We start from the raw sequence: 120,164 nt of genomic DNA, 5'->3' as shown, positions 1-120,164 counted from the left end.
CCCCTGGAGGGCTGTGAAGTCGTTGCTAAGGGTCCGTGAAGAAAAATATTTTTTCCGAGTGCGTTCTGTTTCCTATCAGACTGAAAATGATATGCATACAAATACCGATAAACCGATGTGTCACACATGGAACCAAAAATGTGTCAAATGTTGTCCTAATTGTTTAAGCTCATGAGGCGACAGGACACACGCCACAAAAATATTCACTATGGATTTTGTTATACCTATTCCAACGCTGTTGCTGTTGCCGCGTTGGAATAGGTAGAACAAAATCCACAGTGAAATTTTTTTGTGGCGTGTGTCCTGTCGCCGCTAGAGTAACAACGTGTTTAAATTAAAACACGTTGTTACTCTAGCGGCATATGTATAATGGTTCGCGTGGTAGTCTTCGTCGATAAAACAATGGAAGTACTCAAATTCAGAATGGGGAAACACCCTGTGAATTTGACCATCATAAAAAGTAGAGCGCTAGAGAGCAACAACTAGGGTGATGAGTCCATTATCGCTCTGTTTCTATTATCACGCTACCCATTTGAAGCCGTTGGTTAGAGCAGTGTCTACCATCTTTGTTTAACGCATTGAGATGGTAGCGCAACAATAGGGGCACTCGATACGTGTTTTCGTTGCGCTTAAACACGAGAATTTCACTGTTTTCAGCACATGTATGTTATTTTCTTGGTACTTAACAACGAAGCAAAGCTGTTGATGCTAATTTGTACGCATTCCATTGTTTGTAGGCCGAGTAATTAATGAATCAGTGAGGCCTTAATCCTTAGTACGGTGAAAATAGGCACTTCACCCTAAGTAAACTGTTATATTTCACGAAATGCATGAAACCGCAAACATGCTGTATAAACATCCTCTGAACACAGAGAGCAGACATCCATGATCGAACTAAAATATTTAAAAAACGTGTGTAAACATTTGAATTAATATACAATAAACACTAGCGCCGCCACACTACCCGAGCAAAGTCAAACATCAAAAATACAGCAAGTAGACATCAATTTTTGATATCAGCCATCAAATTGAAATCTTATTTTGATATCGGTTGAAACTTTTTCAGATATGACATCAAATATTGATCTCTTTTTGTTGTGCTTACATGGTTTGTGTTCTTTAGAAAAAATAAATTGGTTTCAATTTCATTGGCATACATCAAATTGATTACTTATTTTGTAATCAATGAAAAATCGCAACATTTCAATGAGTTTTCAATTTGCTTTCACTGATAGCTTTTTAAATTTCTATGGTTCGAATTAGAGGACAAATCGTTTTTCCTGTCAGCGCTCAACAAGATGAGAAACATGAAAAGTATTATTTTGTAACTTTTCTTCAAGCAATCAAATTAATCAATGTTTTTGAATCATTAATCTGAACACAACAAATCAAAAGACTATAAGGAAGTGAACAACTAAAATGGCGAGTAAAATGTTTCATTCGCTTGAGTGAATTTAATCTAATTGATTTCAAATATAACATGGATTGAGATTAAAACTAAGGACATTTGAAGTAAACGATATCAACCTAACGATATCAACCAGAGCAAGCATTACGTACTACATCACAACATCAAGTTTAGTTCTCAATTTATCAGACTCTGCTCGGGTAACCTATCCCAACTATCCGTCAAATCCATTCCAGAACCGGTTCGAAATCCTGAATGGATTCAGTATGGAATCTTGCTCAAAGAAAACAACCGATTCCGACTCTATCGGTTGATGCATTTGAGCTGGAATTCATGCTGGAAGTCCGAACCGGACTAGTTTGACTGGGTAGAGGAATAACCGCCCACTGAGAGGTCCAAAATATTGTTTCAAAATCGTTCAACACGGGTCCAAGGATGGACGTTCGTTGAACGGTTATTTGGACGCTGTCCAAATTGGTCCAACAAACGTCCTTCTTTGGACGATTTTGAAACCAACTGTTCTTAGAGGGCGCTGTCAATTCTGTCGAACCCCTGTCAAAAAATGCGGACGAACATGGTCAGGCGATTTAAAAAGTTTGACGTTTAACTCAACTCGCCCGTGCTAATTGCCCCTAGGAACAAATGCAATTTGCGAATGCGATTCAAAGGCAATTTCAATACTTAGACAAATTTTCTGGAGGCTGAAATGGACTTGGTCGTTTTTTGCGTTTTTCAAACATGGCGGTTCATGTTTGGCTTAAGCTTAAAATTGTTTTTTGAACAATTGGTGTGTTCTCACTTGTATTTTGTTTGTCTAGTGCACTTCATTTAGCCAACGAATGTAGAAAATTGTGGAGTCGTGTGTAAGTATAGTAGAACAAGATCTCTGACATAAAGTCTCAATGAACGTCAGATTGTGATAAGTTTTAGTGTGCAATACCAACTTCACCTTTGATTCTTCCTATAAGTTGGTGGTGATTACATAGTATACTGGTAAGTATATGTGAGTAGATAATGAATCCGAAAATAAGTATTATTTTTAATTTTCATGTTAGGCAATTAAGGGCGATAAAATGGCGCATTCCGTGGGCGATTTGGGGGCGATTAAAGGGCGGGTTGGGCGGCAAAAAAATGACGGCGACAAATCGCCCAAATGTTGCATTTGAAATAGCCCCCTAATTGCCAGCAATTTGCTGGCAAATTGAAGGGCAACTAGCGCATCCGAGTTGGCAAATAGCCCCCCGTTAGCCAGCAACTTGCCCTTTTTGACTGGGACTCTGCCACAAAAAAACATGGCGACAGTAGCGCACCTGGTTTGGATATCCCAATTACCTTCGAAACCGTTAGATTTTACACAAATTTAATGCTGAAGATGGACGTCTGTTCTCTGTGCTCTGAACGACTGCACCACGGCGTGTCTAGCGATAAAACCTTAACTAGTCTTCAGCAAGCAGTCCCACCGAAGTATCAAATTACAGCATCATGTGGCCGTTCGGAAATGACGAATCCGTTACTACTAACGTCAGCGCGCACGACGTGATATCCTACTCTATGGACGGCGCCTTCATCGTCATCATTATCGTCGTAATCATTATATGAAGATGGCGGCTTAATACGAAGCACCTAAAACTAGTGGAGCCAGCGGCTCGCCAAGAAAAAATTGAAACTTTGTAATAAAAAGGAATTAAACGATTTTTCAGTCTACACTTAATCGCGAAAGCCTGAAGTTCTCTTTATTATCACGTTCCCAAGTTCCCATGATAGTCATTCCTTTTTTCATTTTGATATTTGGTATTTAAACTTTAAACATCGTGCTATTTTTTATTCATGTTAAAGATCGTTTTTCCAATTTATTATTTGTATGCACTATTTCACAAAACTGTCCGTTAAAAGAAGAAAAAAACTACAAGCGACAGCCCAATGGGGTTGCGCGAACTGTAGACGTAGGACTACACTACTTAATGTGAAATATTTTATTTATTAGTACATTTCTCGACAAACATATGATTACGGCCTAAAAGCCAACTGTCAAAATCCACTTTGAATGGAAATTCCAGACAAACCGTTACTAGTCGAACACAGTTCATAACAGTTTATGAAAGAGAAAACTTTTCTCTTTCGTTTATTATCAACATCTGTGATTGGCGTGTAACGGTTTGTCCGGAATTTCCATTCAAAGTGGATTTTGACAGTTGGCTTTTAGGCCGTAATCATATGTTTGTCGAGATTTGGATTAATAACAAATCCAATATATTTCTTTGTACAGTTTAAGTATTATCAATTAACATCGAATGTTACATATTGAACCAAGCCTTTTTGCTTATCAAATCATTTTATTTGTAGTAGACGATCCAATCCGATTAAAAAATTTTTTGAGACGATCTGAAAGAAGAAGACAGAAAACGGCGACCGAAAACCGAACTAATATTTAAACCTGTTTTGGGGGGTTAGTAGAGTTTACAGCGTGTTTTTTTCATTCAAAAGTGCGCCATTTCGCGAAAAATCAAAATATCGAAAAAAAATCCTACGTATTTCGCTTACTATTGTCATAAGAAATCAGAAATACTTAAGTTTTTGGCTCTAGGTCAAAAATTACGGGTGATAGTTTTCCGGCTGTGGACCCCTTCCAAAAAATAACGCGCCTTAAGGAAAATGCCACACAGCCGCCATCTGTGATGAAATTACTCGAAAAAAAGATGGGTGGGTAATGTCAGAGACATAACCGGAGTGAAGTAGAATACACTTTAGACCGGTAAATTCTGCTCTGGAATAAGCAATTTCTATGCGATTTTGTCGACTTTAACACATTCATAGTTTATTTGGAGTATTTTTGGAATTATCAAGTTGACAATTTGCAACATTCTTTGAAAATATTGTTGAACTTTTATGAATGAAGGCACGCAAACGAGCGTTTGACCGTCGTCCTACTACCAGCATCAGAGAAGTAGCAGATCAGAATGTTTCGCTACATGGCCTGTACCAAACAAACCGCTCGTAAGTCCACCGGAGGAAAGGCTCCCCGCCAGCAGTTGGCAACAGCCCCCTGGCAACCCTATACCATCATATGGAGTTTGACAGCGACCGACATATATGGGGCGGTATAGCTATAAAGCCCCAAACAAAGAATTATGTTCGGCACTATGCTCGATATTCAAGCATTCCACACGACGTTTTGCATCTTGTGGGATGATTTAATAATTTAATTTAATCGACATTTTGTAACTAAATACAGCTTCTAATCATTCGGTTCAAAATCAATGTTTTGCCTTTCATGGCAGTGATGCTGGCTGTACAGAGACGTCGTCCTTGACAGGGGGCTGGTTGGCAACGAAGGCCGTGTAAAAGTGCACCAGTCACGGTTGGCGTTAAGAGCCTCATCGCTACCGAACAGAAACAGTCGCCCTGCGAAAAATTCACAGCTATCAGAAATCGAGCGGGCCTAAATTGTGACCCAAAATAAACCACAAACCAACAAGTTGTTTGCGGGACCAGCCAATTATAAAGTATTATTATTATAAATGAAATTTTCCATTGCCTTACAACCTCCCTCCCCCTTTCCTCCCGGCTTGAATAACTATCAATCTTGATGATGCTGTGCGGCGGGGGTACTAGTTTTTATTATGGTGGAAAATTTAGGTTTGCGCGTTTTTCCCAAAAGTTTTTTAGCTGTGCTGTTTTCAAGGAAGTTGTAGTTGAATTCAAAATAAAATAGTTTATTTCTATTGTCAGAGATGGACCTTCCAACGAAAACTAGTTTGGCTCGCTTGGAATCGAATTGTATGGACCAACCACTGCTTTCACAAAATCTGTTATTTTCAGTAATTGAACATTCTACATTTTTGTAAATTGAATCATTACACTAACCTGTCTACAAATCACACAAATAACTTTTTTATTTTGTGCCATTCTACTTGAAAGCGACGATATTGTTCACAAGTGGCTCACTTACCATCCAACGCTCTTGACAAGCCACTTTCTGATGCTTGTAATAAAATTTCAATTCGATTCTTTGTCGATAAATTGATGGCCCTGAAAAGGGCCTGTTGTTTGGACAGTGTTCGGAATTTACTTGAAGCTGGTGTATATGGTAACAGTTTTGGTGCCATCCGAGACGGCATGCTTGGCCAACTCTTCTGACAGCAGCAAACGGACGGCGGTTTGAATTTTGCGGGAAATGCTGCAAACGAACTGCTGCATGCTGATGCTGCAAACGAACTGATCGTGAACAACAGCATGCTGAGCTTTTATACCTGACTACAGCACAATGTAAGCTCGTCCTTTTTTGTGTTGTCCTCAATATGTGTTCTTCGTAGCTCCACCCCTTTGTTGCTCGACCACATATTTTTGATAAAGAACAAATTTAAAATTGTGTTTCCAATACGGAGGTTATCGAACACTCAGGGTAAAAAGAGTAATCTAATACGGCACCTTGGTAAAATGTTTGAGAATTGAAACCTTTTTTGAATGCGCCTAGTAAACACGAAACTGTAAACAAACACACAAATGATAACTTTTAATTTTGTTTCATTCTACGTGAAATCTACGATATTGTTCACAAGTAGCTCACTTGCCATCGAACGCTCTTGGCAAGCTACTTTCGGATGCTTGTAATAACAAAATTTCAATTCGATTCTTTGTTGATAAATGGCCCGTACCAAACATACCGCTCGTAAGTCCACCGGAGGAAAGCCTCCCCGCAAGCAGTAAGCAACGAAGGCCGTGTAAAAGTGCCCCAGTCACGGTTGGCGTTAGGAAGCCTCATCACTACTGAACAGAAACTGTCGCCCTGCGAGATATTCACAGCTATCAGCAATCGAGCAGGCCTAAATTGTGATCCAAAATAAACCACAAACCAACAAGTTCTTTTCAGGACCAGCCAATTATATTCCAGTAAGATATAAATGAAATTTTCGTTTTCCATTGCCTTACAACCTCTTTCCTCCCGGCTTGAATTACTATCAATCTTGATGATGCTGTGCGGCTGGGCACAGGCAGTTTCCATTATAGTGGAAAATTTAGGTTTGCTCGTTTTTCCCAAAAGTTTTTTGAGCTGTGCTGTTTTCAAGGAAGTTGTAGTTGAATTCAAAATAAAATAGTTTACTTCTATTGTCAGAGGTGGACCTTCCAACGAAAACTAGTCTGGCTCGCTTGGAATCGAATTGTACGGACCAACCACTGCTTTCACAAAATCCGTTATTTCAGTAATTGTACATTCTACAGAATTAGTCAACTATTTCCAATCAGCGCAAAAATCGAAGGTTTTCATTCAAAACAACAGAAGATTTAGAAAACGTTCGATTTTTGTAAATTGAATCATTACACTAAACTGTCTGTAAATCACAAATAACTTTCGATTTTGTGCCATTCTCGTGAAAGCGACGGTATTGTTCACAAGTGGCTCACTTACCATCCAACGCTCTTGACAAGCTGATGCTTGTAATAACAAAACTTCAATTTCATTCTTTGTCGATAAATTGATGGCCCTGAAAAGGGCCTTTTCATTGGGCAGTGTTCGAAATTTACTTGGTGCTGGTGTATATGGTAACAGTTTTGGTGCCATCGAAGACGGCATGCTTGGCCAACTCTTCTGACAGCAGCAAACGGACGGCGGTTTGAATTTTGCGGGAGATGCTGCAAACGAACTACTGTATGCTGATGCTGGAAACGAACTGAGCGTGAGCAACAGCATGCTGAGTTTTTATACCTGACTACAGCACAATGTAAGCTCGTCCTTTTTGTGTTGTCCTCAATATGTGCTCGTCGTAGCTCCACCCCTTGGTTGGTCGACCACATATTTTTGATAAAGAACAAAATTGAAATTGTGTTTCCACTACGGAGATTATCGAACACTCAGGGTAAAGAGAGTAATGTAATACGGCACCTTGGCAAAATGTTTGAGAATTGAAACCTTTTTTGAATGCGCCTAGTAAAAATGTTTTCCACTTCACTCCAGTTTGTTTCTGACTATATTTGCAATTTGCGTACTGAAATAAATCATAATTTAGGGTTTAACCCAAATAGCTCTCCAAGGAGAAACAGTCCATGAAACAGAAAATGCAAACTTATTCTTTGAAATGATTTTGGTGGCCCTGAAAAGGGCCTTTTTTATGATACAAGTGAGTTCTACCTTTTCAACTTCCAAATCCATACAAAGTGCGTCCCTGCCGCTTCAGAGTATAGACGACATTCATTGCGGTTTTGCGCTTGGCGTGTTCAGTGTAGGTCACGGCATCTCGGATGACATTTTCCTGCACACCATCAGCATTCGTAGATTAAATCGGAGATGCATTTTACACCACCACGACAAGCCAGACGCCGAATGGCGGATTTTGTGATTCCCTGGATTTTATCACGAAGAACCTTGCGATGACGCTTGATACGGGAACGCAAACATGATACCGCTCATTGTACCGTCCGGACGAACATGTTGCTCGTGTGGTAAGCGAGCACCTACTGATACAAAACAAGCTCGCGTGACCTGTATATATAATATTCCCGTATGTAATGAAACGCTTACATGCCCCTTTTTGACGGCTCTGCGTGGGATATGCTGGCAAATTGCGCATTTTCCTCGCTGTTTCCGAAGGATTTTTTGAAAATCCTAGTTTTGGTTTATTTATAGTAGTCGCACTAATTACGAAATTTAATACGAAATACGTGCACAAATTTCCGATCAGATAGTGCAAAAATATTGCAATTTCGTCCAGTAGAACGGAAGATACTCGCATTTCAAACCTGGGAAAATTTCTCAACTGAAATTTTTGAAACGGGACCCCATATTGAAACGTTAGAAGTATTCTACTTCAAAATTATTGTTTGTTATTCATTACTGATGTTATAAAACCCATTTAACAAGATTTTGATTCATCCCTTTATTGCGCCAAGAAAAAATCGTCGGTGATGACGTTATGTATAGAAGCGTAACGCGCTAGGTACATAAATCTATCGCGTCGGATCTGGGAAGTGCTACCTTCTGTGTGCAATTGCTTAGTATTTTGTCTATGTTTTATATTGTTTCAATTTTTAATTCCATAATATTAAAAAAAAATGGGTTTATCCATTGAAATCAGTTTTTAGAAGTATTTTTTAGCTATATGTTCAAAAATTTCGAAAATTTATCGTAAAATGGCTGAATTATAAGCGTTTAAAACCTAACCACTTTTCGTTACATACCATTATTGTTGAATTTGCAAAGTGCACACCCATATCGCAACGAAAATTTGATTTTAGTAACAGTTTAGTTAATGTCAGATTATAAAAGAAGGAGCTATTTCCAAAGAAAAAAATACGGTTTATCAGAATAACGGTGATATTTTTAAAGAAAGAATACACCGACGCGAATTTGACTGCACTGCATATATGTTGTAATATCACTTTTATTTGCTGTCGTATAATTAGATACATTCAACGATTTTATCGTAAAGTGCCAAGTGCTAACGATGTAAGTGCTCTTCTCAAAATATAAATTTATTTGATGTTATAGCGTTTTCTAGTAGGTTTAATTTCGTAAATGTACAAATAAAAGCAACCATCACTGTGCAATACATTAAAATATTTACAAAGTTCAAGTATGTTTCACACAACACAAATAAGGTACTTTTTATTTTGTGTCCAGGGTTTAGGTTGGTACAAATTATTTCTATCATTTGAGAGATTTCATTGGGTTCAAGTGGCAAGTACTTGCTCGAGAAAACGATATTCACAAAATAATATAGACAAATAATTTATTGCAACTGGTACCTAGGTAGTCATGTATTGAAAAATTAAAATTTTGCGAACACAAAGCGTTTAAAACGGAATCATGTGATATCTATAGCAACAAAAGTTAAAATGTCTTTGTTAACATTCCAGCTGTCTTGATTTCCTCAATTCTTTTATTGTTTTGATTATCTGCAATCGTTCCGGTCCATTCATTCATATAGTTAGATGGTCAACATAAAAAATAGTCTAATGATAGCGGTTCTGTAGTTTACACATAAATAACTTACTAAAACTATAAAACGAACACACACACTCGAGTGTTTTTGTTTTCGTTACATCGAATCGAATTGATTTTATTTGCATTATTGAAAAAACCATTCAAAAATGTTTTGAACGAAAACTTCGCCAAAAAGAAAATAGAACTGTAATTTGTATGCTTCTATGAAAATTCGATTTTCTTGGTTAATATTTATTTAACTTGATCTAAACTTTAGGATTAGGATTGCAAAGGAAACTACTTGCTCTTTGAGTTTGGGATATCTGAATATATTATTTTGTTAGGTTAGTGTATTATTTACGCAAACTTCCGTTTAAAACTCATCGGCTATCACAGCTAAAACATGATGCAATTTACTCATAAGATCGTTAGTCTTAGCACTGATAGATCGTCGAGTTTGTTTGCTCGAGTTAGAAAAATTAAGGTTGTAAATTTTTACAGATGTCGCTAGTATGTTTCCGTGCTTGTTTATAATACGGGTAATATCAAATAACTTAGAATTTTACAATCAGGACCAATCAAGACAATTTTCCTCATCTTGTGTGCCCACAAAAATCGTAGAAGGATTTGTCGACAGCTTTCCTCACAAAATTACCAAACACTCATATGTACTCATTTCATTAGCTTCCCACTAGAAATGTTCGACTCAACTGATATTCTACGATGTGATAAGCTTCTAACGAACAATACTTCAAATTTACATATTTTCATGTTTAGCTTAGAATCCTATTAAATAAAACCATGTTTGATTCAACATTCGATATCCTTATCGAAAAGCTCAATGCGAAATACCTACCTTTTTTAATCAAATCTGTTTGGTACTGTTTTTACATCATTTCAATATTAAATAAATACCTATCTTTCAATCAACAGTTTCATAAGTAGCACTGATTTAACTTTTCAGTATAAAAATATCTCTTACAAGTACTAGTCGTCGCTAGGTATAGGAATAGAAGCAGATTTCTAACAGACGCGTGTGTGTGGTTCAGAAGAGTAGAAGAGTTGTGTAATGCACGGTGCTCCCGTTTATAAGGCCATGGCATGATCCAGCAGGTTTTTCAATTCCTTCATATGCTGTGCCTTGGAGCCGGTGGCCGTGGACGCTGCGCATACACGTCCCACGTAGCTGTTGGTGGTGATAATAGTTAACAGGATAGAAGAAAAATAAAGGAAATAGTTAGCGAACTTGTTGATACTGTCGTGCACCCAGTGTACATTTTATGAGTGTTTTAAAATATTTTCTGGGTTAGTGATACAGTGACTGATAATATAAAAGTATATACATATGCTAGCTACCATAAAATTCATCGTTAGGAACACAGTCTAAAGCGGAAGCGGTAATCTAATGATGATTCTCTAAGCTATGCCTATTATACATGTACAAAATCTAGATAAGCAGGCGATTGTATTAAATTAAAATTAAGTGGATTACTCCCAAAATAGTATCGCTCATAGGTTCCCAATAGTTTCAAATTTGTTTGAATGCGTATAACTCAAATAACATGACACTACTGCTAATCACTGATGGAAGAGTATTCTAATAAGTATTCTAATTCTAAACTTTTGTTGAATAATTTGACCAATGTTCTCAGTATTTTCAAGAACGTTAAAATCCGGTAAACGGTCTCCATGTTACTGATGATACATCACTAACGATTGCTCTCCATGAATGAAGTGGTACGAAACAGCGTCTGATCCGGAGTGGGCAGCTTATGAAGATTTTCGATGCCCGGTCAGATAAATGCATGATATCACAAGACTAGATATCGAAGCCATGGTAAGGAAGCATTATGAAATATCAACCAACAGTTTTGGAAAACTGATTGATTTACGTTGGCCTATTTCCGCTATGAGTCCAAACACCGACGCAAGAGAGGTGACTCCACTATCTAGACTAGATATCGACCCATACAACCCGAGACCGACGGCGTTACTTCCCTTCCGAAGGAAGACGTGACTAAATTTGTTTCACATTAGGAAAGTCTCAACGACCTCGGTTGGGATTAAACCCAGACCAACTAGGGTGAGTGACGGTCCCGGTTATCAGTCTACCACCGACGCCGTCAATCTCCGGCTCAAAATCGGAGGGGTTGGGGAACCCTACTGCAGAACCACTATAGTATATCTAGTAGCCCTGCAAAAAGTTTGATGGAGCGTCGCGACTGTCCAGGAAGAAGCATTCACTGAAAGATTAGAGAACCCAGCGAAATTTCAAGCGATTCAACTACTTTAGCAAACGGAATGTTCCCCATTTGGAACATGAATTGGTCCTTTGAATTGGATCAACGTGCGAGAAAAAGCTTTCGTATTCTTTCCTGGGTACAGCATCGCTAACAGCAAAAAGTTTTAGACACAAAAAAGTGACGCATATGTCAATCCTTCATTCTAGTTAAGGAGAGCGGAAATAGAAAGGTTAATACAATTGAGCCAAAGACGAAACCTTCGAAGATTTTCATACACGGAACACAAAGCAACCGCAGAACCGAAGGAACTGACGGTTCTGCTTCGTCAGTAACAGAAAGTATGGCTGCTGATCATAATCATCCATCCTGCAAGGGTCTCCAGCGCTGATGACAGCGACGCTGCACGCATTGCCCGCAGTATATCAGGAGTACAGCGGAATTCGCAGCAAGATGATGGCGCTCATATCGGATGCGTCGTGTCTGAATTTTCGAGGACCTCTTTGACTTGGTCTCAACGATGGAAGAACAGCTGCTTCTGGTTAGGAAGGACCGAGCAGAAACCCCTAAAAGCGCCAATACCAACACCAGGGATGTTATGCACCTCAGAGCAAATAATCAGAAGAATAACAAACGCTCTTTGCACTTTTCATGCGAACCACCGCTCTTCTCTTTCACAATAAACCTCTTCACTCCGATGCGTGTTGCTCCCACACGTGTATTTTACTCCATGGCTGCACGCCACAAAGAGCAGAAATAAAGAGGCTCTTTAGTGTGTATATTGGTCCCACGCGCACGTGAGTAGAGAAGGTAACCAAAAAACACTTTTAAAACGTTCTTCCGATCAAACTTTATCTGAATTGTAGTTTGGTTCGCCTTCTTACCTGCTTCCCAGTGAGGGGAGGCACAAAAAAGTGGCTCTTCAAGGTGACTCTTTGAACGAAATTGTGCAGCTCTTGGTGCACAGATCTTGCTCTTTTTCGTTTTCAAGTTTCTCTTTGTGCGGTCGTTCTGCACATCGCAGTGTTTTTGTGCGGCTCTATTTTTAATCGGTGTATTTCTCTCTTTGTGGCTCATTGTGCGAGCAAATAACAAGCCTGACCAACACCTGATAAAACAACCATCTTTCTGGACCTGATGGCAAACTCGAGCGATACTGAAGCTATGAAGCTGTATCCTCACGAAAAGGCGTTGTCCGAAGAAGTGACCGGAGTACTCGACACCAAGGTTCTGACTAAGGTTAGCTACCGACAAACCTGGGCCATCCCTACCAAGCGGCTTGTTGTGGCTCAAGAAGACGAATCTCATAAAGAGTCGCGATCACTGGTGGACTAAGTTATCCGCTATGTAGAGAGTCAACGCTATCTTAAGCAAGAGATGACCGGCGCGTCGCAGCACATGACTGTTTTCTTGGTTCTAAATGCCCTAGACAAATTAAAAGGAACGGTTTGGGAATGCATACAACGAAAGAGAAAGTTTCTACGTTACGACATCTAATTCTGAAAAACTTTGAAGTCGCATACTAGACTCAAATTCCACCAGCGAGTAATCCAAAGCCAACAGCCCTATAGCCAAAACTAACTCATAAGTCATGCAGCCTCAGCCAACTCAATGAAGTCCGACCCGGTTTAGTGATTTTTGCGGAAGTTCCCATCGTTCTTCCCCGAGGTCACGTCGCAGGTTTGCGGCTCACCACCACATTTTGCTGTATGAAGATGTGCTGCAAGTTTCAAAACATGACATCTAATCCAAAGCATCAGTAGTAACCAAAAGGCCACAACTACCGTCCTTGAAAGAACCGAAAACACGCACTACTGGTAGATGCTATTGACAACTACGTCCAACCTCATGGCTGTTGCGTCCTTCTTGATAACGGCACCCATGTAAACATTATGTCGGAAGAATTTACCAACAGTTTGGGCGTCAAAAAGCAACGATCCAACATTCCCATCAACAAAATCAACGAGCTGCGAAAACAGGTTCGCGACAAGATGATGGTCATCCAGAGTGTCCAAATTCTTCTGCAATCTCGAGTGTCTGGCGACACCCCAAGGGACTGGAACTCGCCTGAGTTAGTTCCAGGCTGCTGTCTTTAACCCATTATATCCTAGCGTATGAAATTTCATACGCAGAACTTTCCATCGTTTAACGGTATTTCCAAAATCCGACAAGTATGTTTCTATTACTTTTGGGTAAGCTTCTATTGTCTTTTCGGTAACAGACCACGCAATTGCGCATTGCGGTATTAAACTCATATTCCTGCAAAGGTAGTAAACGGTGGGATGACGAATTTCGGTTGCTGTTCATGTATGTGCATCACACAATCAAACACTTTTTCAGTATGTGTCAACCTCGGCTCTGTTCGCATGTAGAATGATTCGGTCGATTTCTATGATAGTATTAGTACCGCGTCAAACCAACCGGAATCCTGGCGGATATCCAACCAAATTCAGGCTGGAATCTACCCCAATATTGGCAGAAACCAGCCCGAATTACGGATTTTTTTACAGGGTTGTAACAACATAGCGAAAAAAGAAATTTAGGCAGTTTCCGGTTCCGGCCTAGTTGCCAGATCCAACACAGTTCCCGATCCGGACCAGTTCTCGGATCCAGACCAGTTCCCAAATCCGGACCTCCCGGATCCGGACCAGTACCCAGATCCCGACCAGTTCCTTGAACTGGACCAGTAACCGGATCCGGACCAGTACCTGAATCTAGCCCATCCCCTTTTCCCCTTTCCAAGTCCGGACCTGAACCAGGTTCAAACTTGGTGCTTAGATCCAGACAAGTGTCTGGATCCGGACCCTAGGTTCGGACACGTGGATCCAAACCATAGGTCTTCCTTCCCGTAAATAACGGGAAGGACTGTTCATTTTTGTGCAGTCGCTATCTTGTTGTTAACGTCCGTGATAGAAAAGAAGTTTCAATTTAACACCGGCCGAAGTACCCCACCACTATTCCGAGTCGTTTTTTCTGACTGTGCTTTGAAGCTAGCCGAGTGTGAGTCGATCTTCAAATACGGAATGTGTCGTGTAGAAAAATCGAACCTCGTCTTTATCCCCATTGTGTTTACTCGGCTTGAAGCGCAATACAATGACAAACGAAGTGCTACACACTTCCAGACAATCCGACGCGTTAATATTTATTGAATAAGAATTGATGAAACATGAGCGCGACGCAGGGAAGATTTGAATGTGTTGGTATTGCCGTTTGGGGAATTTTTTGGTTGTCTGTCTATCAGAAAATCCGAAGAAATATGCCAAACAACTTAAAATTTGTTGTTTTTATTTAAGCGTACGAAATTTTTTGCATGAGATATTTTCATTCTCAAAACCATTTTAAGCGGTGATTTTGTGTTGACCATAGTCTTTGATACATTTTTTGTGGAATTGAAGATATCACTGCATATGGCTCACTTTTTGAAACCCCTGGGTTATAATGGGTTAAGAAGTCGTACGTCGCCGACTAGCCCGTTCAGCATTTCCACGTGGTTTCCTTCGTAGATATCGAAGCCATTATGCAGATTGAAACCATGATGATAAGGAATTGCAGGACATTCCCAAGCTCTCCGGAGAAAAAGTAAACAGCGAATCACATTTTCTCTCCTCATAAAAACGAGTGCCGACAGGGAGTTTCGTTGTCCAACAAGCATTCAAAGAAACCGTTGTCAATCTGGATGATTACCAAGGTTTCGCACTAAAGATGATGGTAGACAAGAGATGGTTACGTAACCCCAAACTTCAGAACTAAACCCGTCGAGTTAATCTGTGAAATACAAGCTCCTCGGTCATTGTCACTGAGTGACCGAATCAGATGTCCCGTCGGTCCAGTCAAATTTTTACCCACCGCATCATGCGGTTTTGTCCCCCCACCATATCAAGCACAAAATAACCGGCACCGTCTCTTATGGTACATCATTGGTATCATACCAAGCAACGCTATACCTGGCACAGTTGGTTTTGGAAGATATGGATGACTGCAGCCGAAATAATCAAACAGATGAGTCACATACTAGATACATTGATGAACCAACAGCGATGGTTGACTAAGGGTGTGTTAGGACGTTGTAGTGGGCTCTACACGTCCATAAGACTAAAAAACACAGGCCCTTAACCCTGACAAGGCGAGCCTATGTAGCCTTTAAATAAGCTCCTAGCCTAAATCTCTTCTCGTGGTCCTCCAGTATTACAGGGGGGTGGTGCAGGCCTAGCGAACCACCCAGAAAACAAACAGCTCAAGAAGTTCAGCCAGGAATTTCGAATACATTGAATTGGAATAGATCTTTACAAACAAATCGGGCTGTGAAAACTACAGGGAGATCAGTTTCAAAGACCTACAAGGTGCTATTCCAGTTATCAAGTCGGCTGCAGATCAACAACTAATCAAATCTTTACTTTAGAGTAAATGCTCCAAAAATGTCTGCGCTTCCCCGGGAAGTTGACACGACTGATTAAGGTTACGATGGATGGCGTGTGGTGTTGGGTCAAAATTTCGGGCGGTTTCTCGGACCCGTTCGAACCACATAGCGAACTAAGACAAAATGATGGACTGTCCTGTCTGCTATTTAAGACAGCACTAGAGGATGTGATGCAAAGAGCGGTGTTCAATATGTGAGACACGATTTTCACGAAGTACGGGCAGCTCGTGTGGAGACGCTAACAGATTTGTATATATAACTGAAACGCGTAGCAGTACGAATAGAACTGAGGATTACGGCATTGCAAAAACATTTTTTTTTTTGAATTCTCAAAAGCCCCTCTTATATTATGACAAATGTCAAAGTATGATGCCAAATTTCACATCATTTGGAAAATTTTAGACCACTGCCCACCTTACTTGAAATTTTTGAAATTGGTGCTATTGGAAAACATGGAGGAAAAATAGCACTCAGAAAATTACAATTCATACCTCTTTTTAAAGGAAATACATTAGTATTTTAATGAATATATTTTTGTTTCTCGAAAAATACTGGAAAGTGGAGTACTGGGTCATTTTGTCCCTAGAATCCTCTATTTTCAATAATTTTGGTAATGGTAAAACATGATGATGACTTCTATCAGCGACCATGCGGAAGCCTTGGGTGGAAAGGCCAACTCCTGCCAGCAGAGGGCAAAGGATTCTTCACGTTTCCATTCGATCATGTCCATATGGGCCTGCCTAGTACTAGTTTTCCGTACTAAGTTTATAACTGATTCGCTATAGAATACCTATCCGTCTTTCAATTTCATTGCTTTCGTTTCTCTTAGTCTTAAATTTGCCAAAAATAGCCAACAAAATCGATACAATAAGGATAAATGTGTCCAACACGTAGTACATGGTGGTTGGCGGAACTGAGAGCGATAGGGACCGTCTGGGCTGTAGTACATTGAAGGCCCGTTTTTATCAGCCCCTTTGGTGTAACTTTGCTTGACAAAATGTAGGCAATGTCAAAACATATTTATTTATTTTCTTTTTTAAACCAAAGCTGTGAAAATATTTAACATTATGCCGTATACATAGTCTCATAACTCTGGCTGGTTAACGAAATCGGGCCGAAAAACTGACAAAATTAGGGGCTGATAAAAATGGGGTTTAACTGTAGTCAAATCAACAGAGACGAGTTTGAGGTGGTTGGCGAGTATGAGAAGCTCAACGAGTTCATCTAATTAGGCTTATTGCTGCTTGCGGACAATAACGCCAACCGAGAAATTAGAAGGCGCATTATCTACGGAGGTCGTGCTAAGTATGGCTCCATACACTGTTGACACACCGGAAGCTTCACCACGAAGTACGACATGAACAAATCGCTGATTAGACCTGTGGTTGTCTACGGACACGAAACATGGACAATGCTCCAGGATGACCTGGAAGCACTCGGGATATCCGAAAGGAGAGTGCTGAGAAGGATGTTCGGCGATGTACCTGAGAACAACGTGTGGGGGGAAAACGATGAACCATTAACTTGCGAAACTCTATGTGGAACCGGAAGGTAGCTTTAGCTGGAAAGGAACGCCGGGCGGGGCATGTTGTAAGAATGCTGCAAAATAACCTCTTCAAGTTGGCTTTCACCTCCAATCTGACGGGTACAAGACGAAAAGGAGTGCAGAGTTTGATTAGACTGGACCAAAAGAAGCAGAACCGAGGGAATATTGGTCGTTTGCGAGGTTGGAGACAAGCATACATGGAACGAGTTAGAAGGAAAATAATTGTAGAACAAATTAAATCCTAAAGCGATGTGCAAAAAGCGAGTAAAATAATCTACATAGACGATAATACGTATTCTGATGCTGATTTGGTGTCGGATGCTACCGAAGCACAACAGCAACTGAAGTAGCGTATGGCACGTAGGGACTTTCCCATACACAAATGAGACATCAATTCAATGGAGTTCCTTCAGCACGCGCCACCCGAAGAACGTGTGGTCCAAGAGAAGTAATACGGAGCGGATGAACGAATGTGGCATAAGTTTGACTAGAAATGACTCAACTCTAAAGCAAAGCCTATTTTCGGTGATGATCATAGGATGCAAAAAACACCCAAAATGCCTGGCCCTGAGAAACGCATCGATCTGAATCGATCCCGACAAACAGAACAATAATTAAACTATAAAAGCAAAGCAATATTTTGTCGAAAGCCCCCATTTTCATTCTGCCAACCTGCTATTGCCGAAAAAATATTTGCTTTAAGGAACAGCTCATGCAATAAATAATAAAAAATTGCTAGCTATGTGTTTCAATACAACGATTAGCTTTTTGTTGTCATCACAAATGAAAGCTAGCGGAACCATCTGCGAGGAAAAGACTTGTCCTGGCTAGTGTGAATGGATGCCGAAACGAAAAAGGTGCTGTAGTGTACGTCACATCCGTAACCTAGAATTTAGCATGTCCAAAACGATGGAAGTTCCATGATTTGATTGAATCAAAACTGTTCGCGTAAGTGTACATTATAAAATGAAGGAAGCATCTAGCTCTTCCGTTTTAATAAAACGAAAAAAGACGCGCATATAATTATTAAAGATTAAAATCGCTAGTATTAAAAAAACTTATGTCAAATAACAGAAGTGACACTTTTTTTCAGACCATACAATGGTGATTTGTGGGTGATATGTTTTCTCGCGAAGGGAATCGAAACAGATAGGCTGCATATCAACCGTATACCGTAGGTATACCGCTATGCTATAGTTTCGCTGTATTCCAATGAATACGCTGACTAACGTTGAAGACTTTATAATATGTGTAAGTCGCACGGCCAAGTTGTATCAGATTTAGTCAGTTTAGTAATGAACATGCAGGCTAGTAAACCTAAATGTTTAAAGCTAAGCATAGGAATATAGCTTTATATCGTAGTCTGTGCCACCCTCTGATTATGATTATTGTTCATGCAGTCATGCAAATACACAAAACGCTGAATAATTAATACTTTGATTGCTCCACTGATAATAAAAGATGCGTTATTCGAATTTATCGTATGGTGAGATTCTGCTAATAAACCTTGAGAGTATAAATTTCATGTATGATTATACGATAATACATCAGAAACTTTGTTTCATAAAAACGCAAAATTTATAATCCCAATGATTTTAGATCATTCTTAACAACTAAAGGAACAACACAAATGAAATATTTACAACGGACATGTTTGTAACAATCAGGTGGATAGGGTTGCTCTAAACAAACCCCGTGTTGATTTCGATAAATGTTAAACAAAAGCTAAGAACAAATGAGAATATAGCCTATATAAAGAGCAAAACGCTATTGTTGCCTAGCATTTTCTAGTCGACACATCTATCTCGTTCCAGCACATCGTAACCCTTTACCATGTATGTGCCACGTATATAGCACCCCTATTCTGTTTGTATTCACTGTCAACCCCAAACTTCTTCCGGTACAAATTTAACTGTTCTATTGTTCCGGGGTAAATAAATCTAAAAATATATTATGAGGTTAGATACAATTTACTCTACGGGGATTTCGGTTCCTGTTTCGATTTTACTTGCTATAACTCTTGCACAAATTCACCTCACGAGCTAAGCAATTGATAATTAGACAAAAAAATTAACTCAAGGTTTAAAAATGAAAAAACCTATATCCGAAATGAAACCGCTACAATCCTCAAATTGTAGTACAGTTAGCTATCACATTTTTTTTCGTTTCCTCGATCTGGGGCCCTATTCTCACAGTCACGTCACCTAGTGACTAGAGTAAATTTTGTTCTAGTCACTAGGTGACGTGACTGTGAGAATAGGGCCCCTGGTTTTGTCCCTGTATACTGGCGGAGTTTGACCATTGAAAACTGGCATACAAGTAAAATTTGTAATGTGTATAAGAAATAAAACTCTCGTTTTGAAATGCCACAAGCAAGTAGCAACTTGCCGTTAGTCGGCCAGAAATCAGTATACAGGTCTTGCGTGCAAACTTGGATACAATGGTGGTCACGCATGCGAACCTGTGTGCGATGGTGATTTTCAACGAATTTTCATTTAAACATACAAGTTTTTCGAGAAAAATTGTTCTAGCTTGTATGTCTGTTCTCTGTGATTGAACTACTTGAGAAAAATCGTCCATTCCAGTCTTCAGAATTTTCAAACAAAAATGATCCGGAAAATTTGTGAAACAGAGAGTGCCAGAAAACTTGGTCAGAGGCGGGCCTCCAATCTACTTGAACAAGTTACACCACCTTAGCATGTGACGATGATACAATCCAGGATAATGCGATCGTAAATTGACTTAATTTTAAAGAGTAATTTTTGAAGCGAGTTTCTCAGAACGCATCAAACTAAATGTAAAACATAGCTAATAAAATAGGGTAGACGAGCCCTCATTCATCGCATTAGGATATCACACTAGTTCGTTAATAACTCGGCTTAGAGTGACTGGATTGCGCTTAAATAGGTATCATCATCTTTGCTTCGTTCCTAAGAAGTAGCACAGTTAAATTTTTTGCCTACTCTTACAAATGTGTTCAAATGGGTAGGATAAATAGAGGAGCTAAGATGAATTACGGCGCAGTAGTCCTGTTCATTTTCTACTCGCTTGAAAATGCTTGCAAATTGTGTAATTCGAGAAACCGTACCCTTGCACAATTTACAATCGAACTCTACTGCCACTAGAAGCATAATTGTCACATGTTTATAGGGATTCCCATAGCACATGGGACAGTTATGCTTCTAACGGCAGTCTACTATCGTACTAGAGTAGACCGGGGCGAGATGGGCACCCTAAGCTCAATGTATTTGTTTAGTGGAAATTTTAGTAAGGTATTTTCTATCTCTCAGTCAGTGCCTTTGATGTTAAGCATCATAATTTGCATCAAAAATAAACAATCCAATGTATTGTGTATAGAGAATCCCATAGCACATGGGACCGTTAAGCATATATCGGCTGCGCACCAGGACAAGATGAGCACCCATATGGAGCAAGATCAGCATGTTCCAAAAAATGTTATACACTCAGGTTTTTTTTTACGCGGGGGATACGAGCCGCGTAAATGAAAACCGCGTAAATGAAAACCGCGTAAATTTCAAAATCCGCGTAAATGAAAACCGCGTAAATGAAAACCGCGTAAATTTCAAAATCCGCGTAAATGAAAACCGCGTAAATTTCAAAATCCGCGTAAATGAAAACCGCGTAAATTTCAAAACCGCGTAAATGAAGACCACTTAAATTTAAGAATCCGCGATAAAGGGAATCTCATTGATGGGTACCGCGTAAATTCCAAAATCCGCGTAAATGAAAACCGCGTAAATTTCAATAACCGCGTAAATGAAAACCGCGTAAATTTCAAAATCCGCGTAAATGAAAACCGCGTAAATTTCAAAATCCGCGTAAATGAAAACCGTGTAAATTTCAAAATCCGCGTAAAAAAAACCGCGTAAAAAAATACCGCGCAAAAAAAAAACCGCGTAAAAAAAAACTTGAGTGTATTTTAGTAATATTTCATGTCATGAGAAACATTTAGGGACACACTGTTCATGGACATTGTGGAAAATTATCTTTGTCTATCCAACAACAGAATTATAGGGCTCTCCTGTGTTTGCCTAATGTGTTGCGCAACATGATCTACCCTTTATAAGACTCAAAAAGTGACGAACGCGTTATGACGGCTACTCGATTGAAGCGTTAGGTTCTTGCGATGGAAATAGTGTTCGCAAAATTAGGTTAGAACGTCATTTTGCTGCTAACCAGGATTCAGTAAAGTCCGTAGATTTTGCGGATGATTAAAGTATCTGATTTTTTTCTCAATACAACTCTGATGATGTTGGACGACACTGTAACTAAGCGATACAAAATTTTCATCGTTAAAATAATAATTTGAGCTCGTGTATGTTTAACATTCCTAGCACTTAGCCCAAAAAAATTACGCCGAACACCAAGCCTCAAAACTAGTTGTAAAGCTAATTGGAATTGCAATAACTCAACTGTTCTACAACAGAGCCTTAAAATTATAACACTAATGGATAACCTGGTACCTTTTCGAATATTTATAGAACACATTTTGTTTTGAAACAGGTTGAATTTGGGAGAATGTTAAACTGCACTTATGAACCTAACATATGTGAGACTGAGATAGATATTTCTACTAGTGCTAGCAGTGCGTTGCTTACTGTATAGGCTATAAGCTCCTTTCAAGAACCCTTTCATCGATCATCGATTCGAGACCCAAAAAAGCATACCATCAATCTCTAGGATGATCGATAAACGGATTTTTACAGGAAATAAACATATGGTAGTGTTGTTGTGTGCGAGTCAGTGTGTTGTTTTGCTTGTTTAAAGAAAATAACAAAGAAAATCATTTTTTACGATGGATTCAATATCAGAAAGTAAAACAAAAACGTTGCCAATTCGTATCAATCCAATCAAAAGAACTTAATAGAAACAACGGAACAAAAGCAAGAAACAGAACAAAACAGATTGTTTAGAATTAAAAAGCATAAGTGAAAAGAAAAAGGACACATTCTGGACAAAACATGCTTCTCGCTGGAAACCATCGAGGCGAGAAACACTTTTCCAACCGTAAGGACAGCAACGAAAGGAAACTTGATAGTTCAATAAGTATTCGGTTTCATACAGAGCGAGCGCAGCCATCAGCTGACCGCGTTTAGATAACACAGTTTATAAAAGAAATGACATCTCGTCTGTCAGAGTTGATGACAGATCGTCCTCTCACCTAAGCGGTCTCGATGAGATTTTCACTTTACGACCCTTCGGTGTATCTTCGGATGGTGTATTGAAGGAGCCTTGGCAAATATTGAATCCTTGGGCTGATTTCTGCAGCACAAACTTGTCTTGCACACTGTCAATACGTTTATCATTGTGATTAGGCGGATTACTACTAGTACTTGCGATAACGGTAGAGTTAGTGATGCTGGGGGAGGTTGAGTTTGAAGTAGTGTTGAATGAGCTAGATGGTTTGGTCGTGGGAATGGAATTAACAGAGGATTGGGTCATCTTTTTCCGGCCAAAGAAACGAGCTAGCCAAGAAGTGATGGTAGAGGCAGGAGATGTAGTAGTGTTAGAAGAACTGGGCGATGATGATGCTGCTGCGGCTGTCACTGTTGCCGGGGCCGATTGGGCTGTAGTTGGGGTAGCACTAGTGGTGAAGGCATTTTGTGAAGTTTCGGTTTGGTTCCGGTAACGTGCTACTACATCGTCATCATCATCGCTGGAATGGAACGGAGAAAGGGTGTTCCCATGTTTGTCTTCGATTATTGTTTCTTTTCTTCGTTTGGTTTGGTTTGGCGCGAATTGTAGGCAAGGGATATGGTTCTACAGTGAACTATTGTGTTGATATTTGTTTGATGTGGTTTCGGAGCTTTTAAGAACTGTACAAATACAAAAACTCAGGATAATCGTATGAAAACAAAACAAATTAGGTTAAAATACAACAACCACTTCAAACTGAATGTCAAACGAATGCTAATGATCTACGGAAAATAAAAGCTTGGAGGACATCTTTTAGATAACAATCATTCGGTTATATATTATACTTCATGTACAATAGAAGTTATTTTTAATGAAAATTTGACAAGCAAACAGCCATTAGACACATATTTAATTTGCTCTTAATTTTTAAATTTTGACTTAGATTTACTGAATTGAACTAATAAAATATTTGAAATAAGAAATAGAATAAGGTCGAATAATTATTTGAAATATTCACTAATATTGTGCTATGGCGCGTACAGTAGAAAAGTGCCGGACCAACACTACCTATACTCGAAAGTATATCCCATGTGGATAGGATAGCCTATGGAACATGGTAAAACATTCGATTATAGGTAGAACACGTACCAATTTAAAGCGCTCTTCTCAAACCTCTCGTTATCGTAGAAGACTCAGAGTGGAGTAGAATTATCAGAACCGATCAAAAGCAAAGGATTCAAACTTTGAGCGCGAACCAGAACAAAGAAGCTAACACAACCAAAAGGAACTTAGAACGGACATCAAAACTAAATAGAAGCTCTTGATGAATAGATTTAAAAACAGATTTAGAGTGTATAGTGTAAAAGTTTAGGGAAAATGCATTCACGACGGCATAATTGATTTTGTTTCTATCGATGAGTTTTACAGCAATGACAGCAAGGAAAACAGGTCTGTAATTCCTGCATTAGGTGCAACATGAAGTCGCATTTGATACAGAAACTACCGTCTGGGTGTGAGAAAAGGTGCTATCAGAAGAAAGGTGCCAAGTAAAAACGGTGCCAAAGACAGCCGGATCTTTGTTTATATGGAATACATTTAGGAGGTACAAAAGTATACTGTTGCAGTATACTGCACTAGGTTGCCAATCCAAGGAATGGAGGTAATGAAGGAATTGCATGATAATGAATTTGATGCCTTGCGAGAAAAAAGTGCAGGAATGAGGGTATCATATCTTACCTGAGATCGCGGGTCGAATTTATTGCGGTGTCGAAACGAGGCTGGACATACGTCCAGTAACCTTGATTTTTGTGCTCTTCTTGGGCCCACACCAGCTCGGCATTCGAGTACTTGGCGCATTCAGCCTTTATCAGATCGTACGGGAATGGTGAGATCTGTGAAGATTAAAAAAAATGAGTCATCCATTTCACAAAGCCAAAACGGCGTCGTATTCAACCTGTTCCAATCGACTGATGGCTATTTCCGATTCCAGTTGACGTTCACGCCTTGCCTTCAGGATGTCGTAGTACACTCTTCCGGAACAGAAGATCAATTTCTTGACCTTGGATGGGTTCTCCGAAGCCGCGGAAGCATCGGGGATGATTCTAGGAAAAGTGCAAGAAAAAAAAAACAATGGATGCGACGTCAATTATTTTATTTAGCTACGTCAACACGTTTCGATGTTTACTGACCAACAATGGGTTCACTTTGGGAGTTGGCCATTTGCCATAATGGACGTTTGGCGCAACGGACATAGGACCAAAATTTGAGATGTGAGTACACGTGGGTCATTTAGCATAATTATTTTCAACCTTTGGGAAAGTGGGCAAAATGACTATTTGGTATAATTTTGTAAAGTGATAACACTAAAGCTCATTTGGTTTAACGGACATTTGGCGTAATGATTTGTATCTTCAGGAAATGGTCATACGGCTCGCTCTCGTTGTAAGTAAACGTATTACTTCTCCGGACCATGAACATTTCTGCCTTATGAAATTCCTCCTTACGTCCGAACCTCTCGCTATTCAAAACAACGTTGTCGCTATTCAAAACAACGTTTCAGTAGCTAGAATTATTTATATATAATTCTTCTTTATATCATGAGCTGTTTTTAATTAAATAGTGTAAAAAAGACTATCCAATCAACCAAGACAAGAAAACATTTACCCAAAGAAATACCCTACTAACGAATAACTTTATCAGTAAATATACCCATGCCAAATGACCATCATACTAAATTAGTGTTTTCTCTAACTTTAAAATAGTTATACCAAAAGACTTTCAGCAGCAGCACAGCTCAAAATTATACCAAATGGCCTTAATTCTCGCAAGGCTGGAGATTATGTCTGTTTCCCTGAAGAAAAAAATGTTATGAAAAATGACCTTCAATGTGACCACATCTCAAAATTGTGCCAAATGTCCTTCATTTCACACACAATTAGAAATTATGACAAATGGCTGTTATGCCAAATGACCATTACCGTGAAGAAAAAAAAATTATGACAAATGATCTCCAGTGTGAGCAATCCTCGAAATTGGGCCAAACGACTATTATGCCAAATAACCATTATTCCAAAAGTCCGTTAAGCTAAATGACCTTATGCCCCCAGACCCGTTCACTTTCTGTAGTATCTAGATCTGATTCAAAATAATTTCACGTTCCCTGCCTTACTTTTACAATGTTTTACAAATATAGGTATATGTTTTGCTGCAAATTTGATAGATTCAATAAAATAACTGCTTCGACTTTCGAAATAATTTGACTGAAAGACTAATTTCTAGCATCTAGATAACTTTATGTGTAGAATAACTTCAATAAAATTGTAGTCCCATTATCAATTTATCGGATTGTTTGTACTGTTTAGACATAAAAAATATATTGGGAATAAATCATCTTACCTTTGAAATTCGGTTCCATCTACCATTTCGCTGAAGGGACTCTTGGCTTCCGGATGACGAAGCAGGGACTTGGGCGTCAGTAGAATCAACGGTTTACGGAAAGGCATCGCAATTTGTCGGCGCATGATGTGGAAATAATTGGCCGGGGTAGAGCAGTTGGCCACAATCCAGTTAATGTCGTGCAGCTGCCGAATGGCAAATTCTTCGGATTCCGGTGGGAAATAGTCCGGATCGTCTGAGCACATTTGCAGGAACCGCTCTACACGAGCCGACGAGTGTTCTGGACCCATACCTTCCATACCATGGGGCAGCAACATAACGAGACCACTCTGTCTAACCCATTTCGCTTGACCCGACGAAATAAACTGATCGATTATGCATTGTGCGGTGTTATTGAAGTCACCAAACTGAGCCTCCCAGATTACCAAGGCGTTCGGGTTTGTCATCGAGTAACCAAGCTCAAATCCAAGGACACCGAACTCCGACAAGGAGCTGTTGCACACTGTGTACGGTGCCTGATCAGGGTACAAATGACATAACAGTCTGTACGTAGCTTTGTCGACGGTCTGATGATGCAGGACATGATGACGATGCGAAAATGTACCACGTTCGACGTCCTGACCCGACAGACGCACGTGAATACCTTCTTTCAGCAGCGATCCAAAAGCCATGGCTTCACCCAAGGCCCAGTCAACTGTTTTGTTATCAACCATTTCTTTGCGAGCGGACATCACGCGCATGAGACCCTTGTGGATGGCGAATTCAGCAGCATTTGGCGGTGGAGACGAAAAGCGATTTCCAATGTGGATCAATGTTTCCTCGATTACACCAGTTGGAGCAACCTTCAGTGGGTCCTTACCCTCGAAGAATCCAGACCATGGCGAATCCAACCAGTCCTTGTACTTGATATGAGTCTCGCTTTTAGCCTGTTCGAAGGCCTCTTCGCAAATCTTTTCGTATTTATCTTTAACAGCCTTAACCTCATCAGCATTGACACACCCCTCACTGATCAATTGGTTAGCATATATGTCCAAGACCGGCTTGATACCACGAACCTTCTTGTACATAAGGGGCTGGGTGAACATCGGTTCATCAATTTCGTTATGACCGTTGCGACGGTAGCTGACTAGATCGATAACCACATCTTTGTGGAATGTTGCACGCCACTCAGCAGCTACCTTGCACACATGCATAACAGCTTCTGGATCGTCCGAGTTTACGTGGAAAATCGGAGCATTCACGACACGTGCCACATCAGTACAGTACGGTGATGAACGCGAGTGACGAGGATCAGTAGTAAATCCAATCTGGTTATTAACGACGATATGGACCGTACCATGGGTGGTATAATCCGGCAGGTCAGACAAATGCATCGTCTCGTAAACAACACCCTGTCCGCAGAAAGCGGCGTCACCGTGCAACAGAATAGACATCACCTTCTTTCCCTCGCCATCTCCGCGGTAGAACTGCTCGGCACGAGTTTTTCCTTGAACCACTGGATCGACGGCCTCCAGATGGGATGGGTTGGCGACAACAGCGAGTCGAATGTTTTTGTTCGTGACGCGGTTCAAACGCTCAATGTATGTGCCCAAATGGTATTTTACATCACCAGAGCCCTGCAGAAAATAAAACATGCGTCAATTAATTTCATCTACTAATTCAAAATAACCAAACGCACATCATCAGCAGCTTCCAGTCCAGCAAACTGAGAGAAGATCTGGTTCAACGGTTTACGGCAAACATTAGCCAACACGTTTAACCGACCCCGATGTGGCATACCCATGATAATCGACTCAACGCCCAGCTTGGTCGAGACGTCAATAACTTCCTTCATTGCCGGAATCATAATCTCGCAACCCTCGAGACCGAAGCGCTTTTCCGAGGAGAACTTTTTCGCCAGGAACGCCTCGAACCCGGTAGCACGTGTCAAACGGGCCAGAATCAATCGTTTCTCTTCGTTCGTGTAGGTCATAATGTTGGGCGTCTCGAACCGTTCACGAATCCAGTTGCACTGGTCCAGCGAGTTGATGAACATGAATTCAACGCCAATTTTGTTACAGTAGGCACGTTCCAGACGGCTCAGAATTTCACGTAGCGGAAGGAATTTTTCCTTTCCGCCAATGAAGGTGGTGCTCGGAAGTTTGAACATACGGTCCATATCGGCTTCCTCTGTACGAGGCAGAAGTGAAGTATTAGGGAAGATATGATATTGGATTAGTATTGAGAAAAGAACGAAAATATGTTGCAAAAAACGTAGCAAAGAACAATTGAAATTCGGAGCATTAACACGTTTTCAAAGAAATGGGTGTACTTCTCGCTTAACCGCAGGAAGGAAGGAGCTCGTCTTCGTGTAATATTTACAGCTGAACAAGCTTCAAAGGGATTAAGCGACGATGGAACTTTCTCACTGTTTAGCTAGATAGAGGACACTCGATTGTCGAATGCGTAGGAAGTTTAGAAGGGTTGCACAGTTAGTAAAAGTAAGTAATAGCAGATAGGACTTAAATAATAGTATAATAAGGTACACCAACTCTGCTAGCTTTCCAGAGTACATCATGCGATAGTCGTAAGTTTGCAAGAACTGCCGTATGACGGACGCGAAAATTTCATAGAGTTAAGTATCAATAATTGATAAATTAGTAGAAGCGGAATTTTTGAAACCAAATCGAATCAATAGCTGCATATATACAAAAGTATAAACAAACAGTAACATAATAGTAACTAAATCCAAAATTTTTGGAAAAAATAATCTACCAATAGTTTAAATAAGCACAAAAACTAAGTGAACATGCATAATTGAACAAATCAAAAGCATTCTTACGTCGAGTCAGCGTTAAAACCGTGCGATAAAGGTCTTCGTCTAAACTCATAAGTATCCGCTTGTCTCAAAGATAAAAGATAGTATAATTCACATTTGTCAAGGAGACTTATAGTAGTATGTTCTGTACCGTATTTTAGGTTATATAGCTATAATTACAAGGTGTTGAATGTGGGGTAAATCTATACCATTAGATAAGCAATGCGATCCCGAATTATGATGTAAGAGTTAAGAAGTCCTAATTTGTACAGGGTTAAGAAGGGCTGGGATTAGAAATTGGAAAAGTAATTGGAATTGGAATATGTGTAAATGGAACCTGTAAATTAGCAACCTACGTTGAGAAACATAGGCTGTCAATAAACGTTGTATTCAACGTTTTGTTGACAAAATTACAAGTAAAGATACTTTAGTGTCTTTGAAAACAGACGTAAATGAATTTATAGTTCTGTCCTTATTCTAAATAATCTTCATTGCTATTAAGAATGGCATTTTTAGATGTTCTTTGCTGCCTGTAACCGCAGGTCAGTCCCATGTAGACGGAGAATCCCATAGAACATGGGACTAACTTGCGATTATGGGCAGATTAAGGGCTAATAAAATTCTTGATTATTCAGATTTCTTTGTTGAACTGTTGCTGTAATATCATTATCGTACTACCAATATATGAAACACATACTACACAATTCCGGCTGTAGTAACAGCTTGCCTAATCTGGCCAGAACTTAACTGGACCTTAATGAAAGTTATTTAACATCGAGATTTCGTTGATGTATGCTATACATTTATCTTCGTAATAGGATGAAATTGGTTATCTCCTGGCACTCAGACCTTGGTTTAAGCATCAACACTCGCTTATCAACGAAGCACATCTTGAGTAACTTACGACAAGGACGCAAAAAACAACTGACAACAGTGAAAAATTTCACTCAACACCGATTTCTCTTTTATTGACTGTCAACAACAATGCCGGTCAATCGTTCTGTAACTCTCGGACCGATCAGTCTATCTTTCTAGCACGTGCAGTATAACTTTGAAAAGATTAGTGCTAATCCACTACCAAGGTTATGTTGCGCATTTTCCGCCTCGTCGAGGTTTCAATATGTTTCCCCTTCTTTTGTATTTCTGCGAGTTTACCGTTATTCGGCCGGTGAGTAGTGAAGCAGTGTTTTTTTTCTAGTAAGTCGTCTGGATAGTGTTATATACACAAGTTAAGCATCGCTGTAGTATTACACTTCCCATCCTTGTCTATAGTACTATCTTGCGCACCGGGCAATAGGCCCGTACAAAAATGACAGTGGTTCATCTCAAAATGAGATGGATGTCGAAACAAAATTGGCTCCCCGTTCGAAGTATATCCAAGTTCGGCCACCGGGCTCTTTGAGATCGGGCCAAAGACAAAAAGTGTCTGAATCTATTGTAGATTTCTCGAGTTCTGTATTCGGCCGTGACAGAAATATCGAAAATTCGCCCTAATAAGATTCGGGTAAACAGTTTAAATTTCAAATTATTTATTAACAAATTAGTAAATGATATTACTGGCTACGGGCCTTTTACGAGGGAGTACAGGATCGTTTCCAATTCAAGTCTGAGTTTCGAGGACCTGCTGTCACATGGGATTAGCTGTTTCAAAGACCCCATGCTTAAGCCAGTGAAGATACCGGAGTGCTTCGTTGTAAAGGCCAGAAGGTCTCTTCGAGATCCCCAAAAATAACTACTCGATGAAGTACTGGTGCAAAAACGAAGCAAGTCGCTCTCAGTCTCAGAGTCCTGAGATCAGAAAAGGAGCTCCCAGCGCTGGCTTGATAAATTTCTCTGACATTGTGGACCGTATTATTACAGCAATTAATATTTCTGACCCTCTTAACAAGCATCTTCATAAGCCTTCTCCCCGCAGTAAGAACGTTTTTTTGATGCAGTTCACTGCGAAATGGCCCCTTCTTTCGGCGATTGTGTCCTTCGTTGGCGAACTAGGTCACGGATCTGATTTCTGTTCTACAGTGAAATCGCAGAAGTATAATCCCGGAAATCGATTCTTTAAAAATGTTAATAAACAATTTGAAATGCGATACTTTCTAGAGTAAGCCATGCATTATTCTAGAAATAGACCTTAACTTCAACGATTTTAATATTAGTCGCTCGAGAGATTCTTACGGAGTACTTTTGGGGATCAAAAAGAACCATTCTTACAATCGAATTGACCTCCCCTCGCCACCAAATTAATTTGTCGCTTGCCAAACTAGTATTAAAGTTATACTTTTGCATTGCTTCCACTTACATCTCCCCTAGAGCCTCAGTTAGTCACTGGTGGCTTGGCGATATTGCGGAACTGTTCCCCACACCGCGTCTAGTTTTAGTTGTTTTTAACTCCCATGGTACGGTATGGGGTTGCCTTCATGACGATATTCGATCTATCTCACTCCATGAGCTTTGAAATAACTTCAACATGACCATTTCGATCACGGGTGAAATGTCACGGATTCCTGCTTTTCGTTTTAATATTGCTAACAGTTCAGGTCCACCGAATACAATCAATTTTTCGTATGACCTCACACGGAATATTGATAGGAGGAGCTACGCGTCCACGATATACGGCAAAATCGAGTCCACACAAGAGAAAGAGTGCGAGTTCCTGGCTGGTTTGATTCACGATACCGTGATTCAAGCTCAGTCTAAACGAGTACCAGAAGCGGCCTCTCACGGACGACCTCCTAATCCATGGTGGGACAAAGGGTGGTCAGACATGTACGCGGAGAAGGCCGCCACGTATGAGACCTTCCGGGACGACGGGCTACCCGCTAGCTATCGACAGTACGCGAATGAAGTGTTTGAAGAAAACCAAGAAGGGTATCTACTGGCACCGGTTCGTTGACGAGTTAACGAGAGAAACATCGATGAGCACTCTTTGGGGCACGGCCCGGCGCTTACGAAACCCAAACAGAACTAACGAGAGCGTTGAATATTCAAACCGTTGGATATATGATTTCGCCAAGGTTTGTCCGGATTCCACCCCACGATCTAACACGCCGCGTCTTCTCACGATCACGCGAACGAAGTACCGTCTTCGACGGTGGCCCCAGGGCCGGAAAGAATCAAACTTAACTTGTTGTTAACTTGAATCTGCCAAACTGTGCCAACTTGACGCTTGTTGAATTTATTTAATAAATTTCTGGAGGGTAACATTGTCCCTCATGACTGGAGGCAAGTGCAGCTCATCGCCATCCAAACATAAGGAAAACCAGCCTCCGACCACAACTCGTATGGACCGATTGCAACGATGTCCTGTATCCGAAAGTTGTTCGAAAAAACTGATCTTGTTTCGCCTCGATAATCGGGTTGATGCAATTGGCTGATTGTCAGATATACAATTTGGCTTTCGCAAAGGCAAAGGGGTGAACGATTGTCTTGCGTTGCACTCAACAGGAATCCAAATGGCCTATGCTAGCAAGAGCAGATGGCATCAGTTATCTTCTATTAAGGGGATTTTGATTCAGTTTCTATCAATATTCTTTCTGAAACAGCATGGTCTCTCACCGACTCAAAACAACATTTTTCTAAACTTGTCTGAAAACACATGCAATTTCCGTGCATTTTCCGTCGTCATCGTAAACTGTTCCTGGCAGCACTGCTTCATCGGAATCCAAATAAACTAATTGCAATAACTACAGTTCTTGAGCTGATCCTTTTAACTGTTAATGCTCGAATGAAAGGCAATAGTCACATTTATTAGCCTTGCTTGTTTTTGCGAGCAAATATTGCCTCAATCAAAAGTTATAACTGTTAAAAAACATTGTTGTCCACAAACAACATGGACATGAATGGGTTAAATCCTTCATCTTTAGTATTCGAGTTCAATTTTTACTTTTGTCGTGTATATTTAACTAGTTTTATTTATTAATAACACAAATCTAATCAGCCTGTGAGGTTTCTTTTTTCATGTTTCCAAATTCGGTCAAATTCAGTACAGCGAATAAACTGCACTTGAACTTAAGTTATTTTGTTTCGAGAGCTGATATTTTATTTTTCAATTATTCCCTCTTGTATATCAAACTGTCTTCCTAGTTTTAAAATAGCTGTAAAATTGTTTTTTTTTCGTTTCAAGATAAAAAATAATTTCAAATAGTAATTTCCCTTAATTCATGAAATTTAAAATTCGAAACATAAAAATTGACACTGTCAAGCTAACGCAAACGTGCCGTTTCAAATAAGGGTTTCGAAAATAACTGGCGAAAAGTAATAGCTCAATAAAACTAAACTATAGGTACAACTTCAAAAATGTTATAAATTAGTTGGACCAATTGAAATAAAGTAATACCATAATGGTTTACAAATCAACAAATTCGTATAACAAGAATCGAACATTTTCTGGCTTTAATAAAAAAATAAATATATCGGACGAAGAATCGAAGAATATTACTGCATAGCTTTGGGTTTGGTTTTTGAAAGTAACAAATGACAATGATATCAGCATCGAAAAAAGACAGGTTTCAATTGATGATTCGAGAGAGAAAAAACTACTCTAGTGATTGAAATTACACAGATCTTTCATACTCACCAAAACGGTAGGAAGAATACAGTAACTCCGTTGGAATTCTATCATCTAGGTCCACGTTACTGATTCCAAGCGGGTCTAGTTTGGCAATGTTATGACCTCGGATCTGTGACGATTCATTTTGGAAAATATTGGACGAGTAATGTTTACATTGTATAACGGGGATTTGACGCATCCGACGTACGGAGTTTAGTATTAGTAACATTAATTGTAAATATGATTCAACAAGTAGTCGTGATCCAGTTTGTATTGTATCGTCACAGCAACGAAATAGAAATTGGAGAAGAAATACAATATTTATTTTCAATGCATGAAATAATTTGGTTAGATTAAATCGCTTGTACACGAGACAGCTGCAGGGCTAGGTCAGTGGGTGGGAAACTAAAAAGACTGCCAACTCTAATAGATAGGTAACAACACACAAATTAGACACAACACAACACTAAGAGACTATACGACCCCATAAACACCAGTGCTCCATTGCCATGTACTGCAAACTTGTCATTGTCGCATAATTATTTCTCTATCCACATGAGCTTAGGTCTATGTTACACACCACATCACACTGTTACAACTCACAGCAAAAAGCACACCCCGTAGTTTATATATTATGGTTTACTATTATTTCGTCTACTTTTTATAAATATGTACACGCCAAGGTCGTCCGAATCTCAATTTTGCATCAAATTACACAAAGAATATTTGGAATAAAACAATTACCGAATTGCATGTAAGTACGAGTGACTTTTTCGTTTGCCCGTAGGTTATGTTCCGGGTCCCTCTGGATGTCGGAATTGAGAATACCCAGCGGATCAATGTCCGCTACCAGATGGCCTCGAGACTGTTGGATGAAGGCGTTGATTGAGTGATTTGATGTGTTGTATTATGGGTATAACTTAATCATGTTTAGGAGTTTTAGCTAAATACCTATTAAAGGCAAAACTTTTCAAAATTTGATTTAGAAACTCTTTTGAGTTCTTTTCTAGCCAAAGTAATTCCGCACCTAATATCTAGACAAATATTTTTAACGAAAACTAGCACGGACTAGTTCAACAAGATAATTAAAACAACAGACTCGTCATCCCCGAGTGCCGACATGAAGGACCGCTAATCGCATGGTGCTATAATTAGTGTAAAGGTGATAACTAACTTGATTGTGTTTAAAAATACTTGAGTCGCGAATGATTTAGAACTATTCTATTGGTTACACTATAAGGTAGTGAAACTTGTGTATGTTTAGTAAACTCCCGATAAATAACTATTTTTCATGCAGTACGCACTAAACATTTAACTTGGACATAATCCAGGCAATGACAAACAATAGTGAATCTGGGAAAACCCAACAGCGTGTTCTTTTTGGGAAACTGTGTCGAAGACGGAACCCTAACCCTAACACAACGTAATTAAAAGTGGAAAACACTACTGTGAAAAAAGTATATATTGGGGATAAGCATTCAGTTACTATAGGACGGGTGGGGTCTGTTCAAACACGATACTTTACCTGGTAACTTCGGATGATGGCTTGTACGGCCAGATGATCATCAATAAGTTTGTCGTCAATCCGACCGCCGACGGCGCCAGCAGGACCTGCCAGGGCTGGTAAGGAACTTCCAAGGTATTGAGACGCAGGAACGTGATTTCTGGGAACGGACACCAATGACGGTGGGGCTTCGTACGAGTTGTTACGGAAGTATGCATCCCAGGACTATAACGGAAAACGAAAGATTAGATTTTTTTTGGAAGTTGTGGTTTGAAGGACAAATTGAATATTTTATCTGTAATCACTTAAAAAAGAACAAGCTTGTAAATGATTTTATTGTTTTCGATTAATGTCCGTCCCGCGAGACAAATATTGTAAAACCGACTGAAGTGTTGACTAGTTGCCAAGTAAGCATAGAGTTTGTCTCAAAGAGTGTAATGTTGTGTCCTCTTATGCGTCTAATCCTAAAAAAACTACTGCTTAAAAAGCACTAATCAGCTAGGTTGATAATTTGTCCAGTAACTATTTCGCATAATTAGAATGTTGATACTTGATGAAATTTACTGAATGTATTTACACCTACTGAACTATCTGTTACTGTTTACTGTTTCTACACTGCTCTAGTGTTGGCGGCGCTAAGTTGCAGCGGATCCGTCGGCTGAGGTGGCCGCCGACCCGCCGTCGGAAGCGGTAGCCCCTCGCAAGCAAATCTGTGATCTACTTGTTTGCCCAGATTACTCAAACAGAAGTTTGGACAGAACCAAATCGTCAGTCGAACAAAGTGAGGTTAACTGTGTCAGTAAAAATCTAATATTATCCAAACCAAAACTGAGACCATACTAATTTCACGGGATTAGAAAATCAGAGATACACGTCATTAAGATAGTGTTTCCTAATACAAATCACGAGTTTAACCGTTAATGTAATGAGCAAACATCCCCTTTAGCTTATCACAACTTACCACATGCACCGAACCGGGATCCCTAAGCCAGGCGCTGTACATATCGTCGATGTAGTTGGACGTAGAGCCATTAAGGAAAGGTTCCGCCGCTGCAGAATTATATAGTTTCACAGAGGACGCCGCAACTAGTTCTCCGGTTAGCTGAAATAGTACAGTAAATTTACTATTGTCCATAACTTCACAAAGTTGATTCACGGATTTTAAACCGCTCACCTTCGACGACGGAAGCCGAATTAGCCATGAACCGAAATTTTGCTGCCCAACAGGATGACTGATGAGCTGAAGAGCTGTTCTCGCGCGATGCATTTTGTTGCCTGGTCCGGGTCCGAAACGATAACTGCCAATTCACACAATTTAGAAGTCGAATTCTGTTCGCTGTCCTCTGGCACTGGGTCTAAAATAGAAAAGGACTTGTGAGTTGCCCATACGTTCAAATGTAGATATGATCAATGTTTAGACCGATTGCTTTGATTGCAGTTTACCAATGTAAACAAAAACAATTTATTATAATCATATTAATATTATGGAAGCTCAGTTTGCAGTTCATTATCAACTGTCGCCGACAGCTTGGGCATGTTTGTAAATAATGTAAAATTAGCGAGATGTAGACTGTTGTAGTATACTACAGTCTGTATCTGTATAGTGCACGCGTGCGCCTTTTGCATTGTGAATTTATGATAGCAATCATGACTGTAAAGAATGTAGTAGTTGGAAAATGGAAAGAAACAACAAATTAAACTTATTTATTGAGATACATCAACCATTCCAGTAGTAGTCGCAGTATCACTATGAACTGCGAGAAGTTGCCGTAGGATATGCCAATTTTTGTAAGATATCTCTAATTTGACCAATTTGTATATTGTTCAATTTGAGGCCAAGCTACAAGTTATTGCGTTCCATTCTTGCAATAAACAACACTTCAGCAATCGATAATATTGCGACTTATCCGGTTACAACCGCATTTGACTACCGCAAAGAGCAAATGAATGGCATCGCTATTTTGAGATGGTCGGTTTTTTGCGGTTCTGTCAATAATACTAGAGAAACGACAATAAGTCAAAAGTATGAATGGAGTAGAAAGACATTGGAATCCCGCATATGGTGACATTTAACAAGTCGTGAACTGAGTTAATGCCAGTCCACACTAGTCGACTGGTTTAGAACCAATCAGCTAATTTTTGAATAACCGTAAAAAGCAAACATAATTTTGCTTTTCAAAATAATATTCTGCGTTGCTGGTCTTGCTGTTGATAAACACGACAAGAAGTTTTATTTTTAAATCATTCAACCGAGTAGATAAAATGGTGTATAGGATGTTCGTCAAACAGTAGCAAAAAGGAGACGACTCGAAGATCGCTCGACGTCATAGCGCGTGATTGAAAGGTAGATATGTTTTGGTGGGTTACTGGCGTCATGATTCAAAGTGAAAACAAGTCATTCTTCGTTCAGCGCAATTAATATTGGAGTTTGTACCGAGGTAATTTTTACTAAAATTATATACGAAAAAACCTATTTAAGCTAAAAAGCCAATTTTAGCCCTATTGAAGGGTGTCGCACTATTTCGTCAAAAACGCGACCTATAATCGATGGAATGCGTATCAATTTGCTCAGCTTATTTGCTTCGTTCTAATGCACTAATATAATAATGAAAATGGCCTAACAATGGTGAAATACTTCTTTTGGTGCGCAACGAAAACTCGAATCGAACTCACCAATTATCACACCGCCATTTGAGCCAATGCTGCGAACAGAAATCGCAGACGTTGCTCTAACACTTCATATGGGGATGATAAATGAAATATGGTGGAAATAAGCTCACTATGTACCATATATTTGCAATATGATGTAATGTCTCTTTCACATAAAATATTTGCTAAACAAAATGTATATTTCGAGGTAACTGGAGATAATACAACTACAACCGGTTGTGTTTCAACATCCAGAATAAAACTTCCCGAAGTAGTATTTTCAGAAAATCAAATAAAGTAAATAAATGAAGTTCCATATAAAATTATTAAAATTTTAAACACATACATCTAATGTTTTGGAGAAAGGGAATCTCATAGAATGCACTTAGCTACATAACAGGACTTCTTAACCTTCTTAACGCGCAAATGGCCCACTGAACGAGCATCCGCTGGTGCGCTAAGACGATTTCGCTAGGTTTTCAGAGCAGCGTGCACTCAGTGCACTAGCGCGACTTCCGGAAGGTTAAATAAACACAAAATAAGTTTGGGTACTGAAAAAACACGACTTTTGAAACACCCGGATCAGAAACTTTTAAAATTGAAGAACCCAAATGTCTAGAGTATTGAAAATGATTTACTTGACCATATGTGGCTGGGGCTAGGTGCAGAACTAAAATTTGGAATTCGATCCGCGTCCCAAAAAATGGCTTAATTTTAAATGACTGTAGCGCTATTAGTTGTTGACATTTAAATACCAATCGATTCAGAAAAGTTTAATTTGAAAATTGGTATTACAGAAATATTGCAAAAAAGTAAGAAAACAGCAAGTTTTTGCTTACGTTTTATTAATTGTTGATGGATTTTCATGATTCGAGCACCTACCGATTCAGACAATTGCCAGTAAAAAATTGTTATCATATTTTATTAGCGTGCTATTAAAAAATTCTTAAATCAGCAAAAAATAGGAAAAAGATAACATCAGCAAAAATAGGAAAAACAAGACTTTCCCTAACACAGACCTCATTTCGACACTCATAAGTGTCCTACATATTTTGTCGCTTAATATAAAGAGAATGTTTCTGATCTACTTCATTGCCCAGCCTAGTCTGTTGGCAGAACAAGTAAGATTATCGCTGCTGCTGCTGGTGGTAGTAGTGTTACATCTCTCATTTGACATGAGTAAGGGAAGGGGAGCGTTTGTCTATATGTACTGGAAGAATTTTGTTGTTCGCAGTTCAAAGCGACAATGACACAACGGAAGAGATGATACATTGCTGGTTCATACCGTGTGTACGAGTCGTGCTGGCAAGGTTCGAATCGTTTCATAAGATTCTCGACCCTAAACACAAGACATAGTTATTAGCAAATCCGTCCTTATTAGGATGAATACATAATGGAAAAAGAATTGAATTAGAAAAAAACTTCTATTAACTTGATTTACATTTGCGCTTCTAAAGGCGCGATTTCAGTGGCTTCTTTTGTTTGATTTTAATCTATCGGCATCTTGAATAGCGTTTTTTTGACAACGCCGTTTTTTTTGGCGGACACGATAACTCAAAATCTATTCAAAGGACTGACTTGATTTCTTATGAAACTGCGTCTACCTTACCCACCGTACTGAACCCAAATTTCTTTATTTAATATCGAAAGAAAATCATTCCTGAAAGAGTAGATTTGTGTAGACTGTTACATGATTTTTTTTTTCAAATGTTTTCAAGTATGCTTATTAATAAAAAATAATAAGCTGCTATCATCGATTCGATGGTTTTCACGACGCCACCAGCGTTACGGTTTGGTATACATAAACTGGTGCCGAAAAGTGTCAATCAAGGTTATCTGATGTGATGTGTTCATGATATCACATCATTAGCATTAGAATCTTCGTCTGTGATGTGGTATTTAAATGTTTTTTCGTTCGGAGAGCGTGAAGTCCTCGAAACGACCTCCTCAAATCCCTTAGTGGGTAAAAAGGACACGTTTTGATCAATTCGGGTCGGGTTCGGGCTTCGGAACCAAAACCTGAGCCCGATCATCTCTATTGGACATCACGTAATAATTCAATAGTTGCTTAAAAACACTGAAGTCAGTACAGTGAAGACCCGCCCCCAATTTTATCTAACCCCAATTTTTTTTTTCTCTGTTTATTTGACACGGCTCAACGCGTTAGCATAACTGAGCCGGACATCTTTTAATATTTTACAATATGTAAAAATAACGAGTTAAACATTATTTATTTTTTACTCGTGCCATCTTGTTGACGCAGCTTGCTGCTGCGTGTTGAGATTCGTTTCCTTGGCGGTGAAAAGTTGTTCGCCGAATCTTGAGTCATTTGGTCTGCCTTCTTTCTCGTTGTCGTACTCGTCCATATCCTCATCTGTGCTATTCGCATGCTGTTCACGATCGGTTGTTCTGATTTGTGCTTTAATCGTATGGGTCGCTATTGTGTGTCCGTTCTCTTCTGATTTCGCTTCATTGTTGTTGTTGCTGGTTGTTGGCTTAGAGACATTAAACGCGATCGTTGTAGAATTCATGTTTGTTGCTTCTTGATCCGGAGAAGCTGGTTTTGCAGCTGTTAGTGGTTTAGCGTAAGATGGTTGTGAGCTGATTTCAGTTGGATTTGAGTTTTCCTTAACAGTTTCTACGCAAGGTTTTCCGAGGTGGAGCTTCTTCGTGCAGAACTGGCACGTAGGAATTTGCCCTGGGTACGTGACTAGTGATGTCTGTTGAATGAGAGCATCGTCCCTTCCTAACACTGTGAAGCTTAAGTAAGAGGGAATTGGCTTGGTCACACGCATTCTCACCATACGAACACCGTTAGGGATGCCCGGGAAAAAAATCCTCCATGTATCATGTGTTACGGAGTCTACTTCTCCGTATTATTGCAAGCATTTTTTAATCGCGCCGTCAGGGGTACGCGTAACCAAATCATGGACCCGAGCTTCTACAGCGCCGTTCTCGATGTATACGGGAATGCTATATTTAACATTGCCGCATTCGGCGGTGTGCTGCATGTTGTTTCGCGAGGCGAATGACTCAGCTTGGTTAATGTTGTTGAACGAAATCAGCACGCAATGTTTGATATGATGCATTTGTAGGGTTTTCACTTCAGCCAGATTGAGTTCCATCTGCACTTTTAATAACTGTTCCACTTCCCGAATGGCTGGTCTTACGGGGCATTTTGAAAAATCAACAGCAACACAGTTCGGCCGCATCTGTGTTGCTTTTTGCTGGGCACCGTCACTCATCACTAAATCGCACAGTAGGTATAGGCTATTGTTGTATGGACTGCTTGTGTGATAGGCACCGATTGATTTTTAGGTAGAATTGACTGTTTCACTTGCGCGCGACGATTTTTTGCTTCTGCTCAGGGCGAGATATGAAGACAAACTGCCCCCCCCCCCCAATTTTATCTACCCCCGATTTTATCTACCCCCGATTTTATCAGATTTTGACCCGATTTCATCAGCTTCATGTGAAATAGGGCATTGCAATTTTTTTTTAATTCTCGAATGCCCCCCCTCTCATATTGTGACAAATGTCAAAGTAAGGTCAGATGCCAAATTTCACATCATTTGGACAATTTTAGACCCCCGCCCACTTTGCTTGAATTTTTTTGAAATTTGTTCTATGGGAAAATATGGAGGAAAAATACATTAAATGCTATAACTTTTTAAGTAGCAATCAGAAAATTACAACTTATGCCTCTTTCTAGGAAAATACGGGAAAGTGGGGTACTGGGTCATTTTGGCCCCAAAATCCCTTATTTTTAATGATTTTTCTGCTCCGTGATGCAAATCATACATATATTGTAGTTTTTCTAATGTGAAAAAGTCTCAAAAATCGATCGGAGCCTTTTTGACCTTTGGCCGAATACGAGAAGTAGGGGTTATATGGCCTTTTGTCATTCATATTAAACTTCATCATTTTCTCGTGAATATATCTCTATTATTCTTCACTCAATTTTCATAAACTATACCTTGTTGAACGTGGAAAATCCTTAGGATTATAACAAAAATAGATTCGTTACCGGTAAAATTCAGGAACATCAAATTATCTTACATATAGTGTCGATTTCACATTTTTATCAGAAAATCGCACATATTAACTCCATTTAACGACAAAATTCTTATTTAATTTACTACTTTTAGTGTAAAATATGCTTAGGGATCACATGAGAAAAGTTTCATTCCTGGGAAAATAGGGGAAGTTGAGGTATTAGGACAAATAATGAAAAAATGAGATTTGTAGAGTAAATATCAAAAAGTTTGATGTTTCTGATTTTTTTTGTTTTATTCCTCAGAATTTTACACGTTCAACAAGTTACATTTTATGAAAATTGATTGAAGAATCATAGAGATATATGCATGAGAAAATGATAAAATTTAATATGAATGACAAAAAGCCCTATAACCTCAACTTCTCGTATTCGGACCCCAACTTCTCGTATTCGGACTAAAGGGTTCCGATCGATTTCTGAGATTTTTTAACATCGATTTCTGAGATTTTCCTAAAAATAAAAACATCTCCATTCAAATACTAAGATTATTTCCTTTCCAAAGAGGTATAAAAATTGTAAATTTATGATTGCTACTGCAAAAGTTATAGCATTTAATGTATTTTTCCTCCATATTTTACAATAGCACCAATTTCAAAAAATTTCAAACGATGTGGGCGAGGTCTAAAAATGTCCAAATGATATGAAATTTGGCATCTGACCTTACTTTGATATTTGTCACAATATGAGAGCGGGGGCCTTTGAGAATTCAAAAAAAAATTTTTTTGCAATGCCCAAAGTTGGTAGTTTGATGGGCCCCAGCAGACGAACCAAGTTGAATTCGAGTAAATCCTTTCTTGAGTATAGTTCTTAGAGATCCGAAATATGCAAAAAAAATAGTCAGACCCCCTTAAGGGAAATTTAGCCAGTCCAGATGAAATAAAGAAACGCGAATCGAAATTAAAATTCAGGATTCAGTGCGATTTCTCCAATTTATGTGGGTTTTTCATAAGCAATCGCAACTTGTCCAGTTTGTGCGTTTTTGAATTTCCAAAGGATTGCGATTATTTTATCACCTGGAATCTTTTCATTTCATGTAAGATAAGTTTGACATCTAACGGTTGAACTGACAAGTGCATATTTTCTACTGTTTCCGCTGTGTTTGTACCTCGTTCCTCTCGCCAACCAAAAAGTCACCGAGCTGTTCAAATTGTTTGAAAGATTAATAACTGTGTGTATACATAAAGTTATCAATACAGTGAAGACCCGATTTTATCACCCCTGATTTTGTCTACCCCCGAAATTGATAGCTGGTAGTTTGATAGGGGCTCTAGCACACGAACCATGTTGTATTCGAGTTAAACCTTTTCTTATCTTCGACATCCGAAATATGCAAAAATAAAAATCTCGTTCTTTTTTAATTTTGCGCTGTCCCTTTAAGAAAATTTAAACTAAAAACACGGGTAACCATTAATTCCGTCGCTGGTTCAGACAGAAAACATCCCCATATACATGTCCCAGCTGGCATTATTGTTTGCTGTTACAATTTAAATGTGTTTTAGGTAATGCTTGAAAAAACTAAAAAATTAATGCAACAGAGGAACTACAAATATTACATACTTAATTTCCTCCATAAAATTAAATCATGTTTAGAAAAATGAATTATATTCCAGAATTCGTCGCATCGAAAAATCGTCAACAATTCCCCGAAAAACTAATTTTCTAATGCCTGTTATAATATCCGCAGTTGATAGATCGAACTACTGTGAAAGATAGTTTGTTTAGTATTCCCCATATCAAAAATGCTAATAACAAAATCAACAAATCCCAATAAATGCTAACCTCAAAAACTTTGGCATCTGTTCTTTGAATCTATTCGGAATCATAAATAACATTTGTCGTACTCTTTGTAAAATAATGTACGTAAATTATTCGCTCGAATTTACCATATCGCATCGACATTATTTCAATAGTGTAAAAAAAATGATAGCGTACAAGAGCAGTGCTGAAGCGTACTATTCAGAATCTAAAAATAGCTCCGCTTTCCAACTCTGAAAAGATATTATATAGCAATTCATTGTCCCGTTATATAGGCAGCTGTGTTTGTGAATAAAACTGAATGAAAACAAAGTGTATAGCACGCACAAGGAAAACAAACAACCCTTAGGCTTCGGCAAAGTTCAATGTGTGCGTTCTGGAAACGTCACCTGTACCTATATCGTATTGTCATTGACGGATGCGTGGAATATTATGCTAATATTATACATCCATCGAAACAAGCGTCGCTGTTTCAGGCAGCAGCCATCCCCATCAAACTCAGAACACCCAGATTCAAAGTGCTATAACCACAATAACAGTCATCCGCCATGTACAGTCGTAATTCGCTGGTTGGTCACTCTTTAACTGGGCCGCTTTTTACTTAGACCTCCGCTAGTTGGACCATTGTCCAACTAAAAAGCATCTGAACGCCAAAATCTTATGTCAAATTTACTTTGACAATCTATCAATCTTCTGTCTTCTTTAGAGAATTTTTGACATTTGTCGGTCGGTCCAACTAGCGAATCAAAACTGTTAGTTGGACAGTTAGTTCAATGCAGTTTTGTTATCCCTTAGGACGTCTTCCCGCGCAAATGTCTGAAAAAATAGTTTTTTTTTATATTGGGAAATTTGCATCTATAAGATGAGTTTATGTACTCAAAATATCTATCCACAAATTTGGCTTCATTCGTCTAGGAGCCATCAAATGCATCGTCGCGATATTGAATTGAAGTTGTATCAGCTTTGCAACAATAATTAAACATATTTTCATGTGATTCATTTCGCCATGTTGTTTGATTATTTTTAGTTTTCACCTTAAACTTTACAAATCGTCCTTATTTCAGATATGTCGTCATTCCTGGATAATTCATATAAAAACCCAAACAACATCGACCCTAATTCCGAAATCAAATCTATTACTAGTTTATAGTTTCGCTAAACCTGAAGTTGCCATCGTGGATTTATAAAATAGCGTAGAACATCCATCGTTAGCAACCACTTATTAAAACCATTCCGAAAATAACCATATTGATTGAGTTATAGAGAAACTCAGACCTGTGACACCTACTCGTGAAAACGATTCCGAAAATACCCATATTTTTAAGGTGCGAGCCAAAAGGAGTTATCGAGAACGAGCTTTTTCATTTTACTAAAAATCTTCCTAAGTCTTTTGCATTCAAAAAGTTTTTTAAATATTTTCTAGGCTCTTTGCATTCAAAGAACTTAAAATATTTTTGCAAAAACCGCGTAAATTGCGAAGAGCGCAAAAAAATTCATTTTTTAAGTGTTTTGCATTCAAAAATTTTTTTTACGAGAAACCGCATGATTTGGAAAATTCGCGTAGAAAAAATTCCATATTAATTGGAAAATTCTCGTAAAACACTTCGCAAAAACATGTCAAAAGCTGACCTTTCAAAACCAACATTGGAAAATTGTTGGAAAACACATAATCAACGAGATTTTGTTTAACAATGAACGCATATATGATGACATTTTCGTAGATAATTGCAACAGTAAAGTGACAGCGAGATTAAAGATCTATGAATAATAAAAATTTAGATGATGTTTATTTGAATAAAAGTACTTCATGAGCATATGAAATCTAAAAATCTCCAGACAACTGAAAATGGTCGTTAGATACCAAATCTGCCAAGGCAATAGATATTGGCCACAACTGCAATAAAGTTAATAGAAAGATATTACAATATTAAATACCGCATTGAGACGCGTCAAATAACGAATCAAACAAAACTATCTAACGATTAATTAAATCTCAAATAAAAAGACAACAAACTTATTTTTAATAAAAAATATAACAAATTTCTGAAATATTCCCAATATCTCATGCAAATTGTTCCTGAATACTTGCACAGCTAGTACCGCCCTTCCATACGAGAGTTGAAATCGTGTCTAAAATAAATTGTACACATCTCGGTGAAACAGCTGGCTAGATCGCAATGAGACATGCCAATCCAACAGTTATAAATAAACCAACTTTCAAACACCCTAACCGGTGTAAATTTAATTCTACGAGGCGACGCGAATGGTGACCGAGGAGAACGCCGACGACGTTAGGAGTCATTACCCACTCGATAAGGCCTTGACATTGAAACTAACAGATACGTTTGTATCTGAGTAGGACTAATTGAAACGGTTTCTACGGAAGCTGCCAGTGGTGCAACACTGTACAGACTAGGAAGGTTACCGCTACTGCTGACGTTAGCGTTTTTTTGTGAAAATTATTAGAATATTGGTAAGGACTGTTGATATAATTTTTATCTTTTATATTATCAATAAACAACAAGTGGTGAAACCTCTATTAAGAAACACAACAATAAGTAACAATCCAGTTATAACCAGTTCCGCGGGTTCGTTGATAGAGAGTCACAAACAGGATTTGACTCACAACGAAGCGCGTGGTGTTTGAACATCCATTCAACACAGGTACGCTAATAAGCCGCGTTTTTAATCACGTTCCACCGAAACATCGCAAAAAGTATTCACATGACACTGCCATTTCATCACAGTCCTTATCGCCTCAGAATCAATAATCCAAATACTGGATCATTGGTTCATAGCACCTACCGGTGCTGTTGGTGAATTTCCAACAGAAGCACCGTAAGCCCGGTTCCAGAATTGGGGATTTTTGTGTGTCGCGCAGTAGTGCCACTCTTTTGAGATAATAAATACTTTAGTAGTGCTTATTTGACACCTTATTTTACTTTTCTTCGTGTTGATAAGAGAAGATAAAAAAAAATCGTGCGCACTGGAATCTGCACTTGATAACACGGGCATATCTCGTAGACTGTTCACGAGGTACGTTTTATCTATACACCAAGTCTAACTGTGACGTCTGTTCTACACATTGCCTACCTGCATTGACATCATCGCTAGAGGCATGACTGTTCATTTCAAAAGTGTCTGCGATGATGTTGAGGAATTTTCATTTCATATTGCGAATTTCGAATAATCTACCCCCCTTGCATTGGATTAACATGAGAGAATACCAATACCGAAGGTGAATTGACGTTTACTGTAACACAATGTATACCCAGCGCTTCGCACAACTGCACATACCTTCAGTCTAAAACATCCACACCAAACCACTTCAAACGAGTTTTATTAGCGTTGTAGCACGTGACTTTTCGCTTCTCTGTCTAGAACGATTGGCATTCATGCGAGGCATACAAATAGATTTAACGACGGGAATAGTTCTTTTCACCTGGCAATTTGCTAGAAATTTCGTAAGGAACTGCCGAAACACTCTAGCTTCCCGATTTGATCCCTGGACTTTGAAAAAAATCGAAGTTTTACCATGAATCAGCTTGAAAAAACCATAGTCTTTTTTCAATTCCGGCTGATCATATTGAATAAGCCATCTTGCATCGTAGAACTTGAACTTCATTGCATGAAACTTCCTGCTAAACCTGATTTCGAATCAAGACCTTCCTCACGAGTTCAGCACTGTAGTCAACCGACATTTCCGAATCAACACCATTCGACCTCAACCTGAATGATGATCGTTTTGGCAAACAATCAAAACTCTGCACTCTCCTAACCTTTAGCTGTTTTCCCTTGGTTACCTCTACCTATGCGATATGTTGATTTGCACTCAAGTATATTCACCGAATTCTACGTCACTTTTTGACCCACTGACTGATAGCAAACCACCAATAAGAAGTGACGAATCCGTTACACGACGAACGTAATCCGTATCCCAAACCACCCAGTCAGCTGATAAAACTTGTAACCAAATGTCGTCACAATAGGTTCCCGTCAATAACCCAAGCTACGAAATACTATCGATCTCGAAGAAACCGGTATTATACGTAAGTTTATAACACTGCACGGCTCAGAAAAGTCGAGATAACGATTCCGCAGCCATTGAATTGCTTGACATCCGCTTCGAGAAGGTACCGACCGGGTGGTTGAGGTACAAATCAAACTGAACCATAAACAATTTATTTTTAAATCGCCAACGGCTGCGATTTTCACATTCACGGCCGGCGAGTCGGTACAGTACGGTGACAAAAAACGTGCCAAATTTGCTTCTCGTGATTCGAAGGTTAATTCATTACATTTTGAGCAAAACTATTTGGATTGTTCTGTTGTCGCGATACATATTCAGACTCGGCGTTCAGAACCACACGAAGATCGACGTTGCACAGATCTCAAACGGTTTTTGGTAGTCATGTTGACGAAACGAATATATTAAAAGTTCACGGACCTGACCGGTTGAAAAATTAAGATCGATCTACGACGCATATCCAGTTTGCTTGGGATGAGAGATAACACAACTTGGTGTAAATTGGATGACGTCAAAAGAGACGGTTGAAGGAGGAGATGATTCAAACTGTTCAGACTGAAGAAATATTTGGTTACATAATAGGAACCTAAATTTTCACGGTTCTATTTCACAATGTGAACAATTACGAACGATTCTAGGCGATCAGCAGATCGAACTTGGTATCTAACGCAATGGAACACTTCGACATCACGCACCTTATCTAACAGCCGAACACTTTTGATAACAACAGATTTCCCAATCTGTTCTGGGAGGGTTATGCAGCGTTGCTACTTTTTACGTGTACACGCGCGACGGCAGATCGAGAGCGACTGAAGATTCGCGCTACGGTTGAAGTAGCTTTAGACAGTATTGCACCTACATACACACGAATACATTCTGGCATCCGCAAATTCAAACACCGCAAGCCCGCTAGCGGCTTGATTCACGTGGGAATGAAACAATAAATCATACGGCACTTTTTTTAAATGTGTGTTCTGGCAATTTTGAGATGGTAGATGTAAATGTTCCCGTGTTAGATATTGCAGCCAACATTAGCAGATCAGTTTCTCGAGCTTTTTTTTTCAAATTGCATGTGATCTATTTTAATACATGTAACAAAACATCTCATGAATTTTTTTTATTAGCGATATGATTTATTTATATTGGGCGGTCACACCTCCACGTCACTGCCCGAATAGAAATCAACAGTAAAATTTACCTCAAATTATAAAACAATAACTTATATGAATATTGTGCTGTTTCTACATTGTTTGATATGGGTTCCTTAAGTAGATTAGCAATATGCGCCACAAAAAAGTAAATTTTACTGTTCAACGGAGAAATGAAATAGTAAACTAACATTAAACATGTTTTCGGGAAAAAGTGCTCGACTCTTTTAATATTGTGCCAAATTATTCCCGCTAAAGTAAATTTTAATATAAAATTTACTTCGTATGCGGTAAATTTTGTACATTTTGCATTACTTAAAAAACAAAATTTGTTTCTGTACATTTTCATTCGGGTCATCACTAAGCGTCCAACCAATAACGACAATAACTAATCTGGTACCTAATTCTACTACCAGATACTGAGGCTGTGAACCATTTGGCGATTTTTTTAACCTTTAGTTAAAATTTGACAGTTCGAAAGTTATTTTCTCTTGAATGGAAAAATTTAACCGAGAGAGCGAACCATTTTTAAAGTTGACATATGGATAGTTATTTAGAATTGACAGCTGCGATGACTACAAGTTGGTAGAGGTGTGAACATTTGTCGATATTTTAAAATTAGTTTTTTTCGTATTACATTAAGTATGACAGTCATAGTCTCGAAAAGTAAACATCCACATCATGAAATAACCCGAACAAATCTTAACACAACACGTTATCATTTCTATCTTTATCCCTTAATTTTGTATTGAAAAATATTGACAACCTCAATTAGGTACAGACAATGTTTCCACCTTTTTATTCTGCATCATGGGCAAAATTTTAACCATCGAGCTGTCAAACTTAACTATCGCTCTGTCAATTTTAACCATGCTTCAGAGTAGGGTTATTTTGCAAATAACTTTCGAAGTGTCAGATTTTAACTAAAAGTTAAAAATTTCACCAAATGGTTCACAGGATGAAATCGAAACGCAAATTTGTTAACTTACTTTACTCAGAGTTTTTAATAGTAGAGTTGCGTAAAGAGGATTGGCAACATTGGACCAATCATTGGTCTTTTTTAAATTTTGGCAACCTTTGATTTTTAGTTAAATTTCAAATGACTTCACCCGAACGCTTCAGTTAGAAGTAAACTTTGCGCATTTAAAAATTTAAAATTAAGTGTTTAGTTTTATTTTGTAAAAATCAGTACGATAAATAACATCGTATAAAGAATTTAAGCTTTTTCTGGTTCTCAACTGATCCGCAACTAAGAACGAAATGCATTGATTTTTGCCGCTTGTCGTTTGATTGGGGTGTGACAAAAAACAATCGAATTTGCAGCGTAAGATAAATTTGAATAAGTACATATGTATAAGTGGAATGCATACACAAATCTGTCAAAATTTTAGCTGCACTTTAACTATGAGAAATACTTTCATATTTCTACTGTCGGTGGAAGATTATTAACATTACCCAGAGCTGTTCCGGTGTTTGAAATAGTGCCAAATTTGAATATCAGTGAACATATATTTTTTTAATAATTGTCATTAAGCGAAATATTCCTGGTTTTAAATAATGTTAATATTACATTATTGAATTTTTTCTCATAATTATAATCACATAATAACGATACTCCCCACACATTCGAGCATTGTTATTCTTCGTGTCGTGTTTTGAGTGTTCAATAGGTAGATTTGCTTCAGTCTTTGCGCAACTGTTCTTTATAAACTGTGACTTTACTATAGACGAATTTCGCGCTAAATCGTGTTCCGAGTTGGCAGCACCCTTTCAGATTGTAATGAAACTTTCTGTACATGAAGACTTTGTCACAAAAAGCCACTTTGCATATTTTGTTTTTACAAAAATGATCCAGACTGTCTTTTGAAAAGGATCAAAATTTTACAATCTTTTTCAAATGGCTATAGTCAAAAAATGACAAATCCTACAAAAAATGTTGTGGGAGTGATTTTCAAAAAATTAGTCAAATTTTTGAATAAAAATATTGAAAAAAATCTTCGTCTACTCCCCACTGAAAAAAATCGATTTTAAAAATTTAAAGTCGATTTACTAAAAAACCCCATCTTTGCTTTGGATGAGAATTTGTTCCAAGATAGGTAATTAGGGTTTCTATGCCTATAATAGACCCTTTGCGTATTATGGACCCCCTGACGCTTTTTTGTCAATTATTCCTCATTAATAACTGTTTTTAACGTATACTGTTGGTTACAGGACAGCTTTAAGACTTAGACAGAAATTAGAATGTGTTTTTTCACCATAATTCATTTCAAAATTGATATTTGCACTCAATTTCAATCCAGTGCAGCATGAAACAGGGTTTGTAAGTAATTGTTTTACTACTATAAAAAGAATACTTCGCTCTGATGTAAATAAACTACGCATGAAAAAGATATTGTTTTACTGGTTAATACCTAACACTAACACAATCTTTTGCGATGTAGATCTAACAAACTAAGACAATTTAAAATTTATATTGAAATTCTGGGGGTCCATTATGGGAACAAGTAAAACTAGGTATCTGCGCATTATGGACCCCTGACACATTAATATAACTAGAAACTTGTAATACCAACTAATAGAATTAAAAAGAGTTATCAACATTCTGAGGATTCAGTATAAGATTGATTGAAACCATCGAATTGTAAATTTTGCAGCTTCTCAGTATTGGATCAACAAAAATTATGGTTTCTACACCAATTAATAGATAAAAACTAATAACAGTAGGTACAAATACATGAAGGCTGCTATGCAAAAGTTCATTCGAGCGACTAGAACCATGTTCTGGCAATAAAAGCGTGCAGGCAATGTATATGTATCACGCTCTACTGTGCAGTATCGCAGAGTATATGGAAAAAATGGCCTGAAGGAACAAGAAAAGGTCCACGCTTCCCACCATAGAAGAAAATAAAATAGTGACATGGATAGCCCGAAAAGATTACCTAATAACCACGAAAAATTAAATTCTGGAGTAATACTTTAGCAAGTTCGTCGTGCACAGGTTTGCAGAATGATTGCAACTTATTCACTAATATCCTTCTATTGAAAAGTAATATAATAAATATACTGATTTAGAAAAAAGGTGGTGCTAAACGTTCAAGAAGCTATACTAAAATTTGATTATACGGAATACTAAAATAAATACCGTAAAATGAAGCATTGATTACTGTTTCGAATAACTCGAAATCGCAATCAACGAGCTGTAATTAATTTCATTTTTAAAATAAGATAATATAGTTCGAAATCTTGTATACATTGCATATATCCAGGCAATTTCATGTTCATTATTGTTATGTCCCAAAATAAAACAAAACTAAAGATACAAAGTACTTTTATCGAACTTTTTCTGTCGTTTTTCTTTTGTATTTGGTATCTTTAAATATTATTAAATGACAAAATATTCGTTGCCTTTAGACGCTGAACACGTTTAGAGCCGACTCGTTAATATTGCAAATGCTAGTGGAGTAACACTGTATTGTTGATGGATTGTCATAATTCGACCACCAATCAATTCAGACAATTGCCAATTACAATTTTCGCAAACTTGTGTAAGACTTTCTATAATGCAGACCTCATCACTTTACTCATAAGCGTCATAAAAATCACATCGCTTGATATAAAAGTCATGTTTGCCTTTGAAATCAGCATCAGATCAATTAAAAATTTAATTCATTAGTCAAAGGTTTCGAGTGCCATTGAAATATTTAATGAAAGGAAAGAATAACAAGATTTTGTTATTTTTCATATTTTATATTTTTCTTAAATTGCTGTGCTAAAATGACTCTTGATATTACCAGAAAACTGAAAAAATACAATTTTATGTAATAATTGTTGGATATGCGTATAATGGACCCGGGTCCATAATGCGCATATTCGACCCTGGGTCCATAATAGGAAAACGGGTCCATTATAGGGATACCAGTTCGAAATATCGAATTTTACTTAAGGAATCAAGTTGAAATGCTTTAAATTTGCATTATATTGTTTGAAAGACTTGGTATCATCAATTGATAGAATATTACATTAAAAGTACAACTGGATTTATCCAAATTCTTTGAAATTGTTAGCACCGTCTACTGAGGGGTCCATTACTAGCACATTAACCCTATGTTCCCCATCTACCGTCGAAAATTCAAGTTGGGCACTTTCAATGAAAATAAAAAATATTTGAAAAAAACTTTTCCTTGCCTAAACTGATTTTTTTCAGCGTTTTTTTATCGAAAAACAAACCAATGAAAGTCATAATTATCTCAGAATCCAATAAAACTCAGTTTGTGAGAAGATATTGTCAAAGTTAGCAACTGTGTATATTTTTATTAATCTAGAATCCTATTGAAGAGTTCTAGAGAAAATTTTCAATAGGACGTAAGTAACATTTAGAGCCTCTCTTTGTTTACTTTCTCTTTCGTTTATTACGACGTCATTACAACACTAATTTTCCAGTGCATATCGGAAGCCCACGGTTTTTACTAGAATATTATGCAAAGAGTAGAGTAGTAAATGTTGAAATGTGCGAGTAATGACCCCAAAGAGAATCTCTCATTGTTACTTACATCCTATTGAAAATTTTCTCTAGAGTTTATGTCATTAAACAAACATTCTATTATTACTTCTTTATTTTCTTATTTAGTTCTGAGGAAGGATCACGTGACAAACCCGTTAACGTACAAATGCTTGAGCCCTTCGCGGCAATTCACGGCACCTACACGCGCGATCTCTCATGATAACACCCCAGTGATCAGGTGAACGGCTCAGCGCGCATAAATTTTCAAACGCATGCTCAAGCGTCAACCTAACAACTCTCGCGCTCGCATGATCATGAATCGGTTACTAGGTCCATGCCTTCAATTAAACCAATTAAAAAAATAAAGCTCTCATATCCACTGGGCAACATGTTCCATAGCGACATGATCGGGAACTTCAGTGGTATGGAAGATCATATTTTCTTTTAGCATCTAAACCGTACACCGAAAACTAAGTATCAGATTCACGGTTCGTGCGCCATCATCCAAGAACACACGCGAATATGCTAAAGGCACACGGTTATAAAATCGAATTTATACACTCGAAGTTACATACACGTTAGCACACGCAACATACAAACGCAGACGCGATTAAACACTTTAGCGTACAAAGGCTCGAGCCCTTCACGATGATACACGCGATCGCAAAATCTCTACGCCCGTACATGTCTGAACCGTACAATGAATATCACATTCAGAATCGCGGCCCGCTGCAATTAGCCTTAATCAGTGTTTTAGTGGGCAACGTAGCCTGTCTCGTCTGCAATTGTAGTGTGTGATGCTGACGAGGAGCCCTTTTGAGAACCTAGCTCTACAACTCCAGTAGGACAACTCTTGGAAAAAAGGATTTTTAAACATTTCATTTCCACAAAATTGTTGCCATCATAGAAATACACCATTTTATTGAACCGAATAATTTGATATATCGAACAGTTCTTGAGTTATTCTCATTCTGTTTTAAAAAGTGCCTACCTTGTGTTCCCTTGTAAACCTAGGGTTTGCGGTTTGACGGTATTGCAAACATCATCAAGCACATTGCGTGCATCAGTGCTAAAGAACCTCTGGCAGATAATTGTTTTAAGATGGTTACTGCATTACGCCTCGATAGTAATGCATCGAGGAGACCGAGTTTATGGGCCTTGTTCATGTGTGGAGTTTTTTCATACTCCACACATACTCAAACGACCACTGGTCCGTGCGCGTTGGCGTGGCCGACTCGCGGGTCGATGTGTATTGACTAATTTTGTGAAAATCACTCCTACAACATTTGATTTTAAGCTAATTTTTTGCATGAGCACAAGTAGTGTCTCCAATTTCGGATTAGCGTCAATCTGGTGCACAAGCCAAGGTTTTAGATGATTTATGCATAAACAAAGACAGGTTTCAAAGTAGGATTTTTTGTCGAGCTTGAGGGTAAACAATCCTGATATACACAGATCTACAAATAAAACAAAAATTAGATTAACTATACAAGTGTTCTAGTAAAGGTGTTAGGTTTAGCCAATTAGAGTACAAATAGAATTAAACGGTTAAGTATACTTTAAAAATCTTAATTTTTGTCGAGAGTAGTCCTACTGGAGCCGTAGAGCTAAGTTCTCGGAAGGGCTCTCCGTCAGAATTACACACTACAATTGCAGACGAGACAGACAATGTCGCACACTAAAACTCTGCTTAAGGCCAATTGCAGCGGGCCGTGATTCTGAATGTGATATTCATTGTGCGGTTCAGATATGTACCGGCACGATCGCGTGTATTATCGCGAAGGGCTCGAGCATTTGTACGTTCAATTGCGTGTGCGTTTGTATATCTACGTAACTTCGTGTGTATAAATTCTATTTTATTACCGTGTGCCTTTCGCATATTCGCGTGAAGTGAGATCTTCCATATCACTAGAGTTGTCGGTCATGTCGCCATGGAAGGTGTTGTCGAGTGGATATGAGCTTTATATTTTTATTGGTCCAACTGAATGTATGGACATAAAACGCTAGGACGGAGGGTAATGATTTCCGGACACAACCGATTTATGATCGCGCGAATGCTGACGTCTGTAGGCTTGCGTTTGAGACCGAGTTTGCAACTTCGTAAGTGCTAAAACGTTTATCTTATTACCGGAGCGTTACCAAGTTTGCGCGATCGCGGGCGTATGTTTGCGTGTTGATCGCGAAGGGCTTAAGCGCTCGTATGTTAACGTATTTGTCGCATGTGCTTGCGTGTATGTGACTTCGCCTGTACAAAACTCGATTTTGTAACAGTGTGGCCATTCACATATTCGCGTGCGATCTTGGATGGCCACGGACCATTATTCTGATAGTTTTCGGTGCATGATTCACATTCTGACAGGGAGTGAGTTACACCATATCACTAGAGTTCCCGGTCATGGCGCCACGGAACGCGTTGTCCAGTGGATATGAACGCTATCTTATTTAACTAATCCAAGTGAAGGCATGGATCTAGTCTGTTAATACCAAGGATAGAAACTTCCGGAAGTAACCGATTCATGAAAGAGTGAGCGCTGGAGATACGTTCATCTTATCACAGGTATGTTATCATGGATGGTCGCGAAGGGCTCAAGCATTTGTACGTTTATGTGTCTGACGCGTGTGTAAGTTCTATTTTTTAATCGTATGGCCATTCGCTTGTATTCTCAATAGACGGCGCGCGGACCATGAAACTGGTCATTAATTTTTAAAGTATGGTACAGATGCTAGAGTACCGGCATGTGTCCCTGGAAGTGCAAAAGGACAAAGCATTATTTGAAGATGATTGAAATGGTCACCGAATCTTGACATTTCATTTACGGCCCACATAGTGGATCGATGGATATTAGGTGGGATTTCCTATATACAAGGGACAGTTATGCGTAGAACGGCAGTCTACGACACGTAAGCAGCGAGATGTTTACTTCAAATTTATTTTTCTCCGATTTTGTGTAACTCCGTGTAGTAGCAAACAAGATCCAGGTTTGATTTAATCTATACTGTTGCTTGAAATTACTAGCAAATTCAATTGTTGGTTTTTCAATAGTTTCAACAAATATTTCGTTTGAAGTAACAAAATCATGATAAGTTTAACCTAACAAACAGGTTCGAAGAAACAAAAAATATCTTTGATATTAACCAAAGGAGAAAACAATTCAAATTTAGTTGAAACCAAACAAAGATTCTGTTGGTTTTTAACAAAGGGAATAGTTTGATCTTACATTTTAATTTTATTTTGTTTCAACAATGTTTCTATTTAAAATGCAAACGGTAGTATTTGTTGAACTAAGCCAAATAGATGATGAGCTCATTTTCGCCATATTTCTATTATAACCCTACCCATTTGAAGCCGTTCCATTGATTGTAGGCCGAAAAATTAATGAATTAGTGAGTCACCCTGCTTAGTATGGTGAAGATAGGCAATTTACCCTACGTGCTTTCGAGATACACCCGTTTCTACAATGTAATCTACAGGTTTTCAGCGATGTGTTACCCGAGCTTCAGCTAAACAAACGTCATTTGCACTGAGATCTCGGCAAACGCTGATTATTTAAAACATTCGCCAAATTCTGGATTACGTCGTTGTTGCACGAAACCGACGATATCAGTAAACCAAAAGACAAGGTTTCGGTTAAAATTCCTCATAAGCAAACTAGAAAATTTGCGCTTAGTACCAAGACATGGCGACATCAGTCGGAATGAGCCAGTTGTTAAGGCGTGTGAATTCCAAACATCAAAAAAAAAAGTTTTTTCGTAGGCTAATAGATTTTGTATGCATTTTGTCCTACGTGATAAACTTGTGCTATTGCTAATAGAGGGATGACTCAAAAGTTTTGCTATCACGGATAATTGTTGATAAAAAATGAAGAGTTGATATATGGTTTATTTTAGTAAGTCTATTGATAGCCTCCAATCCATATATCGACACAGATCTTTCATTAGGGCCTAAGTCGCAATGTACTCAAATGGAGAAAAATCAGTTTCAATATTCGGCGAAGGTTTTCTAAATGTAGTTTTTATTGTAGGTATAAATTACTTTATGACCGTGTTTTTCCGGAAGCATTTTTCGTTAAACCTTATGACAATATAACAAAGAATTTAATTCCTATGTGCTTTTAGTGGGTAGAAACTAAAAAAATGCTTACGCCCAATTTGCATCCCAGTCGTGATTTCGCCCTTCAGCAACCACCATTTGCGGAAGGGCTAAACCATGTACATAATTTTCAGAAGGGCGCGGTAAATGGGCTAAACTGACTCTGTCTTGCTGGGTAGGGCTGGGTAAATGGGCGAGCTTGACAGTATACTTTTTAATAGGGCTCAGCAAATGGGCGCATAGAAACCCAATGTAATAGAAAGGGCGCGTGAATCTTTTCTTCAAATTTCATGAAAATATCTAAATATTCGAATGTTTATGTGCAACAACTATCGAGTAGACATGATCATAGTAGATATTACTTATCATTTATATAACAGAATCGCCGTTTATTCTTTTATTTGTGAATAATAACCGTACGCCCGCTTCTGTCTAAAAATGTAAGTTTGGCCTTTATATTCCATATGAGAAGAAGGGCCTAAGTCGAAATCTCGAAGAAAATGCATGTTTCGCCGTTTTGTTTTCTTTAATTATACATCGAACTAAAAACCATTTTAACTAATTTTCACCTCAATCTTGTAGTATTTTTGTTGCATAATGTCGTAATAGCGAAAACGCAGTTTGTGTACATTTGCGATTTAAGCCCTAATGAAAAATCTATGTCGATATCATGGAATAAATATCAATCCTGCATTTAAACTATATTTTCTATTTTGAATCGCTGTACTCGCTAAAGGGACACATATCGTCGCTGTTGTGCTATCTTATGACAAACGTCATTTTAGGGTAAACCGAGTTAGATATGCCACATTACTTGTTTGAAAAATCTCTTCAAAGTGGCGTTTTCAGAATTTTGAAATTCTACTTGGTTACTTAGATACAGCGAGAAACATGATGAGAAATTATGAGTTTTTTGCCTCAAATCACTGTATCTAGGGATTTGCTCAAGTTATATTGAATTTTTAGATGTTTTTATGTGTGAAAATGTCTGAGGAACACAATGGCATGAACATTTTCAAAAGAAAATTACACGAGTTGTGAGAAAAATACAATTTTAGTTTTAAACTGGAAATAAAGGATATTTGGCAACACTGTAACCAAAAATAACCATTTTTTCTAGATTCCCTGACTCATTTCCTTTAAAATGCATTTCACCGAATGTTTATAGACCATATGAACCCAAAGATATGAATAAAAGTTAAAAAGTGATGATTTTTTTCTATGGAAAATTTTCCATGCACGATTATGACACGTCATACAAATTTTGTCATCAATACACGCCTATGGCACGTGTGAGTGCGACTTTTGTTTACATTCATAGTAAAAACTCGCAACATAGTCAACCGATCTTCGTAATATTTGAGAGATTAATGCAGAATAGATAGAAGCATCAATTGTCTTCTTTGGATTGTTTATACCATTTATAAGTTTCAAGATATTCAATCTCAAACTTTAAAAATCGTTTTTCTCGAAATGTGCTAAATGGCGCTTGTCATAAGATAGCACAACAGCGACGATATGCCAATAGTTGTGCTGTTGCTTATTTTTGTATATAAAGTTGTACATCGCAATGATTATTTTTGAGAGGCACAATAACGAATGCAGTGCTCAACTTTGAACAGAAATATTATTCAAGTTAATTATTAAATTGAAATATTATGAAGCTTTTTAACCTAATGGTTCAAGTGTGATCTATGACTAAAATGTATTTCAAAACTATTTGCAGCTACATTTAGTCAAAAATTCACTAGCCCAGCATTTCATTGTAAGAATATTAGGTCATCCACCCTACTCTGTGCATTAAAATGTATTTTTCATAATGCAATGAAAACCCGTTTTTATCAGCCCCCGGTAAATTTTAGGCTGATAAAAACGGGTACATTGGAAAAATCGGGACATATAGAATAATAAAATACAAATAAGCTGGTTTTGCAGCAAGCTCTTGCGCTGTAGAAAATAAGTATGAAATTAAACATAAGAGAAATGAATATCAAATATGAATAATCGATGAAGAATCAAAAATGCCTTATGGAATATTATATCACAGTGAGCCAATTTGACAACTGAATGCCGCTTTAAAAATAATCAGTCGATTTAAATACATTCTTCATTTGGCTAAAAATATACTATATTTTTATGAAACTTGTTTTACTTCTTTGTAGTAGAAACTAGAGAGGCATGACTTCCATTATCAAAATCGTATAGGTCATTGTAAGCAATCAGCATGAAACAGAGGCGTGATTGATACCGAGTGCATGCCTTCAAACACACCTACTGATTAAGCACTGATCGAAGTATGTACGTACTAAAATAATTATACACCCAGTTAAAAGTTATTGAAGTGAATTGTTAATGAAACTGTATGCGTATGTTACTCATGTACAATTCGGGACTAGCAAGTGAACAGATCTAATCAATCAAATTACGTCTGACAGACACCTAACCGGTTTTCCGGATTGCATTTTGTGTACCGAGAGCAACGCAATCTCTTAACCTCACTTTTACTTCCACTCATACCTCGACCGAACGAAGGAAACCCCATGGCACAATTCTTGCGTGCAAAACTGACTCATTGCTCATTTCGACGGCGATTGTAGCAAACCTTTTTTTTGTAATCTTGTCTATTCCGCACTGCATCCAGGTTACTGCCACATTTACAAAATTTCACTCCTTTCACTTTTACGCTGATGAAACTGTTTCTTCGATATCAAAATTGTGATAAAAACTTACAATTTATCTCGAGTTTCTGGCTATTTCTGTCACGTGCAAAAATCAATAGTGCACAAAGCTGTACTGCAATCCTGCACACAGCTGCTCTTCCGTCACTTTGCCCACCACCGTTACATAATTTTGGTGAAAAAACGGAACTTGCTTGAAGCACTACCAAGGTCACGGTTCATTTTTTTCTGAAAACGCACTCAAATTCCACGTCACAGATAGTAATGAACCGTAAACTGAACTTCGTTTAGTAATCTAACAACACTTTCCACCGTTTCCAATGGATAGTGCACCACAGACAGATTGTACCAGTCTGGCACGACAGGCTTATCACCAGTTTTATTTTTACCTCGGGATCAACACAGAGAACTTCTTTCAATGACGGTTGACTAATGAATGAAGAAATAATGCAGTGTGCGCGCAATGAAAACGATTGCTCTTGAAAGCAAAACGTCAAATATATCGAAATCACGCAAGACGTCAACGAGGGGTCCGCTGCTGTTTCCATTATTACTTCGACGTATCGTAAACAAAAAGATAAAGTACTATTGACACGATCCGTCAGTCATCCGTCTATGGCACACAGCACGTCAAATCTAAAGAGACTAGAACAGCAAAGAGACGCCTTGTTCCGTTTGGAATTCCAATTCAATGTCATTCCAAACGAACAAGAGAGTTGTCAATCGTAAAAGTTTAGCATTGTGTGGCATTGTGTTTTTGGAAGTATTGTTATACAATCCATTAAAATTACTAAATGTTTTGAAGATAAAAGCTACATCCTCAAACCAAATTTGTTACAATAGCATCATGTTTAGAAACGCTAACGAGAAAATGGCACGGTTTGATGGGAGAACGAAATTCAGTATGAGGGTTACGAATATCAAAAGATGAAAATATTTAAAATGAAAATCGTTCCGTTATTGTTCTGAATCAGAAAAACAAAGCTAAGCTCTTTTGTTTTCTACAAACTCACAAGACAGGAACACACGTACAAGACTTCAACCACGCCTCTCTTTGTTGTGGATCCGCTTGCAATAAAAAATCGCAATTGTTCTTGTTCTAATGTGGTTTTGCTGCTGTGAAATTACATTCTAGATGAAACCATGTTTTAGCTGGTCGAGAAACTCAGATTCCAGAAGTCGCGGTAGATTTTTATTTTGGCTAAAAGAAGCAAACAGAATGACAAGAAACAAGTTTTGTGAGGCTTGCACATTTGCAGTGTTGCTTGTAAACCGTAGCTTGGTTGCTAGTTGAATTGTTTTCACTGAATTAAGATGGCGTCTCTTTGTTATTCTAGTCTCTTTAGTCAAATCTAGTTAGGAACCATCGATATACCACGTGGACGATTTAGGGGAAGGTAGGGGTCTCGAGAAAGTCCACGCTTGTCCATGGGGTAGGGGTGTGGGAAATGTCCATGTTGACTTTGATAAGAAAAATTGATTTAGAGTATTGTTGAACTTTTACTGATCCATTCTTAAAAGGCGTCGTCAATGTACAATTTTCCATATAGCAATTGTTGATGTGTTTTTCAAATATCCTTTCGTGAAAAATTCGAATTATGAATGCATAATATTTGGACTCTCGTTAATACTAAATAATGCACCTAACAGAAATTATATGCGTGAACTGTTGTTAATTACCATGACTTTTGTTTTCAAATTAGGTTTTAATTTAAAATGTATCAATGTACCCATGGTCCGGGACAACTTTATAAAAATATTATTTTCTCAACATTGCCTAAATATCAGAAAATAAGTTGCAAAGCACATGTACAGTAAGGTGTAAGCCCAAGTGTGCATTTAGATTTTTATGAAAAGCAAGGTTCAATTTTTGACTTTCAGCTCCACCAGGCTCTACTAATTCCTTTTATGGTCCTTAGTAATTTTGCAAATTTTGATACAGATCGGTTGTGCCTACGGACCCTCCAAAAATTTCAAAGTTTATATGGAAATTAGTATGGAAAATCGGTGAACATAGAAAATAAATTCTTAAAAAATCACCTCATCAATCAATTCATGAGAACACTATATATTTATAAAGGTATTCTTCTACTGAACACATTCGTGGAACATTGTAAGTTTGCGAAAATTCGCTGAGAAAAGTTACTAACTAAAGAAGCAGTATGACTGCAAAACAAGTCTCGACAAACATATGATTACGGCCTAAAAGCCAACTGTCAAAATCCACTTTGAATGGAATTTCCGGACAAACCGTTACACGCCAATCGCAGATGTTAGTAGTAAATGAAAGAGAAAAGTTTTCTCTTTCATAAACTGTTGTGAACTGTGTTAGACTAGTAATGGTTTGTCTGGAATTTCCATTTAAAGTGGATTTTGACAGTTGGCTTTTAGGCCGTAATCATATGTTTGTCGAGAAGTGGACTTTATTATTAATCATAGCAACCCTGTTTGAATTGCTCCATCGTAATACAAGTGTAAACTAGACCTGCCACACACCGCTCTCGTATGGCAGATACAGTTATTCAAACAGGGTTGATATGATTAATAATAAAATCCACTTGTTTTAAAGTCATGCTGCTTCTTTAGTTAATAACTTTTCTCAGCGAATTTTTACAAACATACAATGTTCCCCGAATATGTTCAGTAGAAGAATACCTTTAGAAATGTATAGTGTTCTGATGAATTGATTGATGAGGTGATTTTTTAAGAATTTATTTTCAATGTGAACCGGTTTTCCATACTATTTTCCATATAAACTTTAAACTTTTTGGAGGGTTTTTAGACACAAGCGATCGGTACCAAAATTTGCACAATCACTAAGGGCCACAAAAGAAATCAGTAGAGCCTGGTGGAGCTAAAAGTAAAAAATTAAACCAGTCTAATAGACATACATGAAACGCCAATTTTCCGAAAAACTTCCGTAAACCCACATCAAGCCACCCCGTAAAAGTTCCCTAACATCTTCTTCAAACGACCAAGTCATCCACCCTCTTCAGACCCACCCCTCTCTCATCTCAATCACCATCACCCAGTAGGCATACCAAAACAGGGTGGAGGTGGTTCGCTTGTGAATTATTCATCCCCTTCACGCACCCCCCACATGATAAAATAAGTTATCCGAATGACAACATTCAGCTAATGCTAATTAAGCTAATTGCATATTATACATTTTGTTTCAAGTAGGAGCGGATCCAGAAAAAAACTCTTGGTGGGTCTAAAATTTCGATTTTGAAATAATCACTACGTAATACGCAATAACCGCATTTATTAAAAACCAATGAAAAATTAGATTTGAAATGATTTGGAGTTTGAAACGACTTTAAAATTGAAATTAGTTAAAAATTTCTTTACCAATTGAAAATTTTCGACGGGATGTGGACCCCCCGGACCCTCCTCCGCTGGCTGGTTTCAAGTGTTTCAGCGTCGACGCATAGCATTTCAATATTAATTCGTCAAAAGGGCGAAAGTGTTTTTTGTAAACAAACTTGTTCCGCTCATTAGTCTGCTGCAGAGTGGAATTGCATAGAAAATATGCGTTAATGTAAATTTTTACTCTTCGTAGAAGTAATTTCAATTGTTTTCTGCTTTGAAATTATAGTAAATTAAGAAAAACCATCAAAATAAAAGTTTGTTTACAAATCTTATTCGCCCTTTTGCAAATTTAATATGGATTTCAAGTTCGTGGCTATCGATCTATTGTATGTGGGTGTGTGCAAATCGTGCTGAATATGTATTATACATCTCCATCATTATATTGAACATAACTAGCCATGGAATCATAGTTGGGACAAGTGAGAAAGGCACAATTGCACATCTAGGGGGATTAACACATGTTTTTCTGTGATGTGATGCTTTACCATTTTAATCGCTAGTAGGAGGGATTTTCAGAGAATCCTGAGCACTTGCTAATACATTTTTAGATCTAATCTAATCTATGTATAATTCCACCACATAGTGGAATCTATGACCATGTTTCTTTTTACTATATGTTGAAGTTTTTTTTCAACAAACGTAATTGTTTACATACATGACTCGAATTTGGAAGAGTTTTAGAGAGTCATGGAGAACCATCCAACTATATATTTGTCTACATCGGTTCAATTATAGGAGCCCCTTAGTTCAAAAATGCTAAGGTTGTCACCTTCGGTGAATCTAATACTACGTTCACACTACAGAGTTAAAACACGTTTTAATAATTAGCAACAAGAAAAATGTCATCAAGATAGCGTTAAAACACGTTTTAACTCGTAGTGTGAACCATGCATTTTATGTTATACTACCAGAGCCCGAAATTCGTTAGTAAACGAAAAATGCATTAATACATACAATCCCTATGACCTCAAAAAGATTTAGCCAACTATACTAGTAAATATGCAATAAACTACGCTAATAAACATGCAACTACTTTCGAAACTCGTAAATAAGAGAATTTAAGAAATATTTCGATAAATTATTTAGCATTAGTATTTTTTCGAAAATTTAAGTTACGTTTTTATATGGCAAAGTGATACTTAAACGACGAAGCTTACGTTGAACCACGAACTACAATTACACTACAATCCTCACTCAAATAATTAACCTTTTCAGCGGCTTACCACAAATTGAAAGATATCGAGATTTTCGCCAACTTTTCTGAACCGAGTGAACACCAAGAATGATTCGTTGGTGTAAGCAACTTTCAATGTTGTCGAACTGTCCCTTTATTTTGTCATGTCAGTCTACTAAGTTTTGGCAGAATAATGCTGTCAGTTACTTTGAATCAATTGCTAGCATTTTTTGTTTGAACCACATAATTGTTTGGAAGGTTTGTTGATTTTCGAAATGCACAGATAATAAAACTTGTAAATACTTTATTTTGATTGATTGAAAAGGAAATTTTAATTTATAAGAACGAAAAATTCAAGATTAAAAATAAAGAAACAAATTATTGAAACAAACATTGATAATTCTTTTGCGTGTAACAGTATACGTTGAAACCAGACCTACCGAATAGATTTCAAATAGAATTTAACCTATAAACAATCCTGCAGCGTTACCGTTTTGACGATGTAGATAGGTGTGCAATTTCACTTCCCGATTAACCGCAAGCACCAACCACTCTCGCTGTGGAGGGTAAGCCGAACAAACATTGCCCTGTACCATAGCTAACAACAGTGAAGCAGTCAGAAAAGCGTATGCGAAGCATACTGCGGTGTCTTCCGGAATTCTTTGGTGGGCGTAAATAATGCTATTTTTCACCACACTATTTACTTAACTATTATTATTATTATTCAGTTATAACAATCGCTAGCGAGGTTCCAACAAAGGAGCTCTTCTCTTTAATTAAAAGTTAAGGACCGCTGCAGGAGCATCCAGAATTATCACCGGAAGAACTCGTTTGAAACAAACTGATACAAATGATAATAAAAAAGGGGCGGGCATTGCGTAGTTGCCTTGTACGAAGCTCACCTGAGTTCGATTACCAACCCCGAACATAGGGTTAGAGATTTTTCCAAAGAGATTTCTCTATCCCGAAAACGAAACGAATGACCCTTGGGTTAAAACCTCTATAATCAAAAAAGTGCTATATAAAAATAAAAATTGTTCGCCGTCTCACCAGTCCCAGACCAATTGATGTAAAATCCGGAGTCTCCGGGTCAAACCCGGAGGGTGACAGTTCTGAATAGTGCCCAGGGGAGTGGTCTTAGGACGGTCTTAGGACGGCCCTGATGGGATGAATAAGGGCACGTCTATCCTAAATGTAGGAAATTGTCTTCAAAAGTACTATGGCTTGTACATGTAGCATATACAAAATTTGGGAATTACATAAAATCACACCCTACATTTATCTTGAATTTTTTACTCTTTACTCCCGTTATAATTGACATTTCTGGTTTTAACGCATTTGAATATTGATTCTATAACATGACCAATAAAGCGAAAATTCCATAACAAGCAAAAGCAATTTGCACAAAGCAAAAAAAATCATAACTCGTTCAGCAGCTCAGTAGTGTTTTATTTCTTTTTCTGCTTGTCGTAGGTTTGCACAATGATGTACCACCTTTCATTGAGTGACTTCCGCTGCTAGAGTTTCAATTATTGACAAGACAAAAGAAAATGTTGCAAATTGTTCAATCATTTGCCAAAGAAATGATTATGAGATATGCTTGCGATTTTCTTTCTTCTGTGAAATATTTGAGCAGCAATGTAGAACTGTGATGAAACAAATATGTACAACACAAAAAGTTAATGACTGTTGTCAATGTGGGAAATGTTGATAAACAGTAAATAGATTGATAAATTGATCTGGAATGAGTGGATTTTCTGTATTGAATACAACGAATGTTCATAAGAGTTAAACTTATAAATTAATTAGGCTTATACAAATTACAGCGCGTCTCCACTACGTAGTAAACATATTAATCAGTGAACACCCTCCCAAATCTGGACCCACGTTAAACTTGATCGGTGTTTGCATTTGCAATTTTGTCATTCCCACAACCGCTAAGCTGTTCATTTTTCGACTCATGTCATTCGTTTGCCAGCTCGGCCGACATAATCGTTGCGTTCAATGCACCACCTCCAACAATCCAATTCGATTCGACAAAATAGTGGAAAGACGTGAAAGACTTCACTATTCGGGTCTTTCAATAGTGATCGCGTTGTGGTGCGAGAAGGATGTGCTTTCATTGCCTGTAGTTCGGTTGTGTCTTCAATACAGCATATCGACTAGTTTACATCCAACAAGACTTTTAATTTTTTAACTGAAATTTGCACACTAACAGACGGAGAAGTTCAAGTTCAATTCGAAAAATCCTTCAGTATACGGTAAAAGCGTCGTGAGCTGTGGTGATAATAAGCGAAACATACGAAACACAGGATTAGTATGGCTCCGAATGTGCGCTTAGTGGCAAGTTTTGTTTTGACGGTCGTGCTTTCGGGAATGATGGTGCAATCGCAGATGACCAAAGTGAGTTCAAATTGAGGTATAGTATTATCTAATCGAACGTCAAGCACAGTTCCTATTTCAAGCTAGTTGGTCTGTTTTTCGACAGACTGTGTGGCTCAAGTGGCAAAATGTTTGCAATCGAACTTGTGCAAAGCAGCGTTAAATGTTAGATGAACCGTTGCAATCGTAGTGCTTTCAGGTAGTTGCCTGTTATGTATCGTGTTCAATTTCATGAAGATGTGGTCTTCGGTTGTAAACGTTATTATCTGGGTTTTTATTGCATATGTACGTCATAACAGTTTGCTAAGACTTGTCAAACATCATGTGTCAGTTTATAGCCTAGATTTAAGAATATCAGCTACCTCTTTCCACTCTCAATTTTATGAAACGATATGAACATAACGTCTTGGCTGATTATATTTTGTTGAATAATTGTTAATTACTAACAACGCGTTCAAATATTCCTTTCAATTTTTAGAAAATTCTCTATTTGCCTAGCTCTTAAGAAAAAAGTATAATGGTATAACACAATCGAAGGACCTCACAAACCATTCAAAACTGAGCGCCAACTAAGTCAACAGCAATATTATTTTATACTTATAGCCTAACAAAGATGGCAATATGATAAAACAACAATAATTATACAAATATGTAACAACATACAAAGGGACAGAATACATTGATGACAAACCTCTAAACAGAAACCAAAACGAATAGGCTCAGAAAACGAAAACATCAGTCATTGTCGTCGACCAGTAGGTGAACATCACCTTGAGCCGACTGAAACCGAAAGTAATATTAATGCCGTCGTTGCCGGCTCATCGGCTATCGTGATTCCAACCAACTCCAACGGAGCTTTTCACCTATACACCCAAAATTTGTTACCAATGCATGTAACGTTATAGGAGATGCCCTCAAGCGCCGGTCAGCTTTCAGCGTGTATTTTTATATTTTGTTTAGTTAATTTCTAGCGGTGCGATTGTTAGCCAACCGGTAATTATTTCGAATGAATTTGGACACGCATGGTAAATCAACAGAACTGAAACATGTTTATTCAACTGAGATTAATGTATTTGATCTCTAGAAGTGTGACTTGATATTTCGACCATTTCTAGTGCGACTCAATCGAAACAAAAATAAATCTATGAATATTATTCCAATTTTGATGCAAAAGTTCACGCGAAAACTTTAAAACTTGAAGCAGACTTGCATTAAAGTGAAAAAGATTCAGAATATCTTCTAAATTTGTAAATTCATTCACGAGCAAGCTAGGAATATAACATATTATGATTCAAGAAAGAGCACACGTTGCGAAAATTCACGAATAATTATATTGTTCTGATTTCTGTGAAACAGTTGTAGCAACCAAATTGCATACGATGGTGAACCGTAGCTAATATACTATGAATCAGAAACCAGTGCGCTGGACAGGAACAAATTCATGAATAATATTGTGAGTTTCGTGATAAAGTTCAAATGACAATATTAAGATCATGCACAAAAATGCATGGTATAAATAAACTGGATCATGGAAGTGGAATCGATCGGTAATATTTCCTAGTTTACATATACACTGTGAATCAGGAGCTGGTTTACGGCGTAAAATTAGATACATGAATAATTTTCCGAATTTTGTGCAAATTTTACCAAGCATATCAAAATAAGCTGGGGTGGTTCGGTTGTGGGTTATTCACCCCTCTCACAAACCCATCCCGCATGCTAAAATAAGTTAGCAGGAAGAGAACATTGAACTTATGCCGATTAAGCTAATTAAATATTATATTTTTTGTTTCGAGTGTTTCACCGTTGACATGTAGCTCATCAAGTTCGTGGTTTGCGAGCCACGGTATAGGTTCCAAGTGTACTAAGTATGTAATAAACATTTCCACAAATATATTGTACTTTACCAGCTATGGAATCAAATATTGGAGAAATGAGAAAGGCTCAAGTGCTGGGAAAATCATAATAAAAAAAATCAAACCGCAATTATGGCTGATAATTATCGCTTATGATTTTTTCGAAAATTCTCACTGCCGATAAAATCATGCCGTGATCACTCTCTTAACTATCAAAAGATCATCTCACTAAAATCACTACCGATTTTTCTTACCCTCTATCAGTGGTGATTTTGATCTGTGGTTGAACTTGATAATTGAGAGGGTGATCACGGCATGATTCTATCTGCAGCGAGCAATTCGGAAAAAATCACAAGTGAGCATGATCAGCCATGATTGCGATTTGATTTAATTCTTGGATCAATGATCATTATCTATTTTCGAACATTATGGATATGTTAGGGGTGTCAATGAGCCAAACTGAATGTTTTTTCAACTTTTTGGGAAAGTGTTTTATATTGAAAGGCAAGTTGAGGGCTGTTGGAAATCAATAGCTTTGGACATTTTCAATGCACAGGGGGGGTCCGCCGATGTGTCAAAATGGAATTATTTTCAGCTTTTTGGGAAAGTGTTTTATATTGAAAGGTAAGTTGAGGGCTTTTGAAAATCAATAGTTTTGAACATTTTCAATGCACAAGGGGGTCCGCCGATGCATCAAAATGGATTTTTTTTCAACTTTTTGGGAAAGTGTTTTACATTGAAAGGCAAGTTGAGGGCTGTTGAAAATCAATAGTTTTGAACATTTTCAATGCACAGGGGGTCCGCCGATGCATCAAAATGGAATTTTTTTCAAGTTTTTGGGAGTGTTTTATATTGAAAGGCAAGTTGAGGGCTGTTGAAAATCAATAGTTTTGAATATTTTCAATGCACAGGGGGGTCCGCCGATGCATCAAAATGGAATTTTTTTCAACTTTTCGGGAAAGTGTTTTATATTGAAAGGCAGGTTGAGGGCTGTTGAAAATCAATAGTTTTGAACGTTTTCAATGCACAGGGGGTCCACCGATGCATCAAAATGGATTTTTTTTCAACTTTTTGGGAAAGTGTTTTATATTGAAAGGCAAGTTGAGGGCTATCGAAAATCAATAGTTTTGGACATTTCCAATGCACAGGGGAGTCCGCCGATGTGTCAAAATGGATTTTTTTCAACTTTTTGGGAAAGTGTTTTATATTGAAAGGCAAGTTGAGGGCTGTTGAAAATCAATAGTTTTGGACATTTTCAATGCACAGGGGGGTCCACCGATGCATAAAAATGGAATTTTTTTTCAACTTTTTGGGAGTGTTTTATATTAAAGGGCAAGTTGAGGGCTGTTAAAAACAATAGTTTTGGACGTTTTCAGGTTAACAGGAGGCTCTGTCGAAGTATCTAATTGGGAATGATTTCAACTTTTTGGGAGTGTTTTATATTGAAAGGCAAGTTGAGGGCTGTTGAAAATCAATAGTTTTGGACATTTTCAATGCACAGGGGGGTCCACCGATGCATAAAAATGGAATTTTTTTTCAACTTTTTGGGAGTGTTTTATATTAAAGGGCAAGTTGAGGGCTGTTAAAAACAATAGTTTTGGACGTTTTCAGGTTAACAGGAGGCTCTGTCGAAGTATCTAATTGGGAATGATTTCAACTTTTTGGGAGTGTTTTATAGTGAAGGGCAAGTTGTTGGCAGGTAAAAATCAATTGTTGACATTTTAAATGATCTTGGGGTCTGTCAATGTATTACAAATATTAAACAGTAGAGGCTTTTGATAAATGTTTAAGCAAAGGAGACAGATCTCGAACAAATTTTCAAAGTAGATTTGTTTTTAAAAAGATGATTTTTTCACTGTGTGAAGGACGAGGTTGTATAATTGGCAAAATAGTAAATCTTTTCTGGAGCATATTTTTCTTGTCTTAGAGATGCAAAATTAGCAAAAATCAAAAAATCATTTATTTTAAATTTTGCGCTGGAAGACCCCCTTAAGGGAAATTTTTACGAAATAATCCGAAAGGATTAGAAGGCTATGTCTAGGGACGATAGAAGAATATTTTAATAGCTTCGATTTATTAAAAAGAAAGAAAAAATATTAGAGGCGTGCGCCTCGCCGCCGCCGATTGTAGGTAAAAATTAGAGGCGGCGCACCTCTAAAAAATATTTCCCGAACTGACCTGACCATTAAAACGTTTCTGTTGGAAAAGCCTTTGCACTCCGTAACACAATTAAAACTACTTTTAGAAAAATACTAAAACAAGGTGGTCTAATTCTTAAGGCTCAATATCATCAATATCAAGTATATCATGTAGAGCTTTTTTTCTCGGCTTGCTTTTTTTCATTGTAGGACTTATCGACTCTCCAAAACAAGGTTATTGGATGCGTGGTACGCAGTTTTTGAACACATCCTTTTATTTTTACGAGCACTACATTCATTTGCTTTCACACATAAATAACGAGCATAATCCATAACAATAAATCAAGGAGTTAACATGATTTAGTGAAAAAAAATTTTGGCGTAAAGTAGCCCCCTTGTGGGGGTGACTTTACGCCAATTTTAGCTCTTTAGATTTCACGTTCAATCTTGATTTTCCAAAAGTTCTTTTCAATGACTTTGTAGGTACTTGTGCCATATGTAAAACATCGAACAGTTTCAAATTTGAAGTTGCGTGATCGTAGTTCTTGAGTGTAATGTACAAAACGTTCTATTTTTGGCGTAAATAATCACCGATGACGGTATTTCAAAACCCACTCGTCAAACTCGTTCCAAAAACAAAGATAATTACAAAAATATTGATATCCGTCATTATCCCGACGAACTAGTTATGAAAAAAAGGTTCAACAGACTTATTTTTGGAGTCAATACGTTTTTATGTACAACGTATCCAACACTTAAATTTATTTAGCGCAGCTCCGTCTACAAAACAATATAATCCTAACAATAGCAAAACAAAATTTAATTTCGTTTTTACTCTTAATTTACTATAATAAACACTTAATTTACTATTATAAACCGAAGCTGTTAATGTATTCTTCTATAGTCCCTAAACATAGGCTTATAACTTTTTCTGATTTTGTATAAATTTCACTTAAGGAGGTCTTCCAGCACAAAATTAAAAAAAACTCTAAGGCACGGAAAATATGCTCAAGAAAGGATTTGCACGAATTGGACTTGGTTCGTCTGCTAGAGCTTATCAAACATATGTTAATATGAGGTTGACAAAAACGGGTTAAAAAGCTGATAAAATCAGGGGCTGACAAAATCGGGTTAAAAAGCTGATAAAATCTGGGTAGACAAAATCGGGAGCTAATAAAATCGGGTCTTAACTTTATTAACTTTTCTAAGTAACTTGAACAATTTTGAATTGCTCGAAAAATAAAAAAATGGATAACGCAATCTTTAGCCTTAAATTATTGTAGACAAAGAAAAGACCTTTATCAGCCCCCGATTTTGTTTATCCCCAATTTTGTCAGCTTTTGACGATTTTGTCATATTTATAAAAAGAAAGAAATAAACAAAAGAATTTTCCAAAAAAATTCAATTTTGACACATCGGCGGACCCCCCTGTGCATTGAAACTGTCCAAAAGTATTGATTTTCAACTACCAACAACTTGTCCATCAATATAAAACACTTTCCCGAAAAGTTGAAAAAAAACAATTTTAACACATCGGCGGACCCCCCTGTGCATTGAAAATGTCCAGAACTATTGATTTTGAACTACCAACAACTTGTCCTTCAATATAAAACACTTTCCCGAAAAGTTAAAAAAATCAATTTTAACGCATCGGCGGACCCCCCTGTGCATTTAAAATGTTCAAAACTATTGATTTTCAAAAGCCCTCAACTTGCCTTTCAATATAAAACACTTTCCCGAAAAGTTTGAAAAAATTTCATTTTGACACATCGGCGGACCCCCCTGTACATTGAAAATGTCCAAAACTATTGATTTTCAACTACCAACAACTTGTTCTTCAATATAAAACACTTTCCCGAAAAGTTGAAAAAATTCCATTTTGACACATCGGCGGACCCCCCTGTGCATTGAAAATGTCCAAAACTATTGATTTTCAACTACCAACAACTTGTCCTTCAAGATGAAATACTTTCCCGAAAAGTTGAAAAAAACTCCATTTTGGCACATCGGCGGACCCCCTGTGCATTGAAAATGTTCAAAACTATTGATTTTCAACTACCAACAACTTGTTCTTCAATATAAAACACTTTCCCGAAAAGTTGAAAAAATTCCATTTTGACACATCGGCGGACCCCCCTGTGCATTGAAAATGTCCAAAACTATTGACTTTCAACTACCAACAACTTGTTCTTCAATATAAAACACTTTCTCGAAAAGTTGAAGAAAATTCCATTTTGACACATCGGCAGACCCCCCTGTGCATTGAAAATGTCCGACACTATTGATTTTCAACTACCAACAACTTGTTCTTCAATATAAAACACTTTCCCGAAAAGTTGAAAAAAACCCATTTTCACACATCGGCGGACCCCCCTGTGCATTGAAAATGTCCAAAACTATTGATTTTCAACTACCAACAACTTGTCCTTCAATATAAAACACTTTCCCGAAAAGTTGAAAAAATTCCATTTTGGCACATCGGCGGACCCCCCTGCGCATTGAAAATGTCCAAAACATTGATTTTCAACTACCAACTACTTGTCCTTCAAGATGAAACACTTTCCCGAATAGTTGAAAAAAATTCCATTTTAGCACATCGGCGGACCCCCCTGTACATTGAAAATGTTCAAAACTATTGATTTTCAACTACCAACAACTTGTCCTTCAATGTGAAACACTCCCGAAAAGTTGAAAAAAAATCCATATTGGCACATCGGCGGCCCCCTGTGCATTGAAAATGTCCAAAACTATTGATTTTCAACTACCAACAACTTGTCCTTCAATATAAAACACTTTCCCGAAAAGTTGAAAAAATTCAATTTTAGCGCATCGGCGGACCCCTGTGCATTGAAAATGTCCAAAACTATTGATTTTCAACTACCAACAACTTGTCCTTCAATATAAAACACTTTCCCGAAAAGTTGAAAAAAATCCATTTTCACACATCGACGGACCCCCCTGTGCATTGAAAATGTCCAAAACTATTGATTTTCAACTACCAACGACTTGTCCTTCAAGATGAAACACTTTCCCGAAAAGTTGAAAAAAATTCCATTTTGGCGCATCGGCGGACCCCCTGTACATTGAAAATGTTCAAAACGATTGATTTTCAACTACCAACAACTTGTTCTTCAATATAAAACACTTTCTCGAAAAGTTGAAAAAAACCCATTTTGACACATCGGCGGACCCCCCTGTGCATTGAAAATGTCCAAAACTATTGATTTTAAACTACAAACAACTTGTCCTTCAATATAAAACACTTTCCCGAAAAGTTGAAAAAATTGCATTTTAGCACATCGGCGGACCCCCCTGTGCATTGAAAATGTCTAAAACATTGATTTTCAACTACCAACTACTTGTCCTTCAAGATGAAACACTTTCCCGAAAAGTTGAAAAAAATTCCATTTTAGCACATCGGCGGACCCCCCTGTACATTGAAAATGTTCAAAACTATTGATTTTCAACTACCAACAACTTGTCCTTCAATGTGAAACACTTTCCCGAAAAGTTGAAAAAAATTCCATTTTGGCACATCGGCGGCCCCCTGTGTATTGAAAATGTCAACTTGTCCTTCAATATAAAACACTTTCCCGAAAAGTTGAAAAAATTCAATTTTAGCGCATCGGCGGACCCCTGTGCATTGAAAATGTCCAAAACTATTGATTTTCAACTACCAACTACTTGTCCTTCAATATGAAACACTTTCCCGAAAAGTTGAAAAAAATTCCATTTTGGCACATCGGCGGACCCCCCTGTGCATTGAAAATGTTCAAAACTATTGATGTTCAACTACCAACAACTTGTCCTTCAATACAAAACACATTCCCGAAAAGCTGAAATCGTTAGCATTTGGATTATTTTGCATCCCTACATGTATGCTGGATCGCTCTCACTCCCAAAATCATTTGGCCAAATCATCATCATAAGAAGTTTCTTACAATAATCATGTACAATACCATCAACCCCGATTTTGCATCTTTTCTATCGTACCTGATTTTCTCAACTTCATAATCCTGATCAAAAAAAAATCATAATCAGGCCGTGATCACAGGCGGTGATTTTGTTGCAATGATTTTTTGCTAGCACATTATCGCTTCAGAGAAAATCACTAGCGATTTTTTATGGTAGTGATCATAGCACTGCATGATCAGCAGTGATAATTATCACTGATGATTTTTGATTTTCGGTGATTTTCCCAGCACTGCACCACTAAGTGGATTAAAACAAGTTTTTTTCTGGTCATCAAATTTAAAATTTAAAAAATGTATTACGTTTCGATTTGTTTGTTTGGACATCAGTTTGCTCACAAGCTTGTAGGCTCTAATTTTTTCCTTCCTCGCAGTCTGTTGCACGCATTCCTCGCTTCCCACCTATTTATTCCCAAAGACGGATTACTTTAGAACTCGAAGCACCTTGGCTTCGACTACACGTAGACAAGGTTTAGAATCTGTACAAGAAGTTGATCGTGCAGCCGTTTCGCATTTGATCCTCTACGTTGGCCATTATGATCCACTATACGTTGGCCATTTTTGGGGGTACACGGAACAAGAAGGCAAAAATCGCCAAATGAATCTATATCTGGCAAGCGATCTGCGGATGTGGGCTCTTAATCATATCAGCGCTCGCTAAGAATTCGATGAGTAGAAAGGTTTTCGAAATAAATCGCTGTTATGTTGATGTTCCACTGTCGTAGACTGTTCTTCAAAAGCTTCGCTCATTTCTATTGAAGCACAATTTAATAGTACAACACAATTGCTATTGTTTTACCAATAGATGATTTAAAACGGACTGACCAAGCGTGGTTTGATTTAACCGGTTAAACACATATAATTTTGCTGATCAAGATACAAACAATTATGTATCTAGAAAGGCATGGCGGCAATATAAGTCCTGGGGCCCAGCGTTGCTCTCGATGGTCCTGCCTCTAACAAGATAGTATCGTTGCCCCGTTTGTGAAGTACAGTGACCCACAGAAGATAAAAATGCCCTTGATACAGAAAACAAACCATAGTTAGAGTTTAAAGAAACTCGTATTAGATCTACAGTGCGGAGCTTAACATCGCGAAAGAGGCCTATATTCAGCGACATCATGTGCGTAACGTGGTACTAATAACGTTTTGAACTTTACCGTAGGCTGAAAATGTATGATGAACAACACCATTCAACACGACTTCGAATACAATCATGTTAGAACCAAGGACCCATTATATATATATGATAAAAAATCGAGGTACTCCTACACGATTCGGCTCCGATCACTAGTTTGGAGTTCACTAAAGAAATTATGTAAAAATACGGAAAAGTGGATTGACACTCGGAGAAACTTTTTCCAGGCATTCCCAGCACCGTTTGTGTGGTGTAAATTCGGCTAACTCAACCATTCTCTCTTTATCTGACTTTTGATAGTAAATCACCAAAATCAAAGCGAAGCACCAAATAATGCTGCGTACATATTCCACACAGCAAAAGTAATAAATAGCCAATGAAACCTGCCGCTAAACGGAAGGTACCGTGTCAACTAATAATTAGTGCGCCTAGTATCTCGAGAGCAACAACTTGCACATCCAGCGAAGTTTCAACTATTACGCCATATGCCTTCAAACCAAAAACTCACTGTCTAGAAAAAGAATTTAAACGCGCATCAGTTCACTGCGCCTACATGATTTGCCGGACAAAATTAAATTCGTTATATAATTTATGTTTCGACTTGGAGGAGAAAAACTCGTGTTCACCTAAATTTTTCTCCTTAGGGAAAAATATAGCATAGGGACAGAAATAAACTTTAGGTGAGCTATAGAGCTGTATGAGTAGGATAAACTTACTTTAATTTTCTCATATACAAATGAGTAAATAACAGTGTTGCGAATCGAGCCGGAAGTGCATTAAGTCGTTCACGGGCGTGTAAGAATATCATGCATCGTCATCGTTTGCGGCTAGATGAAACAACATATCGAGCGGAAATGCTCTGGAAACTAAAAAAAACATGCTTTAACCTAGTATGTACCTTGTTTACACAATTCAATAATGTGTAATCCGGTTCGTAGATCAATACTGAACAAGTGGTGAACGGAGAACTTATCGATGCGTACAATAGACTCGTCAAAGAGCCGAAACGATGTATTTTAATGGACGTTGGACCTGTGTGAAATTTAATATCAGTTCACTGCCAAGTGCACATTTTTGTAAAACTGTGGCGTTTGATTAATCAGGACGGGAAAATACAGTAAAAATTGTTTGTGTGACAAGCGATCTGTTCATGTGGCATCAAAAGTTTATCGTTCTTTTCAATGGGTAAAATCAAATGTGAAGATTACAGGAACAAATGATATTCCCCCATTATTTTGATCTAGCAACTGCTCATTTTGTGTCGGCAACTTTGAAATCAAAATGTCGATGTTATCGAAAAATAACGTAATTTACCCAACTGTCTCAAGCTGCATCCCATTCAATGGGATTGAAAAATAATTAAACGGATGGACGAGTAGTCTATTCTATCGAAGACTTCAAGAAAATGTGGTTTAAAGCTGCCGGAAAAGTGGCTATTAATGTTGGGTAGAATCAAACGAAAAATTCAAGAAAAAATATCAATGACTTACAACGAACGTATTCGTCGAAGTACAATGTAATCTGTGATTATTAAACACCAACCACTGATTTTTTCTTAAATAATATTTTTTCATTACAAAACTTGTGTTCGCATTATAAAATGAACAGTCCTTACGCAGCTTCTGTTTTTTTATAGTAGTTGGATTACTTATTTGATAAATCTATAGTATTTGATAAATCTATAGATTCTATACCCATCTATCTGTCTAGTTATAATAAATACTACAAAATACTGTTTTGTTTTAAATTTTGACCAATCACTTGATTGTATTAAAGCAACTTAATTCTTATTTCATTCAAAATATTAGTTGGTTTTAACGCATTTCTGTAATCTTAACACCAACAAAATAAGAAGCCAAATTATGTATAGTTGTCGATCATTTTAATATATTTAATAGAATAGTTTTTTCTAATTTTTAAATCTCCCTGGTGCTGAAATACCGATAGAGATTAGCAAATCAAACAAACTGCTTTGAATTACACCATATAGCTGTCATGACTGCCTCCCCCAGTTCGGAGAAAATAGCTTCGGATCGATACAAACCTGTAACTAACTAACCTGTAGTCAGTGCCAGCCTAGATAGAGAAGAACTGCGTAGTGCAAGCGATGTGCATTTTTACTCCAAACTCGTTAGCCCAATCAAGCTGTGAGTCTGTTTGGCGCAAAGGTTAATAACATTTTGTCTCGACTTTGGTGCGTTGACAAGTGAAAAAGCTTGTTGTACGATTTCAAGTTTTGCTTCAAACCATTTTTGTGTTATCCACTGAAATTGTACAAACTGAACTGCATCATCCGGGTGCAGTTTGCACAACCGAGATTGCATAATTTTTTTTTCTGCATAATACAACAGCTTGTTAAGTTTCCTAACATATCGTTTTCTATCTGCCGACGATTTTCTCTTTTTAATTTTCGTTCCGTTGCACAATCTAGAAACGCTGCGTAAGCCAACCGAATGTGTCCAAAAAAGTTGACAAGGTTATCCACGAGTGCCAAGAGGAGATAAAAATGAATCTGATTGAAGGTAATAACGGCAGTTGATGGTGTGGTTTCGGGTTAATGTTCTCCTCCGAATTGTTTTTGCATTTATCAATTCCAGATGCCCTTAAAGTGTATAAAGAGGATTGGCATGACCGCAAGAAGCGCGATATGACCGTTGAGGCTGGTTACCATCATCCGACGGCAGTATCCCATGAGGACAAGTGGATTGCTGGGGTGACCAAGTGCTAGCATGTCGTTGGCTCCACTAATAAACTAATACGCATTTCTTACAGTGCTTGATGCAATGTGTATATCGCAAAAACAACGCCGTAGATAAAAATGGTTGGCCTACGCTGGATGGGTTGGTGAATCTTTATACGGATGGAGTCAACGAGCAGGGCTACTTTATGGCTACTCTGCGGGGAGTTGATCGTTGTTTGAAGGGCACGTCGATGAAGTATAATGTGAAGAGGAATGATGTGGCAGGTACATTGTGATCCAGTCGAGTCAAGCGATAGTTTTCTTTTTCAACCATATTTGACTATTTTCCTCTTCTAGATCCTCTCGAGCGGTGTGGAGTAGCATTTGATGTATTCGACTGCATTTCCGATATGATCACAGACTACTGCAGCGACCAGCAGAGACATGAATTTTATTGACGAATCATATATTTTTATATAGAACATTTTAGGTTTATCATATTTATGTGAGAAAGTGATGCTAAGTAATACAATTAATTAGTAGTTATTATTAGGTTGAATTGGTACATCAGTATGTGCAGTGACGAGTCGTTTATTTTGATAGTGTTACATTTGAACTTACTACTGGTTAACAACATGGAATAAGTAAAATTTGTTTAATTCCGCCTGAAGTTCTGTGTATTGTTAATTGTCGAAACCTTTGTATCAAAAGAATACTTATATTTACAAAATTTATCAAAACCTTTGTACACAATAAAAAGGGATTTTGACACAATTAAGTCAGGTTCTTTGCGCTTCGGATTCTTCTCGTCAGTACCTAACAGCTGACTGGGCCACTAGCTAGACACTAAATTCAAAAATGACACGCAATTGACGTAAACGGCTGAAAAAAAAATTGGTCGGGACTGATGTCCCGGTGATACAGAATTTCAGATTTTTTACTGATGAGGACCGAAGCTTTTGTGGGTGCTCATATCAAATCTGAAAGCAAATTGTCTCATATAAACAATTATTTCCAATGGTCTTGTCAAGTATGCACCGTGAATAAATATATAGAGCCAGTGCATATGATCAGCAATTATTAGCTTATTTTATTACGTAATTCTTTGTTGAAGGTTTCGTGACGTTACAACGATTTGACGATTCTTCATTCCATAAATATGTTATAACTTTATCAAATGAACGCCTGCATCAAAACTTATCACAGATTCGGAAAGCAGACAAAATTTCACTAAAGGTTTAATAAACATAAACTAAATATACTGGAAGAGGATTGTTTTATGATCGATAATGTAACGTGACGTTACAACGCGTCACAAATTAGAACTTTAGACGTATTTATAAAAATGTCACAATATCTGCTCTATAAGATTTTTATCAAGAACAAATCTTCTATGACATATTTCTAAATAGCATACGAATAACTAGGTGTCATTAAATATATTTTTTATTGTTTTGTTTTTTATAAAGCATCTTTTAACTTTCGTGACGTTACAACGCTCCTTTCTCAGAAAAGCGATATCTCATTGCGTTGTAACGTCACGAAAATCTTCAACTTTTCTAAATCTCTATAAGTTACGCTGGTGCTATTGTTTTGAGTAAAATTTTAAATATTTATCACATTTAGCCATGATTTAATGATAATTAACTCGAATAACAATATGGGGTTGTTGAAAAATCACGATACAGTTTATTTTTTGATTGTAGCAGAAATAATTGATCAAACTAAGAAAATTTTTATTTCATATCTTGTTGTGGATAGATTTGAGCTATTAAACACATTTATTTATTTGACACGGCTCAATATGGTAGTTTAACGGAGCCAAAATGGCATCTTTTATCACATATTTCACAAACAAAAATAAATTGGCAGAACTGCTTTCTTTAATTTGGTAAAGAATCAGGTTCCAGATCAGAGTTTTTAGCATGATATTTGTATTGTTGGGCTTAAGCAAGTGGATTTAAATGACAAAGCGAGCACAATTTAACCGCCAGACAATCGACAATGCTAAACTATTTGTCGAAACTCTGAAATATTGTATATATTATAGTTACAAAAATTCAGAGAAAAAGCACACGTCTCATCGCCGTGATGTTACTAAAGAATGTGTTACATCCAATCGTCAATTCGACGGAATTTTAAATGTCTGCAAACACCAATAAATACTCCCTCATCTATCTTTTTTGAGCTCATTTGAGATGAGCCAAAGCGATTTAGTGCGGTCACCCAGATAGGTCTCTGTAGACCCAATTATGTTTTTGTAACCTCCCGTAAATTCGGATAGATACCCGGCTATATTGGATTTAATACGTCAGGCATTTCGATTATGTTGCTTCGACGATGTATTTCGGCTTGTAACGGAAAAATTGGTTAGTTACTAACTGACGACACTTGCGACTATAACAGAGGTTGCAGACAACCTTATAACGGGTGTCTCGTCGATGATGGCGAAGTGTGGAATGGTTGATTACTGCGAGGAAAGATATATTCAGAATAGCGCATTATTATTCATGGCTAAATACTAACTCGAGAACAAAGTTCAAAAATTCTTTCGCATGTCCTGGACTACGTTGCCGTTAGCGTAATTGCATCGGAACGTGCCATATGACCGGCGCCGAGGAGAGTACAGCGTAGGTGGACTTTTAAATGAAATATGATGTGACGTTGCTCAATCGTTTATTAAAATACCTTCTCTAGTGCATTCAAGTGCAATAAAATTTCGTTTATTTTCTGAATCTATAATTAGGTTTGATGAAGGAGTTCATTTGAAAAAGTTATAAGAGATTTATAGAATTAAGGTTGGGCAAATCGTTGTAACGTCAAGAAAGAATGTGTCGATGGTATATAACCCCTTAAGCACTTAAGGATATACATTTTGAATTTATGAATATCACGCTAGTATAATTTCCTGTTTACGAAACAACTTGAAAGCGTTTAAATAAACCATACGTAGGAAAAGTTGACACTATATCTGATAAATCATTCAAGCGTCCGATAAAAGTTTAATTGCGTGACGTTACAACGCAAAGTGTACCCTGTTCTAACTTTAGTTCCGCATATCCAATAAAAGAAATTGTAGCCTTTTTAGAAAAGTATTTTTGAATACAAAGAGAATCCGGAATATAAATTTGAGCAAAATTTTAGTTTTTTAATAAAATTAAAAAATGGGCATTTTTCGTGACGTTACAACGCAGGTACAATCAAAACTTCTATTAGTTCAAAAAGTATTAGTGGTCAAATCAAGAAAAAATCTTTCTAGTTTTTACTGTTCTGCACTCAATAACGAACAAATTCCTTCAAACAGATAAAAATTTCAATAATAGTTTCATGAAATAGAACTTTTCTTAAAAGTCAATAATTCAGAAGCCATTTTCTGTGAAATTCAACTTACTTTTCTATATATTTTTCAACTATTTGTCGAAATGCTAATAGTTGGATTACATAACTTTTCAATGGTTTAAACACTACCGAATCGAGGAAAAAATATTGTGATACCAAAATAAGACAAAACAAAAACGTCCTTCTGGTGTACAAGCCCGCGGAATGTGTCATATATTTATTGGAGGTTGCCGGTGAAAGTTATTTATCTTAGAAGGTTAAAAGAATTTTTGAAAATATCCTATACTAGGAATGTGCGAAAAAGAGAAGCAACACCTAACTTTATATTAAAATAACTTTTTACAATAAAATCTTCTCTCCTAGCTTGATTGGTTTGGCGGTATTGCAAACATAATCAAGCCTTTTTGTGCATCAGTTTTAAGAAACCCCTGAGAGACAATGGCTTTACGGTGGTTGTTGCATTACGCCTCGATAGTGGTGCATCGAGGAGACCGAGAGGGCTATGTCGATATTCCTCTCTTTCTGAATGACCGTGAAAAATCCTCACTATCTCAATATTTTCTCTATTTAGATATATCCTACCATACAGTACCGGACTCTAAAAATGCACCAAACACTGTAATTATACTGCTATTTTTCTGAAAGTTGAATAAATAATATTAGCAACATTTGGATAATCAATTCTTGCGTGTATTTGATAGACTACACATGTGTTTTATTTTAGTTCGCTTTTTCTCTCAAAACTATTTTTCTTTTATTAATATTCAAAATAACAGCAATTATGTGCGTTATACCATCCTTCAGGTTAAATGTTCTGGAAAAATAAATCGCGTGATCGCTGAGCAGTTTGGCATCTGTCATACAACGGTAGGAAGGATTTATAATAAGCTTTTGCGATTCAAATCGATGTAAAGGTAACTAGGAAGCATCCAGCAACGAATATTGACGGAAAACCAGGATCAAGCAATGCTTCGGATCGCTAATGATGATCCTCGAAAAAAACGCAACTGCTGTCACCCAAAATACTGCACAATGCTTGCAGCTCAATCTGAGTTCACGAACTATTCAACGTCGCCTCTGGGAAGCAAAATCGAAAGCCTGGCAACTAGCAAAGAAGTGACTAATATAAAAAAAAAAAACAAAAATCTAATTTGAGTTTTTCTAGACGAGATAAATTTTGGCTAACAGAATATTCTTTGATCTGATGGAAGTAAAAATTGAGCTTCCCACCTTGCACATAGGATTACATATAAAAACGAAATAAAGAAAATCGAGAAGACAACCCCATGCCGGACCTTAAGAATTGAAGTCTTTTCGCTGCCGAGAGGAGCTCCACGAGTGACTGGGACACAACATAAGCCATCCCAGTCATGCAGTAAGTTGAATCTCTGGTTAAAATGGTGAGCCACTTGAGATTTTGGGGTGTTCCTGGAAGCTCCTCGTTCGATTTCTAGGATCAGAGACCCATCTTTCATGAGAATTTTTTTAACCTTTTCATGGAATCTCATATGGCTATAATTTTTAGATGCAGTAACACATCTCCCGAGGAGGGGATGTCAAAGTCGCACTCGTCAAAACCAAAGAACAGGTGATGTAATTCTCTTCAGTTTTTCTGCAAAAGCAAAAGCAGAGCATGGTAATAGATCTTTTGCACTCTACCCACAAAACGCACGCTTTTCTGCGTTCCTAATCCTAAAGTTACCCTAAAGATTTTCGCCATTCAAAATCATCGCTCACTGGAGCAAGGAACCCTTTACGACACGATACTACTAATACACATTACTTACCAGCTTACACTTAATTTCGCATTCACTGCGACAATACGCTCACAGCTTTGACAAATGCCGCAACTTTCAACAAGAATTCAGAATAAGTGTGCCATTTCCATGTAGGGTAAGGTGGGGCGAATCCGACCGTTGGGTAAACCCGACCCCCTCTGTTATCGAAAATCGAGAGCACTACGCGAACTAATATCAATGTTGTCGTGTAGAGCATCGAAAATAATAATAATGGTGGCTTGACAGCATTTTATTGGTCTACATTAAGATGCTCAAACGACAATAAGTGTGCTTTTACAACTTTTGATTTGATTTTTGTGCATCATTGACTACAGGATATTTCTGATTATTAAAGTGATTGCATAAAAAATGTAAGTGGATTTAATCTCCTTGATTAAAGTCCTACAAAGTGCATAGATCAATTTATTCCAACTTTTTTTCATATTTTTTTATTTGCATCGTAATGAAAAATGACGCGGTGGGGCAAATCCGACCTCTAAATAGGGGGTAAATCCGTCCGCTAAGAAATTGTTTATTTATGAAATTTATATATATTTTTATTGTTATTATTTATTATTTTTTTGCACAATGGTTCATAGTTTCAAACAGTTTCTTCATGCTACACTTCAATAACATAACATTCATTGAAATACCATAAAATTTGGGTAAAATCTGTACTAAATCAACCAAAAACATAAGCGGTCGGGTTTACCCCACCATTTTTGAAAACAGCAAAAATGAACTTTTTCGTAAAACGCTTGTATTTATTTTTCCCCAAGATATGAATGCTATACATAGAAAATCGTCCAGAAGTACGGCGCTGATTGTGATTTCCTCCAGACTGTATAAATGCTGAGAAACTGTTCTTTAATATGAACAATTTGCAATTGCACATCTGGATTTGAAGAATTTATACAGACTCCCTATTGAAGAGTCTGTATAAATTCTTCAAATCCAGATGTTCAAGGGTGGAATTAACGATATATAATAATTAGCAAACATCCAGTTACAGCTAAAACGGTATCTAATTTACATATTGGTACTGCAAAAACATCGTACTGCTTGGATAAATTCAGATGGGAATGTTCTTAGTAAAAACAGTTTCCATCAGTTTTTGCACATATATTTGGATACAACTAACATATTCATCGCTGATCGTATATACATGTGATAGCACGGTGTATTTATTAGAACAATTTTATGCAAAAAAATTCAGCATCTCTGAAACTTCGGAATATGAAAGAATGGGCTTTCCCCTTTCATTTGAAACTAAGATCAAAATAATCCGTCGGGGGGTCCAGAGCAACTTTTTTTTTGAAGTTTTTTTCGTAACAATATAAGTTTTACTATTGGAGATAGTTCATATTTCTGTCCCTAGATGGTGCTTTATACATTCGAACAACACTAAAAGTGAGAATTGTATAGAACATTTAATTGTCTACAAGTTTGTTGACCACTAAAAATTGATCTGAAATCATCCGGAAAAGTTGTTTAAGATTTTAACAAAGTTATATCTAAGGGGCCGTACACAAATGACGTAGCTTTTTTCTGGCGATTTTCGACCCCTCCCTCCCCCCTCGTAGCATTTGGTCACAAAATTCTAACCTCCCCCTTGTAAATGACGTAGCATATCTCTAACCCCCCCCCCACGCAACGCGACCGGGAGATGAAAAAATTTCATATGTTTTTCAATTCTTTTAAATATATGTCCTTACAAAATGTTTGACGACTTTTATCGACATTTTCATTATAACAGCAAATTGCCTACAAAAGAAGCCCATTTCATGACAAATATAGTGTGGATAGTTTTGTTTAGAATTTTACATGTCATAAAGCACGAAGAAAAGTTCACAATCCTGCAGCTGCCAACGATTTTAGGAAGCATAAGCTCAACTAAATTACTAAATTTTCTTTGATTGAATCCGAAAGAAAATTCAATTCAGCTATTAAAATAAGTCTACTAGTTAGCAATATTAGCTAACTAATGTGGAAATTTAAATCCGCATGAAAAATTTATCATTTTCTTTGCGAGCCTGCCATTCCGCGAACAGTAAAATTTACAAAATGAAAAAACCGCGTGAAAATCAACTTAGGAATGGAGGAACATTAAATTTTTTCTCTAATTAATGGGTTTTGATGCCCGCCAAAAAATTAAAACTTAATGCTACGTCGCACAACTTCTGACCCTACCCTCCCCCTCGTCACACTTCATCACAAATTTGGTGTACCCCCCCTACCCCCTAAAATGCTACGTCATTTATGCATGACCCCTAAGATAGTTTCACACGAGGCCTAGTGATTTGGAAATATGTTTTCTCGCACTTATTATATTACAAAAAAAAAATAATTGGGTTTAGTGGCATAAAAATATTAGACGGGATTCATTACGTTGACAATTCTAATTGAACTTCTGAAAATTAGGATGTTTGACAGAGTCAGAAAACTAGTTGTGCTTTTGGTTTGTAATCTTTCCCGATAGGTTCGAAGGGACTACCATTCATCGGAAGGTATTGCTTGCTTACAAGGGTTTGCTTACATTTATGTTCTGTTACACGGGTGTTTTAGAAAGGACCATACATCGTATAATTTAGGGTATGATCGCTTAAGTCAGCTATTATAATTTCGTTCAAGACGAAATGTTGGGACACACCGTTTCTAGTTTAACGCAAACCACAGCAGTAACTGTCCAAATTAGTGGCTAGTGTGAAATTTTCTCCGCAAAGCATATTGTGGCAGTTGGATTTTACGGCCATTTTCTATCAATTATGCGATATATCGTTACTAAATTGATCCTAGATTATGCGATATGTATTACTTTTGAAAACAAAATATGATTTGAGTATAACAATAACCTTATATACTTAAAAGTCCTAGAATATATCCTAAAAAAAATTATCTTGATCCAAAAACTCAAAGTTTTTTGTTCACTGTTTGTCACATTGAGTTAATTTTGAAAACGGATAATCAGCGTTTTGAACCAAGCGTTGCAATGAAATCCGCGAAATATTGCAATGGTGCGTTAAAAGTTTCATTGAGTTTGTTCAAATATAAAGGTTGAAGTTCAGGACAAGTCAATTTTATACGAAGATGCTAACAGAGTAGGAGATTCATGTAAGAATAGTTATCAGTCATCCCTGAGAACAATCGAAAAAATGAAAAAGATGGCATACATAATTGAAAAGGCTGTTTCTGCGGGAGGAATCACTTACCATCATGAAAAAGAATATTAATATCATACTAGTTTGGTCAAAACTTATCTAAAACTTCTTATCCCAAAAATATGAATGGTGCCCTGTATCAGGGAATTATAATTTTCAGCTAAAAGATGACTTTCCAAGCTCTCAAATTCCGCTGAATTCACTATTGAACTAAACACAACTATTTGGCAAATAAAAAAAGTGCTTGTGAATTAACAAACCACTAGGTCTTCTGTGAAACTAACTTAGACTTAGAATTCGTTAAAATATTAAACTACTTTTCGGGATAATTTCAAATCGGTTTTTAGTTGGTAACAAAGTTGTAGACAATTAAATAATCTATCAGATTCTCACTTTTAGTGTTGTTCGAATGTCTAAAACACCATCTAGGGACAGAAATATGAACTAGTTCCATTGTAAAATCTATGCTTTCACGAAAAAAAACTTCAAAAAAAAAGTTGCTCTAGACCCCCCGACGGATTATTTTGATTTTGGTTTCAAATGAAAGGGGAAAGCCCATTCTTTCATATCCTGAAGTTTCAGAGATGCTGAATTTTTTTGCATAAAGTTGTTAAAAAAAGACACCGTGATAGGAACTCTATAAACAGCCTGACATGATTTGTTTACGGAATCACCATAACCGTCTCACCGGCAATATGACGCATGCTATCAACTGAATTCTAACTTACAAACCTAAATTCGTAGTACTTTGCGGCAAATACTACTCTACCCGGACACCTAGAGGGAAAAACGCGCCCAAGGTACCACAGCTTCAATGTTGATTTACATGAGCCTCCCACGATCACCACACATAACAATCTCAAACAACCGGAAGACAATTCTCAGAGCAATAATCTCAAGACTTGATCTTTTCCGCACCTATCAAATGTGACGAACTACAAAAAACCGGGTAATTATACACTGTTATTCTTTGCCCATTCTCCACTCCATGGTCTTAATAGGAGCTAAGGAATTTAATTAGATGAAACTGTGCCTACCTTTTTGTCACGTTGAATTGAAGCTATTAGTTAATGTTTAAGATGTCTAGAGGCCAGGTTCACGGCTTTGACCGATTGAAAACAATAGCCTATAAGTAAATAAAATGATGATTTTCTCATCCCGTGCAGGTGTTTTTGGTAATCGTGACAGTTCGGATGATTAAATATATATTTTGGCTTATTGTCTAATTCATGTTTTATGCAATTTTGAACATGATCCTAATATTTGTAAGTGAGCTATTCCGCAAAACTCAAAATATGACTTATGGATACATTCTTTATTCGTGAAAAAGTTCTTAATGTGTCGTGTATCAATTACGATTAGTTTTGCATTCTTGTGAATAAATTCACATGGAAAGATCTCCAATAATGAATATTTCCTGCCGCCAGGAGTCACTGGTCACCATTCTTTTGTTTTTCTTTATGTATCTTAAGTTTCCGATATTTTAGCATATTTGTGTCTTCGAAAAAGGTATTCAGGTGATCAAAACATACGAGGTGAACCAAATAGTGTGGTATTCTGCCGTTAGGCGTGTCATTTTTGACGTTTGGTATCTCAATTTCCGGAATTCTTAGCCTAACAGTACCTTAGGCAAAATTACTCATGAGACTGAAACCTACCAGGTGGAAAATCGAATAGTTCGGAAATCTATCGTTAGATGGCGCCAATGTAATGTTTTCAAACTACTGTATCTCAAGATACTGATTTTTAGCAGGTCGGTATCACTGACAAAACCTCTCGTGATATTAAAACATACGAAGTAGTTTATCGAGCAGTTCGGAATCCTTCCACTATGTAGTGCTAGTGAGCATACCATTTATTTAACCTGCTCTATACAAAGTTTCTGATTTTCCAGCAGATCGGTGTCTTCGACAAAGTTTCATAGGAGATCAAAACCTACGAAGTGACACATTGAATAGTTCAGGATTCTATCCCCAGACAGCATGAGTAGGTATGCTCATTTGTTATTTATGAATCTCAAGATCACGACTATTTAGCAGTTCGGTGCCTTTGCTAGAGTTGTTAGTTCAAGTAGTTTGAAATTTTGCCACCAGGTAAAATTAACATGTGAAGCAAAAAATATAAATGTTACCTCGAAACAGTAATGCACTCGTATCGTGGTTCCTTTGCAATTTTCATTAACTATTCACAGAAAAAAATATTTTGCAATTTTAAATATATTTTCATGTACATATTTGGAGCATGAATATAAATGTAAAATTAATTCCACCACAAATACACACAACTTGTCGTGCTTTCAACGAATTTTATTATAACTTTACGCGTTGATTGAAGATAACAGTTTCATTAAACAGGATACCAATGCACTTTAATGTATTTTTAATCCAATATTGCTGTAAAATAAATGATATGTAATATTACACGAATGAAAGTGTAAAATCATATGCTTTTTGATGCTTCCATTGAGTGCATCGAATTCAACGAAATTTTCAATCAAATTTTTGATTCGAGCTTTGTATGTTTACATTTGTATTGATTTACATGTCGTTTAAATTTCATTATTTTTTGGTGTGTACTAGTATCCTGAATACATACGTTTTAATAAAATATTCTTTACATTTTATTCAGATGTAGCTATCAAATGAGAAAAAAGCAAGCATAACACGTAAATTTTTTATTCTGCTCAACGTCTATGATCAATGTTGTTCTACACGACATTTACCTGACATTATATTGCAAGTCAATTTTTCCTTTTCCTTCTCAACAACAAAATCGAGAGGTAAAAAGACGACTAGTAATAATAAAAGTACACTTTATCTAAAGAAAGATGGGTAGATAATGACAGCAATAAAATCGTGTACCGCTTTTCGGCATTTCCATTGGAAAATATGGAAATAAGTTGCTGTAATAAAACCTTCCAGAAGATAACAAAAATTGCAGCATTCGTATTAACAGCCTAAGGTGTGTTCTACTTCACTAAGCTTATGTCTCTGATATTACCCAACCAACTTTTTTCTGAGCCACTTGTTTGTTTATTAAGGCGGAAAATTGCACAGTCAATTATTTCAGTATTTGCTGTTATTGCATATTATTATGCAGGGGGGGGGGGGGGGGTTATTAACTCGTTTCGTTCTACTATACTACTTAAATTGGCATTCTATCAAAAAAAAAAAAAAGATTTTTGTGGGTCTCGTCTCGTTTCATAAACAGAAAAATAATAAACAATGGAGGACAGGATCCAGATATGAGAAACTATTTCACATTTCAGCTATACGTACTGTACGTTGACTAGAGTAGTGGTGAAAATTAAATAGAATTAAAAAAATTGAAATTTATTTTATTGGTCTGATACTTAAAGAAACTTCTTCCCGGGTACTCCTAACGGCGTTTTTGTAGTGAGGATGCGTGTCGAAAGACCTGTTCCCTCCTACTTGACTATATAACTTAGAACTACAATTAAACAAACTACGCAATGCACCCATGAGGGCCAAACTCCTATAGCACATTATGGAAACCCTGCGCGGAAGATGCAGAGGAAAATGCATCTCAACCGATTGCCAACACATCTACGGCAAACCAACCCAAAACAGAATTTTCAATACCAATGTCTGATCCAGGAACGGTCGCAAAATTTGTAGCAACTGTTCAGATTATAATGACAACCGCAAAAGAAGCATCCAGCACCCCAAAATCAACTGTAAGCTACATAGGCAAGGAAGGTTATAACAATGACGACGGGTTTACACTGGTCAACAATAAGTGCAAGAACATCTGATCGCGGGGACCAAGACAGCTTCCTCGATGACTTGGAATTGAATGACCCCCTGCACAGTACACGCGCAGACAAATGTTTCGCACCCTCGAAAGAAGGTTTCGGCTCGCAATAAAAAGTTGCACGTACGAGATTCAATATTTGTGCAATAATATTTGTTTGTGGTTTTATTTTTACATATTGCAAACATATAAAAGGTCCACGGCTCCGTTATAAAAAAGATGCTGGCGTGGCTAACAACGCTGTAACATGTGTCGTACTTTCAGAAAATACATTAGTTTCGTTATTTAAAGTAGTCGTATATATTACGGCATCAAACACAATATACGTGTATATATTTCCAATTAGATACTCCAAAATGTACCTAGTAATTTCGTTTCATTTACTGAGCAACTTCAACAAAGACACAGACTTTCTGAAAAATCTGAATCTTGAGATATAATAATAAGTTGAAAAATAACATGCCCACTGGCACCACCTAGCGGCAGACACTGATTTAAAAAATTTTGACTTTCCACAGTCTAACTTTGGATCTCCTGGACAAGTTTGCTGGATAGAGTAACCATCTACCTTACCGAGATTATGAGATATGTTGAACAGAATGTTGTTTTGTCGAAATTTCTATGCAGTGCATTCTATTTTTAAAGTTTCAACTAGTGCTACACAATCTCACGATGGTCTTTGAATTGTGATGGTAAATATGAAGTGACCATATCACCACAAAAATGACCGTTATTTCATTTCCATTTTCCTCGCATAGTGTTTCAGTTAACTAGCTCTCACACCAGCCGTGCGAGAGAAAGCGCATTGAAATGATCTGTTTATCATGAGTACCATTTATTTTGTATTAGTATAGTAAACGAAATATTATCAATGTATTGTATTCAGGCAGCATGCGGTGTTTTGTTGATTTCTTCTCCACCTTTCTGTTTCTTTTATGCAAAGCAATTTGTGTGAAGCCACTTGTTTGTTAATACTACCTTGTTGTTTGGAATAAGAAGACCGTCATAACCGTATTTATATTGTAAATAAAATGATGGTTAGTTTCAATTCCTCTCAATAATGATTTCAATGAGTAAGAGATGCAGAAGAGAACCGTTCTACTGTTTTCAATTCATTGGAGTGCTAACCGTTTCATTCTCCTTTATCTAGCAGGTTTACCATCAGTACCGTGATGGAGCTCAGCACTGGTTTTAACAAACAATTTCATATTTTATTGTTGCTCTAGAGTGTAGAAAAATAATTATATATAGCCCAGAACAAGTTAAATGAGGAGAACACAGTGGTTTGACATTAATAAATGTCATTGCAACAATATGATAACGAAAAATCCCAAAGTATTGCACAAAGTACAACAGCGCGAGTGCTCGAGGGTTAAGTGTTTTTGTAGTCGTCTACCGCCTATTTACCCTACTCCTTGACTTTTTATCGCAAATTGCTTGGCGTTGCGTAACATGAGCAAAGTCTATCGCTGAGAATGTACACCTTGCCTATAATAAACTGTGTCCAACATTATTTTAATACTTTCTTTGTTTTATTCCAACATTATAAAAGTTGTAAACTTTTTTTATTATTGAATTTATGAACAATGCCAAGTCACCCTAATTGACGTGATTTGAATGTATTTGACCAAGTGCTCATTCATGAAGTCTACAATAAACTTAAGAATATACCTTCTATTACCTACTCAGAAAAAAATGTTGATATGTACATGGCTTGAAGATCACCCACACATACTGTTGTTAGAATAAGCTATGTCAGTTCTATTTTCCAAGTGATGCACGGTTACCCGTCTGAATTATGACTGAAGATGATGTGGAAGATTCATTGTGATTGATAACCTGTACGTAGTCTGAAACGGATGTGGTCTGCACCTGCAATTCAATCATAAAACAAACATCCACACACGCTATGCCACGCCATGGTTGGTCGAGAGGCGGCGTAGTCAGATCATACTTCGTAGCTACGTCTCCACGTTGAATGCCACCAGAAGGGAAGGTGTTCACCTACCACCCAATCGTGTCAAAATCTATGGGTTCATCTAAAAGTCTACGGCTTAAGCACGTTTAACTGAATGAGTTTTCGCATTATGCGAGATGACCTGACCACCGCGCCGACACCGGGTGGCGGAGATGATCTTTTTCAATTCGTTAGCATTTTCGGGAAACAAGTCAAGGGTGTATTCATCATAATTTCCAATTGTTTTGTCGGTCGGCTCTTGATAAAATAAGTTCATGTGATGGTTACTGAACCGGCACACAGCCAGAATGTGTAGTGTACCTTTGCCGCAGTAAGCTGAAGATGCGCGAAGATTGAAAAGTCAGATTAAGGTCTCAGTTTTCAATGGCGTGGGAGGTTCAGCGGTAGCTTTGGATTGTTTTTTGCATACTATACAGGTGCTTGGCAGTGGATACCGACGAAGTTTTGCTGGTGGAATTTTGTTGATATTTTGGACAGCTTATCCGCTTGGGTGGAAAACATTTCTGCAGAAAGGTTAAAATAAACTCTTGGATCCGTTTTGGTTTGGCGGCGGATATCACCTATTATCGAGTGAATAGGAAATAGTGTACAGTTGGTAGGTAAGTGATCAGTACGGATGGGACGAGTTTGTAGAAAATAAATATGTACAGTGGAAATGATTGATGAGTGTTCGGGAGGGATATCCGCATCTTTTCGTGAGACATGGGAAGTATATCATTATATTCATCATCTCAGCATTTATTATCAGCGTATGATGTTTAACTTTTTAAAATCCGCACTCAGGCAACCAGACAAGTTATATTTTCTATCAAATAAATAATATTTACATTAAAAGACAGCTAAATAAGTATATAGTACAAAAAATAAGTTTTACTAACTTTGGACCAACAAGTAAACATTTTCTGATTATAAAATGAACGCATTTTATGCACTTAGTAAAAATGTAACAGTGTAATGATTGAAAAAGAACTATCATCATACTAAGAAGCGCATTCCTAACAAAACTTTCGTAAGATTTTAGTAAAGCTTAATCGATTATACGAAAGACGTTAAATCTAATGCGTAGGTACATTATGTACATTACGCCTACTTAAAATTAAGAACCTCAATTATTAAATCAGTTTATCGAATTTCACTAAACCTGCGCTTCGACAAATCAGATAGCACGTTTTTTCGAGCACAATTTTCACGCTCAAACTACACAAGATTGTCATCTAAGGTATTTTCACCTCCTTCCATTGTTCTAGGTCCAATCCAATGGGTAAGCACGCTGACTGTTTTCCAGCATCGTGACCGATTGTTGGACGACGGCTAACATACAAAGCGCGTCATTAGCTCTATAAGATGGCACAGTAGCACGGAGTCTAGGGGGTCGTTTCCGACTTGACCCACCCCCTACCCGAGGCACCGACCTGAGTAAGTTTGTATAGAGCAGCGTTGTTTTAATCTTAAATCTTCAAAAAATATAATAGCTCCCGGCTTAACGCAGGTTTAGTGCTTGATGAGTATAGTGCTTATAATGGTATAGCGGCTTGGGGTGGCCCATACTAGTAGAACATTTCGAGAGGTGCTAGGAAAACACGAGCAAGGAAATTAGCATCTATGGGAAAATGTATATAAAGAAGTGGCTTGGTGCCGGTAAGATTCAGTTTTGAATTGAAATTCGACCGGTGGAAAAGTGCGGGCGCGTTTTTCGGCAGAACGGTTCTGACGAAGCAGTTGTGCTGTGAATAATTACTACAATTATTTTAGGAATTGTTAGAACATTGAAATCAATGGACTGTTTTTTGGTGATTTTAGTGCACTAAAAGGACTCTCAGGGACAATGAAATTGCTTTTAGCAACGAGTGTAGTGTTAGCATGTTTAATATCAGTTCGAACGGATCAATCGGATTTTAACCACATAAACTCAGATGGATCGTTTAGTTTTGGGTAATCGCAGAACGATGTTGTGAACCGGTGTCCTTGTAGGAACATAATTGTCTAATTATATGTTGCAGTTTGAAAAATTCTGATGTTGGAGGTCATTACCACACCGCCAGCGGTAACCCGAAAACCATAGTGAGAGGTCGCTATGGCAGTCGCCAACCGGATACGGGTCGTGTGGAAGAAACCGTATACACAGCCGGACCACGAGGGTAAGTTCGTGATTACGTTGCCCTGCGCATAACCATTAAAATATGAGGCGCAAAAGTTCCTCCGAATAGATCCTTCACAACGCGATATTGAACTTTAGCTCCAGAGTTCCGGACCAAGGTTGAATGAATGATTGATGGAAATTGTGTCGCTTTCAAGTGCACTGAACAATGTTGGAAATCAGGGCTATCATCGCGATTGTTGTGGTTACTGGTTTTCCCAAACTAATGTTATGTGGGAATACAATTTGTGTACAGTTTAATGAAAACAAATTGTTTGGCTTTTGTTTTTAATGGCCTATATCGCTTTAATGTAGACAACGTAGATAGCGCGCAGAATTAGAGTTTTTTGCTAAAAGCTCACAACAGAATACAAAATATGATCTGTATTGCACATAAAATTATTCTAATATGGTTGTTTTGTTCATAAGAAACTGGTGTGAAAATGTGAAATTTGGATCAAAGGAAAAGTCGAAGCGAGCATCCTAAGTTTAACTTTACCATAAACAGAGCTAACAGATGCTCCTCCATCAAAACTGGATCAAATAAGTAGGAGAGCAGAATTAAAGAAGGCCCATGACTTCTCATAGATACTCAATTGGGTCATTAAATGAAGAATAAAATTCTTTTATGACATAAACCAATAGTTCTCATGTTTCTAAAGATAGCAACATATACAGTGACACAATCTCATATTCGTACACCTCTAGTGTATATGTTTAATATTGTTTCACAAACGTTTGCGCTATTTAATATAGGTATTGTTTTGTAAATGTGGTAGTAGAATCATCATATGTCATTTTTGTATCATTAGTAATCTAAAGTGTGCAAGTTTCCGTACACTACACATAAAAAAATCATTACTTGGTGTGAAAAAGGCACAATTTCATATTCGTACACTTTTGAAAAGTCATTTAATTTGTAATTTAAGACCTGTTATTTCTTTATTTTTTTTTGTTTTACTTTGAAAAATAGATTTTATGACTACAGAAAAGTGTTCATTGGCACAGTTTCCTCAACGCTAGTTTAAGAAATGCTTAAAAAAAAGTAAATTAACTGCCATTATGGGACGGAAACTAATTATTACTCACAAAAATGAAGCTAAATCACTTCATAAAATCTTTGAAATTGTTCAAAGGTTGCGTCCAACTATTTAACATGTTGTTAAAACTTTGATGTGGCGAAATGCAGAACAGATATTGCGAAAAACTTGAACTGTAAAAAATTTACGATGAGGGATAAACGATTTTTAATTAGAAAAATTTGGGAAAATCGAATAATTAATGTTATATACATGGTAAATAAATTGAATCGTAGCATTTAAGTATAAGTCTACTCTGGTACGGCTCGTAATATACGGAGAACGAACAATTACAATGCCTGTGTTCTGAGCAAGAAGCTGTTCATCAATGAGAAGAACAAAGAATTGATTTTTTATACACTAAACAACTTTATTGGAATATTGGAAAGATGTTAAACTTTGTCTACGAGTCCAAATTCAACATCTTTGACTCAAATGGCTGTTGTTTTGGGTGGAGAAAATCGAACTCAGATCTGGACGTAATAGTCTTATAACAGCAGCTAAGCGCAGGGACAGTGCAGTTATTGTATGGGGTATTATATGTCCACTAGAAATGCTAGAAATTTGGTCTTCATTGATGGAATGATGGATCAGAATGTGTATTTTAATATGAATGTCTTATAATAAATTTTAAAGCAAAGCTTCCGTAAAATGGTACTTTTACTAAAAAATGGTGGACATTGGAAATTTTATCAAGAGAAGAACCTAAAGCATAAGGCGTGCAAAAAGCGTTTAGAATAAATTTATAAATGTTTAAAAGTTATGGATTCTCTCGCAGCAGACCCCGTTTATTAACTGATTAGAAAAATAAATGGGAGTATTTGGTTAAAAATTGCAAAACTATCCGGATTATAATGAGAATGATCTTAGAAACTACTATTTAGGAGAATGGGATAAAATTTAAGTTGAATGCACACAAAAACTAGTGGTTAGCCTTCCAATACGATTGAAAACTGTAATTACAAACAAAAGGCATACCATTGAATATTTATTATAGAAATTTCAATTATTTTTGAAAAAATATATGTACTGTACGAATATGAGATTGCGTGTATATTTGACTATCTTTAGAATTATGATTTTTTGTGAAAAAATGAGCATTTGTAGTACAAAGATAATTATTGTATCTTCCTTATGCTGTCTAGTAAACTATTTCTACATAAATAAAATGTCTCGTGAACTACTTTTTTACTTGTAAAATGCATATAAGCATTCCGCACAGCGGTGTACGAAAATGAGATTGTGTCACTGTAAGTTAATACCTTAAAAGATGAGTATAATTTTTATTGATTTTCTACGAAAATGTAAACACGTCCTCGTTTGACACGGTCGGTCTTCCTTAACAGTCAATTTAGCCACATGGGTTAGCATTTTTGACAGTTGCCCCAGCAAAAGGATAAGGATCATGGTAATTCATTGACGAAGTGTGGTCACATTAAGTCAATTTTATAATATAACGCTGTGTTATTTAGTGTAGAACTAGCCCCGCAATATTCTGTACACTCCGAATCGGCTGCGAAATCTGTTGCCGAAAATTCCGCAAATGGATTGTAGTACCAAGGCTTTGCTTTTTGTATTCTTTCTTCGATATCAGTATTACATTTTCTGTTGATATCGTTGGGTTATTATAATGATATTAAGGGGTTACATACCTTCTTGCGAAAAAAATTTGAAGAAAGTTTGAATTTATATAAAAGAACAATGTAATGTATTTTGATAGTACATTTTTTAGTGAAAAAAACAAGCATTAGTTTATAAAAATATATTGAGTATTGGCGAAATTATAGCTTTTTCCCTGAAGCCTTTTTTATTTGAGACGGTGGCGGTGATCGCTATGGAAGTCCATTGGTATGGGAGTATTACTCGTATCTTAACGATTGGTTGAATAAATAGTAATTTTATTCTGCATACTCCCGTTTTTCCTAAAAATCGATATTTTTTATTGCATTTAAAAATTCTTATCACTGAAACAAAAATTCAATGCATGATAAAACGTTAAGGAATGAGAAAAACTAATTACGAACAACTGAAAAAAATAAGAAAATCGGTTGAGTAGTTTTTCGGTAATCGTGATCACGGAAAATGCATCAAGTTTGAAATTTCAAGTTACCGCTGCTCTTGGTAGGCGAGGCGCGCTTCGAAACGCTTTTGATTTATTGATCGGATCGCTATGAAAATTTGGGAAAATATTCTCAAGGAGTTGTGCTTTCAGATAAAGTAATGTAACCCCTTAAAAACATAAAATTAAAATTGGTATATGATTCGAATTTCCGACATTACTTGATAATGGTTTGGAATGGCCGAGGATAGTTTGAAATGTGTCATAAAAAATAAATTGAATTGCTCGAATTTCACGTTTTGACAGTTTCAGTGCTCGATAAAATCAAAACAAAACATTGCCAGCAGCATAACTACAGGAACAAATCAAAACAGAAACATAAATTTTGTTGCCAGAATTATTGAAAGTTCCGAAAATAGAGCATGCAGAGTTGCCAGTTACATCAAATTGAGCGGAATTCGAGCAAAATTGGATTGAGGTTGGATAAATTTGTTGATTTTTTTTCAAATATTTTAGCAATACTCGATGTGATAGAAAATTGTTTAAATTTTCTAAAATTGCCGAAAAAATGAAAATTCATGCAAAATCGAACGGAATATAATAATTATTCTGAAGTGACGTTCCTCTCGCCATATCTCGATATTTTCTTTATCTCGATGTACCTAGCTTGAAATTTACCTGCATTTTTTTCTCTTTATGTCGATGTGATCTTTTTTTTCTGTCGGCACATCACATAGCAGATACAGAATGGAATAAAGATTGACGATTAGGGCATTTAGTCCGATGACTATTTGCTTGTTATGTACTGATATGTTCTATTACAAAGAGACACATCAGACATTGTAAAAAAACTCGTGTTTGGCATATTCATCTGGATGTGCTATATTTTCAAAGCAAAAATTTGTTCTATTACTACTACACGCATGAGAGATTTTTTAGAGAATTGCATACTACAGCGGAATATTTAACAATAGGTTCGTTTACGATCACTTCAAATGGGTAAAGAGCACCCCAATGATATCCTTGAACAAATAATCTAAAAACTGGATTTCAAGACATTCTATTGAAAATATAAAAAAAATATCATGTAAATTTTCATCTGCAAAAATATTTAAAGCTACAAGGCCGTTTTCCAGGGACTCTTCTGAAAAGGGAATCATGTGATGTGCATATTTCTAGATTGGATTATCCAAAAAGTAAAAAAAAAGATTGCGTAACTAATATTTAATTAACGGGATTAGCAAAACGAACTTTTAATATGATATCTTGAATGTTTCGATTTTTGAAGCAATTTTGGCCATAAATGCCCATGAAATATACATAGCGCCGAAACGAAGTTTTCGATCAATTAGAGAAAATATTGTTACCCAATATTTTACGAAGTGCTCTATAACGTTAACAAATTTAAATATACTATGCAAATGATTTTTTTTAAATCCTTGATGCGTACAGCTATACATCTCCATCATTTGCGTACACAGGTTTAGCAAAAAATGCAATTATAAAAATTCAAGATTATGGCAAATCCCTTTTCGAGATATTTCGGAAACTTCAAAACAAAGCAAGCAACGGAATTTTTATATTCTGCCCAATTTTGTCTTCTCAACTGCAGGGGGATTAATAACCGAATTAATTTCTCTAAAACATGAGAAATATCTAAACAATTTTGTACGAACATGTAGTATCCGTAGTCAAAATAATTTCGATTTCAATTTTGCATAATTATAAACATTATAAGGCTTATGAATAAAAATGCGAAACAAATATTTCTTACTCCAGACGCGTACACTGTGTCGCGTTCCACTACTTCCCCCTAAGACGAGCATCTATCTTCGTTTCGCGGCTTGCCCTGAAAGAAAAAAAAATGTCCCGAAAAATACCAATGTGTTCTATATCTCGATCTCTCCCTATCTCAATGTTCCCTTCAATATCGACATAGAGAGAGTTAACTGTACAAGGTAGTCCAAGTCAGGGTTGTGGCGTAGTATAGGAGTCCCAGTTTTATGCCTTTTTGAAGGTTTACCGTAAACCGGGGTGACATTGATCACTTTTCGAAGTAATCATTACATATCTTTAGACGCAACACATTTTTTTCAAGTTTAATATTTTTAAACCATGCATGGAGAACATGATTGGATGGTTTTACCTAAAATTTTCCGCTCGCAGCTATTTTTTCCAAAAATGATTTCAAATTGAAGTCCGTTTTCGTATTCCGGGGTGACTTTGATAACCTGCATGTTCACCCACATTAAGTTATCGTTGTCAATGCTTTTTATTGAAATGTTTGTTTAAAGTGATTCTGGAAAGATATTCATTGTTAAATAGATGTTAATTGGTATTATACAAAGTATTTCAATGTACTGTAAAATTCGAGTAACCAAAATTCGTATAATTCGTGTCCAATTAGAATAAAAGGTTCTGAAAACCTTTAAAAAATTGTTTTATTTCAATGCTTTATCAATGTACAAAAAGTTTCATCCATTCTAATACGTTTGAATATTGAACAATAAAAAATGTTGCGAATTTTAGCTTAAAAAAATTTGAAATAATTGCCAACTAGTTTTACAAAAAAATGTATTTAAAATAAACCAACTCTTAAAACTAAAGTTGGCACATCCCAATCTAAAGGAAAGTAAAAGCTCGCTTGTAATTGATTACTTTTGCTCAAATCTGAGATTAACTGGTTTTATAAGAAATAGGCACTTTACAAAGCTTTGTAAAAATAAGGTAAAGCCAAATTTCGGTTTTTTGTAGTTTTTGTAACAAAAAACCGAACAGTATACTCAAAAAGTAAAACAAATCAGTATTTCATAAGTTTAGAGTAAAAATCAGTTCCAATTAAAATGATTCGGTACATTATTCTAGCTTAATAAGCGATCTAGGAAAAAAGTTTCGAGTGATCAAAGTCACCCCGGTTTACGGTACTTTGGTTTTCTATTTTCGTTCGATTTTCGAACAATAAATTAGTGTGTACCTTGAAATGGCACACTTATCTTGTTTTATTTTATAGTTAATTCTTACTTCCTCTATAAAGCAGATATAAATTTCTGCGACCCCCTAAGTTTTGGGCCAACTCGGCCAACCGCAAGCTACGGGTCTGGTTACAATTCTGTTATGAATTTTCCCGATTGTCTTTGAACAAATACGGTAAACGTTTAATGAATGTTTTAACACATATATTACCTACGATCGCGCACTTCCCACTAACCTGGACTCCGCACTTTCAAAATGCGAGTGATCAAACTGCTACTGAAAATTGCGTGCTGTCAAAACACATGTATTTCAAGTGATAGAGATGGTACTCTCCTAGACAGGCCAGCTGAACTAACCAGTTTGTTAATCGTTAAAATGAATTAAAGGTTTAGAAAGAAGGTTCAGCAGCATAGTGAATGATTTTTTATGCAGAAGAGAACAACCAATATTATTTGCTTCCCTCCTTAATATTAAAACAAGAAAAGTTATAAAAGAGTGTGTTTCAGAAAAAACATAAAACATATTTTAGAACTCGTCATTTCGAAGAATTTTTACCAATATTTCGAGAAACTCATTTTCCAATGCCAGGATTTCGGTAGGAGCTTAAGAACTGAATGAATTCTTAAATGAATTAATTCTGATGACTTGAGATGCTCACTGAAAACTGAACGAAATTTTGTAAGGTGCAAACAACACAAAAAACAAATATAGTAAGTAAGTAAAAATCCTAACAAGGCGTTGCCAAATACATGAAATTCTTTAGTGCATCGTAGAATTATTAATATCGGGTCAGATTTTCATTATTTATTTACAATGAGAGTTAAAACAATGGATATTCAAAAATTCGAAGAATTCAAAGGTCAACTGGAAATGATAATCCCTAGAAAACACAAAATGTTCTGCACTGCATGTTCACAAGGTGTAGAAGATACTAAATCGGAATGAGCAGAAAAATGTCATAGCAAAAACCTGTCTCCACACGCAATGCTTGTCAGATCATGTTACATCATTATGGACGCAAAACCCCTATAAGGCCGTTCGAGAGAAGAAAATGTCAAAATTAGCCCTAAAATTTATAGTCGGGCAGGCGATTTGAGGATGTGGTCAAAACAGAGTTTGAGCCCTGATACAACGTTCTACTACGATTAACAGTTTGTCGCTGTTGTGCAATCTTATGACAAACGCCATTTTGGGGTAAACTGAGTTAGATATGCTATGTTACTTATATGAAAAATCTCTACAAAGTGGCGTTTTCGAAATTTTGAAATTCAGCTTAGTTACTCAGATATAGCGAAAAACGTATGTTTTATGTGAGTTTTTTGCTTCAAATCGCTTTATATTGGGATTGGCTCAAGTTATATTGAAGTTTTAGATGTTTTTCTGACGAACACAATTGCATAAAAATTTTCAGATTAAAAATATAATTAGTGCGAGGAAAATGCAGTTTTTGATTTAAATATTTCATATTTGACAACACCGTAACCAACATTTGCTGTTTTTTCTAGATTCATTGACCAAATTCCATTAAAATGCATCTTACCGATTGTTGCTAGACCAAATTTAGCCGAAGATATGAGTAAAAGTTAATAACACTAGCTCACAAAATAAAATTCAGAAACTAAACATTTGAACACCATTTCTGATGTAAAATTGAGTTCTGTATCCGAAAATGAAGTCCTAAAAAATTGCAGTAGAACAGTTTTCGAGTTATAGTAAAAAATGAATTTCACCTTTAAAATAAAAAGTACGTTCAGTAAAATCCAAATATCTTCGGTTGTAGTGCATCGATATGAAATATTATTATGTTGAATTAAAGGACTTTTGGTCGTTTGAACATTTTTTTTTAGTGCGACTACTGGTTCTGACGTTATTTACAAGTTTATTGAACTTTTCCTCATTTTTTAAAGAAGAATAGAAGTTTGATCAATATTTTGGGCAAGATCAAGCAATCCTAAAAATTATTTTTTATAGAAAATTAAAGCCTTCTAAAAACCAATTAAAAAGGCTATTACTAGTTTAAATCGTTTCTCTGGGTCAACTTATTGATCCGCCTCGATCCCAATTTTTTCTTAAGCTTGCTTTACAATATATGAGGGATATATTGCGGTACTTATTTTGTTACAAAATGCAAAACATACATTGCCAGAAAGAATTTTTTATATAAAGGCTTGTGGATGCCCGTTGTGACTAGTATTTTTTCTTGTAGCACTTTTCACTATCTTTCTCATAGATTTGAACTGTCTTCCACATATTTCTATACATTTCTTAGTAATTGACGTTCGAAATGGCAGTGTCTTCAATAGACTTTATTTAATAATCCTTAAGTTTTGTAATAAAAAATGTTGACGTCTTCAAAAAACATCTGTAATTTCATAATTCTAACAACTTTATAGAACATTTAAAGAATTACAAAAATCTCAGGAAGGAGTTATAATGAAAAAATGATTTTTTGATGTCTCCCATAAAAAACGCACCTTATCTCCTTTGAGGGTGGGCGTAGCGTAGTTGGTAAATCGATTGCCTTGTACGCAGCGCACCTGGGTTCGAGTCCCGACCCCGCACATAGGGTTAGAAATTTTTCATAAGAGATTTTTCTAACCCGAAGAGGCTTATGACCTCAAGGTTAAAACCTCTATAAACGAAATAAAAAAGCACCTTATCTTCACACCAATACATTTTGAAGAGCTTATATGTAGGAAGTTTTCTCGTAGTGAAATTTTCTACAATTTTGTCATTGACATCATGGCTCTATCTCGAATGCTAGTGGAAATAAATTTTCTATCTCACTTTTAAAAGAAAAGTGTTCCTAACACACCAAATCGTTCAAATCAACTCCTAGAGCACCATTAATTAAATGCACGTTTTGGCACGTTGCGACCACTGTTGTCATCGGTACTGCTTTTTTTGCTATTCACGGTCAGATGTTCCTATTATTGTTTCTTGTTCTTACGGGTTGCTGTTGTAAACCTGCCTTCATCGGCGTTTGTTTCTCTTTTGGTAATGCTGGTTGTCGGTTTGGATGCACCTGTCGTAGTTATTGTCCCTTCGCTATTGGTTGATTAGGTGGTTGTTTGAGGTTTATCTGTATGTGTTGGTAGCTGCTTGTTAGATGCAAATTTCCCAAACGGGAAAAATTTTGGACAAGACGAAATTTGTTTTGCACGAGAACCCAATGCCCAACATAAAGTATGGTTTTTAGTGTTTCGGGCTCTCCTCGTCAGTACCTAACACCAACTTACTCCTGATTAGATCAGCAGATAAGTGTGACATTTTGGATTTTAGTATCGAACTAGCACCAATTTGGTACTGGTATGGACTTATCTAGCTAGCGTTAAGTTGTTAGCTTCTTATACCAAAAGACGTTATCGGTCCACATTCCTCGTCGACAAATGGAACTTCTGTGCTTACCAACGAAGCATCACTCAGTACTATATATTAAGGTTTAACTGAGAAAGCCTGTAAAAACGGCCATCTTCGAATACGAAAAATGCAATATTTTTCGCCTCCGTTCACACAATCTTCATGAAAATCAAACAATATATTTGGGGTGTTGTTAGAATACCACTAATTGATTTCATTTGTTTTCGAAGGTGGTCGCTTTTCGATGTTTTCTCAGTTGAACCTTAATAGTAAATAACCGAATCATGTAAGCAATAGGGATGAAAAGTCACCACTTGTGGCTGAAAACCTATTATGTTCAATTGGAAATGCAATGTAAACTAATAAATTTAACAAAAAAATATAAAAATAAAATCCTATGACTGTACGATCAATTGAAGGATATAGACATTCAACACAGAACAAAAAACTTTGCTGTATTATAATGAGAAAATGTGTTGTGAATTCCATATAAGTAACCAAAGTATTTCATTATTTCTTCCTCACCATTAGGTTCCGAGCCCGCGGTCCCAAGATACACAGGAAGCAAAACTTATCACAAGTACCCCGCGGTCCAGTAGGAACTCCAGAGGATCCTTTAGCGGATCCATACGACGATCCTAGTTACGATTTTCAGTTCAAAACTCGCAACTACCAACGTCGGGAGGGTGCCGACAGCAATGGGCGGGTTAATGGTTTGTACACCTACGTTGATGATGCTGGAGAGCAGCATTCAGTTCGCTACTCTGCCGGCACTGGAACGGGCTTCGAAGTCGCGAATCCTGTACCAGATGCTCCCAACACGCTAGCTTACGAAAGTCCACTGTACAAAACTCACAAACAGGTCCGCGGGAAGGTCGCATTTGAGAGTGGTCCTAGCGGTTCTGGGCAGTATAAGTAGGATATGTTGGTTTGACTGTATATCTTTATGATTGTTGATTGCAATGTATTTCACAGATTACAGTCGGTTGGCCCAGATCAACGGCGTTCGGAAACAACTGGACCAGATGGCATTACAAGGGGTTCGTACTCATTTTTGGATGACAAAGGAATTCAACGAACTGTTCAATATATCGCAGGAGCTGGGATTGGGTACAAGGTAGTTCAGAGCACTACTGGAGCGGGAAGTCATTTGCTGGCGCAGCCAGCAACAAACTTTGGAATTAGTCACGTTGAACAAAGCGATGTTACGGACAATAATAATCCAAGCCATAACACAGCACCATCAGGTCCAGCTTCTTTTCCTACCGTAAGTGAACGACCGGGATCAGGTGGATCCAGACCAACTGCTGCTGGATACGATGACACACGTCCATCAGGATCGGGCTATGACAGCTCAAGACCTGCGGGCAGTGGTTACGATGGATCGGTTCCCGACCATGATGGCTACGATAGCGGCCGACCGAAGGGGCCATCTTTCGACGATGACTTTGATCGGAAAAGACCTACAACGCCCCCAAGCAAAATTCCATCGAGCACGGATCGACCGGAATCTACTGATAATAAGGTAGGTTTCCCCGATGAAGACTCCGATTACGGCGGAAGGCCTCAAGATGATAGCATTATCGGACTCATCCCACCCAAGTATGACTACGAACCAACTGAGGAATCTCCTTTATCAGGACCGTTCGATATCAGAATTTCCAGCGGTCCGTCAGGACCCTCGGGAGCAGGCATTCCGAGTTACGAAGAGTCCGCTCCCGGAACTTTCAACTCCAACGATTTCACCAACTACCCTGAGGTTTCCTACGATCGGAAAAAGCTGGAAGAAGACAGGAAAAAAGACTGGCGGGAGTTTGCCAAAGATTCAACGATTATCAAAAACGTCGGCGATTGGTACGTGGGACTAGCGCCCGGTGCATCGGTGAGGGCCCACATACAAAATATAGACCTGCTGCCATATGGCGGTCGTGCTCCTTCGCCCAGCGAGGCTCTTCGAAGAGATACTCAGCCAAAGACCAACGCTAAACGTCCGTATGAACGCCGGAGGCGAAGTGAGCGAAAATGAATTGTTAGTTACCTTTTCTATTTAATTATTAGCTTGTACGTGACATTCCAGGTCAATGTGTTCAATTGTACCAGGGTTGTAAATAAATTATTATATGAATTGGTTGAACTTTTATTCTTTAGTTATTTGGGAAACGTCCTTTTATTCATCGAAAATGTTGTAATGTTTACTTTGGTGTTATTCTGTTACACTTGTTGAGTTCCGGATACAACCTCTGTGTAAATTTTAAATCAAAGGTAATATCATGATTCATTGCACAAATTTTCAAAAATCTTTCATCGATCACAGCGTAAAGATGTTTTTTTCTCTGCCGTTGGCATCAATCGTCAGAAATCTAACAATGTTTTGAAAATGTACAATGATACGTACGGATTTTATCAGCCTCTGATTTTATGTACCCCCGATTTTGTCAGTTTCACATAAATATCTGTTTGATGGGCTCTAGCTGACGAACCAAGTCGAATTTGAGTAAATCCTTTATGGGCATATACTTCTTTTCTTAAAGATGCAAAAAATGCAAACAAAACTTTTTTTTTAGTTTTTAGGGAAATTTACACTAAATAATCAGAAAGAGTCAGAAAGGGACCAAAAAAGAATATTTCAACAGTTTCGGTTTATTAAAAAGAAAGAAAAATTTTTTTCCCAATTTTGACATTATCCCCGTTTTGTCAGCCTAAAATGCACCAATGACTGATAAAATCAGTTATTCACTGTGTTTATATCTCATAAAAGTCCCATTTTCTCACGAATTAAGACAGTAATCAGCACATTAATTTATCAATGATGAACACATTATTGTAGTTCACGAGTATACCCATCTGGTATACTTATTAGTGTTATATATGCTTGAGATAGGCAGAAAAATAAAATCCAAATTATACTGGTTTTGAACACATCGTAAATGTACAGGCAGAATTTGTCAGGTGCTGACAAATGCATTTCTGGCGATGGTGCACAGAGCCAACATGGCGTGACGAAACGGCAATGTGATCAGTGCTTCTAAAGCTGAAGCAAAATCGGGTGTGTGATGAGATGTACATATATTCAAATGTATTTGTTATATTCGGAAAAAAAATTGATTTGCTTCGGATGTAGTTTTACATGATTGATTGATTGGCTCTATTTGTCTAGTAGGGCATTGCAAAAAAAAATTTTTTTTGAATTCTCAAAGGCCCCCCCTCTCATATTGTGACAAATGTCAAAGTAAGCTCAGATGCCAAATTTCACATCATTTGGACAATTTTAGACCCCCGCCCACTTCGCTTGAAATTTTTTGAAATTGGTGCTATGGGAAAATATGGAGGAAAAATACATTAAATGCTATAACTTTTGAAGTAGCAATCAGAAAATTAAAATTTATACCTCTTTTGGAAGGAAATAATCTTAGTATTTGAATGGAGATATATTTGTTTCTAGAAAAATACGGGAAAGTGGGGTACTGGGTCATTTTGGCCCCAAAATCCCCTATTTTTAATGATTTTTATGCTCCGTGATGCAAATCACACATATTTTGTAGTTTTTATAATGTGAAAAAATCTCAGAAATCGAATGGAACCCTTTTGACCTTAGTCCGAATACGAGAAGTTGGGGTTAAATGGCCTTTTGTCGTTCATATTAAACTTCATCATTTTCTCGTGAATATATCTCTATTATTGTTCACTCAATTTTCGTAAACTATACCTTGTTGAACGTGGAAAATCCTTAGGATTATAACAAAAATAGATTCGTTACCGGTAAAATTCAGGAACATCAAATTATCTGACATATAGTGTCGATTTCACATTTTTATCATAAAATCGCACATATTAACTCCATTTAACAACAAAATTCTTATTTAATTTACTACTTTTAGTGTAAAATATGCTTAGGGATCACATGAGAAAAGTTTCATTCCTGGAAAAATAGGGGAAGTTGAGGTATTAGGACAAATAATGAAAAAAATGAGATTTGTAGAGTAAATATCAAAAAGTTTGATGTTTCTGAATTTTACCTTTAACGTTTTTATTTTTGTTTTATTCCTCAGAATTTTGCACGTTCAGTAAGTTACATTTTATGAAAATTGATTGAAGAATAATGGAGATATATACATGAGAAAATGATAAAATTTAATATGACTGACAAAAAGCCCTATAACTCCAACTTCTCGTATTCGAACTAAAGTCAAAAGGGTTCCGTTCGATTTCTGAGATTTTTTCACATTAGAAAAACTACAAAATATGTATGATTTGCCTCACGGAGCAGAAAAATCATTAAAAATAGGGGATTTTGGGGCCAAAATGACCCAGTACCCCACTTTCCCGTATTTTTCAAGAAACAAATATACCTTCATTCAAATACTTAGATTATTTCCTTCCAAAAGAGGTATAAATTGTAATTTTCTGATTGCTACTTCAAAAGTTATAGCATTTAATGTATTTTTCCTCCATATTTTCCCATAGTACCAATTTCAAAAAATTTCAAGCGAAGTGGGCGGGGGTCTAAAATTGTCCAAATGATGTGAAATTTGGCATCTGAGCTTACTTTGACATTTGTCACAATATAAGAGGGGGGGCCTTTGAGAATTCAAAAAAAAAAATTTTTTTGCAATGCCCTATTGTCTAGGAAGTATACTATATTTCAATATTAATTGTTCAAAAGGGCTAAAGAGATTTTTGTAAACAAACTTGTTTCGCTCCTTATTCCGATGTTGAGTGAAATTTCATAAAAAATACACATTAATCCACATCTTTACCCTTCGTAGAAGCAATTAGAAATTTTTCTGCATTCAAATTAGAGCGAATTAAGAGATATACATATTAACTTTTGAAAAGGGCTAATAAGGTTTGCAAACAAATGTTTGTTTACAAATCTTACGAGTCCTTGATTTTGAAATGAACATTGTGCAATACGTAATACGTGATAATATCATTTAATGAAAGTCAGTGAACATTTTGGTTTACATTGATTTTAAGTTTGAAACTAATTTAAAATTTCTCCACAAATTGAAAATTTTCAGGGGGGAAAATTCAGGAATTTTCTGGGGGGATCCGCTGGAACAGTAGATACAGAACACTAGATTAGGATTGTCGCTGGCATCGGTGGTAGGAACATCATTGTTTTGATTCCGGGATATACCTGTCAAATAGGCCAAATATAAAAAATCCTCTATCGTCGTTTCATAGCGACGAGTCATTTTTGTTCCTTTAGCCAGCAACACAATGGCCATTCTTGGCTAATGTATTTTCACTGACTAGAATGCACAAATTATCTAAACCCGTACTGAATTTTGATGAATTTTCATTTCCTTGTGCGTATATACAAACTCTTTCATTTCATAACAATAACAGTCGAAAATTTACACCGAGAAAATTCGTTATATTGAATATATTGATTTCACACATAATTTTTTGAAATTTGTGGTGGAACATAAAAATTATCTGTCACGCATAGATACCATGTAAGAACTAATGAAATTATAATAGTATGCCACATAGAAATTTGCTTCATAGCAGATATCACATCATTTTTCTGTTTGCCTATTGTTCATTTTGCTGTAAATTTCCGGTTCCGACAGCATGAAGCAACAAGTTACTTTACGCTTGTCCGAACATGCCGTAGACTCAGGTGATTCGCATTTCTAATGCCAAAAGACCCTGACTCCTACGGTAGCAGACAAAAAGTTAAGTCGCCGGTGAGCTCTAAGCTTGCATATATGATCCTTTCACGCTTTTCTAAACTTTCTCCCTTCAACTCCTTGCTCTCGCTTGAGTACTATGGCTCTAAATATTGAAAAATATACTTCACCTTCCAGTCCCTTGCTAATTAAATGCCGTAACAACTGTTGACAAATTGACTCAATAGGTCGTTAACAAAAATGGTTAACAGAAAAAAATGGTAAAAATAGGCTGAATGCGGCTGATCGAAAGTAGTATTTCTTAAGCAAAAATTCTGGGGAGTCGATTGAATACGCAGTTACAATGACTGCACGAAACGTATGTACCCGTTTTACCCCAACTCTTCCTATATCTTAAGAGTGAAGATGAATCTGGCTGTGCTTCTCGGAAAGAGGCTGAATGTGGGTGATGAAAAGTAGTAATTCTTATGTAGAATAATCTAGGGAATCGATAAAAGATAGTAAGAATGACCGCACGAAACGTTTATATCCGTTTCACTCCAATTCTGCATATAATACAAGTGTGCAGTTTTACCTTACTCAACGTTTCAGAGAGAGGTTGAAGGCGGCAAAGTAGTAATTTTTATGTAAAAAATCAGGGGATCAATTGAAGACAGAATAACTGCACGAAATATGTGTACCCGTTTTACCCTTAATTCTTCCCATAACTCATGTGGGAAGCTAAACCTGGTTGTACTTCTCGGAAAGAGGCTGAATGCGGCTTTTCAAAAGTAGGTGCTTACAGAGTGCCCGCGAGAAGCTGAGCTGAGGCTTGTACTGACAGTAAGGTGCGAGAGGCGAGAAACCTGCTTGCAGCATATCAAATGGAGCCTGACAGAGTAAAAGCAGGAAGTTGGTTTGCAGCAAGCAGGTTTCTCGCATCTCACATTCTAATGTCAGTGCAAGCGCGAGCTCGGCTTCTCGCCGCCACTCTGTAAGCGCCCTTATGTAAAATAATGCGGCGGATCGATTGAAGTTAGTTAGAATTACTGCAATTCTTCATATAATTAATGTGTGATATTATACTTTACTCATCTGAAGCTGAACGCGGCTCACTAACGTAGTTTTTCTTATGTAAAACAGTTCAGGGCATCGATTGAACATACTTATAATGACCGCACGAAACGTGTTTATCTGTTTTACCCTAATTATTTCCCATACACAAGTGTGAAATTATACTTACCCCACATTTCAGAAAGATGCTGAAAGCGGCTGATGAAAAGTAATAATTTGGATGTACAAAAAAATCGAGTACAGCCTATGAGTGGCAGCACTGGCGAATCACCCGGACGTGTTGTCGTTAACGTCCAATATTTTTCAAAGTTTTTCAGTGATATAAAATATAGGGTAACCAACCTAATTTGGACCCCTACATATTTTGGACCCTGTTAATGTATTTGCCTCCTACACTGCCAAGTTTCTCTGCATTTGTTTGGTTTGATGCAGCAATTACATTCCTTGGGTTGTCTATTAAGTTTCAATATCATTAGTTCCTCTCTAATTGTTTAAAATTAAACAGAATCCACAGTTTTCAAAAATATCACCGAAAAAGTTTAATATTTCAACGATAGCCAAGAGGAACCGGTGGAAATGATACATTTTCAAATTGGATTTAAATGTACAATTATAATATTTTTTATCGATATATGTTCAAACCAATGGATGTCAAAATCAAACGATTGAGGAACATTTCTTTGAAGATCATAATATGACTAAAGAGGAGACTTCTGAAATTCATATTGAAGAACATTTGCAGCTCGAATTTGTTGAATTCGAGAGCTATATGTTGACCAATTTAAGCGGCACATCACAGCTAAATAGCAATAAAAAGAGTGTGCTTGCTGAATTTCTAGAATCGCCTGAAACACTCACACGAACATTACAATTCAAGCGACATAGTCCTGTTATTTTAAAATTGCGCCGAACAGTTGAATACCACAAGGCGAAAACTGAAGAAAAGAGGAAAGTAGAGGAAGGGAAACAAAGCAAAGCTGAGCTTTGAAAGAATACCAAGAAGCCGCCTCGTAAACAAAAGATTTAAAAATTAATATTTAGCACAAGAAGATTCCTGACGAACTTTGAACCTTGATTTATCATCCACTTGAGGATGTTACTCCATAATACTGTTACAGATGAATTGCTACATGAAATATATTATTGTTAACTCTATTGCATAACATTTAATGCTGCTTCGTTTGGTCTGCGGCAACCTAACTACCAAAAGTTTTTCTATTTCTATTTTTATAAGAAATAATGTACTATTTTTGATTGGCAGGCATTGATTTGCTTATGTTCTTCATTCATGCATTAAATATACTGTAAAGAGAACGAGTCAGTAGCTCAGTTTAGTAGAAAAAACTTCACTGTTTCCAAAATATATTGAGTCACATTCAGTGTGTCCAAAATATGCTTGGAACACTGTCCAAATTAGTGTGGAAGGGTCCGAAATGTGAAAGATTCATGCTATGAAGAAATATCATTTTCTAATTTATGTGAATGTATAAAATATCCATTGACAGGTTTCTTTCAAGAACAGTAATTTTGGAGCAGACTCGTGCATGTATTGTATTAAAAAACATAGGCAAGTAAATATTTTTTGGCGTTACCGTAATTTCACTTCTTCTAGGGGTCCAAAATTGGTTGGTTACCCTATGCGGCAGATAAAAGAGATTCTTAAGTAAAAAAGTTTTTTTGAATTTAGTTAGACTGACCGCCCGAAACGTCTGTACTCGTTTTATCCCAATTCCTCCCCGAACTCAATTCTTCTTCTTCTTCTTCTGGCGCTACATTTCAGAAAGAGTCTGAATGTGGCGGACCAAATATAGTATTTCTTATGCAAAAGATTCAGGGGAATCTATTGAAGATACTTAGAATAACCGCACGAAACGTGTGTACCCGTTTTACCCCAATTCTTCCCATACCTCAAATGGGAAGTTAAACTTGGTTGTGCTTCTAGGAGAGAGACTGACTGCGGCTTTTTAAGAGTAGCAATTCTTATGCAAAATATTCCGGGAAATCGATAGTTAGAATGACCGCACGATACGTGTATACCCTAATTCTTCATATAATGTAGGTGTGAAATTATACCTTACTCTTCTGAGGTTTAATTAATTCTAACTAACTGTAATCGATTTCTCGGGCTTTTATAAATAATAAATGTTACTTATGATATGCCAAACTCAGCTTGTTTCTTTAAAGGTGGAGCAAGGATTAACTTCAAACTTGAATTCTGGGAACAGAGGTGAAACGGGTACACATGTTTCGTGTAGTCGTTTTATTTATTTTCAACCGATTCCCCGGACTATTTTATATAAAAAAAAATAATGTATTTCATCAGTTTCATTCAGCCTCTTTCTGAAATGATGGACCAGATTTCACTTCACACTTGAGTTCTGAGAAGAATTGGGGTAAATCGGATCAATTGATTCGCTCTTCTATATAATAATAACTATTTTGGATGAGCCGTATTCGATCTCTGTAAAACCTGATTTAGCATTAATCTTGAATTATAGGAAGAATATAGGGTAAAACGGGCTCACGCTTTTCATGCGGCTTTTTTCACTATCTGAAATCGATTCACATGACCTTTTTATATAAGCAATACAACTATTGATCAACTGCATGTAGATGCTTTCCGAAATATGTTGCCATGTTTAATTTCTCTCTTGAGTTTACTATTAAATGGGGTAAAACGTTCCGTATAATCATTCTATCATTCTGGCATTAGTTCTGCTTCCGATATATTGAGTGAAGTTAAACTAAAAACCTAACATTTGGGGAGAACTTGGATAAAACGGATTAAAACGATTTATGCAGACAATCCTACTATCTTCTATAGAGTCTTTGGACTTTTTGCACAAGAAAAACTAACAAATGCACCACCTTCACGAAAATTTAGAAAATCTTTTTAGAATCCAGAATTTGAAAAATTGATATAATTAGCTAAACTTATCAATCAACTTCTATTTTAAAAATTGGAGTTCATGGCAAATAGGAGACTAATTACTACCACTACAAATCTTTTCAAGCAATAATCGCAAATATAAGTATTAATTACACTAAAAACATGCTGGCAACCTTACAGCGGCATTTAGTTATCAATTGGTGCGGTTTGTACTTTTCGATGAATGTCTCAATAATCTTGTGTTCTTCCTGGGACGCCATCGTAGCCCAGGGATAGCATAAGGGTTTTTGCGTTGGGCCGGATTCCCAAGGGTTGCAGGTTCCTGCCTTTGGGGTGATTTTTTTACATAATTGCTTTCGTTTAACTCACCTTTTCGATCTGTTTTCCCCATTTGTTACAAACAAAAAAGTCTTAAATGAGGTATTGACACTTACGTAGAAACCCAAAAAAATATTAATTGATAAATAGGTTAATTAATCTTATAATCAAACCCATTGGGTTGTCCCTTGCAGATTTAAAAAACGCATTTTTGGTGATACAGTTAACTCTCTCTATGTCGATATATTCTATGTCGATATTTTTCTCTATCTCGATTATTTCGTAGGTCCCTTCAGATCGCACGTATAAAAACTCCTCTATGTCGATATTTTCTCTATATCGATATCTCCCTATCTCGATGTACCTAGCTTTATATTTGCCTACATTATTCTCTCTCTATGTCGATGTGTTTTTTTCTCTCAGGACATCACAAAGCATATACATGATGAAATGAAAATTGGCGATCAGGGCACTAAGTTCTATATCAATAATCAGCATGTAGGGGCAGTAAAGACATGATTTAGGGTAAAGTGGATATTCAATGTTTTCCTACGAGACTTTGTAAAACGAATTTATCTTAATTTGCGTTTATCGAAGTTTTCTAGAAATTATGCATTTTTGGGTACAAAATTTTGACTTTAACATGCTATGAAAATATTTAAAATGCAGCCATCTGTAGCACGGAAATCATACTTTCGTGATCAAAACAATGTCGATTAGGGGAACATGGGGAGACTTGAACAAGCGCAGAATTCTATTATTGGCTATGACGTGTTCTATTAGGTTCTTAAAAAATCTTCAAAAATATTTTTATACTAATTTCGGTCCGTTAAGGTAATTTTAAAAGTTTGGAATGAAAAATTCTTTCCTAATAGAAAAGATTCCGTATTTAATAAATTTGCGTTAAATGAAGTAATTTTTTATCAAACTTTGTATGGACATATCTACTCGCCTAATAATCACTTCTAAAGTACTCATACATTATTTTATTCTTTATGAACTAACTTTATGAAATGATTTTACATAAATCGGAACATTGAAATAGTTTTAGTCGAAATTTATTAAATGCCACCCTTTTATATTTTTTACTGCTACCAAATGACCTCGACAATATGGAAAAAAAGGATTACAGTATTATTTGTCATTATTTTTTGTTCTGATTTTTCAGAATTCTCTTGGTCAAGTCTCCCCAGCCCTTGGTTAAGTCTCCCCGCAGCGGGGAGACTTGACCAAAAAAAAAAACGATCTCAGACAAACTTTTATAACTTTTGAAAAAGTAAACTAAAAATTCTGCAAAAAATCATGAACACGAATAATACCTTTTTACATTATATCTCAATGACTTTGGAAGGATTGAAAACTTTTTTAGAGATCTATGCAGGTTTAGCTGAAAACCTGGTCAAGTCTCCCCGTGTTCCCCTATATGTGGGGCAGAAAGATAAGCTGCAAATAAGGGATTCCCACTCAAACAGCAAACTTGATGTTTTGCAGTGCGTGTGAACTTTACCTCGTCGTCTACTACCCTACTCCCCCCAATACGAGCATCTATATTCATTTCCCGGTATGCATTATGATGTCCTGAAAGAAAAGTTGTCTCAAAGAAAATCATTGTGTTCTATATGTCGATCTCTCCCTATGTCGATGGTCCCTTCAATATCGACATAGAGAGAGTTAACTGTATTCCCCAATATAACATCTTTCATAAAAGTAGATATAGTGTTTAACAAGCAGTATTCGATTTTCTCATTCTTATAGAATTTTTTTGAACTTTGTACTAATCTAAGATCATTCCATTGCCAGTTATTTATAAATTCGATGAAACTCAGAAAATGTTATTTTTTCTCGCATATTTTTATTTTTTTCTATATGAGAAAAAGTAAAAACCGGTTTGGGACCATCCATAAATGACGTAGCATTATATGGGGGAGGGGGGAGTTTTGTATTTTGTGATGATGTGTGACGACAGGGGGGTAGGGGGTCATGACATGCTACGTAGCTTTTTTCAAGGGGAATAACCAACATCGTTTTTTATTTTTTTTTAATTTGCGGGGACAAAGGGGGGGGGAGAGTTACCGTCAAGCTACGTATTTACCAGGGGGGGTTTTTAGAGATTTGTGACGAAATGCTACGATGGGGGAGGGGGTGTTAAAAATCACTCAAAAAATGCTACGTCATTTATGGATCATCCCTTTCCGTTAGATGTATTAAAATTCCAACGGGAGTTCAGACATCTGATGATATCTTATAAAATCAATGATTATAGTGGTATTATTATAATTATGCCAGTCACCTAAAAATTACAAGGCGCATATTTCCAGGCCAAATCAGCATCTGAAGCGCTACTAATTAAACCCGTAAACGCTTAATTCCTGCGCATTACTGTTACCCTTCACATATTCTGGAATGTGTGCCTTGGAGTTTCGCTTTTATTTTCACAATCGATTAATTCTGGATTAACCCAAACAACGAACAGTTCCTTCATCTGTTGTACCGGAACCCCTGCGGCCAGCTTTAAGCACAAACAATACAGTAATCACCATAATGATTTATGAGTTCTTCACTATAGAGAAAATATTTTAATCCGATAATTCATCGGTTCACTTGATTGAATTAACCAGGCATGAGCAAGATAATTGGCTGCTACCAATCGATACTGTCGTGCTACAGTAATTTGCAGCATCAGTTAATGGAGGTTATGAAAAATACTGTTATTAGCTATCAATAGATTTAGATCTTACTAGGTACTACATAGTAGGTTTGCTGTAGGTCATGAAAAAATATATCCCACCAACTGACCTAACTATACCGAAATGAAGATCCACGATAGTTGGGGGTGTGTCTCTGATAGGACAATGGGTTCCATGCGGGAACTGAGACATGTGTTATTAAATCTTGAACTTATATTCTAAGCCTTAGAATCTAAGGAGATTTATGTCTGCGACTTGCGGGATTTTAAGAAGCAGCATGCATATAAATAGACACGGCTGATGGAATTGACCGTTCATTCAATCTGAACTCGCGTAAGTTTAACTATCAAGTAACTATGATGGAGTAATATATTAGAAGTGAATAATGAAAGTGCTACTGAAATTTGTGTTCGCGGTGAGGATCATCTGAGTGTTTGATAACAATGATTTTTAAAATCTTCGTTTTAATCTAGTGTTGTGTGCTGACTCATTGCTGTTGGGTAGTTGATTCTACAAATTACCATCAAAGGTTCAACGATGGTTTTCGCAGTAGTGGATATGGTACAGGCGAATCTTCCTATCAGACTCGACATAGTGGCGTAGCAGTTGGCAGTGGTTATGGGGCTCAGAATGGACAATCAACCAACTACCAGTCAGGAGGTGGAGGTTTGAATCATCATTTGAATACAGGTGTGAATGTGAATTTTTGAGAATGATTGCTATTAAAATTACTTATAGTTATACGCATAATTGTCCGATGTATAAAGAGAATCTAATGGGACAAATACGTATATAGCCGGAGTAACCAACCATGAAAAAAGCTCTTTAGTTTCTTTCTCTTCTTTCAATAAGTGTCGCTTAAACTTTTATACTTTAACATGTAACCACCGTCTTACGAGCGGAAAGTTTTATAATGACGGGAAGAGAAAGTAGACAGAGTGACCTACAAGATTTGAACGATTGAAGTATTTCTCCAGAATTGTGCAGTTCAGCACTATATGCTCATCGATGGATTAAATCTTTTCACTTCTTCCCGTTTACAGCTCAAAACGGAATTTCACGAGGTGCGGCAGTTGGCGGTAGCCTGGATGCCGGTAGATCCTACGCTTTTGGACAGAGCACCGCGGACTCATCTCACTATGCAACTGCAGGTCCTCGTGGAAGCAATTGGTATCTAAATGGGGCAGGTGGTCGTGGGCAACCCTACTTCGCTGGGGCTGGTTTTGCACCGATCAGTGGAAGATTTGCAAGACCGAATGGTTTCGGAAACCGTTATCTGATCGGACCATATGGCAGTGTGTATCCTGCTTGGGGTAGACTGCCTGGAGCATTTTCCTCTGCTGGGTCTCAAAGGGGAGTACAAAATGTCGGGTATGCGGCAAAAGTTGATAATGGCATTGGAGGAGTCGACGAAACTGGTGCCCAGGGTACTGGTTTAGCTTCAGTTGGAGGTGGACTTAATCCTACAACAGTGGTTGGATCTGATGGTTTCTACAACGGTCCATATTCGCCATTCCGTGGCGACGGCAGGTACCAAGATTCATCTTTCGTAGCCGGATTTGGCTCTGGCTACCTATCCAACAGAGGTAATGCCTTACCATATGGGCTGTCTACGTCTACTCCTACAACATCTCAAAATTCTGGTGGCTATCAAAATTTGGCAAACCGTGCTTCCACTGGAGGAGCTGTTGTTGGATCTTCACATAACACAGTACCAGTCTCAACAAACAATAATAGACCAGCCGGCTCAGTAGGTGACACAATCCGAACGTCAGCTGTAGATCCCGTAAATATCAATCCAAACTCTCGTGGTGACTTCACAAGCACACAAAATAGTGCTTTAGCTTCCCAAGGGTCATCCTTAGCCCAAAACCAACATGAACCTACAGGAAGTGGTGATCAAGGACATTTATCACACAGCAATGCTGCCCTCAATGGACAAAACCGTGCAGACGAAAGTTTATCACATTCAAACGGCTTTGGACAAACCGCTTCTACTTCAATCAGAACGAATCCTATTGAAACTGCGAGATCGCAAGGAAGTAGGGGCTTCGGCGTTGACGGATCCTACCCTGTCTCCGCTGGAAGTGGAATCTCAATGGGTCAAGGATCTACAGTCGGCGATGCGAACGGTTTGAATTATTTTCGGAACAATGCTGGATACGCAAATCCAAGCTTGCTTAGTGGAAGAGGAAACCAATTTGGTGGGCAAACGGGTACCGGATTAACTGATGGTTCATCAAATTTTGAGAATTCTATTTATAATGGATTTCAACGTGAGTCAAATGGTTTAAGTGGAAGTATTGCCGGGAGTGATTCACGTGGACATCGATCGGATTCTCGCTACAACTTGGGTAATAGAGCGGGATTTCAAACTTCTGGTGGTGGCGTGGCATCTGGTGTGACGGGAAGCCAGAATAGCGTTGGTCCATCCGGATATGGGTCCGAGGCAGTAAATGGTTATAACGCGAACAGAGGAACAAATGCGGCGATAGCAAATGGGGCCAAAGCTCAAGGTGAACAATCGATCGGGTTAAAAAATTTAAACGGAAGGGTGAATGATAATGGATCGTACGGACTTTCTCATGACTCAGGTGCGAGTTCTGATGGAATCAGTGGCGGCCAAAATTCATATAATACAAACATAGATCAACTAGGTTTCAATTCCGAAACGAGGTATATGAATGAAGGTGAAATGACAGAAGCAAGTTTTGCAATTAAGGGATAAAAGATTTCATAGATTTTCGAGTGGTGTTAATGAGAATCTGTATACCCTCTAAGTGTAGTTTGTTAACTATTTTTTCGTTTGTGGCAACCAGATGTTTTGCCGTAACTTTGAGTGACTTCGATCTAGTATCACAATAAACTCGGATTTAATTCAAAAGTTACCTTTTTTGGGCTTTCAGAAAATTATTTTAAATAAATTTTTCAATTAATTATTCAACCAATTGTAACAAAAAATATAAAATAAATAAAGTGTATATTGTAGTCCATTCAACGAATTTATTATTATATTATCACAGAAAACAGACGTCTATCTCAAGTGTTTAAGTGGTGTAGAAATTACCGAACTATTCAAAGGTAATTTGGATACCACCACCAGAGTGACTACTAAATTTGACTGAATTGACAGCTGGTCACGAAGAGATTTCAAAATGGTCGACACAGTCGAACCTATAGTTGGGATATGCTAGCATGACAGAGCTAGTGTTTCAATAAGTATTTGTTGATTAAGTAGCCCCTTACATTCGAGATCTCTACAACCTTGCTAGTTGTGTTGCCCCTGCTTCTCAGTAGCATCACAGAGATGCTAGATACTTTTTTCAAATGTCTGCAAATAATAATTTTTAAAGTTTGGGAAGTACCAACATTGCCTAAAATAAATAAAGCTGTAATT

At 37.1% G+C, this 120,164-nt stretch overlaps 4 protein-coding genes across 11 annotated transcripts; 3 read left to right on the top strand and 1 right to left on the bottom strand.

Annotated features, from left to right (window-relative positions):
* Positions 1–9,241: 9,241 nt before the first annotated feature.
* Positions 9,242–48,270, bottom strand: LOC131692259 (2-oxoglutarate dehydrogenase complex component E1). Of its 4 annotated transcripts, XM_058979215.1 has the most exons (12): positions 48,113–48,270; positions 36,104–36,284; positions 35,891–36,031; positions 34,951–35,154; positions 33,453–33,555; positions 28,904–28,966; positions 27,761–28,251; positions 26,083–27,698; positions 24,641–24,788; positions 24,424–24,578; positions 22,712–22,837; positions 9,242–10,512 (listed from the first exon to the last, which is right to left on the bottom strand). In XM_058979215.1, exons 2-12 carry the CDS (start codon positions 36,194–36,196, stop codon positions 10,413–10,415), a joined length of 3,240 nt encoding a protein of 1,079 aa, XP_058835198.1. In that variant the 5' UTR covers positions 36,197–36,284; positions 48,113–48,270; the 3' UTR covers positions 9,242–10,412. The 4 variants fall into 4 exon arrangements, with proteins under 4 accessions (XP_058835198.1, XP_058835199.1, XP_058835200.1 ...); XM_058979216.1 differs by lacking the exon at positions 22,712–22,837; XM_058979217.1 differs by lacking the exons at positions 22,712–22,837; positions 28,904–28,966; positions 33,453–33,555 and adding an exon at positions 34,170–34,290.
* An 18,185-nt stretch (positions 48,271–66,455) lies between these two features.
* LOC131691905 (general odorant-binding protein 70) lies at positions 66,456–79,323 on the top strand. Its single transcript, XM_058978648.1, has 5 exons — positions 66,456–66,783; positions 78,297–78,387; positions 78,463–78,578; positions 78,638–78,830; positions 78,903–79,323. Exons 1-5 carry the CDS (start codon positions 66,700–66,702, stop codon positions 79,001–79,003), a joined length of 585 nt encoding a protein of 194 aa, XP_058834631.1. The 5' UTR covers positions 66,456–66,699; the 3' UTR covers positions 79,004–79,323.
* A 14,844-nt stretch (positions 79,324–94,167) lies between these two features.
* On the top strand, positions 94,168–106,309 carry LOC131691937 (uncharacterized). Of its 4 annotated transcripts, none has more exons than XM_058978705.1 (5): positions 94,168–94,504; positions 94,573–94,710; positions 104,712–105,095; positions 105,156–105,705; positions 105,821–106,192. In XM_058978705.1, exons 1-5 carry the CDS (start codon positions 94,398–94,400, stop codon positions 106,046–106,048), a joined length of 1,407 nt encoding a protein of 468 aa, XP_058834688.1. In that variant the 5' UTR covers positions 94,168–94,397; the 3' UTR covers positions 106,049–106,192. The 4 variants fall into 4 exon arrangements, with proteins under 4 accessions (XP_058834688.1, XP_058834687.1, XP_058834686.1 ...); XM_058978704.1 differs by having other exon boundaries at positions 94,211–94,504; positions 105,156–105,220; positions 105,278–106,309; XM_058978703.1 differs by having other exon boundaries at positions 94,211–94,504; positions 104,712–105,089; positions 105,156–106,309.
* Positions 106,310–117,089: 10,780 nt separating this feature from the next.
* LOC131692884 (fibroin heavy chain-like) lies at positions 117,090–119,739 on the top strand. Of its 2 annotated transcripts, none has more exons than XM_058980242.1 (3): positions 117,090–117,182; positions 117,241–117,433; positions 117,811–119,739. In XM_058980242.1, exons 1-3 carry the CDS (start codon positions 117,153–117,155, stop codon positions 119,493–119,495), a joined length of 1,908 nt encoding a protein of 635 aa, XP_058836225.1. In that variant the 5' UTR covers positions 117,090–117,152; the 3' UTR covers positions 119,496–119,739. The 2 variants fall into 2 exon arrangements, with proteins under 2 accessions (XP_058836225.1, XP_058836224.1); XM_058980241.1 differs by having other exon boundaries at positions 117,241–117,457.
* The last annotated feature ends 425 nt before the right edge of the window (positions 119,740–120,164 follow it).

This window comes from Topomyia yanbarensis, chromosome 3 (assembly GCF_030247195.1).
Source record: "Topomyia yanbarensis strain Yona2022 chromosome 3, ASM3024719v1, whole genome shotgun sequence".
NCBI classification, from domain to species: domain Eukaryota; kingdom Metazoa; phylum Arthropoda; class Insecta; order Diptera; family Culicidae; genus Topomyia; species Topomyia yanbarensis.
The sequence above is the reverse complement of the archived record's forward strand: the minus strand, read 5'-3'. Positions and strand labels throughout refer to the sequence as shown.

What these genes read in the sequence shown, in the direction of transcription:
- LOC131691905 (XM_058978648.1), top strand. Translation starts at nt 66,700, where the DNA reads ATGGCTCCGAATGTGCGCTTAGTGGCAAGTTTTGTTTTGACGGTCGTG. An exon ending in TGCAATCGCAGATGACCAAA is followed by an intron (nt 66,784 to 78,296) that starts GTGAGTTCAAAT and finishes TGCACAATCTAG; the next exon opens with AAACGCTGCGTAAGCCAACC. An exon ending in AAAAATGAATCTGATTGAAG is followed by an intron (nt 78,388 to 78,462) that starts GTAATAACGGCA and finishes TATCAATTCCAG; the next exon opens with ATGCCCTTAAAGTGTATAAA.
- LOC131692259 (XM_058979215.1), bottom strand. Translation starts at nt 36,196, where the DNA reads ATGCATCGCGCGAGAACAGCTCTTCAGCTCATCAGTCATCCTGTTGGG. An exon ending in CCATCAGTCGATTGGAACAG is followed by an intron (nt 24,579 to 24,640) that starts GTTGAATACGAC and finishes TAATCTTCACAG; the next exon opens with ATCTCACCATTCCCGTACGA. An exon ending in ATCTCATCGAGACCGCTTAG is followed by an intron (nt 10,513 to 22,711) that starts GTGAGAGGACGA and finishes CACCACCAACAG; the next exon opens with CTACGTGGGACGTGTATGCG.
- LOC131691937 (XM_058978702.1), top strand. Translation starts at nt 94,398, where the DNA reads ATGAAATTGCTTTTAGCAACGAGTGTAGTGTTAGCATGTTTAATATCA. An exon ending in TACACAGCCGGACCACGAGG is followed by an intron (nt 94,711 to 104,711) that starts GTAAGTTCGTGA and finishes CCTCACCATTAG; the next exon opens with GTTCCGAGCCCGCGGTCCCA. An exon ending in AGCGGTTCTGGGCAGTATAA is followed by an intron (nt 105,096 to 105,155) that starts GTAGGATATGTT and finishes TGTATTTCACAG; the next exon opens with ATTACAGTCGGTTGGCCCAG.
- LOC131692884 (XM_058980241.1), top strand. Translation starts at nt 117,153, where the DNA reads ATGAAAGTGCTACTGAAATTTGTGTTCGCG. An exon ending in TACTGAAATTTGTGTTCGCG is followed by an intron (nt 117,183 to 117,240) that starts GTGAGGATCATC and finishes GTTTTAATCTAG; the next exon opens with TGTTGTGTGCTGACTCATTG. An exon ending in GAATCATCATTTGAATACAG is followed by an intron (nt 117,458 to 117,810) that starts GTGTGAATGTGA and finishes TCCCGTTTACAG; the next exon opens with CTCAAAACGGAATTTCACGA.